This window comes from Rhinopithecus roxellana, chromosome 8 (assembly GCF_007565055.1).
Source record: "Rhinopithecus roxellana isolate Shanxi Qingling chromosome 8, ASM756505v1, whole genome shotgun sequence".
Taxonomy (NCBI): domain Eukaryota; kingdom Metazoa; phylum Chordata; class Mammalia; order Primates; family Cercopithecidae; genus Rhinopithecus; species Rhinopithecus roxellana.
The window spans coordinates 141,780,858-141,925,036 of record NC_044556.1 but is presented as its reverse complement, the minus strand read 5'-3'; positions in this window follow the sequence as shown (position 1 = coordinate 141,925,036).

Below are 144,179 nucleotides of genomic sequence, written 5' to 3'. Positions count from 1 at the left end.
AAGATTTTTATTTTTAATGAGTTCCCAGGTGATAACAACATTGCTGATCTAAGGACTGTATTTTAAACAGTAAGAGTCTAAAATGACCTTTCTTAAACTTCAGTATTTACAAAATTAATCATATAGACTTGTTAGATATGAAGACTTTAGAGCCCCAAGACACAGAGATTCCAATCCATTATGTCCGGAATATCCATATTTTAATAAACTCCTATTTGTGAATTGAAATTAGATAAAAAGTTGCCTTGAGAAAAAATAGATGATATGCGTTCTTGTTGAATTGAAGGTTAGCTTTATCATCACATGGTTCTGTTTGCAGAATTAATAACATGAGAATCGATACTTTTCACTATCACAGCATTAGAAAGTTAAATAGTAAGATAATGCCCTTTCCTTAAACTTGTTTATACAGAGTAAATTTAAAATGTTCACATGCATTCCAAAGAAAGAAAGTAACTCAAGTTACAAGGACCATTTTTAAAATGTAATACTTTTAGAACATTTTCAATATCACACTACTTTTAAACAGTTGCAATAAACATTTTCTAACAGTACATTGAGTTGGAATTGCTATATTATTTCAAAAGAACAAAAGTTCTGGCTGGTTAAAGTAAAGATGTCCACTTTTAAAGACATATGTTAAATCAACAGAAAAACTTTCTTACAGAACTATATGAAAAATCCTCTACATAACTATGCTACAAAAAAAGTGTGTGTATTATATATACACATATTTGTGTGTATGTATATTACATATATGCATATAAATCCTATTTGCATTTGGCTACAGATAAGGAATAAGCAGGAAGTCCAAAGGATGGATTCAGAAAGACTATGTAGAAACTCCTTACATTAGTTCAGATAAAAGATGATAATGGCTAGGGCAGGGTGGTGACTGTAGTAGATGGAGAGGAGAAAACAGAATTATGAAATCCTATAGGTAGAATCAACAAAAGCTAATTTTTTTTTTTTTGGTTGCACAATGTAAAGGAGTTAATTTCTGAACTTAGTAAATTTGATATGCTAATAAAACATGCAAACAGGGATAGAAGGGCTTAGAAATTTTGAGAGAAGACTGAGAGATGGTTTTCAAAGTCAGCGATATCTAAATGGAAACTGGGAACCATTTCCCAATTACCATTTTTACAAGTAACCAAATGGATTCAATCATCTGGGAAAATACAGACAACAAAACACAAAGAGCATCTGACATGCAGCTATCACTATTGTCAACATTTGTTTTATTTATTTATTTATTTATTTTATTATTTTTTGAGACAGGGTCTTGCTCTGTCACCAAGGTTGGAGTGCAGTAATGCAGTCATATCTTGGTTCAGTCTCCCAAGTAGCTAAGACTACAGGCACATGTCACTTAGATAATATGAAGTTTTTTTTGTAAAGAGGGTGTCTTGTTCTGTTTCTAGGCTGGTCTCAAACTCCTGGCCTCAAGTGATCCTCCCACTTTGGCCTCCTAAAGTGATAGGATTACAGGTATGAGCCACCATACCTGGCCCACTTGCCAGCATTTGAGGGCAGAATTGAGATGAGCAAAGAAGATGGGAATGTATTTTCCCATAAAGTTTTTTTTTTTTTTTTTTTTTTTTTGAGACAGAGTCTCACTCTGTCACCCAGGCTGGAGTGCAGTGGCAGGATCTCGGCTCACTGCAACTTCCACCTCCTGGGTTCAATCGATTCTCCTGTCTCATCCTCCCAAGTACCTCGGACAACATGCATGCGTCACCACGTCCAGCTAATTTTTGTATTTTTAGTAGAGACAGTTTCATCATGTTGGCCAGGATGGTCTCAATCTCTTGAACTTGTGATCTGCCCGCCTCGGAAAGTTTTTAAAAATTCAATTGAAGGTTATGTTTTGGTTGGCAAGAGAGGGGAGTATGTAAATGAGAACCCCTCACCATTCCTTCTCCTTCAAGTGTTGGCCTAAATGGGAATTTAATTCCTTTCCAGATGATAACAATTTTTTTTTTCCTTTTTTAAATGTTTTCCCCTGTAAAGACTTTTGTTATTTGGCCAAAAGATTACTTCTTACCTGACTTAGGCATATTATACTTCTAGCTAATTTTTGAAAGGACTTTTAGTCTAGCCTGTCTCCCAAGTTTCTGTCCTCACTAATGTATATCTCTGCTGCCTTCCAGTCTTGTTACAAGTAAAAGTAATTGTACATATTAGAAGTCATAATATTTTTACAAGTAACCAAGAAATTAGAAGTGTCTGCAGCAAAGCAACCATTAGCAGAAAAGCAAACAATTCAATCATGCCTATCTTTGGTTTAATGGAAATCACAACTGAGAAGAAAATGAGAGATTATTACACAGCCTGATGAAAGAACTCTTCTGCTTTTCATAAAATATTTCTCCTTGATGAAAGAACCAGGATACTGAAGGATACCAATAACACAAAGAAACCATAAACCTTTTGTAATTCTTGAAGTCGAATTCTCCCAGCAGAGGAATTGTATTTTATTATGGGTTAGTAATAGCCATGCAGAGAAATCACTCACAAAAAAATAGCAATGCACTTCGGGAGGATGATCAGTTATCGCACACACTAAGTGGGTCAGAAGTGCTTCTATCTGTTTCTGCCCACATCTGCTGCAAATGTCTGCATAAAATTTGCATTCAGACTCCTTATATAATAAGTAATTAAATTTCAAATGACTGTTCGTATTTTTAAGCTGCAAGTGGAGTTGAACATGTAATTATTACTTATACTATATTTATTTTCCATATAATTAATATATACACACAGTTAAAAAGCTAATAGTGCAGACTTAGAATAAAAAGTAACAGCCTGCTTCGCAACTTAAGTCTCTTTTTTAAAAAGGCAGTCATGTTTAAACCCTAGATAATTTTTTACTGTAGTTTTAAACCAAATATTTGTTTTATTTTATAATTTTAACTTTTATTTTAGACTCAGGGACACATATTTTACTTGGGTATGTTGTGTGATGCTGAGGTTTATGGTACCATTGATCCCTTTACCCAGGTACTGAGCATAGTACCCAATAGTTAATTTTTCAACCCTTCCCCCTCTTCCTATCTCCCCACTCTAGTATTCTTCTGTCTATTGTTGTCAATTTTATGTGCATGAGTGCCCATTCTTTAGCTCCCACTTTTAGTGATAAAATGAAGCATTGGTTTCCTGTTACTGTGTTAATTTGCTTAGGACAAGGGCCTCCAGCTGCATCCATGTTGTTGTTCATTCTTTTTATGGTCACATAGTATTACATGGCATATATGTATCATATTTTCTTTACCCAGTTCACTGTTGATGGCCACCTAGGTTAATTTCATGGTCTTTGCCATTGTGAACAGTGCTGTGATGAATACACCAGTACATGTATATTTTTGGTAGAATGATTTATATTCCTCAGGGTATATATCCAGTAATGAGATTTCTGGAATGAATAGTAGTTCTACGTTCCTTAAGAAATCTCCAAATTGCTTTCCACAGTGACTGAACTAATTTATATTCCCACAAACAATGTATAGGCGTTCCCTTCTCTGTGCAGCTTTAACAGCATCTGTCATTTGACTTTTTAATGGCAGCCCTTCTGTCTGTTTTTGATTTGCATTTATCTGGTGATTAATAATGTGGGATATATTTTTATGTTTTCTGGCCACTTGTATGTCTTCTTTTGAGAAGTGTCTGTTCATATCTTCCGCCCACCTCTTAGTAGGATTGTTTGTTTTTTGCTTGTTGAATTGTTTAAGTTCTTTATGGATTCTGAATATTAGATCTTTTTCAGATGCATACTTTGCAAATATTTTCTCCCATTCTGTAGACTTTTTATTCTGTTATAGCTTCTTTTGCTGTGCAGAAACTCTTTAGTTTAAATTAGGTCCTACTTTTCAATTTTTGTTTTTGTCGCAATTGCTTTTGAGGACTTAGTCATAAATTCTTTGCCAAGGATGATATACAGAATGATGTTTCCTAGGTTTTCTTCTAGGATTCTTGTAGTTTGAGGTCTTACATTTAAATGCTTTATCTATCCTCAAGTTTAACCTCTAGATGATTTTAAATTAAATTTATAATATGTATATTACTAGAATTATTTAACTATTTTAGAAATCTATTAATTTACTTAAACTATCCCTTTCTTATTCTTTTTACACCTTTAAAATAGAGTTATCACCAATTTTGTGTTTTTATCTGTTAATTTTTGCAAATTTATGTAGTTAATTTTTTTTTTTTAAATATCAATCCTATGATGGGTGCTGCAAACAACCATGACACATGTATACCTACATAACAAACATGCACATTCTGTACGTGTATCCTGGAACTTAAAATATAATAAATTAAAAAAATAAAAAACGTATCAACCCCAAAGAGAATGTATTATTATTTTTTGTTAGGGAAGGATATTAATATATAAAAAGTTAGAATTCAGACTATTTAACAATACATAGAGAATGATACTCTTTCAAACGAACTCATCAGGACAGACACAGCAGTGAGCAGCCTTCTAGTGAGTGCACCCAGCCTTCTACAGTTTACTTTGGCATACCTTGTCATTTTTGAATTCCCAACTTCTGTCATCTCAATTTTCCTCTTTAGTGTTTTAAATTGTAATTAATTTTACCTTCTCTTCTGAAACCCTAGGTTTGATATTTACATTTTGTTTATATTACTGTATATTGTATTTTGTTTCTCAAACTTAGCTACATGATAGTCAGTTCTGGAGCATTTTCACAAACAAGCGTGCCTGGGCCTTATTACCAGATATTTTAATACAATTACTTTAAAATCAGGGTTAAGAACTATAGGTCTATAACTTGAATATGAATTGTGAAACCAAATAAACCATGTTTTCAACACCTTTATATAAGTGATATCCACAACTAAAAATTAGATTTCTTCATGTGGAGAATGATGTGTCTATGTGTGTATGTTTTACTATATTTTCTACATAGTTAACGTGTCCGCTAATTTGTCATTATAATCAGCTGCTGTGTTGAAATGTGTTTTGCCTTGTTTTTTCTGAAGGTCTCTATTAACTATTGTGCCAGTCCTCCAAGACTTCCCATGTAAATACATTTTTTGATATTTTGATTGATTCATCATATAATTCTTGGATAAAAGTCACTCTTATTTAGAAATATGAAGGCACTGTTCATTTGTATGGTTTTGCTGATGAGAACTCCAATGTATTCATGGTCTTGGGTAGGTAACACACTTTATCTTCTGAAATTTTTATGGGTGTCTATACATCATTGATGTTATAAATTTCACAATATTTGCCAGTGTGTATATTTGTTAAAAAGTTATTGGCCTGTGTACTTGGTGGTTACTTGAAGAACTGTTGCAGCTTTAAAAGTTCCTTGGATGATCCTGTTCCTATTCTTCCCTTCAATTTTCTTTCTTCCCTGTCATTTTTACTGATATTATGTGGATGTTGTAGATGGTATGAAAGAGTTTGATTCATAGATCCATCTCTGTACTTTCAACTAAAGCTCCTTTAAAAGACTCACGTCTTCTACAACCCACTGCCTGGTGTTTTTGAGCCCTGAGCCTCCGGAGCTTGGACAGAGACAGCTCATGTCATCCACTATAGTCTTACCATATGTCCTGCAGAGCTTCATCCTCTCTTCTCCATGAATCACCCACCTTGCAAAAGCTTTCTGTGATAATCATCCTTGCTAAAGTTTTAGTCACGGATCTGTCTCCTGTTTTAATTGTTCTTTTTCTTTCCTCCCCTTCCTTCCTTCCTTCCTTCCTTCCTTCCTTCCTTCCTTCCTTCCTTCCTTCCTTCCTTCCTTCCTTCCTTCCTTCCTTCTTTCCTTCTTTCCTTCTTGCTTTCTCTCTCTCTCTCTTTCTCTCTCTCTTTCTCTCTCTCTCTTTCTCTCTTCTTCTCTCTTTCTCTTTCTTCTCTCTTTCTTCTTCTTTCTTTCTTTCTTTCTTTCTTTCTTGCTTTCTTTCTTTCTTTTATGTCTTTCTTTCTTTCTTTCTTTCTTTATTCTCTTTCTTTCTTTCTTTCTTTTTTCTTTCTTTTTCTTCTTCTTCTTTCTTTCTTTCTTTCTTTCTTTCTTTTCTTCTTTCTTTTCTTTCTTTCTTTCCTTTCTTTCCTTCCTTCCTTCCTTCCTTCCTTCCCTTCCTTCCTTCCTTCCTTCCTTCCTTCCTTCCTTCCTTCCTTCCTTCCTTCCTTCCTTCCTTCCTTCCTTTTCTCTCTTCCTGTCTTTCTGTCTTTATTTCTCTTTCTGTCTTTATTCTCATCATCCTCTTCACTCTCATCCTTCTCCTGTTCTTTTTTCTTTTTCTTTATTCTCCATTAATGACACCTTGGAAAATTTTGGGGAGTGAAAATGAATAAATCCAAATGACCAAGTTTTAATGCTTGAACAAAAGCCAATTTATTCTAAAAAGCTTTACCCTAGAATTTATTATATCTTTACTTTTAATAAAGTTATACAAAGATAATAATTATGGAATTGTTTGGAAAAACTATACTGAGCCAAAAATGCTGGACTTCTTACGTATTTGACAATGTAGTAAACTACTTTTATAAATGACTATAAAAAATATGGGATAGGCCGGGCGCGGTGGTTCAAGCCTGTAATCCCAGCACTTTGGGAGGCCGAGACGGGCGGATCACGAGGTCAGGAGATCGAGACCATCCTGGCTAACATGGTGAAACCCCGTCTCTACTAAAAATACAAAAAACTAGCCGGGCGAGGTGGCGGGAGCTGTAGTCCCAGCTACTCGGGAGGCTGAAGCAGGAGAATGGCGTAAACCCGGGAGGCGGAGCTTGCAGTGAGCTGAGATCCGGCCACTGCACTCCAGTCAGGGTGACAGAGCGAGACTCTGCCTCAAAAAAAAAAAAAAAAATATATATATATATATATATATATATATATATGGGATTCTCTCGGACTTCTTTCTTGTATTATCTTCTTTTACTTCACTTGCTGAAGTTTCCACCATACCATTTCTTTCTACTGTTTTTACTCAACTATACAAATTAGGCATTACTCTCCTACTTATTTTGCAAACTCTACACATGAGATTTTAAATTTCTTTTTTGGGTGGTGTAAATGTATAATTTTTAGATTCAAGTGCATTTTCTCTCTTCAAGATGAACAACATACAGTCTATTTAATGTGTTAGAGGTACAATGTTACAGATGTACTTAATGTGTTACATCAAAAAGATTACTGAATATGGAAGGAGAGACATGGGATACCAGTTTAATCTACCATTTGGGCAAGTTATTAAAACCCTGATACGTCAATGACTTGTAAAATGGGACTTAGTATGTATTCTTATTGGCTATTATATAAAGTAGCTTTAGAAATTTTAAAACTGCATAAAATCTACAATGTTAACACCTGTAATAATTGTAGGGGAATATTATTTTTACTCAAAGAAAGAATTTTTCACCTTGTGCTATAATGTCTAAAAAGATTCATTTGATCATCTTTCCTTTTGCTAGGAATCTATTACTTAAAGTTGAAGGCACTTCCTAAAAGAGTGCTTGAGTAATTTAAATGAGTTACTTTCATATACTGTGACAGGTCTGTAAATTGTTATATTGATCTGCAAGAACTCTGTGTATTCTACAAGCCATTAGATCAGACAATGCATAAATATAAATCTTGAGAGTATTTTAAATAGAAACACAAAAAGCCCTTTTTATATATTTACTTCTATAGCCAGGATTGTTTAGTTGATTAATTAGGTCTTCAATATATGGACTTATTTTATTTACATACTCCAATTTTGAAATAGTATGTTCGATGGATTTTCTTCTCTTATGCAGATCAAAATCATGTTTTATGCAGATAAAACAGTGGTACAGGGGGAAGAGCAACAATATTTCAGCTGAATGATTTTCAATTAATCAGCCCAGGAAGAGATGATATGAATTGGAAATTCACAGGGTTCAAAGAATATCTGATGAATTTTGACAGGAAGCCCATTATCTACTAAATATTTTTAGCATCTAACTCAGATATTATGAAAGCAAATACTTATCACCTAAACCAAATAACATGGATCTTTTAATAACAAGTAGAGTCGATTTTTATAATACTTTAACATTTCATGTTTTTTCTATGTAATTTATTATATAGGTGACAGTGCAACTTTGAGGTTGTTAGGCATTATTGATATTAACTTCAAGTTCAATAGCATTATTGGTCCAACAGTACTTTTACTTGACCCATGTCTTAGTAAATGTAATGGCATCTGCTACTACCCATCACTTACATTTTTAATTGTACTCTTGGCAGCAGGCCAAGTGAGATCAAACATCTCCTAGAACCCAATGCATCAACCAAACTACAAAATAACTTTGTATGTCACACATGGTAAGACATCTTTCCATCATCCTATAATTTTTAAAAAGATACATGCCCTGAAGTCAGCATTATAAGGTCTGACTATATTTTACTCCTCAAATGAATAGAAGACCTTGATGAATAGCTAAAAGTGGCAAGAAAGTTTTGGAAATGCAGTTTTGATCCCCAAGTACTCTCTCTCCAACAATGGACCTGAAAAGGATCTGTTGAAGATTAGTTTGCTTTTCACTGTGCTTTTTAAGAAACACATATATGCATACACTTTCAGATAATTTCATTGTTCCTAAAAGGATTGGCATACAAAGTCAATCAAAGATGAGTGGGGTAAAGTGTTCTTAGTTGACGTAAACCTCAGCTTCCCTGCCTCATAGACAGGAGAACAGAAGCTTGACTTAACTTAGCAGAAGTGTGTTCCATAAAAAAACTGTATCAACCTTTACCTTCTGAGGACGTCAGCTACACAGAAAAAAACAGTGAATATTTTGACTTTTTATGAAATAACTTTATATAGCTGTGATTCTTATTCCTCATCAACAGTGTGCCTGATTGTTTCACTCTTAATTCTACCAAATGATAAAACTTGTTTCAAGTCCGAGGCAACATTTATGTAATGATAATCAAATACCATGAATTTACGTTTTACTTACTCTTATCCACAGTCTAGTAACTATCTCACAGTCATTCACTCGATTGCATATCAAACCAAAGAATATAATAGTCAGATTATCTGGGTAGTTCAATCTATTCAAGTAAGAATTTCACTATATAATGAGATAAAAATGTTATAAAATGATAACTGGAAAGGTTCATAATCACTGCGTCTAGCCTAATTTCTTAAGAAAAAATGACAAAAAGAGCCTTTGGATTCAAGATTCCAAGTTTGGTTCCAGCTCTACCATTCTTAATAATGCGTCCTTGCGTAAATCACAATCATTTTAAGCTTCATCTTCTTTATCTAAGAAAATTGAGTGGGGTGGTGCAGTTGGACAAATAGATAATAACAGTTATCCAGTATTATAGTAAAATGAGTATTTTCACCACCCTAGAAATCTTCTGTGTTCCTCCTGTTTGTCCAGCCTCATGGAATACACAACATTATGAATGAACCCTAATATAGACTATCGATTTCAATGATAATGGTGTGTCTATGTGGGTTCATCAATAGTAACAAAGGTAACAATCTGGTGGGGGATGTTGATAATGGGAGAGACTGTGCATATAACGGGGCAGGGTGTATATTGGAAATCTCCGTGCCTTCTTCTGAATTTTGCTATGAACTTAAAACTTCTCTAAAAAATAAAGTCGTTTTCTTAAAAGCGTGCCACATAATATTATTAAAAATGATTGTTATGGCCATCTATTTAGTGCATTTTCATACTGTCCAGCACATAGGAAATGTCCCATAAACATTTGCTTTCATTTCACAAAGTCCGCTCTTAAAACCTTAAGCAGGGACCAGGCGCAGTGGCTCACGCCTCTAATCCCAGCACTTTGGGAGGCCGAGGCGGGCAGATCCTGAGGTCAAGAGATCGAGACCATCCTGGCCAATAGGGTGAAACCCCATGCCTACTAAAACTACAAAAAAATTAGCTGGACATGCTGGTGCGTGCCTGTAGTCCCAGCTACTAAGGAGGCTGAGGCAGGAGAATTAATTGAACTCAGAAAGTGGAGGTTGCAGAGAGCCGAAATCATGCCACTGCACTCTGTCTCAAAACAAACAAACAAACAAACAAAAATCTTAAGCAAAATCTCTATTCCGGCTGATAGGACATGTATACGAAAACAATCACACAGTGCAGTTGTATAGTCCTAAAACCTCGGTAATCAGAGAACACTTTACAGGAAATAATTGCATCCTACATGCAAGGTTTTTGTATATAAGATAAAATATTCATCAGCATTTTGACACAAGAAATATATTCTTCTGAAAGAATGGTTGCTAACCATGTACTTAGTGATGAATACTTTTAGAATGGTAGGTAAAAATGCCTTCACTCATCATAACTGCCTTTTGATATATGAACCTTTGGGATATTGTAAACTAAATGGAAAAGAATAGAGCATACATTTTTGGATATTAAAAAAGGACATACATATGTAGTTATTATTGACTTGCCAATTGAAAAACTGGGTATTGGAGACATCAGCTTAAACAAAACAAAGGAAAAATTTCTGTAAATCAAAGAAAAGTAATTCTTACTATTTATGCATAACTTCCATGATCACATAGCTACATTAATTTGTAATGTCATGGAATCATTATTATAATCCTGAAAATTGGCACTAGTTCTAATGTGCTCTTTAGAATCTACATAATTAGGACTTAACAATGCTTATTAAATATGAAATATGCAATGCTATTTGTAACTTTTTAACCATAATACACTGGAAATACTTATTTCAAGGCAATTTTGGCCTACTTTAGGCTATTGTGAAATAAACTTACCAAAAAACAGTCCATGTCACAAGACTCAGAAGGTGTTAATAGGAGACAATTCAAATTTTCCAGGGATCTCACAAGATTATGATTGTTCTCTCTTTGCTACTCAAATGATTTATTTATTTGTCATACACTAAGAACCAAAGTCAATCCGACTATTCTTGGTAATTTTTTCATGAGATCCTTGAAGAGATAAATTTAAAATACAAGCTCAATGAATTAAGCTGGCAGAAGGTATGTTCCACTTTATAGCCATCAGATGTGTTCAAAGAAGTTTCTCTGGCACTCAAAGGAGATATAAGACACTAAACTTATTCCTTGGATTCATTTTGACTTCACTTTAAAGACAACTGAGATATTTTCTCCTTGTTTCCAAGTGGATAAACTAGGGTCTAGTTTGGACAACAAGATGATTTATTTAAGTTCCTTGGATATATAAATTATAAATATATATAACAATATAATATATAAATATTATATTATATATAATTATATAATAATTATATTATAACATATATGTTATATATAACATATATTATATATAACATATGTAATATAATATAATGATTATAATATAATGACATATAATTATATATTATATATTAATATTATAATATATAATAATTATATAATAATATATAATTATATTAATATTATATTATATAATAACTATAAATAATATATAATTATATATTATATATTATACATGCAGGTATTATGCATTTGTACAGGTAATACAGGTACAAATTCAAATATAGTAAAAGTCGGTTTCTGTTTATACTCTAAGAAAATGTTTTTAAGGAAGAGAAGAATATCACAGACGGCTTTGTTATATTTTGAATGTAAAAGTAATATTAAACTTTTACAAGTGCACAAAAGGAAATTTTGAAAGAAGTTGGACACAGAAAAATTAAGTGGGAGCTTTATTAATATCCAAAATCATGAAAATCTCTAAGCTCTTATGTCTATGCTTATTCTTCAGATTTATACACCTTCTCTGGATCAAAAACTGTGATTTTAAAATTAGTTTATTTTTATTCTATTTTTTATTGTAGAGTACGAATTAAATATACAAATACATATATGTGTATATATGCATATATATATATATAATGATATTAAGGTGATGTGCTTTTTACCATTTTATTTTCTAAAAAGGAAGAAAGAGAAAAGATAAAGTTGTTAAGTCTGAAACTGTAAAGATTATAAGATATTAGCCTACTTTATACTTAATATTTGCCTGCCCCAGATACACACACACACACACACACACACACACACACACACACACGTACACACACACACATGCATCACCACAACATCAAGGAGAAAACTTCTTATGGACAGACAAGCTTGGGTCTGTTTTCCAAGCCCCAAATTCAAATGCCTACAGCATCACATGCTGACAGCCAGGTGGCACTGGCATGGTGAGAGGGGCTTGCGCCAGAGAAGAAAACCTCTGGAATTATGAAACTCAAAGTTCATAGAGAATGTGCAGGCACATATATCCATCCGTGCCTCTGAAAATAAATAGCCCTTGTCTTTTACTCTGAAATGTGAACAAATTTTCTCTTGGGGTGGGGGAAAAGGGCTCTAATGTGGAATGTAGGCACTGTGCACTGGGTAAGATAGAAGATTTATCCAAACTATTGTCATTAGAATAGAAGCAATTGGCTCTGTGGAAATTCACCATCTCTAACTCCCAAGCCTAATTAGTACTTAGTTATCCTTGAGGTCCCAGAGGTCTTTGTTCATCAAGCCCTAAACATGGAGAAACATAAAATTACTCCTGGAGCATCATCGTTTTAAAAGTGTTTCTATGAGGAGGTCATATTAGTGCAATGAATTATAAACATATTGACATTGCATTTGCATTAATAAATAATAAAGTGTAATATAAACATAGAAAATAATAAATATTTCAGAAACAGAATCTATAATTAAAACAAAATGAAATACATGTCAACAATACACTTCAATCATTTTCAGTCCATATGATTGGTAGTAGGTACATATTCCCAGTTACGTCTTATTAATATTCAAAGAAAAGTACAAATATAAAAATTGAGAAAATAGGCAAAAGTTATGAAAGTGAATCTCAGAATAAGAAATATAAATGCCCTTTAAAAAATAAAACATAAACAAAAGTACTAGTAGCCTGAAAATGAAAATTAAAACAAAATTCAAACACTTCACTATTATAACACATAACAAAAATGTAAACTATTGATAACACTCAATGCTAATAAAAATGAAAGGGAAGATGCACTCTCATACATTGTTGCAGGGGATGGAATTTGTTACAACTTTTAGGAATACATCAATTATTATTTATTACTTTTTGAATAGTTCAGTCCACCAAAATTTTTATCATTGTTACAGGACCAATATGTTCCTATGTCTGTTGTGCAGTAACATATCAATATACTTAGACAGAAGGATTTGCAACAGAGAAAGAGTTTAATGATTTCAGGGCAACGGAGCAAGGAGATAGGAGGAGATTCTCAAAGCCATCTCCTTGAGGAATTATGGGCTAGGGCTTTTAAGGGGATCATGGAGGGCAAGGGGCTGTAAAATTGGGGTTGTTGATTGGTTGGAAGAAAGGGTAAGAAGTCATCAGGATATGGAAACTATGTTCTTTGGTGAATCTGCTTCCCTGGGGTGTCATTCAGATCAGCTGACATCAGTAGTTTCATTGGTATGCAGGAGCTGAAAGAATATCGCAAAGGGAAATCTGAAGATTTTACAATGCTTAAGTAGTTATCTACAAAGCAGTTAAGGGGAACAATAATCTTGTGATAAGATCTATGTGAGTCTGAGACAACAGGCAGTGGACCACTCTGAGGAAGCAGGTCAGAGAGCAAGCTGACTAATGATTAATGTTGAACATGCTGCAAGTATGGTTTCTTTTTGTTTCTCCTCTTTCTTCTTCCCTGATTCATTTTATAAAATGTATAGGAATAGTTTCATTCCCTGTAGAAAATATTACACATTTGTATACCTTGTTACCGAAGTTGTTTAGAGTGGCTATCAAAGGCTGCATTTCTCTGTCTCCTAGTTAGTAGAGGTGTTTCTATGACGGAGGCCTAGCCATGAAAGGAAGTGCTACTTCAAGCCCAATACGTGAATATCTCCTACAAGTAATTCTCCATGCTCTGTCACCCCTGGCTAATCTACAATAGAGAATATTTTCAGAAAGATTTTGGAAAACATATGTAGAAGATAGCAGAGCTTTTGTAACCCTGGGGCCTGAATGAGTACATAGAGGAGGCTGCCCTCTGTTTTGTTCACCCACCGGGTATCATTAGATGAGTGAGATATTAACTATGCTTGAGTTTAGCTACTAACATGAAATTTGTTTCTTATAACAATTAGCTTTGCCTAATTCAATCCCAAAAGGTGAAAAAAAAAAAAAAGAAAAAAAAGTACAGAGCACACATCAAAAAAGATATAATTGGCGGGAATGGTGGCTCACCCCTGTAATCCCAGCACTTTGGGAGGCTGAGGTGGGCGGATCACCATGCCAGGAGATCAAGACAATCCTGACTAACATGATAAAACCCTGTCTCTACTAAAAATACAAAAAATTAGCCAGGCATGGTGGCAGGCACCTATAGTCCCAGCTACTCGGGAGGCTGAGGCAGGAGAATGGCGTGAACCTGATCGCGCCACTGTACTTCAGCCTGGGCAACAGAGCAAGACACCGTCTCAAAACAAAACAAAACAAAAAAGATATAATTAACAATTTAGGCAGTGTCAAAACTCGGGACACAAAATTATATTCTCCAGTAAATTACATAATATCAATGTCTTATAAAAGGTCATTAAACCTTTTGATTTGGAAAATACTGTATTTCTAATTTAAAAAGACAACATGTGTGTATAAAGGTTGATTTATGAACCACCACACTCTTGAAACGATCATCCCATCAAGAAAATAAACATCTTCATCACCTCTAAAAGTTTCCTCTTGACCTTTGAAATTCCCTACCCCCAACCCTTTCTGTCCCAAGCAAAAATGATCTAATTTCTGTCACTATAGACTAGTTTTCATTTTTAAAAAAAATGTACATAATGGAAATACACAGTATATAATTGGGTTTTTGAGAGAAAGGAGAGGTGGAAACCTGGTTTCTTTCACTCAGCATTTTCTTTTCAGATCCATCCAAGTTGTAATATATATCACTTGTTCATTACCTTATTATTACATTTTATTATGAAATTATACCACGCTTTCTTTATGCTTTCACCTGTTGATGGATATTGTTGTTGTGTCTAGGTCTTGACGATTACAAGTATAGCTAGTAGTAAGTCTATGTACAGGTCTTTGAATAGGCATTTGCTTTTATATCTTTTTTACAAACATCTAGTGGGAGAATGTCTGGATTCCATGATATATGTATATTTACCTTTTTAAGAAACAGCCAAACTCCTTTATTCCAAAGTGGTTTTACCACTTTACATTCATGTCTTGTGTGTGCCTCCTCTTGCTATTTCCCTTAATGATTTGATAAGTTTTTACAATGGTATACTTTGATTACTTCCTCCTTATCTCTTCTGTATCTACTACAGGTTTTTTCTTTCTGGTTTCTATGGGGTTTACATGAAACATTTTATAATTATAACAGTCTATTTTAAGCTGATAAGACCTTAAATTCACCTACAAAAACTTTCATTTCAACTTCTCCTTCCCCCACATTTTATGTTATTTTACATCTTTTAAGTATTGTGTGTGCATTAAGAAATCATTATAGCTATAGTCAATTTTATTTTATTTGCCTTTTACATTTTTATTTATTTAAATAATTTTATTAATGTTTTTAATTAAGTGATTATATATTCTTATGGGTTCAATGTGATGATTTAACATATGTACCAAACATACAATGATTAAATCAAGCCAATTAACATATCCATTACCTCACTTACCTGCCATTGTTTTTTTCTGGTAAGACATTTTAAATTTAGTCTTAGATATTTTGAAAGATATACTACATCATCATTGTCTATAATCAGCCTGCTGCTCAATAGATCTCAGAACATTCCTCTTATCCAACTGAAACTTTTTACACTTTGACAACAAGCTATAACTACTGCTAATACTTTTGTTTTTTAACTTTTATACTTGAGGTTAAAGTGATTCATACTCCACCACTACAATATTAGAGTATTATAAATATGACTATATTCTTACCTGTACAGTGAGTTTTATACTTTCATATGTTTTCAGATTGTCACTTAGCTTTGCATCATTTCACATTCAAGAACTCCCTTTAGCATTTCATATAAAGTAGATCTATTTGGGCTGAACTTCCTCACCATTTTTTTTTTGTAGGGGGTGGGTGTCTGGGTAAGTCTCTGTCTCTCTTTCATTTCTGATGGACAGCTGTTCTAGATATTCTTAATTGGCAGACTTTTATTTTCCCCCAGAATTTGAAATATATTATCCTGTCCTTTCCTTGCCTGTAAGGGTTCTTCTGAAAAAAATTCACTGATAATCTTTTGGAAAATCCACTGTTTGTGATGGGTTGCTTTTCTCTTGCTGCCTTCAAAATTATTTTTATCTTTGAGATTTTAGAATTGGGTTAGGAAGTGTCTCTGTGAAGGTATCTTTATATTTAAATTAGTTAGATTTCTCTGGGCTTTATTGACCCGAATGTTCATTGTCCCCTGTAGATTTTTTTTGTCATTACTTCCTTAAATAAGTTTTCTGCCCTTTTTTTTTCCTGTGTTCTTTCTCGCACTCCCATATATTGATGCACTTGATGATGTCCCATAAAACTATGTAGTCTTTCCTTCACACATTTTCATTATTTTTTCTTTCTGATCCTCTGAATGGGTAACTTCAAATGGGAAGTATTCAAGCTCAATGATTCTTTTTTCTACTTAACTGAGTCTGCTATTGAAGCTCTCTATGGATTTTTTTCAGCTTTGTCATTGTGCTCTCAGCTCTAGAATTTCTTCTTTATGGCTTCTATTACTCAACTTCTGAAATTTTTCATGTGTTGTTTTACTGATATTGTTTAGTTTTCTCTGTGTTCTCTTGTAGTCCAATGAGCTTATTTAAGAAAATGTGGCACATATACACCATAGAATACTATGCAGCCATAAGAAAGGATGAGTTCATGTCCTTTGTAGGGACATGGATGCAGCTGGAAACCATCATCTCAGCAAACTATCGCAAGAACAGAAAAGCGAACACCACATGTTCTTACTCATAGGTGGGAATTGAACAATAAGAACACTTGGACACAGGAAGGGAAACATCACACACCGGGGTCTGTTGTGGGGTGGAGGGGAAGGGGGAGGGATAGCATTAGGAGATATACCTAATGTAAATGACGAATTAATGGGTGCAGCACACCAACATGGCACATGTACACATATGTAACAAAACTGCACATTGTACACATGTACCCTAGAACATAAAGTATAATAAAAAACAAAATAAAACAAAGAAAAATTACTTGAATTATTAGTCAGATAGTTTATAGATATTTATTTCTTTTCTTTTTTTTTTTTTTTTTAGTAGGTTGGTATTATAACATTTATTAAAATAATGCTATGGGTTAATAGAAACAGCAAAGAACCAAAGAATTAAAATGCAAGCTATGTAAAATCCCAACTAAAACCCAAAAGTGTCTAATGTATTCATTCATTAGCTAACTAAAAGCCCAAAAAAGACAAGACACCCAATATAATAAAGTACTGCAAAACAATTGGCAATTTTCAGTTATCAAAATTGTGGATTTTGCATTTTGTATCCTTCTCTCAATCAAGAAAAAAATTCTTTTTGAATGTTATATAACATACATATAAAACAAGATAGAAAAATACATTATAAACTTGTAACAATGGCTGTAAATACATTATCTTACATGTTTCTCATAGGCAATAGGTTGGTTATGGTACATACACAGCATGAAACTAAGATAATAAAGAATAGACAAAAATACATGTCAGCTGTACGATAACATACAAGCGACACTCCCATCTACCCACGCTAAAAAATTACATAATACTGTCAGAAAAAAAGTCTTAAAAACTACATATTTTAATAAGAAATAAATTCAATAAAGAATGATAATACTGAGAACCAAGGCATTCAGAGATTTCAAAAGTCATGCTTTTTTCAGTTGATCCAAAATTTTGTCAACCAAGTTTTCAAAAGTTTGTTCAGAGCCAACATTACCCATAAATGTCACACATTTATTATTTCATACATTTACTTTCTTCCCCATAAAAGACCTTTGATAAACATCTAAAATGTCCAGGTATAACACAGTTGAGATGAAACTGGATCAAATACTGGTATTGTTTTTAACAACTATCACCTCAAGTGTTTGAGTGTCGCAAATTTATTAAAGCAACCAAACAATATAAAAATCAAAATGGCACAGCATATATTGTAAATAAATCAAAACTGTATGTGTAACAGAAAGACAAAGCAGTGGCATATTAAACCAAAGCTAGCTGAATACAAAACAATGAATGTCTATTGCATAGTAAATAACCTGACAACGGTTTCCAAGTGAGACAAGATGGCAGGGGAGGTCACCAAGAAGGTAATGACTCAGCTTCCTGCTGACCTCTGTGATGCTGGGAAGGTGTGGATGAGGGGACGAGTTGATAAGCTGGGGCAGGGGGAGTCCACTGTCACTTGAGATTTGCCACGTCTGGTACTGAGCAGTTAATGATTATTCACGCAAGTGTTTAGATGTAGGCTTTGCACACAAATTGCTTCAACTACATAACTAACTGTTTCAACTTCTAGAGAAATTAGAAGCTTAAGCTGAAATGTGGTTGAGTATTTATATGCACTATGATGCTAGTTTTTCACATTCTTTTAAAGTTAAGGGGTGGGGGAGGCAAAGGTTACTGAAACAGATATTTATTTCTTTAGGGTTGGTTAATGGTGCTTAATTTTGTTCTTTTGACATTGACATTTTCCTGATTAGTAATCCTTGTGATCTTGTGTTGTTATCTGCACACTAGAAGAATCAGTGACCCTCTCCAGTGTTTACAGATTGGCTTTAGTGGAAGCAGATTTGGGCCTGACTATGCTGGGGCAGGCCTTGGTTCTGGGTTAGCAGTGGCATGGCTGAATCTTGGGTCTGTGTGGGTTGGGTTGGCACTGAGGTGGGTCTGGAACATGTGTCTACTGGGTCCAGCCAGAAACCTGAGTCTGCAGGGCTCATCTTGGAGGCTTGGTATGCGGAGGCTAGGCTGAAGTCTGAGACTACTGGTGCCAGCCTGGCCCTGGAGTTCATAGGTGTAGTCCCAGGATCTGTGTTCACGGAGGCAGTTCTGGAGACGGAAGTGTTGGGGCTGCCCTGATGCTGAGTTGGTGCTGGAACTGGGGTCACTGGGTGCTGACCTGGCAAGAGAGGCTGCTGCGGGGAGGCTGGTAATGGGGTCCATTATAAGGCTGAGCATTCATTTTACTCTCATTTTCCATCTGAATGGTCTCTTTCTCCACATTATCCTGTGTAAGACTGGGGAAAGCATAGTATGGATAATGTGAAACTACCCTCTTGGATGCACCTTTTCTTATCTCTGTGCCAGACCCAGGTGCTGTAAGCTCTCATCTGAATTATTTAAATCATGTGAAAGTATTTTCACATATGGATAGTTGTTCAAATTTATGCTTCAGTGAGGTGATGAGCAACTCCTATTCTGCCAGTCTTACTAACATCATTCCACTTGATATTGATAAGAATCCACTGATCATATATGTGGAGATCCATTTAGACAGTCTCTATTCTCTTCTGTTGATTTATTTATATACTTTAACACCAATACCAAACTGTCTTGGTTACCACGTACTATAAGTCCTCCAACATAATTCTTTTTTTTTTGCTCTTATAAGTTCCTTCAATTTCCATATATATTTTAAAATAAGCTTGTCAACTTCTATAAAGAAACCTGCTTATGTGTTGATTGGAATCATGATACGTTTATAGAATGATTTTTTAAAAACTGATAGAAACATTTAGTCTCCTAGTATATACCTCCCTATTTATTTAGGTAATTATAAACTTGTATCCGCCATGTTTTACAGTTTATGCAAATCTTGTACCTCTTTTTTCATATATTTCCCTAAGTATTTCATACTTTCAATATAGTGATATACAGTATTTTAAAACTAGTCACAAACTAGTCACAAATTCTCTTCATTAGGATGTAACTAATGTCAGAAAATCTGAGGTGGAACCGTTTCATCCTAAAACCATGCCCCCACTCGCCTTGAAACAAGTGCCTTGTGCCAGAAAGGTTGGGGACCATTGCTATAGTTGATTCCTCAATGAGGGCTGATGCATTATATCTATATATTATTGGATTGTATCATGGAAAAAACACAACTGTTCAATTGTCACTGCATTTAAAGAGTAAAATATCCAAGCTAATTTAAGATTAGGTATGCCTGGATGCTGAATCATAATGTGTTAGGTGAAAGCTACTTCAATATTTCATATCTCATATTTGGATTACTTCTGGTGAAGTGTTATTGGCTCTCAAAAACAGGCAGAGGAGAACGCATGAACTGGTAACCAAGAGTCTTAATGATGGTCACAATGTTACATTAAGAGAACATACTAAAACAGTGCTTTTTAATTCTTAAAACGCAAAGAAATCACCTGGAGATCTTGTTAAAATTCAGATGCCAATTAAGTAAGATTCTACTTGATTATGATGGTTCTGGTCTATAAATCCAGGTTTGAAAGGCAAGGGCTTAGGTGTCATTCTAAACATAATCACTCTTATAAGGTTAAGAGTTATATAATTCTCCAAAAGATGCTTTACTAGTTAATGACTATACTTAAAAACATATTTGCAAAACAAAAAATATAAATACCAGAATTTCTGGTGTCTGAGTAACCTGAGCTTCCAGAGACCATGATAGAAGATGTGCAGCATATTTTAACATATTTCTCTTTTTTTTGTGTGTGTGTGTTGTTGTTGTTGTTGTGACGGAGTCTCGCTCTGTCGCCCAGGCTGGAGTGCAGTGGCCGGATCTTAGCTCACTGCAAGCTCCGCCTCCCGGGTTTACGCCATTCTCCTGCCTCAGCCTCCCGAGTAGCTGGGACTACAGGTGCCCGCCACCTCGCCCGGCTAGTTTTTTTTTGTATTTTTTGTAGAGATGGGGTTTCACCATGTTAGCCAGGATGGTCTCGATCTCCTGACCTCGTGATCCGCCCGTCTCGGCCTCCCAAAGTGCTGGGATTACAGGCTTGAGCCACCGCGCCCGGCCTTTAACATGTTTTTCAATGTCTGATGATGTGCTCTATCACTTCTAGATAGGTGTAAAATATTATAGCCAAATAATAATCTCTCATAAGCCCTGTAGAATATTTTCCAAGTTAATTTTCTAAGTGATATCCTATTTCCTAACGGATACTGTTTGCTCTACAGTTCTATTAAGTTGGAGTTATATTATTTTCTCCCACACCAAATTTTCTATAAGAGTTGGAGGTGAAGCTAATGTTCTCTTTGATAATCACCAGTTTTTCAACAATATTGTTATTCCCTTTGCCTTGTGAAAATAACTCTTTTAAAAGAAGATGATCTCATAGTACTTTGGCTACTTTTACTGGCCACAGTTGTCTATAGTCAGTTTCTGTTTCTTATGATTAGATCTTATCGTTTGGCTCAAAGTGTATGTATGTGTGAGTGTGTGTGCATGTGCCTGAATGTGTGTATACATGTGGCATGTTTCCTTACTCATCTGTATTGAACTGCTCAGACTTCCAGTTTCTTGAACTCCTCTTCCCTAATGATTCATTTACTCATTCAAGTAACCTACGTTAGTGTCATACTCTAAGCCTTATGACTGCTGATAACTACAATTTATCCCAGATCTTTTTTTTTGTTTGTTTGTTTTGAGACGGAGTCGCACTCTGTCGCCCAGGCTGGAGGGCAGTGACGTGAACTCAGCTCACTGCTAGCTCCACCTCCCTGGTTCATGCCATTCTCCTGCCTCAGCCTCCCTAGTAGCTGGGACTACAGGCTCCTGCCACCACATCCGGCTAATATTTGTATTTTTAGTAGAGATGGGGTTTCACCATATTCGCCAGGATGGTCTCGATCTCCTGACCTCGTGATCCACCCACCTCAGCCTCCCAAAGTGTTGAGATTACAGGCGTGAGCCACCACGTCCGGTCTATCCCAGATCTTATTTTCAATTCTTGCTCTCTCTGACTACTATCTTCCATCTTCCTACCCCACTTCTTTTAATACTGTCACCTCGGCAAATTTTCCCCATCAGGATATCCAGACACTTGATCTTATAATTATGTCACTTTCCATTATCCAGTATGAAATGAAGTTCTTACCTGATTACCCTGGCCAGAACTTCCAAGACCATGTTGAATAGGAGTGGTGAGAGAGGGCATCCCTGTCTTGTGCCAGTTTTCAAAGGGAATGCTTCCAGTTTTTACCCATTCAGTATGATATTGGCTGTGGGTTTGTCATAAATAGCTCTTATTATTTTGAGATATGTCCCATCAATACCTGATTTATTGAGAGTTTTTAGCATGAAGGGCTGTTGAATTTTGTCAAAGGCCTTTTCTGCACATGAGATAATCATGCGGTATTTATCTTTGATTCTGTTTATAAACTGGATTAAGTTTTTTATTTTGCATATGTTGAACCAGCCTTGCATCCCAGGGGTGAAGCCAACTTGATCATGGTGGATAAGCTTTTGATGTGCTGTTGGATTCGGTTGGCCAGTATTTTATTGAGAGTTTTAGCATCGATGTTTATCAGGGATATTGTTCTAAAATTCTCATTTTTGTTGTGTCTCTGCAAGACTTTGGTATCAGGATGATACTGGCCTCATAAAATGATTTAGGGAGGATTCCTTCTTTTTCTATTGATTGGAATCGTTTCAGAAAATATGGTACCAGCTCCTTCTTCTACCTCTGGTAGAATTTGGCTGTGAATCTGTCCGGTCCTGGACTTTATTTTTTTGGTTGGTAGGTTATTAATTATTGCCTCAATTTCAGAGCCTCTTATTGGTCTATTCAGAGATTCAACTTCTTCCTGGTTTAGTCTTGGGAGGGTATATGCATCCAGTAATTTATCCATTTGTCCTAGATTTTCTAGGTTATTTACATAGAGGTGTTTATAGTCTTCTCTGATGACAGTTTGTATTTCTGTGGGATCGGTGGTGATATCCCCTCTATCATTTTTTATTGTGTCTATTTGATTCTTTTCTCTTTTTTTTTCTTTATTAGCCTCACTAGAGGTCTATCAATTTGGTTGATCTTTTCAAAAAACCAGCTCCTGGATTCATTGATTTTTTGAAGGATTTTTTGTGTCTCTATCTCCTTCAGTTCTGCTGTGATCTTAGTTATTTCTTGCCTTCTGCTAGCTTTTGAATGTGTCTGTTCTTGCTTCTTTCGTTCTTTTATTTGTGATGTTAGCGTGTCAATTTTAGATCTTTCCTGCTTTCTCCTGTGGGCATTTAGTGCTATAAATTTCCCTCTACATACTGCTTTAAATGTGTCCCAGAGATTCTGGTATGTTGTATCTTTGTTCTCATTGGTTTCAAAGAACATATTTATTTCTGCCTTCATTTCGTTATGTACCCAGTAGTCATTCAGGAGCAAGTTGTTCAGTTTCCATGTAGTTGAGCGGTTTTGAGTGAGCTTCTTAATCCTGAGTTCTAGTTTGATTGAACTGTGGTCTGAGAGACAGTTTCTTATAATTTCTGTTCTTTTCCATTTGTTGTGGAGTGCTTTACTTCTAACTATGTGGTCAGTTTTGGAATAAGTGTGATGTGATGCTGAGAAGAATGTATATTCTGTTGATTTGGGGTGGAGAATTCTGTAGATGTCTATTAGGTCTATTTGGTGCACAGCTGAGTTCAATTCTGAAATTCTGGCCCGGGTAATCAGGCAGATTAAAGAAAAAAAGGGTATTCAATTAGGAAAAGAGGAAGTCAAATTGTCCCTGTATGCAGATGACATGGTTGTATATTTAGAAAACCCCATCCTCTCAGCCCAAAATCTCCTTAAGCTGATAAGCAACTTCAGCAAAGTTTCAGGATACCAAATCAATGTGCAAAAATCACAAGCATTCTTATACACCAGTAACAGACAAACAGAGAGCCAAATCATGAGTGAACTCCCATTCACAATTGCTTCAAAGAGAATAAAATACCTAGGAATTCAATTTACAAGGGATGTGAAGGATCTCTTCAAGGAGAACTACAAACCACTGCTCAGTGAAATAAAAGAGGACACAAACAAGTGGAAGAACATTCCATGTTCATAGATAGGAAGAATCAATATCATAAAAATGGCCATACTGCCTAAGGTAATTTATAGATTCAATGCCATCCCCATCAAGCTACCAATGACTTTCTTCACAGAATAGGAAAAAACTATTTTAAAGTTCATATGGAGCCATAAAAAGAGCCTGCATTGCCAAGACGATCCTAAGTCAAAAGAACAAACCTGGAGGCATCATACTACCTGACTTCAAACTATACTACAAGGCTACAGTAACCAAAACAGCATGGGACTGGTACCAAAACAGAAATACAGATCAATGGAACAGAACAGAGCCCTCAGAAATAATACCACAGATCTACAACCATCTGATCTTTGACAAACCTGACAAAAACAAGAAATGGGGAAAGGATTCCCTATATAATAAATGATGCTAGGAAAACTGGTTAGCCATTCATAGAAACCTGAAACTGGATCCCTTCTTTACACCTTATACTAAAATTAATTCAAGATTGGTTAAAGATTTAAATGTTAGAACAAAAACCATAAAAACCGTAGAAGAAAACATAGGTAATATGATTCAGGACATAGGCACGGGCAAGGACTTCATGTCTAAAACATCAAAAGCAATGGCAACAAAAGCCAAAATTGACAAATGGGATCTAATTAAACTAAAGAGCTTCTGCAAAGCAAAAGAAACTACCATCAGAGTGAACAGGCAACCTACAGAATGGGAGAAAATTTTTGCAATCTACTCATCTGACAAAGGGCTAATATCCAGAATCTACAGAGAACTCAAACAAATTTACAAGAAAAAAACAAACAACCCCATCAAAAAGTGGGCAAAGGATATGAACAGACAATTCTCAAAAGAAGACATTCATACAGCCAACAGACACTTGAAAAAATGCTCATCATCACTGGCCATCAGAGAAATGCAAATCAAAACCACAATGAGATACCATCTCACACCAGTTAGAATGGTGATCATTAAAATGTCAGGAAACAACAGATGCTGGAGAGGATGTGGAGAAATAGGAACACTTTTACACTGTTGGTGGGACTGTAAACTAGTTCAACCATTGTGGAAGACAGTGTGGAAATTCCAAGGATCTAGATCTAGAAATACCATTTGACCCAGCCATCCCATTACTGGGTTACTGGGTATGTACCCAAAGGATTATAAATCATGCTACTATAAAGACACATGCACACATATGTTTATTGCAGCACTATTCACAATAGTAAAGTCTTGGAACCAACCCAAGTATCCATCAGTGACAGACTGGATTAAGAAATGTGGCACATATACATCATGGAATACTATGCAGCCATAAAAAAGCATGAGTTCATGTCCTTTGTAGGGACATGGATGCAGCTGGAAACCATCATTTTCAGCAAACTATCACAAGAACAGCAAACCAAGCACTGTATGTTCTCACTCAATAGGTGGGAATTGAACAATGAGATCACTTGGACACAGGAAAGGGAACATCACACACTGGGGCCTGTCGGGGAGAGGGGAGGGATAGCATTAGGAGATACTTAATGTAAATGATGAGTTATTGGGTGCCGCACACCAACATGGTACATTTTTACATATGTAACAAACCTGCACGTTGTACACATGTACCCTAGAACGTAAAGTATAATAATAAAAAAAAAAAGAAATGAAGTTCTCGTTTATTATACAGCTTAGGTTTTCTGATCGACCATTATTTAATCAGTACCCTGAATTAAATCCTCAGCTCTCTTGCCATCCTCCTTTTTTTTATGTCACACTTGCCTGGAAAAACTCTATCTCTAGTTTAAATCCAACTGTCCATCAGCTATGCACCTGCAAACATGGCTGAAGGAACCTCTCTTGAAATATATGACTTGAAACTCAAATAATTGTTCAGAACTCCCTGGTATCTATGTTTTTATAGTTGAGTAACGTTCTCACTCTCCTTGATGACTATTTCAAAACTTCTCACTTCTCAAATCTCTGAAGTTCTTCTCCTTTTCTTTTTTCAGGCTGAATGGTTTGGCTACTCATTTGATGAGACATTTAAAGCACTCTCAAATACAATTATTTTCTTTTTTACTGATAGACAATAACAACCCTTCTAAAACTGTAGCCATACATTGTCTTCACTTCTACTACAATGAGGAATTTGTACTTGCTCTTATCTGAAGATCCCTTTTGCCTTTGTGCACTTCCTTGCATTACCTCATGCATCCCTGAGTTTGCCACTACACTTTCCTGGATTCAAATGTGCCATTTGAAAAATAGTATTGCGCCATATGAAACATCCAGGATAATTTCTACCTTCTAGACTTCTCCTTGAAATTCCAGGTTCTTCTATTCAGAACAAATTGATATTCGTAGTAGATGCTTAATAGACATCTCAACAAAACACTAATTCTTGATTTTTCTCCACCAAACCACTTCTTTCCCATTATGCCAATATCAGTAAGTGACACTACAACTCACTTGATTGCTCAGATAGAACACTGAGGTGTTATACACGAGTTAAATCTGCATTTCATGTTGTGTATCCTGATATTTAGTAAATCCATTTGCTCTTCCTTCAGCACATTTTCTTCTTGCTGCCACCAATGCTACCATCTAAGTTTACTTGTCTCTTCCCTGCACCATGGTAGTGACTTCTTAACTTGTCTTTTCAGTGTTTTTTGTTTAGAGCCTATCCCTATAAAAAGCCTGGCTCAATTTTTCAAAATATAAAAATACAATTTTTCTTAAACTTAGAAAATGTAGTGTAAAGGACAAAATATAAACATAAAAATAAATTGTTGCATTAGTGCTGCAGAACCCACCAATGACTTTCTATATTATATAGCTCCAAATCCAATGCCATTATGGTGACTTAAAGATGATTTGGTGGCTGCCAAGAAGGAATAATCCTAACACTTGATAATGTGTTTGGAGACATGTAGGGACATTGGTTTGCAGTGTGAGATCCTCTGCTAACATTTAGTGAGCAGAATATGAGATAATGATAATGCCATAATGTATAGGATGAGGTGTCCCAAAATGGAAACATCCTATCTCCAATGCCAACTGCATCCCCAAAATGTGGCCTTGGCTTCCTAATGACCGTTGATCATCCTGATTTACTGTACTCTAATTACAGTGACATTGGTATTCATCTATCATGACAAACTAATTTCTACCGAAGATCATTTATACTTGTCACTCACTTGATCTGGTACAACATTACAAATGTACCCAGTTTATACTTTTTGTTTTCTCATATTCCATACAAATTACATCTCCTTAGGTAGGAATTGCTTTGCCACACATGTTTAAAATAGTCATTAGCATTACTCTCAATTCCCTTACCTTACTTTATTTTTAATCATACAATTATTCCCATGTAACATTTTATACACTTGCTTTTAAATTTATTTGTTGCCTGACTTTCCTATTAGGATGGAAACTGCATCATAGAAACAAATTTGTATGTTTTATTTATCATTTTTAATCAAAAGATAACAGCAATGAATCAAGTTTTTATTATAAACTTGATATTCATTTATTGAATACATTAAATAATTTACAGAGTAAATTTGTTAAATACAAATATTTATATGAATATTGGTAATGTAAATAGTGATTATCTGGACATTTAAAATTTTAACTCTAGATTTAATAAGTAGGTTCCATAAATAAGTTCTACTGAGTACAAGAGATGGGGGAATGGTTGGTTGATGGAGCAGTGAGAACACATATATTTATTAAATTTGCTGTCCTACATGAATGTGGCTTTTGGTACCCAAAAATAATTACATTAGTAATATCAAAGATCACTGAGCATACATCACTATAACAAATATAATGAGAAAAATATTTGAAATATTACAATAATTACCAACATGTGACACAGAGATATGGAGTGAACATATGCTGTTGGAAAAATGGCACCAACAGACTTACTTGACACAGGGTTGCCACAAACCTTCAATTTGTGAAAAATACAAATCTTCAAAGCACAATAAAGCAAGATATGTCTGTTTTGGTGTAACTTACGGAGTGCTGCAGATATCCTCATGTGGGCTGCAGACAAAGGGACATTTTACCTACATATGTCCCAAAAAGGAGGGCAGAGTATGGAGTTTATATGAGAGTTTAAATAATTTGGCTCAGGGTCAGTTTCTTTTGGTATTTTGGGCAATAACCTGGATACCTTTCTCAGTGCCTGGGAATGTTTAAGGCTTTGGCTTGGGTTCAAGCCTGTGAGAAAAATCATGCAGCTTAATTGGTTTACAAGGCTATTAGGACACTCCTTGTTTCATGGTCAGTACATAGGAATAAAGCAGGGGAAACTGGTGGACCATACGATATGTGTGTCTGGACATGTGTCTAGATGTTTGTGTGTTTCTTCAATTATAAGTCATTCAATAGATCCAAGGCAGGTACTTCCATCCCTGAACATTGTTTTCCCCACCACCTCATGACTTATTTAGTAAACCCAAATATCAATATAAAGCAAAGACTAATAAAAATGCAAAGCAATGTTTCAAGGTTATTTAAAAATCTAATCCCTTAAATATAATTGAGGCCAATAAACTCCTGAGAGACAGAGAGTGAGAGAGAGAGGGGGAAAGAAGTACAAACCTTGCATACTTGTTTTTTTCTGGCAAATATAAAATGATTCCAAAGAAATCTATAATTCAGGAGACTCAGAAGCAAGAGAATCAAGCATTAATCTTTTATTAATGATCTTTTATTAAAATATCAATTTTCACTACTATCTAATCTGTTGTTTTATATAAAATAACAACAGATTAGATAGTAGTGAAAACTTTTAAGAATTTTTAAGAATATAATTATTTGTGAGTATTGTAATCATAGTATGCAAAACAAATATGGCATTATGACAAAACATTAGGTTTTCCTAACACATTGCCTGATGAAACCACACAATTCTCTGTAATGAAAAATAAAACACACCAAAACCTTTAGTTGTGTTATCAGGAGAATGCATCAGCTAGTTACTGACTATTTTGACTGCAGATAAATTGTGGTTGCTAGTGCATCATATTTGTATGATAAAATAAGCAATGTATTTCATACTTTTAAGAGACACATTTCTGAATGTCAGCTAAAGTACTGTGAATGCATTTTCTTTTCTAGACTTCTGAATGTCTTTGTCTTAAAACCGGATTTTCTATTAAGTTTAACAATAATTTATGGCTTACCCCTACCTAATTAGCTTAGAATTTGATTTTCTCCACTGAAATGACAGGAACCAACTATTAATTATGAGCTTAGACCCAAACTGATAGGAACATCAATAATTTTACTGCAATTTTCTCAGTAAATTTCAAATAATAAAACCTTATGCATGCATTATGGAGGTGGAACAAGTTTTATGTCCATTAACATGGAGACAATACATTGATTGCTTGCTGTGACATTATGAAAATGAACTGATGAGACAGCTCCAGGGGAAAAGTGTTCAACTAAAGAGGGCAGTCCACTGCATTAATCCATCCTTTCCAAAATTAGAATATATAATATTGAACCAAGTTATGCATATTTAAATAATATATTTTGACTTGAAAACCCTAATATACACAAATATTGAAAACTCAGCAATAAATGTTAACACTATTCTATCCATTTTATCAACTGTAGATTATAGCCAGTAAGAATTACATTCATTTTTTTTCAAAAATACTCATTATGAGACTACATGCCACTCTTCTTTGATTGAGGAAAGGGAAATCTGCTAAAAGCCTACCATTGATTAAGTGAGAGAAAGAATCTAGTTCACAAGTGTCAGATTTTGCTTATGAGATAAAAAAAAATGTGCTAGTTGTATGCAATATTTGGAGAGAAGGCAGTGTCCATAGGTGTTTATGAAAGTAAGCACATAGATTTGCTGGTGATAGTTTTGTAGTGCTGTTATATGAGGGTTTCTGCTTTCTTTATTAATTGAGAAAAATGTTATCATATACTAATTGTATACTAATCAAGTCATGCATAAGTTAGTGGTTTTACATTTGACGCCAATCAAAAGTTATGTGTTTTTGCCCAGCAAATACATCTGCATTGATGCAGGAATAGAATAGGTGGAAAGTTTTTTTTCTAGTAAGATTTGGGATCTTTCCAGACAGATATCAAGAAGAGAGAGTAGTAAGAGTGTTCGTTATACCCTCAAGAGTATGATTAGAAAGATAGACCCTGGGGTCAAATTTGAGCATGGTGGGATATGAAGATATGAGGGTGGTGGGTAATGACGGATGGGTGGTAAAATCCATGAGATATTTTTGGAGGATTGCACAAAGGATTGTTCAAGTGGTAGCTATAATGGGGGAGGGGGCTGGAGAAACAAGAGTGGAACACTTGCCACTGAGATTGTAGAAGAGATGGAAATATGGAAATAAGAGCTATAACATATTTTTTAGTATGTTTTAAGATCAATTCAGTGGTTCATTGCTAGCATTTTAAAATATAATAGAACAGAATATTGGTGAATAGAATAGAAAATGTAGTACATTGTAAATTTAAGAATAAGTGTTTTCATTTGTTTTTATAAAGTTTTTTTTTTACAGCAATTCTATTCCATTTTTTATTTTTATTTTTTTGAGATGGAGACTCGCTCTGTCGCCCAGGCTGGGGTGCAGTGTCACGATCTCGGCTCATTGCAACCTCAGCCTCCCAGGTTCAAGCAGTTCTCCTGCCTCAACCTCCTGAGTAGCTGGGATTACAGGCACATGCCACCATGCCTGGCTAATATTTTGATATTTTAATAGAGATGGGGTTTCACCATGTTGGCCAGGATGCTCTCAAACTCCTGATCTCAAGTGATCCGCTAGCCTCGGCATCCCAAAGTGCTGGGATTACAGGCATGAGCCACCACGCTCGGGCATTTTTTTTTTTAACAGCAACTTTAGATACACAGCAAACTTAAGAGGGAGGTACAGAGGTTTCCCATATACCCTCTACCCCTACACATATAAAGCTTCCCCCATTACCAACAATTCCTACCAGAATGCTACATTTATTACAATTGATGAACCTACATTGATGCATCATAATCACTCCAAGCCAATAGTTTACATTAGGGTTCACTCTTGGTGTTGTGCATTCTTTAGTTTCGGACAAATGTGTAACGAAATGTATCCTACATTAAAGCAACATGGAGAATACCTTACAGCCTTACAAATCCACCGTGTTCTGCCTATTTATTCTTCCCTTCCTCCCAACCCCTAGCAACTACTTATCTTTTTACTGTCTTCATAGCTTTGTCTTTTTCAGTATGTGACACAGTTGAATTCATAAAGCACATAGCCTTTTCAGATTGCTTTCTTTCCCTTAGTAATATGAAATTATTATTTCTCCATTGTTTTTTTACATGGCTTGATAGACTCGTTTCTTTCAGTACTGAATAATATTTTATTCTCTGGATGTACCAGCTTATTTTATCCATTCACCTATTATGGAAATCTTGGTTGCTTCCAAGTTGTGTCAATTATAAATAAAGCTGCCTCAAACATCCTTCTGCAGGCTTCTGTGTAGACCTAAATTTTCTCTTCCTTTCCTTCCTTTCTTTCCCTTCCTTCCTTCCCTTTCTTCCCTTTCTTTCCTTTCCTTCCTTTCTCTCCTTTCTTTTTCTTGGTTTGAGACAGAGTTTCACTCTGTTGTTCAGCCTGGAGTGCATGATCTAGGCTCACTGCAACTTCCACTTCCTGGCCTCAAATGATCCTTTCTACCTCAGCCTCCCAAGAAGCTAGGACTATAGGTGCATGCCATCATGCCTAGCTAATTTTGTTTCATTTTTGTAGAAAGGAGGTTTCACTGTGGTGCCCAAGGTGGTCTTGAGCTCTTGGGCTTAAGTGATCCTCCCAACTTGGCCACCTGAAGTGTTGGGATTACAGGTGTGAGCCACCATACTTTGCCTACAAGTTTTTAACTTCTTCGAGTAAATAACAAGAACAATTGTGGATTGCATGGTGAGACAAACTCAGTTTTGTATGAAACTGCCAAGGCTGACGGCTATGGATCACACCTATAATTCCAGTACTTTGGGATGCTGAGGTTGGCAGATTGCCTGAGCCCAGGAGTTCAAGATCATCTTAAGCAACATGGTGAAAACCCATCTCTACAAAAAATATCAAAAAAAAAAAAAAAAAAAAGGTAGTGAGGTGTGATGGTCCATGCCTGTAGTCCCAGCTACCCGGGAGGCTGAGGTGGGAGGATCTCTTGAGCCTGGGAGGTCAAGCTGCCATGAACTGTGATCATGCTAGTGCAGTTCAGCAAAGGTTATAGAGTGAGACCCTTATTCAAAAAACAAACAGAAAAGAAACTGCCAAAGTGGCTCTACTATCTTGTATTCCTATCAGCAATGAATGAGAACTTCTGTTGCTTCATATCCTTGTCAGCATTTGCTGTTCTCAGTCTTCCACATTTTGACCATTCTAGTAGGTGTATAGTGGTATCACATTGTTGTTTTAATTTGCATTTCTCTGAAGACATATGATATAGAACATCTTTTTATATGTTAGTGAAGCATCTGTGTATCTTTTTGGTGAGTTGCTTGTTAAAATCTTTGACTCATTTTTTAATTGTGTTTTCTTGCTGTTGGGAGTGATTTTAATGAACCTTCTTTCATATATATGTGCCTATGTAATTGTGTGTGCATGTATATACTGATCATGATGTTGTCTTATCAAGAATTCTAGTAACAAAATTGAAACCCACTTCTGGGTATAACAATGAAGTGGCTAAGGCAGGTTGGAGGGAACTAAGGAAAACTAGAGAACTATAAAAATGTTCAACCTATTATTTTAAGTCTTCTCTCTTTTATTTATGGTCAATAAGTCTAAGCAAATTATTTTTTAATATCCACTATAATTCCTTCTTTGATACATGACTTATTTAGAACTCTATGGTAAATTTAATTAATTTATTTGTATTATTTGCCATTGCAAAGTGGTCTAAGAATATATTATTTGGCATAAAAATCTGATATTTGTAAAGAAGATTTTTGCATTGTGTACTCCTACACAGATAAGTATATAGATTATCTGATTTTTGAATTCAGAATTCTATGTGTATCTTTCAGTATTTTTTCCAAATAATCCATGAATGATTGATAAATTATGTTGAAATTTCTTGCTATCTTGATAGGTTTCTCTTGTATTCTATCAATTTTTGCTTTATATATTTTGAAACTACTCTATTAGATCCATGAAACTACTTTATTAGATTCATACCAGTTAAGAATTATAATTTTTTCCTGATGAATATTATCATAATTTAGTAATCCTATTTATAACACTGTTTTTCTATTTTATAGTTTATATATTTAATTAATGTAGTTTACCTCGTGAGCTATACAATTTGGATTGTATTTGCTTAATGCATCATTTTACACTTTAGAAATTTTCTTTCTTCCTATGATTTATGTGCTCTTTTATAAGTATTATATTATTGGAAGTATAATTTCTTTAAAAAATTCTGAACATTTTTGATATTGGCCTTTGTCTTCTCGGAAACCTCACTTTTAGTGCTTCCTTATTTCACATTGCTTCTGACTCACGTTTCTCCACAATTTGTTCTTTGCTGTTTGTTAGATTGCTGGGGGTGAAGGTGATTCTTACTGGGTTTTCAAAGGGAGACTCGTAATTATTTTTACTTAATTCTATATTGTTGCATTGTGATCTAAGCTTTTACTATGATTTCAATACAAGTGCATCATGCTTTACTGTATACTTTATCTAGAGTCTACATGTTTTTTGATGTGAAGGCACTCTGAGTATTTACATTTACTGTGAAATGTAGACATCGTCTATTCCCCTTTTTATTGTGTGACCCAGGAAAGTGTGCTATATCTTAGCTTTTCATCTCAAAAATGAACAAAATAATCAAAGCACTACCTACCTTATAAGGTGTTGTAACTAATAAACAAGTTGCCACTTGGAAATTGCTTGCTTAAGAGCAATAACTATGTGTGCATTCTCACTGAATCAAAATTCTAAGAAAAAGAGAATGTGGTCTGCTTTGTGGAATTTCAAAAAGCTTTCTATTGCTATGGCTGTTTCTGTGCCAACTACCACTGCACAAATTTGCATAAATGTTGAAATTTAGAAAGGTATAGCTCTTCTTCAAGCCATGACCTATAACATATCTGCTTATTATTATTATTATTATTATTGAGAATCTGCATTCCTTTCCTCTATCTTCTCTCCTACTCCTTAAAGTACTCTGCTGGTTGTAGAAACAGTTTTTATAGACCGCTTTAATTTTGGCTGATAGAGAACAATTTTCAATTGGGTAACTAAAATAGGCTACCCTGCTGTTCTAAGGGACTTTTCTATGTTATTAACAGGTTTTTATTGTTAAACACTTCCTAACATCCTGAGCACCCGAGGGTTTTCAATTTAAGTTCTTCATGTCTATTTATGCACCGACTCTAGTATGCATACACTCTCTGTCTTTATCTTTTCAATGATTTACTTGATATTTAACCTAAGGGAGAAGTTCTGTGATTTTATGGGAATGATAGAATTAAACTGCCTCCCACAAAGTCCCTACAGGTATAAGAGAGAAAAAGATACACTTGGAGAATATATCTCAGGAGGATCCATTGTTACATCCTGTGGAAAATAACAGAGAAGCAGACTAATTGGAATTAAAATGCCCACTGTCATTGTGATAGATAAGTATCAAAACGCATTGCCCAAATAAAACATGGAGAAAATGGTACAAGAATGTTCACATAATAAAAAGAAAGTTGATGAAATTCTAAGCACCTGGGCAAATTAAACATAGTATCACATTTTTATCATGAGCTTCTCTCTATAATTAAAATTTTAAAACTCTGATAAGCTTGAACACTAAAATGTTTTTCAAAATTTCTCTTTTATTTTCATTGTTTTTTTAATCAGGTATTAAGATATTCTGATTAATTAAATATTTGTTTATGTCATATATTAAATATAAATACTCAATGAGAATACTCCTTTAATACTAACATTATATGGCATATTGATTAACTATTTATGATGATTCAGAAAAAATTTTTGGATTTTTGAGGTTATTAAATAAACATTGAATATTATTTTACTATAGTTAAAAACTACATTTTTTAGAGGGTTTAAAACATGGGAAAATAATATTCAAAAAATACTAAATGAAAATACACAAAGTTCTAATGTTCTTCTATTAAATAGAAAACAATTTAACAAATTCTTACGCTTAACAAGATTCATTTTGTTGAAATCTTCTCTAGTCTTAAAAACAAAGAAGCCCTAATCCATCTTGAACTAATTTTTGATGTAAGGTGTAAGGAAGGTGTAAGGAAGGGATCCAGTTTCAGCTTTCTACTTATGGCCAGCCAGTTATCCCAGCACCATTTATTAAATAGGGAATCCTTTCCCCATTTCTTGTTTTTGTCAGGTTTGTCAAAGATCAGATGGTTGTAGATGTGTGGTGTTATTTCGGAAGGCTCTGTTCGCATGTTCTCACTCATAGGTAGGAATTGAACAATGAGAACACTTGGACACAGGAAGGGGATCATCACACACTGGGGCATGTTGTGGAGTTGGGGGAGGGGGCTGGGATAGCCTTGGGAGATATACCTAATGTAAATGACAAGTTAATGGGTGCAGCACACCAACATGGCACATGTATACATATGTAACAAACCTGCACGTTGTGCACAGGTACCCTAGAACTTAAAGTATAAAAAAGAAAAAAAAAGCAAAGAAGCCTATATGGCATTCGTGTTTCAATTAATTTACATTGGTGTAATATGCTAATTTAGGTAATCAATCAAAAATATCATCCAGTACATGGAAATTCTCTTTAGAGTAGTGTTTATTTTTAAATATGAAAAATGTTCATATACTTACTGCAAGTACTAGCACATTTAAGCAAAAATTATAATGAATTTTGCTGCATTCATATTATCTGTTAAGCTCTCTGGCAGAGTAAAAGAGCTTTCTAGAATAAAATAATCTGAATTAACATAATTTTAATTGTCCATACAATACATAATTTTGGTTTTGGTAATAATAAGCATGCAGAATTTTATGTTTATTTTACCTATGTGGATTTGCCTTGTAAATATTTAACTTGGGCTATTCTAATTTTTTGTTCTCATGCAACTCTGGATATCAGTTTCTTTTATGAACAATGGGTCTAAATTGGGTGGTTTTACTGTTTTTTTCTAGATCATACAATGCTTGAACTTATTATGAATTAATTAACAATGATCAAAATATCCTGCTTTTGTAAATATAATTAAGCATTTTTAATGTTTTATAAAATAATTTTTAAGAGACAATTATTCCTGGTATTTTCATATTTCTGCATAGTTAGAGCTTATTTAGCAAAATAAATGGTCAGATATTTAAAGAGGAAACATTTTGTAAGAAATACATAGTAAATTCCTCTGGAATATAAAGGATTATCTCTCCTATCCTTATTTACCAAAAGGGTAATAAGAACCTGGAGAACGTCCCATCTTTTCTCCAGATGGTTTGTTTATATTTCATGGCTAAGATCTCTTTCTCTCTAGAAGGAAGAAGGAGCAGACGTGACAGTTTCTCCAAATAAGCGTTGGATCTCATGATCTACAGTTCCTGTTCTGTGGATGGACTTCAGTGCTCATGCAGGGTAATACCAAGCTTTTATCACATCACATCACTCAGAGAACTGGCACTACTTTGCTCTGTGAGTAATCATCTTTTCCCTGATCCAGAGACCTTCTGTACCCTTTCAAGATAAATAAGTAAATATAGACATAAAAGCCTAATACTGAATAACAATTACTTAATAATTCCTTTGGTGTCTTTCTTTGCTTAAAATCATAAATTTGACATTCAATTTTTACAGAAAATTCCTAAGTACTTTTATGTGTCAGATACTGTGTTAAGTTCTTTCACATACATTATCTTAAGTAATTTGAATCATTAGTTTAGTGAACTTGCTCTAAGATTCAAGGTCATAATTTAAATAATGCAGTAAAAATTTCTATTAATTTACACTGCTTACGAATAAAGTTCAGAACTCATAAGCATGTTTATCACAAAAATCTTACATTTAAAATGTATAATTCATATAATAATTCATATATCTGTACCCACTTTTAAATCCTCAGTCTTTAAATAAGTAACATGCCAGTTATTTCTTCCTTTCATCTATATATATATATATAAAGAAAAACTCCATAAGAATGCCAGAAACATTTTAAATAAGCAATGTCGTGAACTCAGATTGAACAACCAACATAAGAGTGAGCAAGTATGAAGAAAGCAAACATGTTATTTTTAAACCAGTTAGCTTCCCTGAAAATTTAATGTGAATGCATTACTAGGTTGGAGCTCTAACAATATTCACATAGTGAATCATACCTTTTGATGAGTTCAACCTTAATTTATGTTATTCGAAAATTTAATAGTGCTTGTTTTCCATAAGTTAAGAATGCCTTCATTGCTAGAAATAAAGCATATTCTTGGAGAGGAAAATAATTGAAGATATTCTGTATACAGTTCTTTATATTTGAGCACTTTGGCTGAGCTAAGCTAATGATTGACTAGATGTTTAGAATGCATGTATTTTGATGATCTCACCCACCCTATTTTAAAGTAAAACATGGTAAGTTACAGGCAGTGAAAACATTGATCAGTGGTCCCTTAGCAGTCAGTAGAGTGAACACAATTTACATATAAAGTTCTTAGATGTTCCTTTTTTAATTGACAATTGGTAATACTGTAAATAAAAACAGAAATTTAGAAACACACATGACCTAATACGTGAGCACATTCCATTAGCTTTCAAAGCAATGATGTAATCACATGTTGTGTACTTTTTAAAAAATCCACATTATGCTTATTAGAAGACGAGAGTAAAAAAAAAACTAATAATATTCTCAGTATTATTCAGAAAACATTTCTCTTGATTCTGTGGTCACCTGATAGAATCTCAGAAATCTCCAGAGGTTCCCAGACCACAAGCTGGGAAGTGTTATTTTGGAATATAGCTGTAATTTTTATTTCTGTGTAGCATTTTGTTATATATAAAAGCACAAAATATTTATTTATTCTACTCTGGATATATATTTGGTTGTTTCTATTTTTGTTATCATAAACAGTCTGTTATTTTTAATGGCATTTAATTCCAGGTGAATATTTCAAGAGGTTTATTCCAGTAAATATTGCTAGCTGTGGAATTCTTAAGTCATAAAATAATGGTAATATAATTAACCATAACTTTTCAGGATTAAAAAAAAAAAAAAAACTGTTTTCCGGTTGTGTGCCATGGCTCATACCTGTAATTCCAGCACTTTGGGAGGCTGAGACAGGCAGATCATTTGAGGTCAGGAGTTTGAGAGCAGCCTGGCCAATATGGTGAAACCCTGTTTCTACTGAGAATACAAAAATTAACCAGGTGTGATGGTGCATACCTGTAGTGCCAGGTACTGGGGAGGCTGAGTGGAAGGATTGCTTGAACCTGGGAGATCAAGGTTGCAGTGAGTTGAGATTTTGCCACTGCACTTCAGCTTGGGTGACAGAATGAGACCTTGTCCCAAGGGGAAAAAACAAACAAACAAACAAAAAAACAGAAAGAAAGAAAGAAAGAAAGACAGAGAAAGAAAGAAGAAAAGAAAGAAAGAAAGAAAAGAAAGAAAGAAAGAAAGAAAGAAAGAAAGAAAGAAAGAAGGGAGGGGGGAGGGAGGAGGGAGGAGGGGGGAGGGAGGAGGAAGGAGGAAGAAGGAAGAAAGGAAGAAAGAAAGAAAAGAACTAAAGAAAAAGAAAAAAGAAAGAAAATAAAGAAAGAAACCCTTCGCCTTCCTTCCGTAACATGGAATTCCTTCCTGAATTCCTTGCCTTCCTTCAAGGAATACTCCTCCCCCTCCCTCCCTCCTCCCTCCCTCCCTCCCTCCCTCACCCCGCCCTCCCTCCCCCTCCCTTCCTTCCTTTTTTCCTTACGTTCCTTCTTTCCGTCCTTTCCTTCCTTCCTTCCTTCCTGAAGTCCCATCCCCTTTTTTTTCTAAAATGGTCATTTGATTTACACCCCCCCTCACTGCAGACTAAGGAACATCCCATTTGCTAACATTCTCAACAACATATTCAGAATTTATCATTTTGCTGTTAGATAAATGTAAAATGATCTTTAATTGGGGTTGCAATTTACCTTTCCCTTATTCATAAGGAAAAGATTTTAAAAAGACATTCGATGTCTTTTTAAAATTTGAATGTCTTTCTAAAATTTGTTAAGTTTGTTATCTATTTGTAATCCTTGTTCTGTGAACTTTAGCTTCTTCTAGCTAGTATTTTTTTTAATACAAACATCTAATTTGTTTGCTACTAATAAAGCTATGCTATTTTCTTTTGGTTAGTGTTTTCATATTTCATCCTCTTTTACTTTTACACTCAACTTTTTTCTCTGTCCTTGTGAATTAGAATGTGGTTTTATAGAGAACTTGGATTAATTTTTCATTTACTTGAGTATCTGTTTTTTAAGTGGAATTTTAGTCCATTAAATGTAAGTAGATATTTGAGGGTCATATTTACCAACCTATTTTTGGCCTTTCAGTTGCCTCACACTTTCTACCTTTTATTGCCCTGTTTTCTTGCCCCTTTGGGGATCAAATGATCTTTTCTTTCTTTCTTTTTTGTTTTTTTTTTCTACTTTTTCTCTTTCACTAGTTTGGAATCTTTATACTCTGTTTCTGCTCTAGTGGTAACAACAGAGACTACATTATGCCTATTTAACATATAATCTAAGTTACTCAATACATTTTCATGTTCTTCCCAACAACATCAGTGTCTTAGATCACTTTATTTTTAAATCTCTCATCTTATGAAATGTTACTGGGTAATATAATTTTATTTTTTAAAATCTAAACATATATTATTACTTTTTATACAGTCAGCAGTGAGTAGCCATAGGATGTACTCACATATTTACCATATACTTTGTCCTTGATTACATCTTTTACTTCTGACTTTCTAACAAAACTCTTGTTTGCCTCAATATATATATGGTCCTATGTCAAATATCTGACTTTCAACAAGTAATTATAAGATATGCTAAATAAACAAACAAAAGCAACAAAAGCAAACAAACAAAAGCAAACACAGTCTGAAAAGATGAAAAAATATACTATAACCAGACTTGGGCATGATCCATACATTGAAATTAAAAGACTGAGAATTTGAAATGTCTATTTTTAGTGTGTTAAAGACTGATAGTAAAGGTCTGTAATATGCCAAATCAAATAGATAATTTAAGCAGAGATGGAAACTATAACAAAGAATAAATAGAAACACTAGATATGAAAACACAGTACAAGAAATAAAGTCTTTTAACAGGCTTGTATTAGTTCATTTGCACACTGCTATAAAAAAACACCTGAAACTGGGTAGTTTAGAAAGAACAGGGGTTTAATTGACTCACAGTTGCACATGGTCGGGGAGGTCTCCAGAAACTGACAGTCATGGTGGAAGGCAAAGGAGAAGCAAAAGCATGTCTTACAAGGCAGCAGGCAAGAGTAAGTGTGTGTCAACGCAGAAAAACCTACCATTTATAAAACCATCAGATTTCCTGAGGACTTACTCATTATCATGAGAACAGCATGGGGGAAACAGCCCCCATAATCCAATCACTTCCCACCAGGTCCCTCTCTAAACACCTCAGAAATACAATTCCAGATAATATTTGGATGGGGATGTAAAACCTAACCACATGAAGGCTCATCAGTAAATCTGACAATGCTCAAGAAATTCAGTAAACATGAAGACAGATCAACAGATTTACTGAAATTGAAATTCAGGAAAAAAATGAGTATAACTGGCCAGGTGCAGTGGCTCATGCCAGTAATCCCAGCACTTTGGGAGGCCAAGGTAGGTGAATCACTTGAGGTCAAGAGTTCAAGACCAGCTTGGCCAACATGGCAAAACACTCTTTCTACTAAAAGTACAAAAATTAGTTTGGTGTGGTGGCACATGCCTGTAATCCTAGTTTCTCTGGAGACTGAGGGACAAGAATCACTAAAACCTGGGAGACGGAGGTTGCAGTGAGCTGGGATTGTACCACTGCACTGTAGCCTGCCTAACAGAGTGAAATTCTGTCTCAAAAAAAAAAAAAAAAAAAAATGAGTATAACTAAAGAACAGAACATTCAAGGGCTATGAGACAATAGTAAATGACATAACATGTGTAATTAGAATCTCAGAAAAAAATCACACCCACACACACAATAAAATGGGAGATAAATTGACTTACATTTTATTTGCCTGAAAACATCTTTATTTCTCTACTATTGAAGAATATTTTCTTTATACGTAAATTTTTCTATATGTAAGTTTCATAGCAGTAGGTCTGCTATGGTTTGAATATTTGTCTCCTCCAAAACTCAGGTTGAAAACGAATTCCCAATTAATAGTATTGAGAGGTGGAACCTTTAAGTGGAGATTGGGTCATAAGGGCTCTGTTTTCATGAATGAATTAATGAATTAATGGATTTATTGGTTAATGAATTAATGGGTTGTCATTGAGAGTGGGTTAGTTATCAAGAGGCTAGGTATGTTATAGAAGTCAGGTTGGCTCTCTTGTGAGCCCCTTTGCCTTGTGATGCCCTGTCCTGCCCAGGGACTCTGGAGAGAGTCCTAGTTACCAAGAAGACTCTCACAAGATGCAGGTTCTAGACCTTGGACTTCCCAGCCTCCAGAAGGGTAAGATATAAATTTATTTTCTTTATAAATTACCTAGTCTGTGGTATTATTTTATAGCAACAGAAAATGGACTAAGACACCTACCCTACAAAATGAGTTAAAGTTCTGTTGGCAAAACAATTTTTGTAACATCAGAATCCTGGATATACACAGAGAAATAAAGATCATTTGAAATGGAATAAGTGAATGTCTGAAGGTTATACTTAATTTGTGTATGTTTACATATGTGTGTATACACATACATATGTCCATGTATATATATGTACTCATACATGTCTCTCTACATATGTTTATATATAATATATATAAAATAGTGCTCTTAAAATAACTAACTTTAAAGATAATTTTTAAAATTATTTAAAGATAACTAACTTCAAGGCAATAACAGTAATAGTGCATTGGCTGTTTCTTTCTCTCTCCATACAGACACAGACACACACACTTATACATATATATGATGTAATGTAAAAGCTTTTTTACTCAGTATGCATTCATGTTTACTAAAGAAGATGTAATCCCCTTTTTTTGTACCATTTATTCATAGTCTCCAGAAGATTGGAGGAAGAGTGAAAGCAGAGGAATCAAATAACATTCAAGTACTTGCATGGGTAGTGTTTCATTTTATTTAATGTGGATTATAATATCTGTCCTATACTATAAACCTGGAGACTATTCCAGCACCAAGACATCCTAATCATCCTCTGGGACACTCTCAATTATTTGTTTGATTATATATAAGTATGCACCATTGTAGATTCTCAGATATAATATTGGGGAAAATTTGGTTTTCTATGTCTTCTCATGTGATCAATTTTATAAAGAAGAGAATTATTTTATAATGTTATAAAAGATAATGTTAAAAAAGGAAAATGGCAAATTATTTGGGTAATGCTATGCCAAACATCTATTTTAAATCAAAGTTACCTATAAAGGCTTTTCTAATGAGGTCATAAAAATATCTTAAATGCAATGCATACTGCGTACACGGAAGTGTAACCTAGGTGCAGTATACTATCAATTTGCAGAAGCAGCCTAAATAATAAACTATAGTTTCATAAAAAATCATAGAAAAAATTAGTCAATAATGGATAAAATTCCATTTCTCTAGGTAATTATATTCGCTATCATTACAAAATAAAACTCCAGAAAAATTATCCTTGTCAAAGTTTCTATTTTTTCTCCACTCCAGTGACTTGCTAACAACTAACATTGTTATATTCTTTCATCTAATTTAATAAGGGACATTAATCATCTATTAGTTGGTTCTTTAGCTTAACTTTATTTGCTCTAGTCCACAAATAAGACAGCTAGAGCTTGAAGTTGTTAGCATTGGGATTCTATTAGGATATAGCATTTATCTTGTCCCTTCATATTAGTTCAGTTAATTGCATTTGATTTTTTATTATTCTACTTAATGAAATATATACACTATTATATGTAGTGCCAGCCCTAAGCAAAGTAGTTAAGGAAATTAATGTGCCTTCACTTTTTCTCTGTACATTGCTCTTCTCTTATATTTAGGAAAAAAACTTATAGAAAAGTTATTAAACAAAATGATTGATTACAATGTTGGCTTTTCAAGCATCACTACAAGTGAATGGCATGAGAGTTTGGAACATATCAACCTTTGGCAAGGTTGTTGTCTAATGAGTTTGTACATGGAGCGATCACAAATATATAATAAGTGAAATATGCTAACCTAAATAATATGATTGTAGGGAAAACTGGATGTACACAGTGAACACATGAGAATGCAAAGGTAATGGAAGAAATCAATGGTTTCTATTATACATTAGCTAGCAGAACATGTTATATGAGAATGACTTACCCATAAGTGACAACATTATTGAAAATAAATCATAAACTATCCTCCTATGAATACATTTAAGTGCATTTTTGTGTTGTCACAAAAGAATAAACTTGCAGAGGCTAAAAATATTGCAAAAGTAGGAACTCTAAGAGGTAATCAATCATCAAGACAGTTTCCATCAGAGATTCTCTATGGACCTTGTGTCTTAGTCAGTTTGGGCTGCTGAAACAAAATTACCATAGACTGGGTGGCATGAATGACAAGCATTAATTTCTTAGAATTCTGGAGGCTGAGACCTCCCAGAACAAGGAGCCAGCATATTCCCTCTCTGATGAGGGCTGACTTCCTGGCTTGTAGACAGCAACCTACCTCCTCACTGTATCTTCACATGACTGAGAGAGAGAGATCATTTTTTTCATAGCTCTTCTTATATGGACACTAATGCCATTTGTGAGGGCTCTAAATTCATAACCTAATCACTCCCTAAAATCCCCACCTTAAAATGTCAACACTATGGAGATGAGGTTTCAACATGTGAATTTTGGAGGGACACAAAACTCAGTCCATAGCACCCAAGATGCAATGAAATTCTGTTTTAAGGACTGCATGAGTTACAGATGATAAAAAAATATAGCCCAGTACCTGTACAATGCAGGAAGTCTAATAGCAGATGCCCACGTAGATACAATTTTTCCTAATATAACATTCTCAGTATAATTGTGAATGAGAAATAAACATACTTGAAATACAAAACTTGCATCTTAACTTTAATGTTGGGAGACCACACAGAAACAAAGCAAATAAATAGAATATCTCCCCAGCAAATCATAAGGATACAATGGCCATTGTGTGATTCTTAAAAATTTCAAGTTTAAATTTTTATCTAAAGTATTCTTTTATTGTAAGTCTCTCAGGTAATTGGAAGAAGCAAGCACACATTCTCTTTGGAGGAATGAATTTTTAAATCCAGACTTCAGAGCATTTCACTTATAAACTTCAAGCAACATGGACTCACAATTAAAAATAAAACAGACAAACAAACAAAGAAACAAAAATAGATCACAGTGGCTAGATGCAATGACTCACACCTGTAATCCCAGTACTTTGGGAGGATGAGGTGGGTGGATCACTTGAGGTCAGGAGTTCGAAACTAGTCTGGCCAACATGGTGAAACCCTGTCTCTACTAAAATGACAAAAATTAGCCGGGCGTGGTGGCAGATGGCGTGTAACCCTAGCTACTCAGGGGGCTGAGGCAGGAGAATCACTTGAACCCAGGAGGAAGAAGTTGCAGTAAGCCAAAATCATGCCATTGCACTCCAGCCTGGGAGATAGAATGACACTGTGTCTCAAAACAAAAAATAATAATAATTCACAGCCCCATGGGTAGGAACCAGTATGGGGAATACAAAGCAGTGGAGTATAACAGATAAGAATGTAGTGAACTTTGAAATTCTCATATATAGACTGCAATATATCTGGTGTTCCCTGTTAAAGAAATGGAAGGAAAGCAAGTTATGTAAAAAAGAAACAAAGACTTACATCAGTTGGATTTTACTGCCAAACAAACTACTTGAAAATTTAGTAGCTTCAATGAATTACCTTTAACTTGTAGGTCAGCAACTGTGACTGGGCTCAGTTGGGCAGTTCTTTTGCTGGTTTTGGATGGCTTTAGTCATGCATCTGCAGTCAGATTTCAGTTCTTCTGAAAATTGGTTCCATCTTCAGGACCCAACCTGGGGGCTTTTTTTCAACAGTGTGTTGTCTAACTTCCAGCAGGATACCTTCAATTTATTCACATGGCAGAATTTTAACAAGACTTGAAAGAGGGACTACCTAAGTCTCTGCTTGTATGATGTTTGTCACTGTCTCACTGGCCAAAACAATTCAGAAGACCAGCCCAGTTTCAAATTTTGGAAAAATAGATTACAATCTTTGATGAGAGGTTCTTGAAAGTCTTGTTACTTTATATAAAGGGCATATATATATATATATATCCAGATGGTCAGTTTTGCCTTTTGCCTCTTGCCACATACTATAAAACATGGCCATGTAAATTTAGGGATAAATGACAGAAAAAAAGAAAAGATACAACAATTAAAACTAAATGTATCAGTGGTCTGTTAGCTATATTATGGACACAGCTGAAAAAAGTATCTGTAGACTGTAACATATCCCATAAAAATTACCTGAAACACAACCCCAAAAGGCGATGGAATGCACACTATGAAAAAATGTTAAGATACATTAAGGACAAGAAAAGAGAATTTATAATATGATTAGCTGGCATTTATGAGATAGATATTAGAAATAAAGAGTTAAAAGCAATATCTCAAAGGTAATGGCTGATAATTTGTTTCAGAATGACTTAAAGACACCAATATTTAAGTTAGAAGACCTCATGAATCTGTTACCAGTAAAGAGGTCTTGAGCTAGACCCCTGGAGAAGGTTCTTGGATATCACACAGGCAGGAAATCAAAGTGGGTCACAGAGCATAACTAAAGAAGCAATTTTATTAGAAACTACTCCATTACAAAGTAGGGCTCCCTCAGAAACAAAGAGAAAGAATGCCTGGGCCTTGTTTTAAGTTTTTCTTAGATAAGGGTTTTGTCTATGTAAAGACTGAGCTAATTTGTGTCTACATGCCGGTCAGCTGACATTATGACAAATTTATTACTCTATTGATCTACAGAGAACTAGGGTTGACAATCTAGTTTTTGAGTACATCAAAGCAGTAACTATTATTATCTCAAAAACACATATGGTCATGGGTATTGGGACATCTGTACTCTCTGTTGTTGTAGAAATGTGTCTTTTCAAGTATCTTTAGGCTGTTTTCTCTACTGTAAATGTCCCATGAATATGGGTCATGACCATCAACCAATGTACTTTGCTAATTTCAAAATGAAGTTGAACTTAAAATGGCATTACTCTGGACTTTCCCAGGCTCCTGTTTCCCTAACAAATCTTTACTAAGAAAAATAAAGGACTATAAATAAAATAAAACTCATTATAGACAAAATTCTAGGCCATGAAATACTATGAATAGATCCTGAAAAAAGCTAAAGAGTAAAATATAGATTACCTGTAAAATAAAGGATGTATAAATTAGGTTGGCTACTAATTTGTTAACAGCAGGCATAAAATCTAGAAAACACTGGAATAATGTTTCCCTGTGATCATCTAAAATAACTGCTATTCTAGAATAACAGTAAAATAAAGACATATTCAGAAAAAAAAAAAAGAAACTACAGCATGAAAAGCTTATCTCTCACCAATGGACTATTATAAAAGAAAATGCTAATGGATATATTTGAGAGGAAATGAAAATTACCTCAGATGGAACTTCTAAGGCAAGAAGGCAAAAAGAAAAAAATTGTGCAAATTTGTGAGTATATCAGAATAAACATCAATAAGAAAATATATATAATGCTTGATTTGAATTTTTTCCAAATTATTTAAATTCTAAGGCAAGAAGGCAATAAGAAAAAAAAATAAGAAAAAAATTTTGCAAATTTGTGAGTATATCAGAATAAACATCAACAAGAAAATATATATAATATTTGATTTGAATTTTTCCAAACTATTTAAATAATTTGACAGGAATCATCAAATATAGAGTATTTTGTATTTCTTATACTTTATTGTAAGCTAATGATGATTAACCTTAGAGCTTGCTATCTAGAGTGAAAACAAAAAGAGTAGCTATTGTAACTTCAAAGCTGCAAGAAGGAAAAAATACAATGAAAACTACAATTTTTTAAAATTAGACAAAAAGAAAATGACAGGAACAAGAAAAATAAGAAATTAAGAAAAAAGAAAGCAGGAAAACAGAAAAATAATACAAATAAAGAGGGAAAAGTTCATAATAATCTGATTAAAATACATTTTTATATATTGTTAATCATTCTGAAAAAATGTTGTCTTTTATTTGTCAGCTTATATAGAAAATAAAAGCACAAATTAATAAATTCTATATTAATAGACACATCTAAAACATAATAAAATAAAATTAAAATTAAAACATGGAAAAAGATATGACAGGATAATACACCTAAATCAAAGTAAGGACATGCCTGTTACCATCTGATAAATACACTGAAGTTTCTAAGTATGACTAGTGATAAAAAGAGTTACAATAATAATAAAAACTTGATTTTATCAGGAAAGAGTAATGGATTTAGTTTTGTTTTGGCCTTTGTTTATGGCCTATAAACTTTGTTTATGGCCTATAAACAAAGGATATTTGGGCCGGGCGCAGTGGTTCACGCCTGTAATCCCAGCACTTTGGGAGGCCGAGACCAGCAGATCATGAGGTCAGGAGATCGAGATCGTCCTGGCTAACATGGTGATACCCCGTCTCTACTAAAAATACATTTAAAAAAATGAGCCGGGCGCGGTGGCGGGCGCCTGTAGTCCCAGCTACATGGGAGGCTGAGGCAGGAGAATGGTGTGAACCTGGGAAGCGGAGCTTGCAGTGAGTGGAGATTGCACCACTATACTCCAGCCTGGGCGACAGAGCAAGACTTCGTCTCAAAAAGAAAAAAAAAAAAAAAAGAAAAAAAAAAAAAAAAAAAAAAAAAGGATATTTGATACCATTAGTGTATTAGCCTGAGTTTTCCAGAGAAACAGAAGTAGCAGGATGTATTCATTGGCTCAGAAAATAATAGAGTCTGAGAAGTCCTAAAATCTGCAATGGGAAAGCCAGAGATTTAGGAGAGCTGATGGTGTGGTTCCAGTCCATGTCCAAAGGATGGAAAACCAGGGGAGCGCATAGTGTAAATTTTAGTCTGAAATCTTGCAGGCTGGAAAACCAGGAAGAGACAGTGTTTTCGGTTTGAATCTGAAGGCAAAAAAAGACTAACACCCCTGCTTAAGACAATCAGGCAAAAGTTGTTTGCTTCGACTCAAGAAAGGGTCAGGCTTTTCGTTTTATTCATGCCTTTAACTGATTAGATGAGGACCACCACATTAGAAGGAAAATCTGCTTTACTCAGTCAACTGATTCAAAGGTTAATCTCATTAAAAAACCCCCACAGACATAACCAGTATATGTTTAACCAGATATGGGTACTGTGTGGCCCAGTTAAGTTGAGACATAAAAGTAATCATCAAAACTGCAAAGGTGTAAGCTTACAAAAAACTGGCAAATCAATCAAGAAAATAGACTATTTTAGCTTATCTCTGTCAGTAATTGATAGACCATTTAAAAATGAATACTAATTAAGAAGACTTGAAATGCAATCCTATTAACAAGCTTGATTGTTTTAGATATTTTACTCATCACAAGAACATATTCTTTTCAAGTATGTAATGAAAATTGTGCCGGAAAATGTACATACAAATTTGGCGTGTGCCAGCATGTTCCAGTCCATAAAGTAAGGCTCAATAAATTTGTAATTAGAGTACAATAAGCACAATATATTCTGATCCTTATATTTAACATTTTACATTTGTCATATTATTTTATATTTTTTAATATTTCAATATGTATCTAGATAATTGACCCTCAAAATGAATGATTTTGGCAATGCCTGCAGTCAGTATTGGTTGTCACAATTGAGGGGAAAGTTGCTACAGTTGTCTAGTGGGTAGAAGATAGGAATACTGCTCAAACATCCTTCTAATGAATAAGACAGCTTGCCACCATCAATAAACAAAAGCTTTGGTCCAAAATGTCCATAGTGTGCAATTTTGAGAAACTCTGATATAGATTGATAGATTAATAGATGGATGAGAAATATAGAAATAGATGCAGAGAAAAATATATAGGTAAAGTTATATATCTAGATACATATCTATATATAAAATATTTTGCTTGCTAATTAAATAAAATTAAATTGCAGACAATCAGATGCTTGGTTTTAAAATACTGTATATCTTCCCTATTAGGAAATCATCTTTCATCAATGCAATGCAATAGTAGTAGCACTCTAAGAAAATACAAAAAAAAAAAAAAATTCTAGTATAAACAAATATTCTATTTATATTCAAATTTATCCAATTTTCTCCAAAATGTATTTCCTACCAGTGTTTTTTAACCAGAATTTATTTAGATTTAACACATATGTTTTGTTGTTAGGGATCTAGTATGTTCTAGTCTGAAAAAATGTCAACATTTGAATTTTTATATGGTACTCTCCTACCAGTGAGCATGACCAAAAAAAAAATAAAAATAAAGTCATTCTATAGGAAACTTTTTTGTGATGGTCTCTTAATTAGGAGGATTTATGATCACAGAAAGATGCCATTCCATGCCATTAGTGTGCAAGGAAACCCTTTTGCTTAGGGGGAGGAGTATGCTAAAGCGAACCACTTAGGCATTTCAGGCAGCAATGGAGTAACAGTTTTTGTGTGTGTGCTTTTTATTTATTTATTTTTTTGAGAGGAAGTCTTGCTCTATCGCCCAGGCTGGAGTGCAGTGGCGCGATCTTGGCTCACTTGCAAGCTCCGCTTCCCGGGTTCACACCATTCTCCTGCCTCAGCCTCCCGAGTAGCTGGGACTACAGGCGCCCGCCACCAAGCCCAGCTAATTTTTTGTACGTTTAGTAGAGACGGGGTTTCACTGTGTTAGCCAGGATGGTCTCGATCTCCTGACCTCGTGATCTACCCGCCTCCCAAAGTGCTGGGATTACAGGCGTGAGCCACCACCCCCCCGGTGAGAGTAAGCGTTCTTAAGTATTCTTATTCTTAACTTTCTCCAGTGAGAAAACACTTTTTTCTCCAACAAGGTATTTCCTTGCATCATTAAAATAAATGCATATCTCTATGTAATCTCTCCTCTGTGAAAGACATGATTTCAAATGGCCTTAGATATTTTCACATTTCCACTAATTGCCCATTTTATTTCAAGTCCATTTTCAACGATGCAATGTTGGATAGAAAAAGAAAAAAAAAAAAACAACTTCAGAAATTATACTCAGGCCACCAACATATCCAAGTATTACATTTTAAAGTAAATAAATCCACTTGAATATAAATCCGATTTTTGAAATCATGTTATATGAATGCTGGCTATTCTAGTATTTAACATTTACTGACAAAATATGTTAGTTTAATGAATGCTAATACTTCATAAACCAAGTATTAACACTCAATTACTGAAAAAATACAACACTGAACTGTATGTTTAATCTGGTTCCTAAAAATTATTTCAAAGGATACTAAATAACAGAATAATTATGTTTATAATAGTACAAAAGTTATAGAAGAGTGTTCACACTATTTCACTATTTACTTTCCTTCGAATTTACTACTCAGACATCTCTAACTCCTTTTTTCTACTTCATATTACATTTTATGTATTGAGTTTATACCCTGTCTCAAACTTAAAGTGTTCAAGTAAGGGTGCTGCGATTTTTTCTACAATTCTGTTTGCCTTGTTTTGCTTTTTAAATTTTTTCTTTATACCTTGTTTCTTCCAAGTGATACCAGAGATTGGATTTTCTAATTTTACAATAAGGAGGCCTAACTGGTATGTCTGAAGTTCCCACAGTAATCACTGGCCTTCAGTTACTAGATGTGTGTAATCATATTTGTGTCTATAATCCTCTTCTAGAGAGTGTTTTCAATAAACCAGATGCTGTCTAATAATCCATCCAAGTGGATTTCCTAATCTCATAGGAAAATCACAACTTTGTCAAGCCTACATTTTGTTTCCTTTTTGACAATGTTACCCTCAAAAGTACAAGTAACCAGACCTCTTTTCCTTTCCCTCAGGAAATGTAGTTCTGTGTGATGTGCTAAGGCAATAGGCCCCTCTTCTCAGCTTAAGAAGCTGTTGGGAATACTTTCCTCTTACTGTTTTTGCTTCTTTATACTGATCATTGTTTCATTTGTTGTCTCACATTGAACGAAGTTTATAATTTCTAGTACTAACAGATCATATCTATTTGTCATAAGAACAATTGTAGTTATTCATACTGCAATAAAATTCAGCATTTAATGTTATGTCATTTTATTTCATAGATTGCAGATTCTCCTAGCTGATATTTGCTCTTCTTATTTAACATGCATACATGTACTTTTGTGTATGTATAAAGCATTAATGATTACTATTATTTTCATATATTATACCATTCATCTTAAACTTTTAATTACTGCTTTGATTTTTAATTTACGGTAGGATTTTTCAATTATTACTTTGTAATTTACTAAATTTCAGTGCTGTAAGATTGTGGACTCAAAGTAAAGTAAATAAAAAGGATTAAGGTTGTAAGAAGGCAAATTTTAATTTGATTTTTAACTTTGTTTAGGGTTATCATAACTACATGAAGTATTGCTCGCTTCTTTTTTTATCATTGCTTCAAAAAGCTACCTTTTAAAGATATTTCTGCGTAATCACATCCCTTCACCCTCATCAATAAATACTATTTATGCTGCTTATGCTGTTTATGTCCTGTGGTCCTTTGGGGGAAGACAAACAACTGTAATAACAAATATGTTCCATCATCCCAAACCAATTTTTACCTGCTTGTTGCTGTTATTTACCCCCATTGCAATAGTGAGACTGAGACAAAGAGTTCTAACATTTATCTTAAAATTGTCCCTACATGGGTTTTTCAGGATTTTCTTGAAAGGTAAATTCTTCCCTTCATGTCTTTCTACCAATCGTCTTCCTCACGGATGTCTTGTTATAACAGTTATGACAAATATTTTCACTACAGTCACCCAAATGCTTAAAATACCAGTGAATTACTCTATTTCACCATATCCTAAGAGCACCAGATTTTAATAATAGTGTACTGAAGGTAAAATGTGGTAATTAAAAGTTGCAGTGAACACAAATCCTTAATGTATACACCTGGGGAAAAGATGCACACACGGATATGTTCCTTTTTGGCTTTTGGAAATTTTGATTATATTATTCATACAAGGTTACATCCTATTCATGCAAGTACCCTACTAATACTTCTGTTAATGTCAAGTTTTTCTTGTTTGTTAATTTATAATAATAATTCATAAGGATGGTAATCCTTACTCTGTAATATATGTTCCTAGTCATATTTCCTAAATTCATTTATAAAACTTGACAGTGTAGGGAAGTGTGGGGTTCCTATCACTTAAATATAATTAAGATAATCAATCTATTTCTGTGGAACTCTTTTGTTAATCATTATAATTTTATATCTCATTTTCAAATCAGATAAGTATTTATGTTCTATTTTGCATAGCCTTAACATTTTGCAACTTTGAAGATTTTATCTAGCTGAAAATTATTTTGGTTTATGATGTAACTGTGAGAGTATCTAATTCCGTGCTCTGTGGTATTTAGGACAATGGTGGGAGGATAAAGCAGGACAACATTTCTTGTGGTATCATGTAAGATTCCACTTTTTAAAGAATTATATAGGACCAGTTAGCAAATATCTTTTTATCAAAAATCAAGCTATGATGCATATATTTATGTTCATTCATTTGTACATGTATCTATGTATTCAACCAATATTTATCAATTACTCTTTGTGGATAGAAATAAAGAATTGAATTAGGCCGGGCGCGGTGGCTCAAGCCTGTAATCCCAGCACTTTGGGAGGCCGAGGCGGGTGGATCACGAGGTCAGGAGATCGAGACCATCTTGGCTAACACGGTGAAACCCCGTCTCTACTAAAAATACAAAAAAACTAGCCGGGCACGGTGGCGGGCGCCTGTAGTCCCAGCTACTAGGAGGCTGAGGCGGGAGAATAGCATGAACCCGGGAGGCGGAGCTTGCAGTGAGCCGAGATCGCGCCACTGCACTCCAGCCTGGGCGACACAGCCAGACTCCGTCTCAAAAAAAAAAAAAAAAAAAAAAAAAGAATTGAATTAATTATAGCAGTGACTGTCAAGGTATATATCACTTAGTTGGAGGGATGGATATGTGTATATTTAATAGCAATACAACCTGATATTAATCTCCTAATTATTCTGCACAATACCCAGGCCAAGGCATATTAAAATACAAAACTGAAGCATAGATTTCATAAAATTCTGACTGCACTTTTTTGTGACAATACAAATTACTTTTTTATGTGAATAATATTTTCCATATATTCAGAAATCTTAAATTACCTATTAGTTGCAATTGTCAAAATATCAAATAATCATTTTCAAAATACTTTTAGATTTGGCCGGATGTGGTAGCTCATGCCTATAATCCTAACACTTTGGGAGGCCGAGGTGGGTGGATTGCTTGAGGTCAGGAGTTTGAGACCAGCCTGGCTAACATGGTGAAACCCCGTCTCTACTAAAAATACAAAAATTAGCTGGCCGTGGTGGCACATGCCTGTAGTCCCAGCTACTTGGAAGGCTGAGGCAGGAGAATTGCTTGAACCCCGGAGGCAGAGGTTGCAGTGAGTGGAGATTCTGCCATTGCATCACGCAGGCGGGGCGACAGAGCAAGACTCCGTCATATATGCATGTGTGTGTGTGTGTGTGTGTGTGTATATATATTTACTACATGTAGAAATGCTCTTCAAGTATATTGTGACGTCAATATTATAGGCACATGTTCTTAAATCTGTCTTTATAAGAACTGGAATGAACTCTATTTTTCATAAACATAATCTTGTGTAATTTTAGTCATACTTCTTTCCAATCATTATCACAAATCTCAATTTTACTTTATGTTGCTAAGCATTTAGAACATTAAATATTTTTAGTAGTAAGAAACATTTAATCTTGAAAAACAAAACTTTTTTTTAAAACAAAAACTGACTTTGGCATATACATTTTTTGAAACTAAAGAAAAATGTCAACCTGGGCAACATAGGGAAACCCTATCTCTGCAAAAAACAAACCAAACAAAATTAGCTGGGTGTGTTGGCACATGGTGGTGGACCCAGCTACTTGGGAGGCTGAGTTGGGAGACTCACTGGAGACTGGGAGGTCGAGGCTGCTGCAGTGAGCTGTGATTGCGCCACTGCACTCCTGCCTGAGCAACGGAATGAGATTCTGTCTCAAAAATAAATAATGAGAAAAAATAAAACAAAAGTATGAGGAAAACCCCATTGCAACAGGAATGTACTGTGAATATATTCAATCAAGAGAAATGTCAGGAATAATTTTTGTTGGTAAGATTTTACAAAACCTCCAATAATACCTTTTATATTACAGGCAGTGGATAGAATGCTTTACTTTTGAGTGTATATTTAGGAAGGGTTTGCTTTTCAAATATAAGTTGATGTTACATTAAAACTAAAAGTGGTAATGAAGGTCACTAATGCCTGTAATGGTTGGTTACCCTCCATATTTTGGCAGATTTTACAAGCTCATAGACTAGAATTCAGGAAAAGAAACTATTTTTGTTGTTAATGCTACCAACTCATATTTTGGGGATGCCATCTCACCGAATTTCAGTTACTTTCTTATTCAAAACCACTTTCTATTTATCTCCTGTTGTGAACATTAATGAAAGTAAATCACCTCCCAAAACTTTAAAAAGAGACATTTTATTACCCATTGCTATACTACTTAGAAAACGGAAAGTATTGACAGATATACTGTGAAAGAAAGCAAAATATTAGCTTGAGATAAAGTCAGAGTGAAGTAAAGAATCCACATCAGGGTCGGGCGCGGTGGCTCACGCCTGTAATCCCAGCACTTTGGGAGGCCGAGGCAAGCGGATCACGAGGTCAGGAGATCGAGACCATCCTGGTGAACACGGTGAAACCCCATATCCACTAAAAATAAAAATAAAAAAAACTAGCCAGGCGTGATGTCGGGCGCCTGTAGTCCCAGCTTCTAGTGAGGTTGAGGCAGGAGAATGACGTGACCCCGGCAGGCGGAGCTTGCAGTGAACTGAGATGGCACCACTGCACTCCACCTGGGGCGACAGAGTGAGACTCCGTCTCAAAAATAAATAAATAAATAAATAAATAAATAAATAAATAAATAAATAAACAAATAAAAAGAATCCACATCAGGAAACCAGTTCCAAATCAAGAAACCCAACATTATCAGTAGCACAACATTCTCACCATTCTTGTACTCTTGGTATTTACCACTCCAAAATGATACTGGCCTTGACATTTGACAACATAGAGGAGTACGACCTACTTTAGGATTTTATATAAATGGCATTTTCTGTTATGTTCTCCTCTAGGTCATGCAGTTGTTGATTATTCTCATGGCTATGTAATATTCTCTGGTATGAATAACCACAATTTGTTTATCTGTTATACTGTTGATGAGCAGTGGTTTATTTTCCTCTGAGTGCTTATTTCATGTAGTGCTGCTATGATCATTTTACTATATATGTTTGGTAAACATAACATTACATTGATTTTCGAATTATGTCTAGGAATGGAATTACTGGATCATGGAATGTGCTTACGTTCAGTTTTAGTAGAGAATGCCTAATGGTTTTTCAAAGGGCTTTACCACCTAGCGCTCACTAGCAGTGAATGAGGATTCCAGCTGCTCCTCATCTTCAACACTTGACATTTTCCCACCATCAATGTTTGTCGCCTTATTGCTTTATTCTCCTTCTAACTGATGTTTACCTGAAATGTTTTATATTTTCTTCTGTAGTTCCTTCATCTGAAATGTAAACAGGTACGTTTTCCGTTGAATTAAATCCTATACATGGTTCCTTGAAAAATGACTCACATATGATATATGCTCAAAGAACAGCTGTTGACTGAATAAATAAATGTACAATAATTTACTTGTTTTTACAGATGCAAAAATATTGGAGGGTTAAACAGGACATCTGTCTTAAATTATATTGTGAATTGTCCTTCCTTTTATGGTTTCTAATATATGAAAAAACAATGAGCATACATGGCATCATGTTAACCATTAGAACCTTAGTATTTCACACATTGTAGCCTTCCTCCTAGCAAGTTCTTAAGAAAACTGGAAAGAAAATGAATCACTTGATATAAAACTAATTTTTTCAGGTTAAAAAGATTAACTTTAAATCTAGGGAAAAACAAAAATGTAATAAAAATTTGACTTATTTAAAAAGTATATCCATATTTAACAAAAAAATTCCCACATAAAGTTCATTACTGAGCTCATTTTCTTTTAAAGGACTGATCTTTTCCTGCTCTGTTTCATCTCTGCTAGAGTTACAGCATAGAGTTATGAAGTTGTAGGTATAAAACTATATCTGTCAGGTCCTTGAGTTTGACAGTGATTACCCTGTTTTTACCCCTAGAAGATGATATTCTAAAGTTTGACAGCTAGAGTTACCCAGAATCTTGCTCAATTCAATCTAGCTCTATTTTCAAATATTAGAATTGTGCATGCTGAGAGATGAAGCTGCTAGTTCTATGTAAGACTCAAATGCTGGCGTCAAGAAGGACTCAGCCACTGTAACTATCATAATAAAATATACTATTGGCCTAATTTACCCCCTGAAGTTCAGGATTCTAAGGTTTAAGCACTTTCATCAGAATATATTTCCTGTGCACATGCAAAATTAAGTTATTGGATCTCAGGTGAAAGAAAAAATTGCTAATGTATAATAGGCTACAGCTAGATTTGCTACTTTTGAAGACTTTCATTTTGACAATAATTTTAAATAACTAGGAAATAAAATAAAACCCTAGATTAACTCAAGCATAAACACAACTCAGTCACTTTCTATTTTCAGTGCTACTTTTCTCTGCCTTATTTGAGTAGTGCTGAAATATAATCACTTCAATGCAATATTTAGACAAAACTTGAACCACGTACAACATCTGAAAATAAGGAAGTAGTGGAAAGTCTTTCAGGTTTACTAAAGGATTGTGTATTACAAAATAGGAACTGCCTGCATTTTCTGATTACTTTAACCCTCATTTTCAGGATGAAAATTATATGCGTAGATGCTCAGATACAAGGATAACGGTGAAGGTCCTCATGGTACCTAAGAGAATCATATTTGTTCTTGTTTTTTGCTGGTAGTAGTCAGCCTAATTTATGATTGGCTCCCTATGTCTTTACAACTCTGATAACAAAATTCCCTATGTATTTATTTAGAGTGTTGTATGGTAGAAGAAAAAAATGAGTATTTTCCTTTATTACATAGAAATAAAATATATCTGACAATCTGACTGAGGGACTTTAAGTCACATTCATTGCTACATATATTTAGACAATCTGTAGAAAAATACAGAATTCGACAGAAGAAGAGAAGAGAAGGAGTCTTAGAAGTCTAAGTCTTCTAAGGAGTCTTAGAAGACGAAGTCATCTAAGGAGTCTTAGAAAACTAAGTCCAAGAAGACTTAGTTTAAGTCTTCCTTAGAAGGAGTCTCCTAAGGAAGAGGGAAGTTTTACATTGTATTCTAGCTAACTAATGGGAGTAAGAGGAGTGTATGGGGGTAATGGGAAAAACGGAAGGTAGGAGAGAGCAAATAAGTTAAGAGAACAAAAGGAAAAGAGAAGAGAGAAAGAGAAGGACAGGGTAAGGAAAGGAAGAGGAGGGAGATAGAGGAGAGAGAATTTAATGGGGATTCAGAATGCTTCTGGAAATCTGTATGAAAGAGCAGGCCTTGATTTTATTTCTTCAGCTATTTTAATGATATTAATAACTTTTATGAGACACAGTAAAAGACAATACAACTAGAACTGCATCATTAATTGCTTAGTGGGTTTGAAGTTCTGTCCCATTATTGCTATCTATTAACCTCAACAGCAAGAAATAAAAACTATATTCACTAAGCTGATTTATCTTAATATCATTAAATAAGAGTTTAATACTATCCAAGAATATCAAAGATTTTGATGTTGTCAAATGAAATAGTTTCATTTTTTATATTATTTGACCTGTGAGTAACATTCGGTAAAATTGGCCAGTATCTTTGTTTTGAAAGGCTTTCTTCTGGTTTCTATTGCAGCTCACTTGCCCATGTTTCCTATCACTTCATTGACTGCTCCTTCATGGTTTCCTTTCCTGTAACTGCTCTCTCTTCAGATCAGAGTGTGTTATAGTCTCTAAACATGTTTTCAGTCCTAGTCTCTTCATTATCTAAAAAGAAGAATTGCATGATTTTGACTAATTCTGGTACTTAGATACAGCATATGCTTACAACTCTCAGATCTTTTCCTGTAATAAAGAATGACAAAACTTTACCCAAACTGGAGACTTGTTCATCTAATTACTCAGTCTCTAGTATTTTATATATATATTTTTATATTTTTCTACCTGGTAGAATACATAGGGGAGTGAATGAGACAACATAGTTCAAAGATATGCAGTCTTAGAATAACTAGACTCTGTTTCCTCTGAGACTTTGAGGAATCGTATCACAATGGGATTTGCTGCATCACCTCCTTCTTGACATTAAGCCAATTCCCATATTCTTTAAACATAAAAGGAAAATTAGCAGATTGCAGAACTAGTTTCCTTAGGTAATAAGAAATATCCACAACAACATTAATAAAAGAAGAAACAATAAAAGAAACATTAAGCATAAAGAAGGGCAAGGGCAATAGAATTCCAAACAGTCACTAATAAATAATCATGTCTTTGAAGAATACTCAATATATTAAGCATTTTTGTTGAAATGTTACATTATAAAACATACAAAAACTAATTATTTTCAGCAGTAGCACATATCCTAATATTGGAACAATAGTGAAGAAATTATCATGGCCCCTATGTAAATATAATAAAATACTTGTGATGTATTTCACATAGTTTATTGAATGTCTATGAAATATGTATTTGAAATTTTACCCATACAAAGGTGAAATATGTATAATATATGGAGAATACCAAGTACAAAGTTTGATGCATAGTAAATGCATTATATGTATATTTTTATCCAATACTTATATGAAAATTCATCCTATATTTAACCTTTTCTCTTTCCATGACTATGCATTAGCTATCATAAATACAGTATCTGATAGAGAAGAACATTCTTAATTATGTTGCACTAAAAAATAGAATATTATTTTGCAGAGGATGGATTAGGCAGATTTTTCAAAAGAAAGCATATGTTATCAAGATAAAGTGGTCAGGTGTGATATTACTGTGTATTCTCGATTATGTTACTTTAAATATAATTTTAATTCTCTATTAAACTTTATTACAAATTGTATGCCTAAATTAAGACAAGTGATCTATTCTTTTTCACATTATATCTTATACTGCTTTTATTTGAATACTATTACTATGTATATATGTATACGTATACACTACATATCATGGAGATAGACATATGTTAAGGTATATATTTAAAACAATAAAAATAAACCGTTTTGGAAACTTTCAGGTAGTTCACAAAACAAAGGTGATAGATACATATGTATATATGTTTATTTATCTATAAAATGTTTTCTTTTTAAAGCATTCTTATTGGCATTAGATACTCAAATATAGCTTTTATACTTCCTTAAATGAATGGGATTAGGCACTACATATTTTAAATAAACGTTCTCTTATCCCATCCCCGCAAAAGGGATATAAATGCAAAACAAGTGGTTAATTGACGTCCCCGAACTCAACCCGTTCCGTAGGTAATGTCTTTTTTTCTACACTTTTCACCATTATTACAAATTTTCTTCTCATTTTGTTAAATTGCTTCTGACTTGCTATTTTGATAAACAAAAAATAATAATTTGATGGTCATACTGTAAGAACTCTGAAATTATGTTCCTTGTTATTAATACTTTTTTATAGCATACACTTTTTCTTTAGACTTTTACAAAACATTTTAGCAGAATATTATAATAGAGGGAATTATTGCTACAAATTTCACTAATCAATTCAAATTTTTGAAAAAAATATGTGCATGTAAAGTATTAACTTTAACATAAAAGTTAATTTTACAGTGTACTTTGTATAATAATAAATATAATTAGAAATTAAATGAGTCATTAATTATTTGAAAATGTGTTCCTTAAAAATGTTTATCCCAGACTTCTTAGAATTGGGTTTTTAACAAAATTGCAAAATAAAATAAAATATTACCTATGTTTTAATGTTATATCTGTTTTTATCTTAAACATTTTATTTAGAAAGTTTGTGGTGTTCATTGACATAATGTCTTTTCCTCCAGCAGTGTAGTTGGGGTTTTTATTTTTGTTTTTGTTTTTCATATGGCAGCTTCAGGAATCCAAAGAATAGCAAAGGTGTTCTAGTGTGATGGTACACACACATTATGAATCTCTTCTTGCATCACATTCTTTAATGTCCTTTTGGACAAAACAAATCAAATGGCCAACTCAGAATCAAGGGGTAGAGATATAGATTCATTTTCTTAATGGAACAATCTATAAAGCCACACTATAAGGGCATGAATGCAGGAGGGAAAGAACACTTGGCCATTTTAATAATTTATCACAAATGTGTCTGGTAGTGATGAAGGATTAGCTGCAAATAAGAGAGTCGATAGCGGGATGTAGATGAAATTCTACATGATGGTAGATGATCTAAAGACTTAAATTTTTGGTGTCATCTAGGTATGGAGGGATGTAGGGTCTAGGAACATTAGTTTTGATATCCTCTTAGAGAAGGTTATTGGGCAGTTTTAATTATAGCCTCCGCTGGCACTTGCTCTTAGACATATTTTCACGATAATGCAGGTAGCATCATTTTGGAGAGATTAGGAGCAATGATATTACCAAGAGCACAGGAATTGTGAACTTCCGCAGCCTAAGGTTTTGATCCTGGAGAATGATTATTTTTCTTAGCCGCCTTTAAAACTTGCAGTATTGAGACTCTAAGAACATTGGGAGCTAAATTCTGCCAGGTTTGACTGCAGAATATAAAAACAGGTCCATATGTATTGTAAGGCACAGTTATAGACAGTTTTGTGTACCTATCTGGCCAAAGAGTTAGTAGATAATAAATATCATGCACGTGAATTATGATGAACTAAGGCTATCAGTTTAGATAGTGTACGTATCTCTTTGGCATTAAAAAGGTAGAAGTAATATCCACCACAATATTCATAGTGATTATTATAGATTGGCAATAAAAAGTTAGTTTTTTTTAGTTTATATTTTTTAATTGTTTTATAATTAAAACATGTTGCTTATGATAAAAGAAAATTTGGGGTTTTAAAAATGTATGATTCATAGTAATAATGAGCATGTATCAGAGCTTTAATCACATAATTTTATATTGTAAAAAAATTATGAGTCATATGATAGAGCTCTATTAAAATAAATGAGAAAAGCATTTCATTGATTAAAAAAGTTCAAATATCTCATTTAGATTAAATATTTAAATAATGTTATGACTATTAAATGCATGTGTCACATATGTATATATATCCATAAATCTAACAAGAACAGTTAAAATTTAATACCAACTACTGTTCTGATATCATGTCAAAAATATTGTAACTTTTTGTACATTTGCACTGTAAAATTTGCTTGGTTATAGAAACATTTCTGGTGGAATATTCCAAAAAGGATTAATATTTAATATGTAAATATATTCATGTAGCAAAATATAAAACAACTACCTAGATTCTGCAGCTGAGGCCTTGTAAACCGAACTGACAAAAGATTAATAAGAGAACAACAAAAAGAATTTTGTTATCATGTGCATTGTGCTTACAAACTGGAGTAACCCAGAGATGGGTAAGTCAAAGACTTAGAACTTGGGTTTACAACATCTCACATTTTTAGAGCAGTAACCAGAAAAAGGAAAATGACTAGGTTTCTAGGGCAACAAATTATGAGAAGGTAAGTATATGGGAAATGAGTAGTAGATGGCTAGTTAGCAAAGTTTGTTGTATAGATTCCTTTGGTGTCATCTTCAGACTGATAGGGTGTAAAGTTGTCCCAGCAACTGAATTTTGTCCTTCTTGGTCTTTGCAAATTTATATCCTGCTCTTAGGCAAATAAAACAGCTGAGAGCTTTTCTTGTATTTGCCTCTCCTCAAGTGCCTTCAGTTAAAAATAATCCTTATGCCCGAAGTGGCATATAGCAGGATGTCATATTTTACTACCTCTAAAAATATAACACATAAAAATTATTTACTAGTTTGAATAATTTTATTAAAATACTATTAATATAAATATTTTAAAATTTTACTTTAATTATTTTAGTTATACATCTATAACAATATATTTGAATTATATACCACACTTTCAATAGTTACATTAACAATGTTTTTACTTGCTAAATTCTTTATGAAAATCAAGTAAATATTTACAAAATGTGTAAAATTGAGGAATATCTTTTAACATTATCACTCAAACATTGCTATTTTTATATCACATTATTCCTTGAGTTCTCAGTTTAAAAACATACAGTTTATAATGCCAAAATATCTACATCCTGGTAATCAACAAATATGTAACTGATTCAATATCCTCCAAATTGAATAAATATAAAATTATTTTAAAATTTCATGTGTTTTAGTAGCAGAATCTCAGAAATATACACTTTTGTTTTGGTGATAGTAATGACAAAGTAAAGTTGGAAAAATAAGAGAATCTTATAGTAATAATTGACAAATTATATTATTTTTAAAGTCATGTTAGAATTTTTTGATAATTAAGCACTTTTCCAAACATTTGATGTCAGCGAAATAAATAAATAAACCTTTGTCTGTTTGAATTCACATAGGATTTCATTCATGAAAGAATCAAAAGAAATGTGTCATAAAACATTATCTTTATATGCTACAAATCAATAATATGCAAATAAAAATTAAAAAATATGTATACACATAGTGGTATTTTACCTTTGCAGTATTGGCTGTGTCTCTTTTGGATGACTTTTAAAATAAGTTGTCTTTAACAGTCAACAAACATGTTGTTACTTTATTACATACTCAGATGTAGTGTTTCATATACTAAGTAGAATATGTTTTGTTTCTTGCCCTCATTGATATATCTTAAGGGAAAACAATGACATTTATGTACTATATAACACAGAGAATAACATAGGCTTTTATTAGAATTATGCAGGTCAAAATATATCAAGGATGTGGCAGAGCGCAGTGGCTCACGACTGTAATCCCAGCACTTTGGGAGGCCGAGGTGGGGAGATCACGAGGTCAGGAGATCGAGACCATCCTGGTTAACACGGTGAAACCTGGTCTCGACTAAAAATACAAAACACTTAGCCAGGCGCGGTGGCGGGCGCCTAAGCTACTCAGCAGGCTCAGGAGGGAGAATGGCGTGAACCTGGGAGGCGGAGCTTGCAGTGAGTGGAGATTGCGCCATTGCACTCCAGCCTCGGCGACAGAGCTAGACTCCATTTCAAAATATATATATGTAAAATGCTAGTTACTAATCTGAAGAAATAGTCAGAGAAAAAAATTACTTTTTTAGTGTAGGTCTAGAATGAAGGGTAGACTTTCCAGGTGGAAGGGCCACGTAGATTATTCCAGGAAGTGTTGCAAGGAGGTTGTCAAAATGTAACCCCAAAAATAGATACAAAATGTAAGTTAAAAGAAAGCCAAAATTTTCTTCTGATTTGATCTTAATAACTGCAGAGAATACGATTATAGTACTGTTTAAGTGAACTGGGAACAATATTATTTTTAATTTAGAAAGTCATACATTACATTGAATAATAGGCTTTGTTTGTAACTTGGGTTCTATGCTCCATTTGTTTTCTGGGGAGCTTGTATTTCTCCTCTAAGGCATGGACATAGTCCAAGTATTAGGAGACAGATTCCAGCACCAAACCAAGTATTAGGATACATCTTTCAGTGAAGATCCTAAAAATAGCATGAAGCGAACCAGTGCATCTCTGGAAAGTGAGGGCACAACGGGAGTTCAATGAAGAAGCAGAAGTAGTGCTTGGGGGTTAGAGAGCATTGCAGGAAGAAAGCATGGGTATAAAGGGAATTCAATGAGAGCCCTCAGAGGAAATAACGAGACAGCAGAAAAAAGTAAACTGCGGAGCAGACAAGAAAATGTACCTCAACACATAAGAGACAGTGCACATGTAAGAAAGAATGGAGAAAAACGATCGAAAGAATATGAGACTTTTCAGAGGGGTTATTAAAGGTCAAAAGACATCGTGATTGCTGAACGCTGGGAAACTACAATATGGTAACAGAAGGAGATAGAACAACACAGAACAAAGTGGACATGAGATCAAGAAAACTTGCCTGTGTTGAATTTCATGCTATCCCTGGCTACAGAATATATTCTAGGAAAACAATGACCAAATTTTCATGAAAATCATAAATATATACAAAGTCTGTCTATATTAAATTCTATCCATCTACTGTATATATTCAGAAAATGATGCACTTATACTAAAGTAAATATGCTATTGAAAATAAATTTTAGTTAAGAACTCAAATACTGGCAAAAATATGGATTCAGAGTTATTCAGTTATTTAGGGTTCTTACATGCTTTACAAAAATATACATAAACCCTATCTGCAGAAAAAATTATATTTTACCATTTACAGATATTTAGGTTTAGTTCATTGTCTTGGAATTAACATATTTCACAGAGAAAGACTATAAAATAACAAATAGAAGTTGTGTCTTTTATTATACTTTTACACAAAAGTCAATGACCACATTTCTTAAGAAAATATTGAAAGTAGAATCTTTTAAAAAGATACTCTAATTTTACTCAAAAATAAATTTCAACATCAAAACAGTGAGTAGTTTTAACAAAACTTGAAATTTGAACTGATATTTGGTTTAGCAACCTGAATGGAAGCTGAGCCTTTAATCAATTTCTACAATGTATTTTGATGACAGAAACTGCTTGTGTTTCAGGGTGGATATGTACTAGTGCCCAGAATTAGACATGGCCTGTCTCACTTTAACAAACAAAGGGAGATTTGTGTCAACCACGATTGAAATTCACCAAGATCCTTTACAGTTTACTCAGTCCAATGAAGCCACCTGTGTCAAGTTCATCATCATGGAGTCTGTATTTGTCAGCATTTAAATGACTGTGAATGAACATTGAAATTATAAGCATATCGTTTGCCTGCATTTCACCTTTATTTCTTTTTCTTTTTTTTTTTTTTTTTTTTTTTTTTTTTTTTTTACTTTTCATTGTTCTCAAAATTATCTAAAAGTGTACTGCATTACTTCTGGGTTTCTGCAGATGTTAGATTTGTATGAAAATGGCCTAGCTTTCTAACACTTTCTTCGAATCTGTGCAAGCTCTGCCTCTGACAACAAAATGTTCACTTAACGTTCTTAATGTTAGAAATTGCTCAGCACAAAGTAATTTTTCTTCTTCTTCCTGGGTATACCTAGCATTTCCCAGCATCTGGAGTACTTAACTATAGCCATGGGACTGTTTCCGTCAGTGGGGTTTGAACACTAAAATAATCTGAATTATTTTTGGTCCTGGCGAGCTCATAAAAACTCCCACACATGCTTCATTCTATTATTTCTCCTCCTGGCTGACTGGAGTGTAGATGATTCTAATGACAACTTGGAATCCATATTTTGAAGAGGATGGAAGAGCCATGGTAATCCTTTATCCAATAACACCTAAGCATAAGCAGGCTACCCCAGCAACTTCTTTACCTGCTCAGTATTGTTGCAAAAGAAAGAAACATAGTCTTATCATGCCTTAGCCTGTAGACATCCTGGTGCTTTTCTGTTGGTAGAAATGCAACCATCTAAATGATGTAGAAATGTGTACCCTGATGTGGGTGGTTGAAGTAAAATAATTTAAAAGATGGGCCAATGGACCTATGGACCGGTGGTGAGAAAATAGACAAGATATGTCAGAAAGATGTATATCCTTGTTATCTGCCAGTAAACATTTGGCAATATTATCACACATGGTGAGAGTGGGCCAGGTTCCTGCTGATTCTGTAGTTTCAGGGAATTGTTTGAGAAGATTCAGTAAATGTATATTAAAAGAAAGAGATGAGCTCTGAGGGGGAAAAGAAGTCCAGTTTTAGGTATACATTTAAGGGAATACAAGAATTATAGAAATTGGGGTTTCGCTGAGTTGCAATCGGTTTTAGACACCAAAGGGTAAGAAATTAGACTGTAAACAGCTTTCCATAACAAAGCCTTCAATACTTCTTAGATAAATTGAAACAGCCCCATGTCACTCCTAGGTAGGCTGTAGTCCTGTCTTGCTTTTCGTTGTTCTCCGTGGGTTGAGTTGTTTCCTTGATTAGTCCCAATGTAGGTACCAGGATGTTTCAATTGAAGGTGTGTATTTACTCGTCCCTTTCATTCCTCTCTGTAAGAGCCATGCACTGTAGCTGCTTCTAGTTGGCAATGCAAATTAAAACCACAATGAGATGCCATCTCACACCAGTCAGAATGGCTATTATTAAAAAATCAAAAAAAAAAATAACAGATGCTGGTGAGGTTGTGGAGAAAAAGGAACACTTACACACTGTTAGTGGGAGTATAAATTAGTTCAACCATTGTAGAAGGTAGTGTGGCAATTCCTCAAAGACCTAAAGACAAAAACATCCTTTGACTCAGCCATTCCATTACTGGGTATATACCCAAAGGAATATAAATCATTCTATTATTAAGACATGTGCATGTGTTTTTTTTTTTTTTTTCATTCCAGCCCCATTCACAATAGCAAAGACATAGAATCAATCTAAATGCCCATCAGTGATAGATTAGATAAAGAAAATGTAGTACATATACACCATGGAATACTATGCAGTCATAATAAAGAACAAGATTATGTCCTTTGGAGGTATATGGATGGAGCTGGAGGGCACTATTCTTAGCAAACTAACACAGGAACAGAAAATCAAATACCACATGCTCTTACTTACAAGCGGGGGTAAATAATGGGAACACATGAACACGTACAGGGGAACAACACACACTGGGACCTATCAGATGGTAGAGGGTGGAAGGAAGGAGAGGATCAGGAAAAATAAATAATGGGTGCTATGTTTAATACCTGAGTGATGAAATAATTTGCTCAGCAAACTCCTATGACACACATTTACCTGTGTGACAAACCTGTACATGTACCACAGAACATAAAATAACTTAAAAAATTACAAAAAGAAAATGAAAAAAAAAATTCTTGCAAATGATCCAAAGTCATATTTTAAGAAACTACATTGTGAAATATACCATACATGCAAATAAATGTATCAAAGGTATTTACAAAAACAAACAAAACAACAAAAAAACTTAGCCCCATCACAAGGCTTAGAGTTATTTACATCCATGCCTATTGTTTCACTTTGCTTCTGATATGGTTTGGCTGTGTCCCCACTCAAATCTCATCTTGAATTGTAGCTCCTATAATCCCCTGGTGGGAAGTAATTAAATCATGAGGGCGAGTCTTTCCCATACTGATCTCGTGATAGTGAATGAGTCTCATGAGATCTGATGGTTTTATAAAGGGTAGTTCCCCTGTACACACTCTGTCTTGCCTGCTGCCACGTAAGACATACCTTTGCTCCCCTTCACCTTCCACTATGATTGTGAGTCCTCCCTAGTCATGTGGAACTGTGAGTCCATTAAACCTCTTTCTCTTTATAAATTACTCAGCCTTGGCTATTTCTTTACAGCAGTATGAAAGTGGACTAATACAGCTTCTATGTCCTGCCATGTATTTGAGAGACAAAGATAGTATATGGATGCAGGAAACAAATAAATGAAGGATTTATGAGATATGTCAAGTAAGGAACTTTCAGTATTAGTAGTTAGTGGCATATGAAACTACATGTGAGAAATTAGACCAAATGCTTTCAATATATTAAGGATTTGATTTGTTTTTGTGAAGAAAATGAGAATCCTGAATTAATAAAGATTAGATTGCAAAAAAAAAAAAAAAAAAAAAAAAAAAAAAAAAAGATCTAGGTTTCTAGCACTGGAAAGAGTACTATAAAATGCATGCAGCACTCTGAGCCGTAAAGGTGACTTATGCCATACCACAACAACACTTCTTAAGTGGCTACAATGAAAACGGAAATAACATCATCCCAGAAACATACTGTGTTGCCACCAAAAAGCAGTAGACAAGTCATTGCCTTGTAGTAAACAGAATCAATCCAAATCAAAAATGGTCCCCCTCTGTGAAGTTTGAGACGGACATCTCAATGTTTACTGGGAAGTAGCGAAACATCACCATGCACCATTCACTTCTATGTATTTCTTTTATCTTATTGAGCTCTTAATCAGATCATCCACTCCCAGCTCCACAATGGTACATTGTGTTTGGTATGCGTGTGTGTGAATGAGGTAGGAGGACAGATGCTTTGTCTACCTAGTTTTTTAGTTTTTGGACCAGAAGGAATCATACCCACAGGCTGGAAAGGACTGAATAATCTTTAGCTTTCATAGCTTCACAGTCCTGCACATTTCAGTACAAGGAATAGGAACTATTAAAAAAAAAAAAAAAAAAAAAAAAAAGAACACAAAATGTAGGTAAGTTCTCACAATGGAAAAGGTAAATGTATTAGTCTGTTCACATGATGCTAATAAAGACATATCCAAGACTGGATAATTTATAAAGGAAAGAGGTTTAATTGACTCAAGTTCCACATGGCGAGGGGGCCTCACAATCATGGCAGAAGGCAAAGGAAAAGAAAAGTCATATTTTACATGGTGGCAGGCAAGAGAACACGGGCAGGGGAACTTCCCTTTATAAAACCATCAGGCCTCATGAGCCTTATTCACTATTATGAGAACAGCATGGGAAAGACCCACTGCCACGATTCAATTACCTCCTACCAGGTCCCTCCCATGACACCTGGAAGTTATGGGAGCTGCAATTCAAGATGAGATTTGGGTGGAGACACAGTCAAACTATATCATTCTGTTCCTAGCCCTTACCAAATCTTATATTCTCACATTTCAAAACCAATCCACTCCTTCCCAACAGTCTCTCAAAGTCTTCAATCATTTCTGCATTAAGTCAAAAGTCCACAGTCCAAAGTCTCATCTGAGACAAGGCAAGTTTCTTGAGTCTATAAGCCTATAAAATAAAATACAATTTCGTTACTTACTAGATACAATGGGATTTCAAAGTCACTTCCACATTTTCGGGCATCCTTGTAGTGTCACCCTACTCTACCAGTACTAATTTACTGTATTAGGCTGTTCTCAGGCTGATAATAAAGACATACCTGAGACTGAGTAATTTATAAAGGAAAGAGATTTAATTGGCTCACAGTTCCACATGGCTGGGGAGTCCTCACAATGATGGCAGAAGGCAAAGGAAGAGCAAAGTCACATCTTATATGGCGCCACACAAGAGAACTTGTGCAGGAGAGCACCCCTTTATAAAACCATTAGGTCTTGTGAGACTTATTCACCATCATGAGAACAGCACAGGAAAGACCTGCTCCCCATGGGAGCTACAATTCAAGATGAGATTTGGGTGGGGACAAAGCCAAACCATATTAGTAACTAGCAATAATTTTATTTCCTCTAGAATATCTAAATTTAACTATGTGTAATAATTAATTGCTCTTTAATTGCTATAAATACTACTGATTCTGAATGTCACAACATAAAATTTTTGACAATTGTTCATTTACCATTGTATATTAAAATGTGACACAATAATTTTCAGATAAACTGATCTATGAAAAAATTCAAAGAAAACTATTCAAATATAACTAAGGAAACACATTTGCATGTTATATTAATATATATTGATGTATAATTTATAAAGACAAGCCTCAAAATAACTGGAAGAAAATACAAATGTATTCATATAGTGATACATATGAATAACATAATACATATAGGCATACTTCATTTTATTATGATTGATTTTATTGTACTTCCAAGATACTGCATTCTTTTACAAACTGAAAGTGTAAACCCTGTGTTAGCAAGTCAATTGGCACCATTTTTCTCACTTCACACGTTTGTGTCACATTTTGATAATTCTAGCAGTATTTCAAACTTTTCCATTACTGTTATCTCTGATATGGTGATTGGTGATCAGTGATCTTTGATGTTACTAATGTAATTTTTGGAAGCACCATGAACTGTACTAATATAAAATGACAAATTTAATCAATAAATATTATGTGTGCTGTGATTGCTCTACCACCCATCTGTTTCTCCATCTTTCTCTCTTTCCTTGAGCTTCCCTTTTCCTGGATATACAACAATATTGAAATGAGGTTGGTTAGTTACCCTACAATGACCTCTAAGTATTCAAGTGAAAGAAACAGTTCCATGTCTCTCACTTTAAATCAAAAGCTAGAAATAATTAAGTTTAGTGATTAGAAAGCCAATATAGGCTGAAACGTAGGCACTTGTGCCAAATAGCCAAGTTATAAATGCAAAGGAAAAGCTCTGGGAAGAAACTAAAAGTGCTACTCTGATGAATACATGAATATTAAGAAAGCTCAATAGCCTTTTTGCTGATATGCAAAGTTTTAGTGGTCTGAAGAGATCAAACCAGCCACAACATTTCCTTAAGACAAAACCTAATCCAGAGAAAGGCCCTAACTCTCTTTAATTTTATGAGGACTGACAGAGGTGAGGAAGCTTCAGAAAAAACTTGGAAGTTAGGAGAGGTGGTCCACAATGCTTAAGGAAATAAGCCATCTCTATATCATCAAAGTTCACGATGTGGCAGTAGGTGCTAATGCAGAAGCTGCAGCAACTTGTCCAGAAGATGTAGCTAAAGATAATTAATGAAAGTGGACACACAAAACAAGAAATTTTCAATGCAAAGATGATGCTATTTAGGATTTTCATAGCTAGAGAGGAAAAGTCAGTGCTTCAAAGCTTTGAAGGACAGGCTGATTCTCTTGTTAAGGGTTATGCGGCTGGTGACTTTAAGTTGAAGCCATTTAGCATAGTTTGAAGTCAGGTAGTATGATGCCTCCAGCTTTGTTCTTTTAGCTTAGGATTGTCTTGGCAATGCCAGCCCTTTTTTAGTTCCATATGAACTTTAAAGTAGTTTTTTTCCAATTCTGTGAAGAAAGTCACTGATAGCTTGATGGCGATGGCATTGAATTTATAAGTTACTTTGGGCAGTATGACCATTTTCACAATATTGATTTTTCCTATCCATGAGCATGGAAAGTTCTTCCATTTGTTTGTGTCCTCTTTTATTTTGTTGAGCAGTGGTTTGTAATTCTCCTTGAAGAGGTCCTTCACATCCCTTGTAAGTTGGATTCCTAGGTATTTTATTCTCTTTGAAGCAATTGTGAACGGGAGTTCACTCATGATTTGACTCTCTGTCTGTTATTGGTGTATAGCAATGCTTGTGATTTTTGCACATTGATTTTGTATCCTGAGACTTTGCTGAAGTTGCTTATCAATTTAAGGAGATTTTGGGCTGAGACGATGGGGTTTTCTCAATATACAACCATGTCATCTGCAAACAGGGACAATTTGACTTCCTCTTTTCCTAACTGAATACCATTAATTTCTTTCTCCTGCCTAATTGCTCTGGCCAGAACTTCCAACACTATGTTGAATAGGAGTGGTGAGAGAGGGCATCCCTATCTTGTGCCAGTTTTCAAAGGGAATGCTTCCAGTTTTTTACCCATTCAGTATGATATTGGCTGTGGGTTTGTCATAAATAGCTCTTACTATTTTGAGATACGTCCCATCGATACCTAGTTGATTGAGAGTTTTTCGCATGCAAGGCTGTTGAATTTTGTCAAAGGCCTTTTCTGCATCTATTGAGATCATAATGTGATTTGTGTCTTTGGTTCTGTTTATATGATGGATTGCATTTATCGATTTGTGTATGTTGAACCAGCCTTGCATCCCAGGGATGAAGCCCACTTGCTCATGGTGGATAAGCGTTTTGATGTGTTGCTGGACTCGGTTTGCCACTATTTTATTGAGAATTTTTGCATCAATGTTCATCAGAGATATTGGTTTAAAATTCTCTTTTTTTGTTGTGTTTCTGCCAGGCTTTGGTATCAGGATGATCCTGGCCTCATAAAATGATTTAGGGAGGATTCTCTCTTTTTCTATTGATTGGAATAGGAATAGTTTCAGAAGGAAGGGTAGCAGTTCCTCCTTGTACCTCTGGTAGAATTTGGCTGTGAATCCGTCTGGTCCTGAACTTGTTTTTGGTTGGTAGGCTATTAATTATTGCCTCAATTAATTATTGCCTCAACCAATAGCCTGTTACTGGTCTATTCAGGGATTCAAGTTCTTCCTGGTTTAGTCTTGGAAGGGTGTATGTGTCCAAGAATTTATCAATTTCCTCTAGATTTTCTAGTTTATTTGTGTAGAGGTGTTTATAGTATAGTATTTGTGATGGTAGTTTGTATTTCTGCGGGATCACTGGTGATATCCCCTTTATCATTTTGTATTGCATCTATTTGATTCCTCTCTCTTTTCTTCTTTATTAGTCTTGCTAGTGGCCTATCAATTTTGTTGATCTTTTCAAAAAAACAGTTCCTGGATTCATTGATTTTTTGAAGGGTTTTTTGTGTCTCTATCTCCTTCAGTTCTGCTCTGATCTTAGTTATTTCTTGCCTTCTGCTAGCTTTAGATTCTGTTTGCTCTTGCTTCTCTAGTTCTTTTAATTGTGATGTTAGGGTGTCAATTTTAGATCTTTCCTGCTTTCTCTTGTGGGCATTTAGTGCTATAAATTTCCCTCTACACACTGCTTTAAATGTGGCCCAGAGATTCTGGTATGTTGTGTCTTTTTTCTCATTGGTATCAAAGAGCATGTTTATTTCTGCCTTCATTTCATTGTGTAGCTAGTAGTCATTGAAGAGCAGGTTGTTCAGTTTCCATGTAGTTGAGTGGTTTTGATTGAGTTTCTTAATCCTGAGTTCTAGTTTGATTGCACTGTGGTCTGAGAGACAGTTTGTTATAATTTCTGTTTAACATTTGCTGAGGAGTACTTTACTTCCAACTATGTGGTCAATTTTGGAATAAGTGTGATGTGGTGCTGAGAATGATGTATATTCTGTTGATTTGGGGTGGAGAGTTCTGTAGATATCTATTAGGTCTGCTTGGTGCAGAGCTGAGTTCAATTCCTGCATATCCTTTTTAACTTTCTTTCTTGTTGCTCTGTCTAATGTTGACAGTGTGGTGTTGAAGTCTCTCATTATTATTGTGTGGGAATCTAAGCCTCTTTGTAGGTTTCTAAGGACTTGCTTTATGAATCTGGGTGCTCCTGTGTTGGGTGTATATATATTTAGGATAGTTAGCTCTTCCTGTTGAAATGATTCATTCACCATTATGTAATGGCCTTCTTTGTCTCTTTTGATCTTTGTTGGTATAAAGTCTGTTTTATCAGTGACTAGGATGGCAACCCCTGCTTTTATTTATTTATTTTTTTCCATATGCTTAGTAGATCTTCCTCCATCCCTTTATTTTGAGCCTATGTGTGTCTCTGCATGTGAGATGGGTCTCCTGAATACAGCACACTGATTGGTCTTGACTCTTTATACAATTTGCCAATCTGTGTCTTTTAATTGGAGCATTTAGCCCATTTACATTTAAGATTAATATTGTTATGTGTCAATTTGATCCTGTCATTATGATGTTAGCTGGTTATTTTGCTCGTTAGTTGATGCAGTTTCTTCCTAGCATTGATGGTCCTTACAATTTGGCATGTTTTTCCGTGGCTGGTACCAGTTGTTCCTTTCCATGTTTAGTGCTTCCTTCAGGAGCTCTTGTAAGGCAGGCCTGGTTGTGACAAAATCTCTCAGCATTTTTTTGTCTGTAAAGAGTTTTACTTCTCCTTCACTTATGAAATTTAGTTTGGCTGGATATGAATTTCTGGGTTGAAAATTCTTTTCATACTACAAGGCTACAGTAACCAAAACAGCATGGTTCTGATGCCAAAAGAGAGATATAGACCAGTGGAACAGAATAGAGTCCTCATAAATAATACCACACATCTACAACCATCTGATCTTTGACAAACCTGACAAAAACAAGAAATGATGAAAGGATTCCCTATTTAATAAATGGTTCTGGGAAAACTGGCTAGTCATATGTAGAAAGCTGGAACTGGATCCTTCCTTACACCTTATACAAAAATTAATTCAAGATGGATTACAGACTTAAATGTTAGACCTAAAACCATGAAAACCCTAGAAGAAAACGTAGGCCATACCATTCAGGACATAGGCATGGGCAAAGACTTCATGACTAAAACACCAAAAGCAATGGCAACAAAAGCAAAAATGGACAAATGGGATCTAATTAAACTAAAGTGCTTCTGCACAGCCAAAAAAACTACTATCACAGTGAACAGACAACCTATAGAATGGGAGAAAATTTTACAATCTACCTATTTAGCAAAGGGCTAATATCTAGAATCTACAAAGAACTTAAACAAATTTACAAGAGAAAACAACCCCATTAAAAAGTGGGTGAAGGATATGAACAGACACTTCTCAAAAGAAGACATTCATGCAGTCAACAGACACATGAAAAAAATGCTCATCACTGACTATCAGAGAAATGCAAATCAAAACCACAATGAGACACCATTTCACATCGGTTAGAATAGTGATCATTAAAAAGTCAGGAAATAACAGGTGCTAGAGAGGATGTGGAGAAATAGGAACTCTTTTCCACTGTTGGTGGGAATGTAAAATAGTTCAACCATTGTGGGAGACAGTGTGGTGATTCCTCAAGGATCTAGAAGTAGAAATACCATTTGACCCAGCCATCCCATTACTAGGTATGTACCCAAAGGATTATAAATCATGCTGCTATAAAGACACATGCACACGTATGTTTAATGAGGCACTATTCACAATAGCAAAGACTTGGAACCAATGCAAATGTCCATCAATGATAGACTAGATTAAGAAAATGGGACAGTTATACACCATGGAATACTATGCAACCATAAAAAAGGATGGGTTCATGTCCTGTGTAGGGACATGGATGAAGCTAGAAACCATCATTCTCAGCAAACTATTGCAAGGACAGAAAACCAAACACCGCATGTTCTTACTCATAGGTGGGAATTGAACAATGGGAACACTTTGACACAGGATGGGGAACATCACACACCAGGGCCTGTCATGTGGTGGGGGTAAGGGGGAAGAATAGCATTAGGAGATATACCTAATATATATGTCGAGTTAACGGGTGCAGCACACCAGTATGTCACATGTATACATATATAACAAACCTGCATGTTGTGCACATGCACCCTGGAACTTAAAGTATAATAAAAAAAAAGTTGAAGCCAATGCTCGTTTAGAAAACTCCTACATGCCTAAAGAATTATGCTAAATCTACTCTGCCTGTACTCTATGAATGAAAGAACGGGTCTGGATGGCAGCACATCTGCTTACTGCATTATGTACTGAATATTTTAAGCTCACTATTGAGACTTACCATTCAGAACAAAGATTCCCTTCAAAATATTACTGCTCATTAGTAATGTACCTGGTCAACCAAGCATCTGATGGAGATGTAAAAGGAGATTAATGTCTTCATGCCTACTAACACAGCATCTGTTCTGTACTCATAGGTCAAAGAGTAATTTCAACTTTCAAGTATTATTATTTAAGAAATTCATTTTAGAAAATGTACATTTTATGGCCATAGCTGCCATAGATAGTGCTTCCTCTGATGGATCTGAGCAAAGTAAAAAGGAAGTATCAATCAATGTGGCAAACTCTACTGTTACTTTATTTTAGAAAATTGTCACAACCACCAAACCTTCAGCAATCACCACCCTGGTCAGTCAGCACCCAATAACATAAAGACAAGACCCACCACCAGCAAAAGGATTAGGACTTGCTGAAGACTCAAACAATCGTTAGCATTTTTTAGTATAAAATGTCTTTAATTTAAGAAACGTACTTCAGTTTTTCTAGACACAATTATATGTCCAAGATGTAATTACCTACAATATAGAGTGAACATAACTTTAATATGAACTGAGAAACCAAAAGCTTCACTTTCTATAGTGATCTGAAACCAAACTAGCAATATCTCCAAGGTATGACTGTATATATTTAGCATATTTAGAATATATTATAATATAGTGTATTTAAAATATAATAATGCATTATCTAAATATATATTATAATTCATCGTGCATAATGTATTGTAAAATTGTTATAACTCGGCCGGGCGCGGTGGCTCAAGCCTGTAATCCCAGCACTTTGGGAGGCCCAGACGGGCGGATCACGAGGTCAGGAGATCAAGACCATCCTGGCTAACACGGTGAAACCCTGTCTCTACTAAAAAATACAAAAATCTAGCCGGGCGAGGTGGCGGGCGCCTGTAGTCCCAGCTACTCTGGAGGCTGAGGCAGGAGAATGGCGGGAACCCGGGAGGCGGAGCTTGCAGTGAACTGAGATCCGGCCACTGCATTCCAGCCCCGGCGACAGAGCAAGACTCTGTCTCAAAAAAAATATAAATATAAATAAATAAATAAATAAATAAATAAATAAAATTGTTATAACTCATATTGATGCATTACATAAATTTTGGTTCGGTTATTTTTATTTATTTATTTATTGTTTTTAGAAACAGAGTCTTACTGTTACCCAGGTGAGAGCGCAGTGGTGCAATCATAACTCACTGTAGCCTCAAATTCCTGGGCTCAAGCAATCCTCACACTTCAGCCTCCTGAGTAGCTAGGGCTATAGACTCGTGCCACATCCAGCTAATCATTTACATTTTAATATTATATATTGACATCTTAAGTTATACGCATAGAATTATCAAACTGAATTATTAACTGAAAATTGCATGCATTTTTGCTAGTTACTATAAATAGGGAAAACCATTGTATACTTTATCATCTATTCAATATATCTTTTGTGCAAGTGATAAATATGTCAAAACCTTTTAAAGCAAATATTCTGATAATATTGTCTATAGTGATCATATTAAATGTCTATACATTTTTTAAAAATCTATATTTAGAGAAAATTGACTAATTATAGTCATTTTATGAATTATAAACTAAACTTGTACCAATTATTCATGAATTAATTTAATTCTTCTTGAAGTACATATTTGCATTTAATAATTAAGGGATATTAAGAAAGATATTCACAAATGTATTTATTTTGTTCAGTACATATATACTGCTTTTGTATTCTATTGCTCTGCAACAACTTATTGAAAATTTAATGACTTAACACAACACAAATTTATATCTTACATTTTCCCAGTATTTATATCTTATATCTTGTACCCCAAATTTATATCTTACATACTCCCAGGAGTACTGCCTGGGAGTCCTTTGCTTGGGGGTCTCACCAGGCTGAAATGAAGATGTTTGCTAGAATGGTGATCTCATCTGAAGTTTGGGAACCTTGTTCAAGTTCAATGATTATTGAAAGGACTCAATGTTTGCAGGTGCAAAACTGAGGTCCCTACATTCTTGCTTGCTGTCAGCCTGGGACAATTCATAGCTCCTAGACACTGTTCACCATAACCTGCCCTGTGGCCTATGACACAGCAGTTTCTTTCTTCATAGATAGTACCAGAACACCTGCTGCAGCACCAAATGCCATCAATTTATGCAAAGAAGAAGAAAAAAAAACTAAGTTTTTTCATCTGTAGCCTCCAGACATATTTTCAAATCACCTCACCTTGTTCTGCTAAACTTACTCAGGATGATCTATTTAACTTAACAGAGTAGGGATTTATACATCTTCAAAATCCATTAGCAGCAGTACCTTGATCAGTGCTTGAGTAGCTGAGAGAATATGTACCTCAGGAGAAGGAATCTTAAGGAGAATATTTGAACTCTACCTGCCACACACACAGGCAAACAGGATATGACAGTTTTATAGAGAAGTCCACTTAATTAATAGGATTCAGATGCAGTCATATTTTGCAACTTAATAAGTACTACAACATCTTATAAGTAGCCACTATTATCTTTGTAAAATGTGTGTGTATATGTATAATTATTTGGGATATTCAGGAAGGTACAAAAATATATCTTACACTCTAAAATTGTGTTCACATAATTGTATTCTATGTTTTGAGAAGAAATTAAGTTTAATTTTTCAACCTTTTACTATTCCCAATATTAAAATATACTTAAGGCCAGGTGCAGTGGCTCACACCTGTAATCCCAGCACTTTGGGAGACCAAGGCAGGTGGATGACTTGAGCTCAGGAGTTTGAGACCAGTCTGGGCAACATGGCATAACCCCGTCTCTACAAAAAAATACAAAAATTAGCTAGGCATGGTGGGGTGTGCCTGTAGTCCTGTAGTCCCAGGTACTTGCGGGGCTGAGGTGGGAGGATCACTTGAGCCCAGGAGGTTAAGGCTGCAGTGAGTAGTGATTGCATCACTGCACTCTAGCCTGGATAAGAGAATGAGACCTTGTCTCCTCTCAAAAACAAAACAAAACAAAACAAAGCAAAAATACTTAATGTAATAATTTTACCAATTAGGTGTCACATCTCAGGAATTCAGTAATATATTTTGATAAAACAAATGTTCAAGACATAAATTTTGATATCAATAATTAATGATTTTTATTGAGATTTTTGGCTTAATATATATTTCTGATAGAATTATCTTTTCAAGTTTAATGTATGGCTTATGCTACTGATCTAGCTATACATAGTGATGATTCCACTGGATAACAGAGTCTTATTTTAGATATCTACAAATTTTGATATGTACTTTACAGATCAAGTCCTAGTATGCATTAATCAAGCTGCAGACATTAGAAGCTCTAAGAGTTTTATTCTTTATTCATCAATATACACTTTTTGCATTTTCAGAAATATATGTTAAAGCTTTCTACTTACCTCTCTAATTTCAAATCTTAAATTCCATGAATTATTTCAGAATTTTTAAGATTACATTGAAAAATTTTATTGATACTTAATTATATTGCATCACAAACCATATAAAATTATTCATTTAATTTTATTCTCAGTAATAGGGAGAAAATAAGTGTCATATTTTGGGCACTTGATCCTTAATGAGATCAAATATAGATTCCAGATGGTCACATTATATAATTAGATGTTTATGAATTTCCTAATGCTTAGGTCACTTTCCTAGGAAATCTTCAAAAAATGTCCCTTCCTTAGCAGTGTGAGGTTGGATTAAAAACATATCTTCTGCTCTCAGCTTCATTATTTGCAAAACTGGAAATCTCTTTGCACTCAGTAAATGCTATGAAGTCTACGAAATAGATTAATAAGTAGAAATTTTCCTCAGAACCACTGCTCTGAACTGTAGCTTTTTATAAATGTTCACTATAGAGAATAGCATAAGACATCTCTATCTATCTATCTATCTATCTATCTATCTATCTATCTATCTATCTATTATCTACCACTCTATCAATAATTTATCTATTCAATCAACTACTTACCTATTTATTGATCCATATTATACTTTTCCAATACAGCATCATGCTCAGGAAAATGCTGATAGTATATTATTAATCTTTCCTTTCTCTCAAATGACAACTTAATATACATCTCTGCATCTATTTTTGGACCTGTTGTTGTGGTCAACAGAGGTTATATAGTTTATATAGACTCTCAACAGAAGATATGTACCCTATTCTGCATTAAAATCAATGAGCTTAGGAGTTCAGATGGTACTTAAGAGTTAAAACTTATGTACCAAAACTCTCAAAGTAGCTGACCAGTATGCCTCCAAATTCTTAAGGTCATCAAAAACAAGTAGACTTAATATTTTTATCCCTATCATAATGCCGTTTCTACTTAAAAAAATAAATACTTGCTCCTTTTTAAATTTTATTTAAAATTAATTTTTAATTATTTTAATTAACGAAAACTCTATGTAACTGAGTGCAAGCTTGGCTGCTCACACTTGTAAAGCCAACACAAAAAAGACAAGATGCAGGGAAAGGAAAATGACTTTATTCCAAAAGCTAGCAGTTGGGGAAATGACCAAGCTCATGCCTTAAAGAGATCATTTCAGATTTTGGACTGAGAGCAGAGGTCTAATCAAGGAAATTTGACCTAAGGGGAACGAAGGAGTGGCGAGGAGGTGCCGGTCTACCTATCCTGTTCTGACGACTATCTTGAGTTACTTTCCCATCTGATGTCGGGGCTGACACAATCAGGTACAACCTGTGTGTAAAAATTAATTGTAATCTTGAGTTAATCTCCAGGTGTGACCAGAATTCCAAATTTGCCTAGATTGTCTCAAGAGTCAGTCCTTGGAACTTCTCAGCGATCATTAATTAGGTAAGGAAAACATTGTACAAGGGCATGTCTGGTGTAAAAAGGAGAGCAGAGGCAATATATGACTAAGAGCAAAACAAAAAAAATGAACAAAGAAGAGATTTTTAAAAATAGGATATTCTGATATGTATGTATTTATTGGGTACAACATGATGTTTTGAAGTATGTGTACATTGTGGAATGGCTTGATAGAGCTAACTAACATATGCACTCATTACCTCACACTCATCATTTTTGATAGTGAGAATACTTAAAATGTACTCTCTTAGCTATTTTCAAACTACAGTGCATTGTCATTTACTATAGTCACCATTTTGTACAATAATCTCTTGGATTTATTCCTCTTGTCTAACTGAAATTCTGTAACCTTTGACCAACATATTTCCAACTCCCCACCCTCTCAGCCCCTGTTAACCATCACTCTACTCTCTATTTCTGTAAAATCAGATTTTTCGTAGATTTCACATTGACAACATGGATGAATCTGGAGGACATTATGTTAAGGGAAATCAGCCAGGTACAAAAACAAAAAATTTACTTGCTTCTTCACAAAATTACTTGATACATAATTCAGCTTAAAAATGATCTAGAAATATGACAATGGGCAGTGTAACTGCTTTATTTTTATTTATTCTTCTTATTATTTTTTGAGATGGAGTCTCACTCTGTAACCCAAGCTGGAGTGCGGTGGCCCGATCTCGGCTCACTGCAAGCTCCTCCTCCCGGGTTCACGCCATTCTCCTGCGTCAGTCGCCCGAGTAGCTGGGACTACAGGCGCCCACCACCACACCCGACTAATTTTTTGTATTTTTAGTAGAGGCAGAGTTTCACCGTGTTAGCCAGGATGGTCTCGAATTCAAGCCAAGAAAATATTTTGTGAATTTCCATTTGCATCATACCTTTCACTGATATGTATCTATTCTAATATCTTCCCTGGACAAGAATGATTGTAAATTTTTTCCCCCTGCTATAATGTAGAACATCTTTGTACTGTCAAAGGACAGTTTAGTTACCCAGCAGGTTCCAGCAAAGGAACTACTTTATCTGCAAGCAACCATAATTTAGTTCTGCTTTATTAGCATCTTTATCTGAAACATACTGTAAAAAAGTCTTCTTTTGAAGCCATTAAAACGTGACTATTCCATTATGTAACTACAAATTATATCTTAAATGCTTACTAGTACTTACAATTAAATGAATATTTATTTATTTTTTCAAAATAAATCCTAATATTATAATTTGTTTACGGGCTTATGGTGGTTATTTATTAAAATAAATGACTTGATTACACAAATATTTGAGATAGCTAACAGTGATATTGAGGAAGACATTTAACTATTTGTTTTTCCAACATCCAAGGCTGAAATTGAAGAGGCTAAAGACTACATTCTGATAAAATACTGAGGCTAAAGCTGTTTGTCATCCCTGCTTCCTTACTTAGTTCCTCAATTTCTCTTTGCTTCATGCTATCTCACAATAATTATACCCTTTTTTACTTTGTTTCTTATGAGTTTTTCCTTATTGTTTCCCATGCTACTTTTGATAAATTTCTTTTGGTTTCTGTATCGTTTAGCATGTAATTAATCACACATACATCATATTTTGTGAATAAGCCACTCCGTATATTAAGGGTTAGCATGATCTAACACAGTGTATATATATGGAAGGATTTTCATTGTATGACTGGGGGGATGGCAGGTATTTTTGCACTTTTATAATACCATTATAAACAAACCTATAAAAACAAGTGAATTCACAATAAACACATTGATTACAATGTTTAAAATTTCTTGCAAGCTTTGTGGGGCATTTTTTTCCCTCCAATTTGTTTGTGCTCTTAATTATCTTATTTAGAACTGCATGGCACAGATAAAAGCAGTGAGTTTGGTGAGTGAGAGAACCATTTAGTCTCTGTGATGAGAGATGTGTCAAGTATTTCTACCTGTTGTTGGAATAACAATAACTAGAAAAATTCTAAGAATAATAATAGTCGTAAGTAGCATGCTTTTAAAAAATCTACCTCAGTGAAAACAAGTGTAAATAAATTCTGTTAAAGAAATTATAACTATAAATGAGGGAAATAATACTGTTACATAGAAAATTAGGAACTGCAACAGAATGTTTATTATGTGGAATCTAAACCGTAAAAGCAGTGGTGTTGAAAGTAAAAGTTGTAGTGGGGGAAAAGGGAGGAAGACACTTACCTTTTATTGTCAATTTACCTCTGTGTCCACATTAGATCTGTCACATATTTTACCAGCGACTGATTATTTTTATCTAATCCATAGAGTTATTTGCATGTATTTGTCCATTGATTAGTATTAAAGATGGTATTAAAGATAGGTATTAGAGATAGTATCTCTAAAAGAGATACTAAAGTAAGAAAATTTTTCTTTACTGGGCTTTTCCACAGTTGACAACAAATAAAATTAGTAAAATACCATATTGTCAAAAAAATTGAACATTCATTTGCCTATGTGAAAAGGCAAAAGTACTTGTGTATTAATCATATGAATTTACTTTTCTTCCTTGTGTGCCCTTCCTAAACTTCCTAGTTATCTGTTCTATTTTATTCATCCATACACTAATTTTTAATTCAGCCAGCATTTCTTTTTCTCATTAGTCTATTTTTCATGTATAAATTCTTAAAATTAAGTAATTTTTTAAAATATTTCAGCATCGCTTGTTAGTTATTGTGAACACCTCTTACAACTTTAGGAACATTGCAGACTTTTAACAAAAATATATTGAATAAATCACACAATTACAAGTAAATTACATCACACAATTACAAGTAAACACAATGTGGCAGTATTCCTAAAATAGTAGTACCCCAACAGCAGAGTTTTCTACTATCAGGAAGCCTACTTTTCTTATCCATTTCATATATTTTAACAATTATTCATAAGTTATCTGAAATGATTTTAACATTTGAATGAGATTTTTTAATGTCTGGCACCAAAGAACTTATACAAATGTGATACTTTAACCTAAATATACTACACCTACAGGACACAATAGTTAAATACAACTTCAAAATAGAATTATACTTACTGACCATAGAAATCCAATCAAAGAGAAGCAGTGCTTGAAATGAATCAACACCATAGAGGGGAGAGAGAAAAAGGAAGCATTATTTTTCATCCCAATATGTATATATTGCAAGCTTTGTGGGGCTTTGTCATTAATGTATGCCATTGCAGTTATGAAGCTCTTACACACACACACATACACACACACACGCACGTATAATTCCCTAATAACTCAAACTAGAACATTTTCCAGCAAGTCAAGAAGGATGGTCAAGCAATAAGGTATTTAAATCTGAGCAGCTGGGAAGACCCAGGAGAAAGTACTCATCTTTATAGACAGCCTTTGGTTAAATTGCAGCGTGAAACAGATTTATTTGGAATGTCTTAAACTCTAAAGTTAGACAACCTTTGTTAAACTCTGGAGAGGACAATATTTTATTTTGAGCCTAACAAATTAAAGATCAACCTGGGCCATCTGGGTCTATAATAAGAACAAATAGCACAAGCATGGTTAGCAAATACCATAGCGTGGTTAAAGGGATGTTGCAAACATAGCTGTCTATAGATGCTGTAATTTACAGACATTTTCTATTTCCTCTGATAATAAATTTAATTTATTCTTTTGGCCCTTTATTTTGAATAATTTTTCTCCCACTTCATCAATACATTTCCAAGGAGCACAGAATCATTAAAGTAAGGAAGATGAAGTTCAGGGGTATGACACACCCCTGTCAGGTAAAACAATTTCAATATCTTATAAATTTGCTACATATAGTTTTCTCTCCTAGATTTATTAGTTAACAAATAAAAGTTATTCAAGTGAATTATAAATTTTCTATTTTTAGTTTATTCATTGTCTAGAAGATTAACTAGGAAGGATTTTTAAATAATGATCACAGGAATTTTTAGTGACATAACACTAACCATATGAAAAACTTCCAGAAAGAATATCTATTTTAAATTGCACCAAAAAGTCACATTTGGTTTACTCTCTCTCTTTGCACTAGCAGTATTTTATTTTTCTCTTTTAGGTCAAATATTTCATTCTCATTGGCAATTCAAACTAAGGTGTGAGTGTAAAGACAAAAATGAGATACAAAGAAATTTCATTTTGACAACAGCAAATTGATAATGAGTAGCTCATGCTTCATGGGAAACTATCATCTTCTGTCTCAATGATTTTCAAGTATAGCTAATACCTCTATATTTCAAATATAGCTAATACTGCTATTTAATGATATTTGGAAATTGGGGAGGACATTTCTGATTGCTATAGACATAGCAGTGCTACTGGTGGGTAGAGTATAGATGGCAGGAATGTTTAAATCTTGCATTGTATAGGGGTAGTGTCAAATGTCAAATGTCAAACCATGAAGGTGGTTCCTGGTGATATTCACTTTGTAAAAAAAAAAAAAAAAAAAAAAAAAAAAAATCCTTTGTTTGTTTCTTTTGTTTTTCTTTTTCATAATACTTTAATTTCTCAGATACACGTGCATAACGTGCAGGTTTGTTACATAGATAATACATATGCCTTGGTGGTTTGCTGCATCCATCAACCCATCATCTACATTAGGTATTTTTCCTAATGCTACCCTCACCTTGCCCCGACTCTCTGACAAGCCCCTGTGTGTGATGTTCCCTCACTGTGCCCATATGTTCTCATTGTTCAACTCCCACTTATGAGTGAAAACATGCAGTGTTTGATTTCCTGTCCCTGTGTTAGTTTGCTGAGAATGATGGTTTCCAGCTACATCCATGTCCCTGCAATAGACATGAACTCACTTTTTTTTATGGCTGCATCTTATTTCATGGTGCATATATGCCACATTTTCTTTATCCAGTCTAACACTGATGGACATTTGAGTTGGTTCCAAGTATTTGCTGTTGTGAATAATAAACATACATGTGCATGTGTCTTTATAGTAGAATGATTTATAATCCTTTGGGTATGTACCCAGTAATGGGATTGCTGGGTCAGATGGTATTTCTGGTTCTAGATCCTTGAGGAATCGCCATACTGTCTTCCACAATGGTTGAACTAATTTACACTCCCATCAACAGTGTTAAACCATTCCTATTTCTCCTCATTCTTACCAGCATATGTTATCTCCTGACTTTTTATTGATCACCATTCTAACTGACGCGGGATGGTATCTTATTGTGGTTTTGATTTGCATTTCTCTAATGACCTGTGATGATGAGCTTTTTTTTCCATATGTTTGTTGGCCACATAAATGTCTTCTTTTGAGAAGTGTCTGTTCATATTCTTTGCCCACTTTTAATGGGGTTTTTTTTTTCTTGTAAATTTGTATAAGATCTTTGTAGATTCTGGATATTAGCCCTTTGTCAGATGGATAGATTGCAAACATTTTCTCCCATTCTGAAGGTTGCCTGTTCACTCTGACGATAGTTTATTTTGCTGTATAGAAGCTCTTTAGTTTAATTAGATCCCATTTGTTAATTTTGGCTTTTGTTGCAGTTGCTTTTGGTGTTTTAGTCATGAAATCTTTGCCCATGCCTATGGTTTTCTTCTAGGGTTTTTATAGTTTTAAGTCTTACATTTAAACCTTTAATTCATCTGGAGTTAATTTTTGTATAAGGTATAAGGGAGGGATCCAGTGTCCATTTTCTTGATATGACTAGCCAGTTTTCCCAGAACCATTTATTAAATAGGGAATCCTTTTGCCATTGCTTGTTTTTGCCAGGTTTGTCAAAGATCAAATGGTTGTAGATGTGTGGTGTTATTTCTGAGGCCTCTGTTCTTTTCCATTTGTCTATATATTTATTTTGGTACCAGTACCATGCTGTTTTGCTTGCTGTAACCTTATAATATAGTTTGAAGTCAAGTAGTGTGATGCCTCCAACTTTGTTCTCTTTGCTTAGGATTGTCTTGGCTGTGAAGGATCTTTTTGGTTCCATATGAAATTTAAAGTCTTTTTTTCTAATTCTATGAAGAAACTCAGTGGTAGCTTGATGGGAATAGCATTGAATCTGTAAATTACTTTAGGCAGTATGTCCATTTTCATAGTATTGATTCTTCCTATTCATAAGCAAGAAATATTTTTTTCCATTTGTTTGTGTCCTCTCTCATTTTCTTGAGGAGTGGTTTGTAGTTCTCTTTGAAGAGGTCGTTCACATCTCTTTTAAGTTGTACTCCTAGGTGTTTTATTCTCTTCACAGCAATTGTGAATGGGAGTTTGCTCATGATTTGGCTCTCAATTTGTCTGTTATTGGTGAATAGGAATCTTGTGATTTTTGCACACTGATTTTGTTTCCTGAGACTTTGCTAAAGTTGCTTATCAACTTAAGGAATTTTGGGGCTGAGACCATGGGGTTTTCTAAATATACAATCATGTCATCTGCAAACAGAGATAATTTGACTTCCTCTCTTCCTATTTGAATACACTTTATTTCTTTCTCTTCCCTGATTGCCCTGGGTGGAACTTCCAATACTATGTTGAAAAGGAGTGGTAAGAGAGGACATCCCTGTCTTGTGTCAGTTTTCAAAGGGAATGCTTCCAGCTTTTGCTTATTCAGTATGATATTGGCTGTAGGTTTGTCAAAAATAGCTCTTATTATTTTGAGATATGGCCCATTGATACCTAATTTATTGAGTGTTTTTAGCATGAAGGGGTGTTGAGTTTCATTTAAAGGCCTTTTCTGCATCTATTGGGATAATCATGTGGTTTTTGTCAATGGTTCTGTTTATGTGATGGATTACATTTACTGATTTGTGTCATGTTGAACCAGCCTTGCATGCCAAGAATGAAGCCAACTTCATTATGATGGATAGCTTTTTAATGTGTAGCTGGATTCGGTTTGCCAGTAGTTTATTGAAGATTTTCACATCAATGTTCACCAGGGATATTGGCCTGAAATTTTCTTTGTGTGTGTGTGTGTGTGTGTGTGTGTGTGTGTGTGTGTGTGTGTTCTGCCAGGTTTTGTTATCAGGATGATACTGGCCTCATAAAATGAGTTAGGGAGGAGTCTCTCTTTTTCTATTGTTTGAAATAGTTTTAGGTGTAATGGTACCAGCTCCTCTTTTTACCTCTGATAGAATTCAGCTGTGAATCCATCTGGTCCTGGGCTTTTTTTGGTTGGCAGGCTATTATTGCCTCAATTTCTGAACTTGTTATTGGTCTGTTCAGGGATTCAACTTCTTCCTGGTTTAGTCTTGGGAAGGTGTATGTGTCCAGGAATTTATACATTTCTTCTAGATTTTCTAGTTTGTTTGTGTAGAGGTGTTACAGTATTCTCTGATGCTAGTAGGTATTTCTGTGGGATCAGTGGTGATATCCCCTTTATCATTTTTTATTGTGCCTATTTGATTCTTCTCTCTTTTCTTCTTCATCTGTCTGGGTAGCTGTCTATCTATTTTGTTAATCTCTTCAAAAACCAGCTCCTGGATTCTTTGATTTTTTGAAAGATTTTTCGTGTCTCTATCTGCTTCAGTTCTGCTGTGATCTTAGTTATTTCTTGCCTTCTGCTAGCTTTTGAATTTGTTTGCACTTGCTTCTCTAGTTCTTTTAATTGTGATGTTAGGGTGTTGATTTGAGATCTTTCTAGTTTCTGATGTATGCATTTAGTGCTATAAATTTCCCTCCAAACACTGCTTTAGGTATGTGCCAGAGATTCCAGTACATTGTGTCTTTGTTCTTATTGGTTTCAAAGAACTTCTTTATTTCTGCCTTAATTTTGTTATTTACCCAGTAGTCATTCAAGAGCAGGTTGTTCAGTTTCCATGAAGTTGTGCAGTTTTGAGTGAGTTTCTTAATCCTGAGTTCTAATTTGATTGTACTTCAGTCTGATAAACTGTTTGCTATGATTTCCATTTTTTTGCATTTGCTGAGGAGTGTTTTACTTCCAATTATGTGATCAATTTAGAATAAGTGCTGTGTGGTGTTAAAAATGTATATTCTGTTGATTTGGAATGGAGAGTTCTGAAGGTGTCTATTAGGTCTGCATGGTGCAGAGCTGAGTTCAAGTCCTGAATATCCTTGTTAATTTTCTATCATGTTGATCTAATATGGACAGTGAGTTGTTAATGTCTCCCACTATTATTGTGTGGGAGTCTAAGTCTCTTTGTAGGTCTCAAAGTACTTGCTTCATGAATCTGGTGCTCCTGTACTGGGTGCATATATATTTAGGATAGTTAGCTCTTCTTATTTAATTGATTCCTTTACCATTATATAATGACCTTCTTTGTCTGTTTTGATCTTTGTTGGTTTAAAGTCTGTTTTATCAGAGACTAGGTTTGCAACCCCTACTTTTTTTTGTCTTCCATTTGCTTGGTAAATATTCCTCCATCCCTTTATTTTGAGCCTATGCGTGTCCCTGCACATGAGATAGGTCTCCTGAATACAGCACAATGATGGGTCTTGACTCTTTATCCAATTTGCCAGTCTACGTTTTTTAATTCAGTCATTTAGCCCATTTACATTTAAGGTTAATATTGTTATGTGTGAATTCAATCCTGTCATTATAATGCTAGATGGTTATTTTGCCCATTAGTAGATGCACAAGATTATCAACACATTTTTCTAACATGGTTGTTGATGACTCTAATACTGTCCAGTTTTTATCTTAATGTTGTTTCTTTGCTATGCTAGCAAAATGACACTTCGCACTTTTTCAAATCTTATACCATTGAGATGTAAATTAATGTTGTTTGTTAATTTATTTATTTTATAGTAATAATACTCTCAATTGATTTGGTTAAACAATATTTTAATTTTGCACAAAATATATATCTTTGTCTCTAATGACTGAGATGAAATTTGCTTTTATCATTCTACTTACAATTTATGAAATATTTATAGTCATATGAGTTTCAAACTCACATAATTTAATTAATTTTTGACATGCTTCTGTTGTTTAAAAATATTTAATTGCATTGTTGGATCACAATATGTTTGTGACATTGGGTAAGTGGAAATAAATGTTACCTAACATTTTGCATAAAGTGCCTATCATGCAGTTTCATTAAACATTTGTTTTGTAATGCAAACATTTCTACTTATGTAAATAAAAGATGCAACAAATATAAAGACATTGTAAACCACATTTTTAGATAGTATATTATTATCAATTAGAATTCATCTAGTGATTTTGCACAAATGTTTTTAGAAATATGATTAATTGTTGCTCTTGACTTATGGGAAAAAGCTCAAAATATAGATGCAGTTGACATACACTAATCTTACTTCTTTGTAATTAAAAATAAGATATTATCTCCTAATTTATGCATGTACAGCTTCTGTTATGTCTTCTTTTTAACTTTTGTAAACCAAAAAGTATCTGAGACAAGTTTCAATCAATTTAGAAGTTTATATTACCAAGGTTAAGGACATGCCTGTGGCACAGCCTCAGGAGGGCCTGAGAATATGTGCTAAGGTGGGTGGGTTACAGCATGATCTTGTACAGATGCTGCAAGCAGACATCAATTGATATATGTAAGGTATACATTGGTTTGGTCCAGAAACGTGAAATAACTTGAAGCAGGAGCTTCTAGGTCATAGGTAGATTCAAATATTTTCTGTTTGGCAAATGGTTGAAAGAGTTAAATTATTATATAAAGGCTTGGAACCAGTATAAAAGGATGTCTGGGTTAAGGTAAGGGGTTGTGGATATCAAGGTTCTTATTATGCAGACAAAGACTTCAGGTAGCAGGCTTCAAAGAGAATAGGTTGTAAATGTTTGTTAGATGTAAAAATGTGCCAGACTCTTAATTATTCTTAATTATTACTCTTAATTATTCTCTCCTAGTTCAGGAGAAAGGCCTGAAAAGGGAAGTAGAATTTTCAGTGAATGTAGACTTTTTCCCAAAAAAGACAACTTTGCAGTGACATTTAAAAATATCTCAAGGAAATGTATTTTGGTGTAAAATACTTTGATTTCTTTCAGGGCCTACTATCTGTCACATGATGTATCTTACTGCTACAAAGAGTGAGCTTGGTCAGTCATAGATCTTTATTTTAATGTTAATGTTGGTCAGTTGTGCCTGTATTAAAAAAAAAAAAAAAGCATTTAATGAGGCATGTCCACACTCCTTTCCCATCATCACCTCAGGTAGTTTTTCAGGTTTACTTTGAATGCCTTTGGCTGAGAGCGGGGGATCCATTCAACTGGTCGGTGGCTTATAATTTTATTTTTGTTCTACACTTTAACATTACCATCAAGAAAGTGGAAGATAATGAAAACTAATGTTTATTGAACTGTTAACCAGGCCTTCTGCAAATCACAGAAGTAAGATAATTTGCCCAAGTTCACAGAGCTAGTAATTACATAATTTACCATATTCAGAGGGATACGAACTAAACTGTTATTTGATGTAATATTTATCATTCTCTTTATGACATCTGGTTAGTACGCTTTTGATGGCATTTGGTTCCTGGATCTAACTGAACCTGAACTCAGTTTAATTCCATGATCTTCATGTATTTTTTATGTGTCTCTATTGTTACACAGTAGTCTGAGTTTTAAAAATAATTTCATACTTGCATGAAAAATTTTATATTTTTACTTTATTGTCTTTTATCTTGGCAATTGCATTAAATCCAAATTTGTGTATTTGAAGACATGTTTAAAAATAATTGTAGATTAATCCAAAGTCATTTCTTATAACTCAAGTATGTTCTAGTAATTTTTGTAAGATTTTCTAGTAATTGTCTCAACAAATATTTTAAAAATACTAATTTGTCACTCATTCTTTCACCTGATTTGTTTTTTAATGTTTTAGACTATGTCTTACTGATACCCATCCAAATATTACCCTTTTTAAAGTTTTATTTTAGTACTTTTTCTATTAATTTTTCCTGGGGTGTCTTATCCATTGTTGATTTCCATATTTATAAATGTTGATTTTTTTTTTACATTGCATTTTCCCTTAATATTTACTATTTAATATTGGAATTTTAAAAGTTTTAGTTCATATGTTTAGTTCAATTTTTTCTGACAGTTCATTTTCTAATATCTATTAGGTATAAAAATATTACATAAAAAAATGATGATGTGAATATTTAATCTTATTTAAGGTAACATGTTCACATGAAACATTCATAGTTTAATTTCTATGTTAGTATACTTGAAAAATTTTTTTAAATTACATATCACAGATATTTGAATCTCAATAAACTCTTTTCCTCAGTTTCCTAGTATGCAATTGAGGTGCTATCAAGAGAAGTAAAAATTGAAAGTCCTCTCTTCTGATTATGAGTATTATATATGGAATACTGTATCATGAATTATGGTGTTATATCAATCTGCTAAATATTATGCTATTGGTATATAAGCATTAAATATGAATTAGCCAAATTGCCTGCTTTATTTTACTAAGGAGAAATTATAATTTTATATAAATGGAGGGAACAGTGAAATAATAATTACAAAAGTCATGACTGCTAAGCTCTGTGGAGAAATTAGCATAAGAAAAATGCATGACAGATAAATGAATATGCATTGGCATATCCCATATTGAATATACCTTGCCAATGTTTCAAACAGAATATAAAGCCTCATTTTAGAGGGCCCAGAGTGTGTGAAGGCTTTTGTCAATAATGCTATATATGTCAATCCAGCCTTCTCCATAATTTCAGGTTTTAACCAACCGTTCATGAATATATCGTTTTGCATGTACAGACATAATTTTAGTAAGGCCGTAATTTCAGGTACCCATGAAGGGTAATTTTGTTATCTTTTATTTTTCCTGAGGACACAACAAAATTTGTTCTTAGGCTTCACTGAAATAAAGCAATTTGATAATTATAAAAACACTTAAGTGTCTCATTTTAATATCAATATATGTATACATATATGCACATGTATGCATAAATACTAACTAATGATATGAAAAGTTTGGCATGCTTATTCAGATATTCAGATTTAAAGACCAACCTCGTTTTACATTTTAGGTGTCCCTGTATTTTGCTTTGTTTTTTATTAAGTGTAGAATCATTTACATTCTAGTCCTCCCTTTACATGTTCTTTCCAAACAGAACAGTCAATGCTTAACTACTCTGTGTAATGCTTTTTGTGCAACATATTACCTATAGCACAATATGAAGCCCAGAGCCAAAATAGTATGCAGTAAATTGGAAAATTTGGGCATTGTTAGCACAGTGATTTCTCTGGGGTTAAAATTAGTCAAGTTGCTATTAGTGGCAGGTATCCGAGTTATTGGCAATAAATCTGTACATGTCTGCAGCAACCTCAATTATATCCTCCTCAGAAGAAATATTTGACTGAAAGGCATAAAGCAGAAGAAAAAACGGAGGCAAGTTTTAGAACAGAAGTGAAAATGTGTTGAAAAGCTTTAGAGCAGGAATGAAAGGAAGGAAAGTCCGCTTGGAAGAGGCTCAAGCAGCGACTTGAAGCAGGAGTGCGGGTTTGACCTTTTGGGGTTTTATACGTTGATATCCTTCTGGGGTCTTGCATCCCTTCTTCCTTGATTCTTCCCTTGGGAATGGTTTGTCCATATGCGCAATGGCCCGTGAGCGCTTTGGAGGGGAGCATGCGCAGTGTGTTTACTGGAGTTGTATGCATGTTCACCTGAAGCATCCTTCCCTTTGCAGGTGGAATATCACTGTACGGTCATACATCAGTTAAACTCCACCATTTTGCCTCTTAGTGGACATGTGTGAGCCCACTCGCCCAACTCCTTGTATCTTATCAGGAAGCCGATGATCATCGGTTTCAGGTTTTTTTTCTATGTAGAAGGAGACTGCCTTTTGCCAGAGCTGGCTGCAACCAATTATTATTTTAGAGAGACAGTTAATAACTTCCAGGCCATCACCAGATCGTGGCCTGAAATTCCTGGTTGTTAGTTGGGGTGGGGAGCTTTCCCTGCCCTGCTCATATCTGCCTGTCTACTGCAACAAAGTTAGGCCACTTACATTTATAATTGTTAAGAAAATCGTTGCCTCCACTGCAACAAAGTTAGGCCACTTACATTTGTAATTATTAAGAAAATCGTTGCCTTGTATTAAAGCAAGTTATTCAATTATAATTTTGTACAAGTTCCTCCAGACAGCCTAAAATGAACTTAAATAGAACCTGACACAATACATTTTGGTTGAATGAATTAATAATATATTATTTTTCATCAAATTATGACAAAAGACTCCTCTAAAATAGGCATATGGCTGGCTGCATTAGAGTTAAAACCCTGTCACCAGGAAGGACATTTAATCAAGGCTTGGTCTATTGCATTACTTTAAACTCAGATTAGAATGATTGGCTCAGAGGTAGGCAGCACAGAAACCTAAATATAATCTTTCAAAAAATATATATTCTCTAAAATCATGGCAATAATTTCACTAATTTGTATTACCAAATTATATTTTAAAATAAATTCAATGGTTCTTTGGTGGATGATAGATAGATAGATAGATAGATAGATAGATAGATAGATAGATAGAATGATTATATAGATAGGTAGACAGGTAGATAGATGACAGATAGATATAAATGAACACCATTCTGTAAATATTTGTTCTATATCTTCTTTGTGTTATATATTATTCTATTACACTCACATGACATGCACCAAGTTGACAATGCCATTTTCTAAATGGGGAAGAAATAGTATAAAAACAAATACAAATATTTAGACTATTTTAGAGCATAATATTATCCTGATTTCTGATTGTTTCTTATATAGGAAAAAAATCAATATTCATGAATAAACAACAGATAAATATGACCATATTACAATGAAGAACTTAGTGCTGACCAGTAAATTATTTTAGACAAAATAAATAGGACAGCCAAAAAAAAAAAAATGGGAAGAATATATTAGTAAAACATATACCTAAAAAAAATATACCTAAAACATATACCTAAGAATATAAAACAAACTATCATGTGTTGATAAGCTAAAAACATGAGTAGAGGAATGACCAAGAAACTCAAACAGCTAGTTAATTGACTAAAATGGAAATTTAGGTGGCAAGTAAGCAAGGGAAAAGGTGTTTGACTTTATTAGTAATCAGATAAACTTAAAAAGGTGAAACAGAAGCATGCCCTTACAGGAGTGACCAAAACTTTAAGATTGACAATATCACATTCAATTGAACTTTTGTAAGTCACTAGTGAGAATAAATATTGATACAATCATTGCAGAACTATTTAGTTAATATTACTAATGCTAAACTACATGATCTATCATCCAGCAATTTCATTATTAAGCATACATCTAACTGAAATCTATGCACATATATATCAGAAGACATATATAAGAATATGCATAACTGCATTCTTAAAAAGAAGTGCAAGCAGGAAAATAAAACAACAGCAACAACAGGAAAATACATGAATTGTGTTATATTAATTTATACAGTGACATAAAATACATGCTTGAAAATAGATGAACTATATAGATAGGAGAGCATGAAGGACACTAGGAAATAAACTTTCCGATAAGATATATTTCAAATTACTTAATACCATTTCCACCTTCTTTTTTTATCCTTGCAAGGAAATGAGGATCTGTGAGAATGAACAGTTTCTCTTAGTTGCAAATGGAGCACATTTCATAATGGGGCACATTTCATAAATATTCTTTAAAATAATATTTAGAAAGTTTGAGTTCTCATTGCACTCCAATACAGAGAATAAAATCTTGATCAAGTTGCAATAATATGATTTTGAAATACAAATTTTTTTATATATATCCATTAAAAATATTTGTTTGAACAGCAGTTTAATAAATTACTGATAATCCTCCACTGTTCTCTTTAAGAGTAGACATAAGAAGAATACCAGCTTGATTTCTAGCTGAATTCACAATACATTATTAAAAACATCAGGCTGCTTATATTTGATTAACAACAAAAGTCATAGCATTAAAAAAATCTAAGGATTTCTAAGTCAGATGGCTTGTGTGTTCATTTTAAATTTATTTTCTTCCAATATTTCTGGTGAAATATGCCTTGGAATAATGAAAGGATTCTATTGTTTTCAAAAGTTATAGAAGATGTTTGCACTGCTGAAACCTCAAGATATTTCCACTTGACATAGTATGTTTTTGAGGTTAAAATGTATAGTTAACCTCATTCTCGTCATGTATTATTAACTCACTCTGAATAAATGTGGCACCATGGAGTTGGACACATATTTCGCTACTGGGAGGAGTGAGTTTTGCAGGAGACCCTGAGTATAGGGCGGTACTTTGAGATCCTTCCTGCTGCATGAACATGTGGCCTAATCATGCCCAGAGAAACCTGAAAGAGATCTCCTGAGGACATCTAAAGAGGGATTGCTTATCCCCAAGAAACAAACACAAGACATCCAGGGGTTCTTTCTCTGTCTGTGGACATCATTGTGTCTAGATGGCACATACAACTACTTGAAATTTTAAGAGAAAATAACATTTGAATAAAAGCTTGTTGATGGCAGATGGATATTTTTTTACCACTTTAATCTTCACCAAGTTTGCCTAATAATATTAATCTTTAAATCTACACCTTCTCTACTGTAAGTACTCCTTATGTTCTCTTTATTGTGCCTAATTTGCCAATTTTGTTACTCTGACATACTAATTTAATTTTAGTTCCATTGCAAGAGAAATAGAAGCACATTTATTTACATTTTATTCACTTGTTTTTAAATACGTATGTATTGAATGCCTAGTATGTGCCAAGAACTCTTTTAGAAATAAAGAAAACAGAAGAAAATATACATGAATATTAGTTCAGATCTCAATCTAGAAGTGACAAAAGTATTATGTGACTTAATCCCTTTTTAACTTTTATTTGAGGTTTGTGGGCACATGTGAAGGTTTGTTACATAGGTAAACATGTGTCACAGGGGTTTGTTGTACATGTTATTTCATCACCCAGGTATTAAGCCCATTACTCAATAGTTTTGCTGCTTCTCTTCCTGCTCTCACACTCCACCCCTCTCATAGACCTCAGTGTCTGTTGTTTCCTTATTTGTATTAATAAGTTCTTATCATTTAACTCCCATGTATCAGTGACAAGAGGCAATATTTGATTTTATGTTCCTGTGTAATTTTGCTAAGGAAAATAGCTTCCAGCTCCATCCATGTTTTCACAAAAGACATGATCTCATTTGTTTTTATGCCTGCATACTATTCCACAGTATAAATGTACCATAATTTCTTAACTCAATCTGTCATTGATGGACATTTAGATTGATTCCATGTCTATGTTATTATGAATAGTGCTGCAATGAACATTCACGTGCATGTGTCTTTATGGCAGAATGATTTACAATCCTTTGGGTAGATACCCAGTAATGGGATGTCTGGGTTGGATAGTAGTTCTGCTTTTAAACTCTTTGAGGGATCACCATGCTGCTTTCCACAATGATTGAACTAACACTTCCACCAAAAATGTGTAAGAATTTCCTTTTCTCTGTAACCTCATCAGCATCTGTCATTTTTTTCACTTTTTAATAATAGCCATTCTGACTGATATGAGATGGTATCACATTGTGGTTTTGATTTGCATTTCTCTAATGATCAGTGATATTGTGCATTTTTTTCATATGATTTTTGGCCGCATGTATGTCTTCTTTTGACAAGTGTCTGTTTATATCCTTTGAACACTTTCTACTGGGGTTGTTTTTCTCGTGTAAATTAGTTTAAGTTCTCTATAGATGCTGGATATTGGAACTTTGTCAGATGTATAGTTTGCAAATATTTTCTCCCATTCTGTATGTTATCTATTTATTCTGTTGGTAACGTCTTTTTCTGTGTAGAAGTTCCTAAGTTTAATTAGATCCAACTTGTCAATTTTTGCTTTTGTTGTGATTGCTTTTGGTATCTTTGTCATGACATTTTTGCCCATTACTGTGTACAGGATGGCATTGCCCAGGTTATCTTCCATATTTTTATACTTTTTGGTTTTACCTTTAATTTATCTTGAGTTGATTTTTGTCTATGGTGTAAGGAAGGGGACCAGCTTCAATCCTCTGCACATGGCTAGCCAGCCAATACCAGCACCATTTTTGTACAGGGAGTCTTTCCCCATTGCTTCTTTCTGTCAGCTTTGTCAAGGATCAGATGGTCATAGATGTGCATCCTTATTTCTGGGCTATTTTGTTCCATCGGTTTATGTGCCTATTTTTGTACAAGTACTATGCTGTAATTTAAAAGGTTACATTCTGTATTAGGACACTCTGGCATTAGGGGAAACATTTATACCTCTAATATAATAATTTTTTTTTCTCTTTTGATCAAGTCAATGCTGGGTAAAATGCTTTATAAGAATCCAGCTAGAATTCAGTCCAGGAAGTAGAATAAGGAACAAGCAGGTCTCCAAACTTAGGTTAAAATAATCAATAGGAGAAGAGCAATCTGAAACATTTTAATGAGAAACGAAGTACAATATTTTAAAGCGGTCGGGCGAGGTGGCTCACATCTGTAATCCCAGCACTTTGAGAGGCCGAGGTGGGAGGATCACCTGAGGTCAGGAGTTTGCGACCAGCCTGGCTAATATGGTGAGACCCCATTTCTACTAAAAATACAAAAAGTTAGCCGGGCCTGGTGACACCGCCTCTATTCCTATCTACTCAGGAGGCTGAAGCAGGAGAATCGCTTGAACCCGGGAGGCGGAGGTTGCAGTGAGCCAAGATCGTGCCACTACACTCCAGCTTGGGCAATAAGAGCAAAACTCTATCTGAAAAAAAATATATATATATATGTGTGTATATATATACACACACACAAAATACATATGTACATACAACATATAAATATAAATATATTATATATACACATATAATATATAAATATAAATATAATGTATAAATATATAAATATAAATATAATACACTAGAGTTCACCAAACCAAAAATGGGGACATTTGAGTATTTTTCCTGATTTACTAGAAATAAAATTTCCAGAAAGTTGCCCTAGTATCAGATGATTTAATTTTGTATAAAATATCTATTATTTATTTCAGGGTGTTAAGAAAATAAATAGGAATGCAGAATAAGGATTTTTTTTTCCAAACTATAGAGAATTGCGTAAGTATAAAGCATCATCAAGAAAACTACCAGGAGGACAAGAGGAACTGTCTGATTTAGAGATAGCTATAAGTGAATAAATAAGAAAAATATTAAATACATTCATCTATGAAAGTGACAAATTTTAGGCCTCATTAAAATTACTTCTAACCTATGAGGGAAAAAAACCCATCTGTGCTACCATTTACAACCGTCTAAAGTTTGTGTACTCCAATCATGAAGTCAGAGAAGAAGCTACTGCTGTTGCTGCAGAGAGCTGGCTGTGTTCCTGATATAAACACTTGTAACCTTGCTCCATCTATTGAGGTGTGAGAAAATATATTCACAATTATATAACTTATTTCAGTGGAAGAAAGTTCATTTACACACCTCAAAGCTACTCCTCATTTCATTTGTTTCAGATATTGTTTTTTTCACACGGTGATGCAGAGTGTAATAAAATAATCAAATGAAAAACTTCCAAATGAGATCAGTTAATAGAATTAGAGGTGGAAATGTGATACATAAGAATAGTAACAAGGAGTAGAATAGAGGAAAGATGCCAAAGGCAGTTATAAGGAATCCAAATAAAATCACCAAGAAATAAGTAAGATCAAGGATCAAAAACACAAGCACAAGAAGCAAAAGGAGAGGGCATTGGGCAGGGCTGATGAGAAAATGTTGGCCTAGTCTAATTTTCATGAAGTGAACTTGTTCAGGCTTGAGGCTAATTTTAAAGGCTCTACAGTGCACTGGCATCCCTGGTGGTTCATATTTTTTACATTTTTCTAAATGTGTGCATCCCATAAAGGCATACATCCTTAAACACACAAACTCTAACACTGGAGTTATGCCAGGGAATTTATATAGTCAGCACAATTGCTGTTTTCATATTGATTTCTTCAGTTTTAATTGTTTATGGAGCACAAACAATGCTAAGAATTTTAGAGCTATAATAATATTTTAAATCATATAAAATAAATTATTAGTATTTCCTAATTCAGTTGGCATATCGTTAAGGACTCAAACATAATTTAAGCACCTTTAATGTACCTTTAAAATATTGTAATTATAGCTTATATAAAATAAAACTTAAACGTATAGTGTTTTGAGTTCAGGTAGAAGAAAAAAATCGAAGACAAGATAGCTAAATTCTATATTCTGAAGAAAAAACCAAAAGAATGTGTAAATATAGAGCGTCAGAATGACAAAAAAAATGAAATACCAACCACTTATTTAAAATTAAGTCTATTTCACTGAACATTATTTGTCTTTAGCACAACCAGAAAAGATACAGTGATACATAGTGACATGGAATAATGATTATGACTTTAGGGATAGTAGTTATTGAAGGAATACATAACATGTCCAAAAGTACTGGTAAAAATAGGAGGCTCCCAGTATAATGTATATTTGGAGATTATTTGGCCTACAAATGTTGATTTCATGTCTTTTTACTTCTTACTTTTTTAACATATTAGTGTTAGATGGTAGAAGACAGATAACATGGCAAATAAAGTCTAAGAAAATTGAAGACACTGTAATCCAAAATGTTTTGTCAGGGATTTCTGTAAACTTATTTTACAATATTCTCTGTAGCTTTAATTTCCATGGATTAAAACTGTTGACTGGACTATCTATATACATGTTTTCATTTCCTCGTGTTTACTCTAATGAGTCACAAGGGCATCCTGGTTTAATAGTTTTACCAGCTATTAGAGACTTGATTGCTTCCTTTTCCATTTATTTTATTTTCCCCCTTAGTCCTTCTGGGATATGGCTCTCTAAACAATTTTCTATTAAATGGTATCTTTTCCCTCTGGATATGATTATTTTTAAACTGGTCAAAATTACATTTGTAAACTCTTTGTTACCTGAAGCTTTAATTTTTAATTTTGTTTTGTTTTGTTTTGTTTTGCTATAAGGACATGTCATGCAGAATTTCAGAGGCTTAGCTTCATGGTTATTTATGGAATTACTTTATGATTATGTAACGAATGCCACTATTTGGAGAGTTTTAAAATAAGTTCAACATTACCCTTAAAGTCATCATCAATTTTACTGTTTAAATCTCCCTAATCCTATCTTCCATATCTACAATTGCTACATAACTTCAGCAGTTTTGCTGGCTTTCAACAATTCTTTAGTTGAAATAGAGACTATTGTTTCCTGACTTTTTAATGATTGCCATTCTAACTGGTGTAAATGGTATCTCACTGTGGTTTTGATTTGCGTTTTTCTGATGGCCAGTGATGATGAGCATTTTTTCATGTGTCTGCTGGCTGTATGAATGTCTTCTTTTGAGAAATGTCTGTTCATATCCTTTGCCCACTTTTTGATGGGGTTGCTTGCTTTTTTCTTGTATATTTGTTTGAGTTCTTTGTAGATTCTGGATATTAGCCCTTTGTCAGATGAGTAGATTGCAAAAATTTTCTCCCATTCTGTAGGTTGCCTGTTCACTCTGATGGTAGTTTCTTTTGCTGTGCAGAAGCTCTTTAGTTTAATTAGATCCCATTTGTCAATTTTGGCTTTTGCTGCCGTTGCTTTTGGTGTTTTAGACATGAAGTCCTTGCCCATGCCTATGTCCTGAATGGTACTACCTAGATATTCTTCTAGGGTTTTTATGGTATTAGGTCTAACATTTAAGTCTCTAATCCACCTTGAATTAATCTTCGTATAAGGAGTAAGGAAAGGATCCAGTTTCAGCTTTCTACTTACGGCTAGCCAATTTTCCCAGCACCATTTATTAAATAGGGAATCCTTTCCCCATTTTTTGTTTCTCTCAGGTTTGTCAAAGATCAGATGGCTGTAGATGTGTGGTATTATTTCTGAGGACTCTGTTCTGTTCCATTGGTCTATATCTCTGTTTTGGTACCAGTACCACACCGGTGTTGGAGAGGATGTGGAGAAATAGGAACACTTCTACACTGTTGGTGGGATTGTAAACTAGTTCAACCATTATGGAAAACAGTATGGCAATTCCTCAAGGATCTAGAATTAGATGTACCATATGACCCAGCCATCCCACTACTGGGTATATACCCAAAGGATTATAAATTATTCTACTACAAATTTTTGCAACCTACTCACCTGACAAAGGGCTAATATCCAGAACCTATAAAGAACTCAATCAACTTTACAAGAAAAAAAACAAACAACCTCATCAAAAAGTGGGCAAAGTATATGAACAGACATTTCTCAAAAGAAGACATTCATACAGCCAACAGACACATGAAAAAATGCTCATCATCACTGGCCATCAGAGAAATGCAAATCAAAACCACAATGAGATACCATCTCACACCAGTTAGAATGGCAATCATTAAAAAGTCAGGAAACAACAGGTGCTGGAGAAATGTGGAGAAATAGGAACACTTTTACACTGTTGGTGGGATTGTAAACTAGTTCAACCATTATGGAAAACAGTATGGTGATTCCTCAAGGATCTAGATCTAGATGTACCATATGACCCAGCCATCCCACTACTGGGTATATACCCAAAGGATTATAAATCATGCTGCTATAAAGACACATGCACACATATGTTTATTGCGGCACTATTCACAATAGCAAAGACTTGGAATCAACCCAAATGTCCATCTGTGACAGACTGGATTAAGAAAATGTGGCACATATACACCATGGAATACTATGCAGCCATAAAAAAGGATGAGTTTGCGTCCTTTGTAGGGACATGGATGCAGCTGGAAACCATCATTCTTAGCAAACTATCACAAGAACAGAAAACCAAACACCACATATTCTCACTCATAGGTGGGAACTGAACAATGAGATCACTTGGACTCGGTAAGGGGAACATCACACAGTCGGGGCCTATCACGGGGAAGGGGGAGGGGGGAGGGGGAGGGATTGCATTGGGAGTTATACATGATATAAATGATGAATTGATGGGTGCTGACGAGTTGATGGGTGCAGCACACCAACATGGCACAAGTATACATATGTAACAAACCTGCACGTTATGCACATGTACCCTAGAACTTAAAGTATAATAAAAAAATAAAAATAAAAATAAAAATAAAATCCTAAAAAAAAAAAAAAGAAATAGACTATTTAAATCCTATTTTAAGCTGGCATCTGCGTGCTTAATTATTTTATTTTGCCTGAATATAAAATCTATTTTTATTATTGAAAGGGCTTTCAATGATAATATATGAAATTCTATTTTCTATTAAGTTTAATATTTTTAATCAAGTAATGGGCTCATTTCATACATACATTCAGTCATTCCAATTCACGGTAAGAAGGGTAGTACACTTAAAGAAAACATGATGTTATACTTTTTTATAATTGAGAAACATATCTACACATACACATAATATGTATCTGTATACAGTGACTGAGAAATACATATATACATATATATCTACATATTAATGCATTCGTAATACCCATACCAGCTTCAATCATTAACAATATGCAAATGAGTTTTAATTTTCCTTGTAGAGTCCATGAGTACAGAACAAAAGAACTGGAAACCAAATATCTGGGTTTTATTTTTATTACTCTAAGCTTATTTTCTTGAGTTGTTTTGAAGATAATTGAGTCACAGTTTTTAACAATGCTTGGTAAACAGTCATATGCTGTATATATGTGATATTCTAATTAATAGGAACATGAATTTTAGAAAATATGCGTTTCATTGCAGCAAAAATTAGCCCAGTCTATATTCTAGGCCCTAACTTCATCTTACATGCATATGAGATCTTTAGACAAGCAATATGAAATATATGTATAAGTATTCTGCTAGGATCACACAAATGAGAAATAAAATAATTTAGAGGAAAATTGTTTTCTCCTAAATGCAGTGTGCACAGAAAACTTAAACAGATTGAAGAAAAGGTGTAATAACCTAACAGTTTTCTCTGGGTACTTAGAGATTTTCATTTTAATTATTTTTCTCTTAAAAGACAGAACATTTCTTTTAGACTAAAATGATATATGATCAGAAAATCTTTTGCTTTCTAGAATTATTTTTATCAAAGTCAAATGGTATACCAACAATAACCAGACTTCAAAGCTTCTGGAAGCACACTGCAAAATAGCAATGGAAGCAAAAATATATACATGAAACCATGTATGAAATACTAAAGCATTGTTTACTATTTATTTTATACTTATAGATTACTTTGAGAAATAGTTTGCTCTTTGGCATTATTTCAGATATTTTATAAAACCATGCATAGATACTCTCAAATAAGTAAAAGTAATATAATAACTCTATATAGTGTTGCTTAACAAAACAGTAGAAATCAGCCTGTAAGGATAGGTATGGTATAGTATTTGCCAAGAGATGATAGTCATAATTATTCCTCTGAACTCTAAGTCACTCCTCATATTTCCTGAAATGTAACAAAGATTTTATTGAAAATAGGAAGTTAGCTTGTAATTGTTATTTGTTGGTTGTATAGCTAAGTAATAGAAATAATTTTACTATACACCAAAGAATTTAGTTTAGAGAAAAAAATATATTTTAAATTTCTAGGTCCTCAAATTAGGTTCAAATAATAGCAGGGTTTACTGCAAAACATACGTGCAAGGTTATTACAAGAAAATCATATTATGTCCAGAAACTTCACCTTAGATTTGCCACGTACTGGTAAAGATTCTCTCTGCTGTATATTTGAATTCATATAATAATAGTTCACATGAGAATAGGATTAGTATTGTGTATAGATAGCCTCCAATCTCCAGTCAATCCCTCATGTAGGCAGACTTGATATAAGTCACTTTGAATGTTGATAAACAAAATAGAAAATACAGATATTTTATTATTGTTGGTGCAGCAGACTTATTAACCATAAAAGGCTGCTATATTGTAGGATACCGTCACAAAGTGAATAGTGAGAGTGCAGAATACATTCCCCAAGGTGAGAGATGGAATATCTTCCATTCCTTTGATCCTCAATGCTTATTGCTGTGTCAGGAAATTTTCCCCAATTTTTATTATTTTTTTCATGACTTAGAGTATTTTCCACCTGCACCTTTTCATAACTTATTTCACAGATTTAAAATAAACACTTCCTTAAGTCTCTATATCTTGTACTTTATATAATTCACATTTCTTCTCACTACCTGACATGCTATATGTGTGTGTATATACAGTACACACATATACATGTAGACATATGTACACACAAGTTGTTATGGTTTAGATGTTTGTCACTTTCAAACTTCATCTTAAAATTTTTTAGTGATACAATTATCTGTGCATGCTTTGGGGGTGCAAGTAATAATTTGCTACCTACATAGACTAAGAAATTATCAAGTCAGTAACTTATTCTGTCTACATAACTGTATATTTGTATCATTTATCAACCTGTCTTTATCTCTTCCCCAAACCACACATACTTCCCAGTCACTAGTATCTATCATTCCACCTTCTATCTCCACGACATCAACTTTTACTTCCCACATATGAGTGAGAACGTGTGATATTTGTCTTTCTATTCCTGGCTTATTTCACTTAACATAATGACTTCCAATTCCATTCATGTTGCTCCAAATGACATAATTTCATTTTTAAGGCTGCTTAGTATTCCATGGTGTGTGTGTCTGTGTGTGTGTGTGTGTGTGTGTGTGTGTGTGTGTGTGTGTGGAGAGAAAGAGAGAGAGAGATCGTGCGCTTTTTCTAATCTATTTATCTATCGATGGACACTTAGGTTGATTCCACATTATGCTATTGTGAATAGTGCTGCATGAGAGTGCAGGTATCCCTTTGATATACTGATTTACTTTCCTTTGGATAAATACCTGCAGTGGGATTGCAGGATCATATGATAATCCTATTTTCACTTTTATGGAAAATCTCCTCGCTATACTAGTTGACATTTGATACCCAATGTTGGAGGTTAGCTCTAATAGGAGCTGTTTGGTTCATGAAGCCAAATCTCTCATGAATAGAGTAATGACCTTTCTTGAGGGTTAGTGAGGTCTCACTCTACTACTTTTCTGCAGAGCTGGTTGTTAAAGAGAGCCTGCAACCTCCCCTCTCTCTTTTTTGCTTCCTCTTCTGCCGTATAATCTCTTCACAAAGTGGTTCCCTTTTACTTTCCTCCATGAGTAGAATCACCCTGAGGCCCTTACCAGATGCAGATGTCCAATCTTGAACTTTTAGCCATCAGAATCATGAGTCAAATAAACCTTTTTCTTTATTAATTACTCAGCCTCAGATATTCTTTTTTTTTTTTTTTTTTTTTTTTTTTTTTTTTTTTTTTTTTTTTTTTTTTTTTTTGAGACGGAGTCTCGCTCTGCCGCCCAGGCTGGAGTGCAGTGGCCGGATCTCAGCTCACTGCAAGCTCCACCTCCCGGGTTCACGCCATTCTCCTGCCTCAACCTCCGGAGTAGCTGGGACTACAGGCGCCCGCCACCTCGCCCGGATAGTTTTTTGTATTTTTTTTTTTTTAGTAGAGACGGGGTTTCACCGTATTAGCCAGGATGGTCTCGATCTCCTGACCTCGTGATCCGCCCATCTTTAATAACAACATAAATGACACACATATATACTTACATATACATACATGCATTTTTTTGAGTGTCTACCAGCAGAAATAAAGATTCTGAACCACTAGTCCTCATAAGGGCCCATTCTTTTACTCATTCAGCTCCTTATTTCCAGTCCCTCTAAGGATTCCTGTAGGATAGAAACTCTAGGAATATATGTTAAAACGTGAATGAATAAATGAATGAGTAGAACTGAGTGGAGGATAACACTTTATTCAATGGGACAAGAGGGAAACCTGTGTAGTTATCCTGAGAAAGCCTTCCACATTTCAGAATGGCTGATAAGAGGTGGGAGAAGGGCTGGTATGTCAGTAGTGGGGCATGCAGGATGTGAGCATGGGTAGAACTTAATTCTAGTCATTGCAGTTTAGGCTTTACATAATGCGATCTTAACAAATGGCAGTCAGTGAAAAATTAAGTAGAGCTAAAGCACTGCAGATTTGCAGTTCAGGAAGATCTCATTGCTAGAAGGTTAGATAGGAAATTATAGGTCATGAAATTAAAGGCAGGGAATTAGTTAACAGAACATTGAACAATTGAGGCAAGAATTTATAAGAGCCTAAATTACGAGTCAAAAGGTGTAGTAAAAAACAGATATCAATATTTCTAAATAATAGTAGCCTAAGCACGTGAACCTATCCCCTTCTACGTCTCCACTCCCTACTGAGGTAACACAAAATATGAAAGGATCTTTGGAGTATTGGAAAATAATCCATTTATTTAGAGTATTCCGATCTCATACTGCAAAATGAGTAAGAACTAAAGTGTTGCCCACACCTAAAAAATGACTAATCCTTTCTAGGAGAATCTCAGGCTAATTTGATTGATGAGATCAATGTTGAACTTCATATTTAAAATTATGGAAGCTAGAAAACAGTATAAGAAGATATTTAAAGTGCTGAAGAAAAAAAATCAGTCAAGAATTTTGCATCAAGCAATACAATCCTCCAAAAATGTAGAGATGACAAGGATATTTTCAGATGTGTAAAACCAAGTCCTTGAGAAGAGCAGATATGCACTAGAAAAAAAAAAAAATGGTAAAGAAATTTCAAGCTGAAGGTAAATGATACCAGATGGCAGCTCATATCTACAAAAGGTATAAAGAATATAAAATATAAAATAGTATTTATAAATAAATACTATTTTCTCACCTTGTTTAAAGACTATAACAAAATATAACACTGTACCAATGGGCTTAAGAAAAATTGATAGATATGCAATGCATATTGATAACAATAGTAATAAGAACGGTGTGGGGAAAGATTAAAATATATTGTGTTAAGTTTTATCTTTTTTACCTAAAGTAATTTAATTAAAAACAAATAGCAAAATGCAGACCTTAATCCAACCACATGAATAATTATGTTCCAGTATTATATGTGAATAACAAAATACTCCAATTTTTAAAAGAATTGTTAGAATTGATTCAAATGTAACAATTAGTATATGCAAATTAAAATACAAAGACATGCAGAGAGATGTTCTTAAAATACAGAGACGTGTAAATTGAAAAAAGAAGGGAAAACAATATATCATGCAAACAAACCTATAAGAAACTGGCTGTGGCCATAGCAATATCAAATAAAATACAGTTCAATTCACGGAGATATTACAGTGAAAGGTGGCAATTTCCTACTGAAAGAAGGGTCGATACATGAAGAAGATATAATGAATATGAATTTACAGTCATGTATCACTTAATGGCAGGGATATGTTTTGAGAAATTTGTTCTCTGGTGATTTTATATTGTGCAAACATCAATCACAGAGTATACCTACACAAATCTAGATGGTATAGCTTCTACACACCTAGGCTATATGGTATAGCCTATTTCTTCTAAGCTACAAACCATATAGCATGTGACTGACGTGAATACTGTAGGTCATTGTAACACAATGATATGATTTTGCATATCTAAACATAACTAAGCAAAAATGCTACAGTAAAAAATAGCATAAAAAGTAAAAAATAAAAAAAGAAACACATTTAGAGCACTTTAACAAAATATTAGCAAATTAGAGAAATATGTAACTGTAATTAGTGGGAATTTATCAGAGGAATGCAAAATCAATTTAACACCTGAAAATCCATTAATGAAATATACCACTGTAATAGAATAAAGGAAAATAAAAGACATAATCTCAACAGATTTAGAAAAAAAATCAGTACTTGATCACTAGAAAAACAAATAGTGATCTATTAATGAAAGGAAACTTTCTGAACCTGATAAAGGATACCAAAACACACAAACAACAACAACCAAAAAAACTCCAGTGCTAACATCACACACAATGGTAAAAGAAGAAAGACTTAAATTCTTCGCTACTAAGATCAAAAACAAGAAACACAGTGGCTCGTGCCTGTAATCCCAGCACTTTGGGAAGCTGAGGCAGGCAGATCACTTGAGGTAGTGAGTTCAAGACCAGCCCGACTGACATGGTGAAACCCCATCTGTACTAAAAATACAAAAATTAGCAAGGCACTATTGTGCATGCCTTTAGTTCCAGCTACTTGGGAGGCTGAGACAGGCACCAGAATCACTTAAACCTGGGAGGCAGAGGTTTCAGTGAGTCGAGATCATGCCACTGCACTCCAGCTTGGTTGACAGAGCGAGACTCTGTCTCAAAAAAAAAAAAAAAAAAAAAAAAAAAATATATATATATATATATATAGTATGATTCTAGTTTTTATTTTTTTAAGCCAGTTTGACCAGTCATATTCTCAGTAAAATTTCACTCCTGATTAAAGATATTTTTCACAAGAAAACTATATAGCAGAAAGAAACACATAAGAAAGGAAATGCTATAATTTTACAAATATGCAAATTATGTGCAATATAGATAGAAATAGGAAGATAGATAAAATGTATGCCTCAACAAGTCGGTGGTCTTTGCTCTTTTGTCACTAGTATATACCTATAAATGTTTGTTAAATAATATTGTATAGGATTTTTACAATTATATGAATGGTGGACATACGTTGAGATTTAGGTGGATTAAAGGCAAAATTATTTGTTACTTATACCTCCAGAGGAGAGAAGTCTATCAGGCAGGATCACACAAGATGTTGAACTCTGTGGATAGGGTGACAGCAAGCTGAAGCTGCAGAGGGCAGCTTATGTACAACACTTGCGGGATGGAGTTAGGAAAGTTTCTTGGGCTCCCTGTGCACTAGCTCATTTGAATAATTTCATAGGCACCAGGAACATAGGAGCTGTCTCTAGTTGTCTGGTACTTGACTTTAGGGCTATGAGGGTGAGGGTGCGGTGACAAAAAGTGAGAAAGCCCAATGAGGGAAGTGGTTGGAATGTAGATTTAATCAACTCCTCAAAAATGGAAATAGACCAGTCTCTACCCAGAGCTTCAAATCTAGGCCAAGACAGCATTAAAAACAACAACTATATTACAAATAACTATACACCAACAAGGGTCAAGTATAGTGAGCAGAAATTTTAAAATAATAGTCTGAACCAATATAAACAAAAGAAGTTCAAATAGTGTTTTTTACAGAAAAACTTTCTTACAATCATGCTACTATCCAATGTGAGATTCATAGATTTGGAACATCATTTAATATTCATGATTTTATATACACCGCTAAAGTATTATTTATAGCATTGTTTTCAGCCAGTACAGAAAAGAGTACATAAAACATTTTGCAGATCATTTCCTTGATTACTTAGTAACATTTGGAAATAAAAACCCAGCAGTTTGCCTGTATCTCCTCTAGCTAAGCTGTTCAGTACAAATTGGCCCATCACAGATCACATCAGAGTCCACCGCATTTATCTCTGCTCTGAAGAGATGTTTGTTGTTTAGAGGGGCCCGACTACTGTATCAAATTTTTATCTGAGATTCATATTCTGAAAAAAAAAAAAATCACCATTTCAATCAAGTTTTAAAAAGAGGAAATCATTATTTTCCACTTCAGAAACACACAAAACAAAAACAAATAACTCAAAAACGTGTATTTCTAATTTTTCAATGCCATCTGAGCTACCTAAGTCTAGTTATCTGACATTATTCCTCAGTAGATAAAATGTATGCTCTGGTCCTAGCTAAGACAAAATCTCTAAAGCACATTTCCCTTTTCTCTGTTTAAACAGTTTCTAACATATAATGATCATCCTTTCCTTTAATTTCTGAAATCATAAAATGCCTTATACTACGTGAGGTAGAAAAAAATATTACCCTCATTCATTATACAATAAAATTTTGGGGTAAAAACTTTAAGTGATAAATACCGTATTTTATGGTAAGTTTAAATGATACAAACTATGGAACTTTACATACATTTTATATGATGATATTTTAAATTGAATCTGGAATTATCAACTTTTAAAATTAATCCAATGGAATGTAATTTTCATATAGATTTTAAACCTGGCAATATTTAAAAGACATATATGTTAAACGTTTTTTAATGTTTAAAAATTTATATGATGATTGCCGGGCACGGTGGATCAAGTCTGTAATCCCAGCACGCTGGGAGGCAGAGATGGGCGGATCACGAGGTCAGGAGATCAAGACCATCCTGGCTAACACGGAAAAACCCCGTCTCTACTAAAAAATACAGAAAACTAGCCGGGCGAAGTGGAGGGTGCCTGTAGTCCCAGCTACTCAGGAGGCTGAGGCAGGAGAATGGTGTAAACCCAGGAGGCCGAGCTTGCAGTGAGCTAAGATCCGGCCACTGCACTCCAGCCTGGGCGACTGAGCGAGACTCCGTCTCAAAAAAAAAAAAAAAAAAAAAAATTATATGATGAAGAAGCTCAAATTTCCATTCCACTTCTTGCAAAGAATTTTATGGCCGGGCGCGGTGGCTCAAGCCTGTAATCCCAGCACTTTGGGAGGCCTAGACAGGCGGATCACGAGGTCAGGAGATCTAGACCATCCTGGCTAACATGGTGAAACCCCGTCTCTACTAAAAATACAAAAAAAAAAAAAAAAACTAGCTGGGCGAGGTGGCGGGTGCCTGTAGTCCCAGCTACTCGGGAGGCTGAGGCAGCAGAATGGCGTGAACCCAGGAGGCGGAGCTTGCAGTGAGCTCAGATCCGGCCACTGCACTCCAGCCTCAGCGACAGAGTGAGACTCTGTCTCAGAAAAAATAAAAAAAAAACAAAATAAAAAACAAGAATTTTATGCAGATTAATATATATATAAAATATAAAGCAGTACATATTTAACATTAACTTTTGATCCTTACAACACATTTTTGCTCTAATGTGTTATAAACTATCACATAATTATTTTAATTTCTTTAAATAAGTAGATTCTGAGAATTAAACTATTTATAGACTGTTTATAAACAATGGACAAATATTGTTATTAGTTGTAACAATATACAAATCTCAAAAATATGTATCTAATAATTTTGATTAGCTATTAAAGATGAACATAATATTCTATTAAAAAGACAGCAGTGAAATGTGTGATTTACTATTCTGAATTATTTTATATATCTGTGGATGACTATCAGCTGGTAAAATGAGAAATTATTATCAATTCTATTCCTTTTATTAAAGATTGCTGTGAAATATTTTATATAAATAATAGAAATAAAATGAGTTTTGTTATGGAAATACTAATTATTTGCAGTCTTTCTCATTTATATGCCAAAGTTCACATAATTATTGATCATCAAATGTGCTATGTGCTGACAGCTTGAGTCGATTTCCCTTTAGTTTTGTTGAAACCATGAAACATAAAATGATCTAACTTGCACAATTTAAAAAATCACACTTTTAGAGAAATTCACATTCTAACTTCTCATGAAGTAAACAAAAAAGGCTTTATGAGGAGTTAACAATAACCGAGCTTAACTGATACTCTTTAACTTAGAGATATTTTGAGTTACATTTAGCTACAACAAGTGTAAAATGTTCTAAAAATTGGAATATGCACATTTCATATTTTTTCACAACTATGAGAAAAGACCTATACATCCATGCCAAATTTCAATTTCAATTTTATTTTATGATGCTTCCCTTTACCAACCTGTCATCTAAAATCTTATTTGAGTCCTCTATTTTTCTCACTCTCTGTATCTGCTGCTTGTGTAATACTTTAATTTTTATTTATTTATTTATTTATTTTTTTACTTTTTTTATGTATCTGCTGCTTCAGCAAGTACTGAGAGCTTTGCTGTCAAATTATAGCCAGAAACAAAGTACTTCTCTTCCACTCTACTGTTAAAACTTGAACCTATTTGCTGTCATTTCTAGCCTAAACTATAACAAAGGTTACCCAACATGTCATTCTTTTTTCTGTCTTTATATCGTTTTGTGTTAGGAAAATCACAAAAGTCAGAATAATGCTGTTTAATTCAGAACTACTTACTCTGCAAAAAATCCTGTAATATATACCTATTCCATTTAGTAAAATGTCAATTATGTTGCCATTTTGAATTCCTGTCTTACTTTTTCTCTCTAAACTCACCGCTTTTCTGTCATATTGACCCACATAATGTAACTGAAACACTTCAGAGACACTCCAATACCATTAAGTGAGATACAGTGGAATTTTTATTTGACAATATTTATTTTGGATATTGGTGGAGCTTGCAGTGAGCTTGCAGTGAGCTGAAATCCGGCCACTGCACTCCAGCCTGGGTGACAGAGTGAGACTCCATCTCAAAAAAAAAAAAAAAAAAAAAAAAAAAAAAAAGAAAGAAATTTACAGCCTCAAGGGAAAATTCTTCACAGAATATGAAGCCAGTCACTGAGCTTCCCTCTTTCCTGGGATTCTGATCCTCAATTTCTAACTGCTTGGCATTCCTAAGATATAAAATCTGCCTCTTCAGCCCATGTTAATGTGATTTCTGTTTGGACTCTATTCAAAGAGTTAGTAAATATCCTCTTTGAAAAGTCCACGGTGAAGGGAAGGCTACAGTATCTTAGTTTCTCATATATAGTAGCCCCTCAAGTCCTGCCTGTTTTAGTTGCCCTTGAGTGACATCAGATATTTTTGTTAGTTTTTATTTGTGTTTTTAACCAGATTTGGCATTTATAGATATTTTTTGTTTTTAGGTGGGAGAGTAAGTTCATTAGGATATTTGGTCACAGCTGGAAGTCTCTCCATTTTTCTCTGTAAGAAAATGAAGAAAGAATTTTAAAAAATGTACCAGAGAAAAAACGTTTAACGCGGAGTTTCCTTGGGATAGGTCTTCTTGAAAAGGGACAGTCAGAAACCAATGATCCCTCTAACATTAGTTAAAAAAAATGTGGATGCACATTTAAAAATATTTACTATTAGAGAAGGCATACTTTTCACAGTCTAGTATAGTACATGCTTATCTTGAATGTTTTATTTCAACAAAATTAGATTTTAGATACATAATATTTGCTACCTTGCTTACGTAGTATGCAGTAATATTTTTAACAATTGGAGATAAAAGGATGAGAAAAAATACTTTAATACAAATTGAACAAATATATTGTAGGTAGAGTGAAAATGCTGACACATTAGACAGAAAAAGTGAAACTTCTAAAAGTATTTGACACTCTGTATTTCAAACTTGAAGAGTGGTAAATACATATTTATATCAGAATTGTTCTTTAGCAGTATATGTTATTATGTGAGTGAATTATTCAAAAATAGATGAAATAAATTTATTATGGGGAGTATTATTTTAGTTAAGCATAGAACATATGCTTATTTTCTTATCTAGAGCATACATGCTATAATTTAACATTATTTAATAACAGAAATTTGCAAGATAATCTTCATAACAAAGATTATATTGCATGGAAAATTAAATGATGGTGTTTCTGTATTTCTAAGCTGATTCAATTATAGGTACAATTATTTTAAGTTTTGTTAAACTACAAAGAGAAGAAAAAGATTGACTTAAAACTAAACTTTCAAAAGACAAAAAAAAACTTATATTCACTATTTTTTCCTCAAGAAGTCTGGCAAGTTATGTAAGTGTAATTTTATTTTACAGAAGGTATATACATCATGTTACCTAGCCTATTTGCCCAGAAGCAATAATACCAGTGCCTCAATGAAATATCACTCCTCATTGCCTCTGATTAAATATCTTGGTCCTCTAATGTTTTATTGATATATTTTATGTTTTTCTGGATGCTCCATATATAAATTTGTCTAGTTTAGAATACATTGTGGTAAACTACATTTTGACATTTTACACAGCCAGTTAAGCCAAAAGTTAGAGTGAATTGAAGTTTTACTGTGTTGATTGGTTATAATTATAATTGTATATGTATTATGTATATGTAATGTATTATATCAATATGTATACATATGTATTTCTATATGTATTACAATATAAATTTTTAATTATAATTTAAAACAAGTGTTCACCAAAGAAATGATTCAGTACTTATTGATAAAATTGAAATTGAAGCAGGACAGTTGAAAACATACAGAGCGTATTAATTCTACCACATGGAAGTCAAATAAGCATTTTCATGATTGTAAGTATAGAATGTACATCATAAAAATGATGCTAAATTATTTATATGAAAATAATATTTTCTCTGGAAATAACAATGACAAAAATATATATCTGGACGAAACAAAAGTAGCTGAGGTCTGTGTTTGCAAATATTACAAGAAAGTAAAAGCAACACTACATTGCTTTGTCCAAACCGCTCATAATCCAGCTTCACTGGATCAAGATACAGATGCTGCCCATGACCTTGTGTTTCTCTTCTGCTCCAACTCTCAGAGAGCAGTTGTGTTAACTAAAAATTTTGAAATATCATACGCATGTCTAGAAATCACAGAAAGACTAAAGAGATTTAATTGTATTTGATAATGAAGTCATAGTCCTTGGTTAAGATAAACTAGGTTTGCTACAAATGATCGTGGAATATGGAAGACTTCTAGGGTCACTATTAGGACAAATATTTGGGATTCTGCCAATAAGAACAAAACTGGCAAATTTGTTATTTTCTGTCTCACTTATGAGAAAATCTGATCAGCAGAGATGTTTGCTTTCAATTGAGAACTTAGAATAGGTATGTTTGCATTAGGGAGACAGGAAAAGTGAGATAGAAAATTGCTTATACCCAAAAGGAAGAGAGATAATACATAAGTCTAGCTACTGGCAAAATATGTTCAGCCACACACACCCAAACTAGCCCTACACTCTCAAGAAGCAAATGTAAATAAATAGTATAATATAGGATTTTTTTTTCACAGAAATGCTAACAAAGGATCACAAATTATTATACAGACTCTGTTCTTTGCAGTTAAACTTATATCATATCTTTGGAATTGGGTATGTTGCAGTTGGAAGAATAGGGAAGGCACACCAGTTCTGCAAAACTCAAGCACGTTGCTGATAGTGCGAAAACACTTGGCTTTAATGATTCCTACAGTTATCACAATGGATCCAGGCAATTATTTAATTATGTGGACACTGCATGTCATGAGCTATAGGCCCTTAATTGTACTCACTGCCATTAGTCTTTTCAGGACAGAGAAGCAATCCAAAATTCTACCCATTACCCTGAGAGTCAGTTGCCTACAATCATTTCTGGTAAAATGTCTCTATGATCCATAGTTCCTAATTTCAAGAAACAAAAACCGTATCTGCATAGTACAATTCAGTAAAAATATACTAAGTGCCTCTGGGAATCCCAGCCAGCATCTATCTGAAAACCAGTCTTGGAGACAGTACAGGCAGGAAAAAAATGTTCATATTTTCCCTCACAACTATTTGAAGTTCTCACTGACTGCTACCATAAGACGGTAACAGTGGGCCTTGCTCCAGCAAAACCATCAATGCCAAGTCTGTGCACTTCCATAAATGGGACTAGTGAATTTGTATGTGTTTGCCTCAGTTGCCCTCCTTCCTCTATCACAAAATATACTACGTGGTTCCTCTTTTCTGTATATGTGGAGGTATTTTGTTTTTACCTTTTTTCCTTCTCTTTCTCCTCCTTTTCTGTTTTCACTTACTTCTTTTCATTTTTTCTTCATTTTCTCCTCCTGTTTCTTCTCCCTTTCTTCTTCCTCCTCTTCCTCTTTCTCTTTGTTTCTCTTCATTGTCTTCTTCCTTGTTTAATTCAAAGTCTGAGCAACCACTTGATTTCCCAAGCCCCACATTCAGGAATGGCAGAAAAAGCTTCTATCTAAACTTTACAGATTGTTTAATGGAAGGTAGGATCTGTCTTAAGCGGTGGAAGCTTTCCAAACACAGGTTTAGGATTGACATATTGAGTAGTTAAATGTAATGATGGATATCTACTCTATCTGTAGTTCCATTCCTTAATAATTACCCTCCCACAAAAACCCTCGTCTAATGTGAACCAAACTGTTACATATTTATTGCACCATTAGTTGCAACTTAGAAAGTAAGAAAGAAAAGAAAGAAAAAAGAACTGAAGAAAGAAAATAAAGAAAGAAGGAAAAGAAAGGAAAAAGAAAGAAAGAGAAAGAAAGAAAGAAGAAAAGAAAGAAAAAGAAAAAGAAAGAAAGAAAAAGAAAGAAAGAAAGAAAGAAAGAAAGAAAGAAAGAAAGAAAGAAAGAAAGAAAGAAAGAAAGAAAGAAAGAAAGAAAGAAAGAAAGAAAGAAAGAAAGAAAGAAAAAGAAGGAAGGAAGGAAGGAAGGAAAGAAAGACAGACAGACAGGAAGGGATCACTAACAGATAATTAAATAAATCATGAAATGACCGTATTATGGATTACTATGCTGCAACTCAGATCAGTCTTATTACGGAAAAATGTACCAGACATTTATCGAATAACAAATGGGTTTCTGACTGTAATATATATTTTTGATCTAGTTGTCAAGTAAAGGTTTTTAAAAAAGGATTTATTTTAAAAGTATCTTTATAGTTATACTATGTATTTCACTTCACTATGGATATACTTCCATCTCTGCTATGCATTTTACTTTTATGAAATATATTTAAAAAGAAAAAACAATTAGAAAGATAAAAATGATAGTGTAATTTTTAGGTCTTTTTAGGCAAGGTAAGCAATATTTTCATTTTTTTAAATTCCTAAAATGTTTTTATTGTTATTATTATTTCAGTAGCTTTGGGAAAACAGGTGGTGTTTGGTTACATACCTACGTTCTTTAGTGATGATTTCTGAGATTTTGATGCACCCATCACCTGAGCAGTGTACACGGTACCCAGTGTGTAGTCTTTTATCTTTCACCCCCTTCCCACCCTTTCCTTCAAGTCCCCAGAGTTTATTCTATTAATTTTAGGCCTTTGAGTCCTCATAGATTAGCTCCCACTTATAACTGAGAACATATTATGTTTGGTTTTCTATTCTTGAATTACTTCACTTAGAATAATGGTCTCCAACTCCATCCAGGGTGCTGCAAATGCCATTATTTCATTCTGTTTTTTGACTGAGTAGCATTTCATTTTTTAATTTAATTTTATTTTTTTAACTATGGCCATTTTTGAAGGAGTAAGGTGGTATTGCATTGTGCTTTTGATTTCCATTTCCTTGATCACTATTGATGTTGAGCTTTTTTTTTTTTTTCACGTTTGTTGGCCATTTGTGTATCTTCTTTTGAGAATTGTCTATTCGTGTCCCTAGCTCACTTTTTGAAGGGATCATTTTTTTCTTGCTGATTTGTTTGATTTCCTTGTAGATTCTAAATATTAGCCATTTGTAATAAGCATAGTTTGTGAAGATTTTTTTTCCCACTCTGTGGGTTGCCTGTTTAGTCTGCTGATTATTTTTTTTTTCTGTGCAAAAGCTTTTCAGATTAATTAAGTCCCATCTATTTTTCTTTGTGTTTGTTACATTTGCTTTTGGGTTCTTAGTCATAAACTCTTTGCCTAAGCCAATGTCTAGAACAGTTTTTTCTAATGTTATCTTCTAGAATTTTTATCTTCAGGTCTTTAAGTCTTTGATCAATCTTGAGTAGATTTTTGTATGAGATGAGAGAGGGGATCCGGTTTCATTCTTCTACATGTGGCTTGTCAATTATCCCAGCACTATTTGTAGTTCTTTCCCCACTTGATGTTTTTGTTTGCTTTGTCAAAGATCAGTTGGCTTTAAGTATTTAGCTTTATTTCTAGGTTCTCTATTGTGTTCCATTGGTCTATATGCCTGTTTTTATATCAGTACCATGATGTTTTGGTAACTATAGCCTTGTAATATAGTTTAAAGTTAGATAATGCGATGCCTCCAGATTTGTTCTTTTTTCTTAGTATTTCTTTGACTATGTAGACTCTTTTTTGGTTCTGTATGTATTTTAGGATTATATTTTCTAGTTCTATGAAGAATGATGATGGTATTTTGATGGAGATTCTGTTAAATTTGTAGATTCCTTTTGGCAGTGTGGTCGTTTTCACAATGCTGATTCTAGTCATCCATGAGCATGAGCTGTTTCCATTTGTTTGTGTCATTGATTATTTATTTCAGCAGTTTGTAGTTTTCCTTATAGAGATCTTTCACCTCTTTGGTTAAGTATATTCCTAAGTATTTTATTTTTCTTGCAGCTATTGTAAAAGTAGTTGAGTTATTGATTTAATTCTCAGCTTTGTCACTGTTGCTATATGGTATTGCTACTGATTTGTGTACAGTGATTTTGTATTCTGATACTTTACTGAATTCATTTATCATAACTAAAAGCTTTTCAGATGAGTCTTTTGGGTTTTCTAGGTATACCATCATATGATTGGCTAACAACAACAGTTTGAATTTCCCTTTATGGATTTAGATGCCCTGTTTTTTTTTTTTTTTTTTTTTTTTTTTTTTTTTTTTTCTCTTGTCTGATTGCTCTAGCTAATACTTCCAGTGCTATGTTGAATAGAAGTAGTGAAAGTGGGCATCCTTGGCTTGTTTCAGTTCTTGGGGGGAGTGCTATCAACTTTTCTCTATTTAGTATAATGTTGAGTGTGGGTTTGTCATAGATGGCTTTTATTGCCTTAAAGTATGTCCCTTGTATGCCGATTTTGCTAAGAGTTTTAATCATAAAGGGATGCTGGATTTTGTCAAATGCTTTTTGTACACTATTGAGATGATCATATAATTTTGTTATTAATTCTGTTCATGTGGTGTATCACATGTATTGACTTGCATATGTTAAATAATCCCTGCATCCCTGATATGAAGCCCACTTGATCATGGTGGATAATCTTTTTGGTATCCTGCTGAATTTACTTAGCTATTTTTTTGTTGAGGATTCTTGCTTCTATGTTCATCAGTACTATTAGTCTGTAGTTTTCTTTTTTTAACATCCTTTCCTGGTTTTTGTATTAGGGTGATACTGGATTCATAGAATGATTTATGAGAGATTCCCCCTTTATCTTTTGGAAGAGTTTCAGTAGCATTGGTACCAGTTCGTCTTTGTATGTCTGATAGAATTCAGCTGTGAATCCCTCTGGTCCTGGACTTTGCTGTTGATATTTTTCTTTTCTTTTCTTTTTCTTTTTTCTTTTTTCTTTTCTTTTCTTTTCTTTTTTTTTTTTTTTTAATGTTTTAATCTTGCTACTTGTTATTGGTCTGTTCAGAGTTTTTATTTCTTCTGATTTAATCTTAGAGGGTTGCATATTTTCAGGAATTTATCCATCTCTTCTAGGTTTTCTGGTTTGTGTAAATAAGGTGCTTATAATAGCCTTAAATTATCCTTTGTATTTATGTGGTATTGATGATAATAACTTCTATTTTGTTTTTAATTGATTTTATTTGAATCTTCTCTCTTCTTTACTCGGTTAATCTCGCTATTTGTCTATCTATTTTGTTTATCTCTTCAAAGAACCAGCTTTTGGCACCACTTATCTTTTTTATTTTTTGTTTCAATTTCATTAATTCTGCTCTGAGATTTGTTAATTTTCTTCTGCTGGGTATCTGTTTGGTTTCCTCTTGCTCCTCTGTTTCCTTGAGATGTGAGCTTAAATTTTCTGTTTGTTTGCTTTCAGATTTTTTGATGTAGATATTTAATGTTATGAACTTTCCTCTTAGCACTGCTTTTGCTGTATCCCAGAGGTTTTTTTAGGTTGTGTCACTATTATCTTTTAGTTCAAATAATTTTTAAATTTCCATCTTTATTTCATTGTTGACCCAAAGATCAATCAGGAGCAGATTACTTAATTTCCATGTATTTGTATAGTTTTGTGGGTTCCTTTGGAGTTAATTGGTAATTTTATTCCACTGTGGTCTGAGAGAGTACTTGGTATAATTTCAGTGTTTTAAAATGTATTGAGACTTGTTTTGTGGTCTATCATATGGTCTATCTTGGAGAATGTTCCATGTGCTGATAAAAACAATGTATATTCTGCAGTTTGGGGGTAGAATGTTCTGTAAACGTCTGTTAAGGCCATTGGTTCCAGGGTATAGTGTAGATCCATTGCTTCATTTTTTTTTTTTTTTTTTTTTTTTTTTTGAGATGGAGTCTCACTCTGTTGCCCAGTCTGGAGTGCAGTGGTGCAATCTTGGCTCACTACAAGCTCCGTCTCCCAAGTTCACACCATTCTCCTGCCTCAACCTCCTGAGTAGCTGGGACTACAGGTGCCCATTACCATGCCCAGCTAATTTTGTTTTTGTATTTTTAGTAGAGACAGGGTTTCACCATGTTAGCCAGGATGGTCTCGATCTCCTGACTTCATGATCCACCCGCCTCAGCCTCCCAAAGTGCTGGGATTACAGGAGTGAGCCGTCATACCTGGCTGTGTAGATCTATTGTTTCCTTGTTGACTTTCTGTCTTGATGACCTGTGTAGTGCTGTTAGTGGAGTATTGAAGTCCCCTACTATTACTGTGTTGACTTCTATCTCATTTCTCAGGTCCAGTAGTAATTGTTTTAGAAATTTGGGATCCCCAGTGTTAGGTGCATATATATTTAGGATTGTGATATTTTCCTTTTGGGAAAATCTTGTTGTCATTATATAATGTCCCTCTTTGTCTCTTCTAACTGTTGTTTCTTTAAAGTCTGTTTTGTCTGATATAAGAATAGTTACTTTTGCTTACTTTTTTCAATTTGCATAGAAAATATTTTTCTACCCCTTTACATTAAGTTTCTCTGAGTCCTTATGTGTTAGGTGAGTCTCTTGAAGACAACAAATATTTGGTTGGTAGATTTTTATCCATTCTGCTATTCTGTATTTTTTAAGTGGAGCATTTATGCCATTTACATTCAATGCTAGTATTAAGATGTCAGGTACTATTCCATTCATCATAGTTGTTGCCTGCATACTTTGTTTTTTTCTGTTTTTTTTTGTTTTTGTTTTTGTTTTCTTAATTGTGGTATAGTTTTATAGGCCCTGTGAGACTTATGGTTTAAAGAGGTTCTATTTTGGTGTATTCCAAGTTTTGTTTCAAAATTTAGAATTCCTTTTAGTAGTTCTTGTGGTGCTGACTTGGTAGTGGCAAATTCAACATTTGTTTGTCTGAAAAAGATTTCATCTATATTTCATTTATGAAGCTTAGCATTGCTGGATACAAAATTATTGGCTGATAATTACTTTGTTTAAGGAGGCTAAATATAGAACTGCAATTCCCTCTGGCTTATAAGGTGTCGGCTGCAAAATCTGCTATTAATCTTATAGGTTTTTCTTTATAGGTTACCTGATGCTTTCACCTCCCAGCTCTTAAGATTATTTTCTTTGTCTTGACTTTAGATAAACTGATGACTATGTACCTAGGTGATTTTTTTTTTTTGTAATTAATTTCCCAGGTATTCTTTGAGCTTGTTTTATTTCGATGTTAGATCTCAACAATCCAGGGAAAATTTCCTTGATTATTTCCTCAAATACATTTTCCAGACTTTCAGATTTCTCTTTTTTCTAGGAGCACCAATTATTCTTATATTTGTTCATTTTACATAATCCCAAATTTCTTGGTGGTTTTGTTCATTTCTTTTTATTCTTTGTTTCTTTGTATGTGTCAGACTGGGTTAATTAGAAAGCCTGTTTCTAGCTCTTATGTTTTCTCTTCTACTTGTTCGAATCTATTGTTGAAACTTTCCAGTGTATTTTGTATTTCTTTAAGTGTGTCCTTCCAGAAGTTGTGATTGTCTTCTCTTTATGATAACTATTTCTATGGAGACTTTTGCATCCATATCCTGTATTGTTTTTCCTTTTTAATTTCCTTAAGTTCATTTTCACCTTTCTCTGGCATCATCTTGAGTAGCTTAATAATTAACCCTCTGAACTCTTCATTTGGAAATTCAGAGATTTCTTCCTGGTTTGGATCCATTGCTGGAGAGCTAGTGTGATCTTTTTGTGGTTTTATAGAACCTTGTTTTGGCATACAACCAGAATTATTCATCTGGTTTCTTCTCAATTGGGTGGACTGTTTCAGTGGAAATATCTGGAACTCAAGAGCTGCTGTTATTTTGTCCCATGGAGTGATCCCTTGATGTGGTTCTCTTCTTCTTCCCCTATGGATGGGGCTTCCTGAAAGCTAGACTAAAGTGATTGCTATTGCCCTTCTGGGTCTTACCATCCAGCATGGCTACCAGGCTCTGGGCTGTTGCTGGTGAATGTCTGCAACTAGTCCTGTGATGTGATCTGTCTTCAAGTCTCTCAGATGTGGATACCAGCACCTGCTCCAGTGGAGATGTCAGGGGAGTTAAGTGGACTTTGTTAGAGTCCTTGATTGTAGTAGTTTTGTTTAATGCAATGGTTTTCTTGAATGCTTCTTATGCTAGCAGTGAAATTGTCACATGGACAGACTCAGGACCTCTGGTTAGTCAAGATGTTGCAGGTAGTGGAATTAGCTGTTGTTTTCTCATTCTTTGGACATGGTTTGTTTTGTTATGAGTTTCTGTAATGGCTTGAGTTGGTTGGCCTCCAGTCCAGAGGTGGTACTTTCAAGATATCACCAGCTGCAATAGTAGAAGATGGATGTAAGCTGGCCTTATGTTACCCGGGATAAGTATTCAGGTTTCTCAGGCGAAAGCAATGGCCATAGAGCTCCTAAGAGTTTATGTCTTTTGTCTGGGGCTATCAGGGCCGGTAAAAAAAACCCATCAGGTTGGGGCAGGGTTAGGCAGGTCTGAGCTCAGACACTCCTTAGGCATGGCTTGCTGTGCCCACTGTGGAGGATGGGTTTGGTCCTCAGGTCAATGGGGTTATGTTCCAAGGGGGATTATGGCTGCCTCTGATGTGTCATACAGGTCACCATGGAAGTGGGAGAAAGCAAGCAGTGACAAATCTCACCCAGCTCCCACGCAGCCAACAGTCCAGTCTCACTCCTGCTGTATTCTGCCAACCACCTTGAGTTTATATCCAGGTAGCCTGCACAAAAGGCTGAGATCTTGCTCCAGGCTACAAGCCTCTCCACTGAGAAAGCAAGCAGGTGCTCAGACCTCACTCCTGACTGCAGCTTCTGTGCTCGTATCTGCACTTGCCATTCATCTCCCTGGATTCTGCTCAGGAAAATTCATGCTCAATCAAAATATTACAAGTTCAGCTAGAAGCTTCCTTTACCCTATGTCTTCTCCCCAGTTCTGCTGGGTACCTTCCCCTAGGACCCCTTTGAGATAAACTCAGGGATGGTTTCCCTTGGTTCAAGCTGGGTACTGGAAGTGCCTACAGGGCTCTTCCCGCTGCTTCTTCTAATTTTATATTTTGCTTGGCTCCCTACATCCATTTCAGCTCTAGGTAAGATTAAATTCCTCTGCTATGATCTGAATTTTCAGGTTCCCCAGTAGGGATATATGTTCAGAGGCAGAATTTTCCCCCTCTCGCACTTTGGGAACTCAGTTTTTCAACTGTCTCACAACCAGAGTTTGCAGTAGCAAGCCATTTCTTTAGAAGGGTCTGTGAATTATTTTGGTATTCTTGGTATGTTCCTGTGGTGGTTCTTGGAGCAAAAGCTCATGATGTGAGTCTCCACATGCTGTTCTGCCCATCCAAGTGGGAGCTGCATGTTAGTCCTGTCTCCTGTCCATTATTTACCCCTCGAGTGGTAAGAAATATTTTTCTGTTAAGGGCTAAATAGCAAATAATTTTAGTTCTATTGCAAAAATATGCATTGGTCACAACTACTGGAATTTTCTCCTTGCAGCAAGAAAGCAACCACAGACAATATATAAATGAGTAACAATGACTTTGTTCCAATAAAACTTTATTTCCAAAATAGGCAGAGGCTGGGGTTGGCCCATGGACCTTAGTGTGCTGACCTCTGAAGTACAGAATCAAACAAACTAAAGAGGAAAAGTCCTGAGGATGTAATACTGGGCAATTTTAGCAAAATAAAAAAATCCTATATTTGCATATCAATAGAAAAGTATTTTATAAGTGAAGTTGATACATAGAGGAACATAGTATATATGATGGCTATATTCTTATGAATTCTACCAAATGTTTATATAAATTCTTGTAGAATATAGGATTACAGGTTTTATCTTTTCTTTGTCTTTTTCTGGCAATTCAAAGGTTTATGAATTTGTTTTTCTGTGAGATTTTATCAGTTTTTAAATCAATATGCTTTTCTCTTTAAAAATATATAACATTTATTAATTTTGCCTAAATTGAATGCCAAATACTAGAATTCATAACTTATGTAGGTTCTAGTTGCTATACATCACATATTTTCTTCCTTCATATCTGTTAGAATTATAAAATAATATATACATTTACATCCATAAGCATTTACTAAATACATTCAGTGAGTTAATTATGCAGTCAATGGATTAGTCTAGCCAGAATGATATTTCTGCTATGTGCAGAGGCTCACACATGTAATCCTAGCACTTTGGGAGATCAAGGCAGGAGGACAGCTTTAGCCCAGGGGTTCAAGACCAGCCTGGGCAATATGGCAAGACCCCTTCTCTACAAAATAGTTTAAAAATTAGCCAACAGTGGCAGCGCACACCTGTGGTTCCATCTACTGAGGAGACTGAGGTGGGAGAATCTTGAGCTCACGAAGTCAAGTCTGCAGTGAGCCGTGTTCATGCCATTGCACTCCAGCCTGAGCAACAGAGTGAGATATAAATAGTAGCATGCAAAATATATACCAATGAAATGCTTTATAATTAATTCTTGCTATAAGATGATCTTTTCTCTTTCTCAGTAAGACTCTGTTTATATTTTTCAAATTAACATCCCAATTTTCACCAGTTTTTACCCCCTTTGATGAGTCATTGCATGGAGACTTGCCTAAAGATTGGAAATAGAATCTTACTAGTAGTCTTTGGAGGAAATGTAAAGCTTATACACTATGTTCTATGTTACACAGCTCTCTTCTCTGAACCACAACTCTTATTTTTTATATCGTTCTTTAGGAAGCAGTAAAGGACATTTACTATAATCTTTGTTTTCACTTACAGAATAAGAATTGCATATGTGCATAACATATGCAAAGTTAACAAACCTGAAATACTTTAAATGGAGTCCTTTATGTAATGGCCTTTCATATAATGGTAGTTATTTTGATAAGTTTATTTATGACTTCCCAGGTACTTATTTTCTCTCTATCACAATGGTGATATTCTGAAGATAGAAATCAATGTGCTTTGCAGCTCTTACATGTGGAAGGTGAATGAATATTCATGTCAATTATTAAAATCAGCAATTTAAACAAATTTATTTCCATTCGTTCAGTTTATTTAGCCGTCTTCTTTTTCATATTTGTCTAATAAATTATTATAGAAATAGTATCACATATAGTTTAATCTAATTATCAAATAATGTTAAACTTAACATTCATAGGAAATAAATATATATCATACAATGCCTCAGGACAATGGAAATCCAATTCTGACTTATCTAACGTAAAAGTATAGGCATTTCTAATTGTCAGGCAATGTAACAATTCAGAGACACTGGGTTTTTCATCTGTGGGGCTTTTATCTTTTTGTTATTGTTATTGTTAGAGATAAGGTCTTGCTCTGTCACCTAGGCTGGAGTGCTGTGGCACAATCATAGCTTACCGTAACCTTGAACTCCTGGGCTCAAGCAAACATCCCACCTCAGACACCAAAAGTGTTGGGATTACAGGTATTAGCCACCAAGACCAATCTTTATGTGGATCTCAGAACACATCCAATGTGTTTTGAGAACAACCTTATCTTTTATCTTTAACATATGTTTTTAAATTTAAATGGTTGTTAGTGAGTCAGAGGTAGGAAGATCATAACTAGTTTCAGTACACATTACTTCTGCTCACTTCCCATTGGGGAGGATTCAGTCATTTGGCCACAACTAACCACAAAGGAGGCTGGAAAATGAAGTCCAACTCTCCATGACGAAGACAAAATGGGCTTGGTAAATAGCTAGATATTCTGAGAACATAGAATTTGTCATACAATAGTGACTGTAATGTGAACACCTTTTAAGTAAAGACTTTATACAATTAATAATATTAGGATGCTAACTTTATAATACATAATATTATGTTTATATATTCTAATTCACAAAATAGATGTGAGTTACTAGTCAGAACATAGACCTTGACATCATGTGCCCTTCTTGTTGGTACAAGAGATATGTTAAATACAATTTCAGAGCAAATTGAACTCAACGAACACTTTGTCAAAATTATTTTTATTTTTATTCCTCTTTCTTAATCTAGATTTCTAACATTCTGTGTTCTGTTTGGTTTCATGGATGTTGCAATAATGGCCTGAGTTTTAACAAAATAATTTGTTTTGTTAGATAAAAGTGAATATTTATTTAACAACACCAATCTATTAATATATTTCTACTTTTTAATTAACCAATATTGCTGCTTTTGTTCAAAGAATTGCTACCAATTAAGCTGATTATGGAGAAGTGTCACGGGCCTTTAGTCAGAAAGGCAGCTGAAATCCGGAGTGTTTATTATAATACACAGTTTCAACCTCAGGCTATTCAAGCCAACATAAAAATACAAATAAGTAAAAAGGAACTGATATTATTAACTAAAGCAACATTAACTTTGGTATTGATGAGATGTCAGGGAGAAGAGACACAGTCCAAGAAACTTGGATTAATACTATTTTATTGTTTTATTCTCTATTGGATGTGTTCTGAGATCTACATAGGGATTGTTCTGTCAATTTTCAAGCAATTTCCATTATTGCAATGATCAAAGAGCCTCACTTTGGTAAAGGATATACAGTGATCTTGTGTGTCTCAGTGCAATCTAATAATCACACAAAATACTATTTACATCTCTGTCAAAATTAGTTTTACTGATGCCTCTCCCACATATCCTGAACAAAATGTTTCCTCAAACTCCAAAGGGAAAATAAGATTTCCACCCAATGGCACCTTGTGTTTTTTTCTCACATTATACATGGATAAATTGGACTAGGAAGAGAACAGAGAGAAGAAAAACGTGTGTCTTTGTGTGAGTAGTTACTCCTCATGGTGTCTTGTAAGTCAGTCGATTTGTCAATAGTTACGGAATATCTTCTCTGAATCAGAACAGCATTAACCTTAGCAAAGCTCTTGGTCTCAAGGAAATTATACAGTATTCTAATGAAGAAAATTATCAATGAATACATAAAGTTCAGACATCATTAAGTATCTACAAGAAAATAAAGTAGCACAAAGTAGGACTGCGTGAGGAGGTAGGGTCTAAGCAGATAACTGGAGACTGAGATATCTGTCTAAGCAGATATCTGGAGAGTGTTCTGAGACAACACTCTCCACAATCAACAAGACATTGATTTTACTTTTGGTTATTCTCTAGAAAAGAAAGAATGACTTAGAAATAAACATCAGCTAAATTAAAGTAGCTAACAAATGCCTGAGACACATGTAGAAAATAAGAATGTGCATGTTAACCATCTAAATAGGAAAACATAATTGGGTTTTTTAAAAAATAGTCATTAGGACCCCTTTCTGCTTCTGAGAAATAAATGATGGCATAACCACCTCCCTGTCCTGTCACCTCCACCCACAGTACACACTCTAGCAGTTTCCTTCCACCACACCATTTTCCTCCACCTCTTATTTCCTCACGGCCTTGCCATTGCTACTTCCTCACCATTATTTCTTTACCTCTTTCTAAGCCCTCCTAGTTCTTTCCACATAGATTTCCCTTTTCAGCACCTCTTGTCTCCCCTACTTAATGGTAAACTTTCACTAAAAGATCAGTTCTCGGAGGAAAGTATCAGGAGTGCCATTAGAGGTTTGTGTGTGTGTGTGTCTGTGTGTGTGTCTGTGTTTGTTGTTGTTGTTGTCTTCCTTTTTCTTTTTGAAGACATGGAAATTCCCCTAAGCCCTTGACTCTCAGTCTCCTGGCCCTGAAGGAGGGCTTGGTGCCTTTTTTTTTTTTTTTTTTTTTTTTTTTTTTTGTGACGGAGCCTCGCTCTGTCGCCCAGGCTGGAGTGCAGTGGCCGGATCTCAGCTCACTGCAAGCTCCCCCTCCCGGGTTCACGCCATTCTCCTGCCTCAGCCTCCCGAGTAGCTGGGACTACAGGCGCCCGCCACCATGACCGGCTAGTTTTTTTGTATTTTTTTAGTAGAGACGGGGTTTCACCGTGTTAGCCAGGATGGTCTCGATCTCCTGACGTTGTGATCCACCCGTCTCGGCCTCCCAAAGCTCTGGGACTACAGGGTTGAGCCACCGCGCCTGGCCCAGGGCTTGGTTTTTTAAACACACACACACACACACACACGCGCACACGCACACACACACATCAAATAACAGCAATAACAAAACACACACAAAAGAGAGAGAGAGAGAGGAGATTTTGGTGCATAAAATGATAGTGATGCAGGGCAGTTGCAAAATGGGGATAGAAGAGGGGTTTGGGAGCCCTACCGGTGATCTGTGATCCCAGTGTAAATATCCCCGGTCTAAGGGGTCAAGTGTGCATGATTTTCCAGTACAAATTATCTGATGATGTGTCAGAGAGAGGAATTCCAAGTGAGGGTGATGATAAACATCTTTCCTCTCTCCCTCTTTACAAAGCTTGAAATCCAACTGAAAGTTATGTATCATACTCCTAATCAGGACATCATGACATACTGCCTCCCTGGAGAGGATGCGCTGGGCAAACACAAGGATACTATTTGTAAAGCAAATTTTCAAAGCCAGCTCAAGAAATGGAAAATACTCACTCTAACTCGTGAGGTGCCTGTGATAATGTCCATGTTACAGACAGGGAAAATGAAGCTCTCTGAGATAAAATACGTTTTTCAGTTATTTGAGTCCATGAACTAGAATTCCAAATCCACACCCTGTGAATAAAAATCTCACCTTTCTGTACAGCAATGTAATTGTTGAATCTAACTGTCTTAGTTTTAAATCTTAACTTCATTACTTACTGGTTATTTACTGTATGCAAGAAACTCAATCCTTCAACACCTGAATTTTCTTGCTTTTGTAAATTGGGGATGATAGAGCTTACCTTAAACTTTCAAACCTAGTTGTGAGCATTGTGAGTGGTTGATGATAGAAAACACATGTGAACTCCTTGGCACATATAAAAAGAGTACAAAATATTCATTATTCTTACCTTTTTTATGTAAATTATATGTCTACGTTAGATAGCATCTTAATGAAAATAAATACCGATTGAAAGTTGCTAATAGTTTACTATCAGAATGTAGGTAAACTCAGGAATACGAACTTATTTTTTAAATATATGAAATGGCCCTTATGATTTACACACAAATCAAGTTTTTCAGTTACTTTTTGCCATGTGACTGAGTAAACTGAATAAACCATCACGTATGATAGCTCATGGATCTGTGGTTAGTTGGATGGGCTGGAGTGACTTCTCTAGGCCAGACTGTTTTCTGCTGGGCTCACTCAGGCAAGGTTTGGGGCTCTGCTGTAGGTTGGGTTTGACCAGGAAAACTTCATAGGGTATCTTGGCTCTATTTGGGTTTCATCCTCTTCTGAAACTAACTGGCCAGTGTGAACACATCCTTTTCACGGCAGTGATAGGAGTGCACATCAAAGAGTACAGCTACATTGTCAAATCTCTGCTTGCATCACATCTGCTAATGTCATATTAGCCAGAGCATGTCATAAAGACAAATGGACTTAAGGCTTATGGAGATATTTTCTGTTTCTTAAAAGGGGAAGCTTAAAAAAGCAGTTAAAAGGGTATGGACACAAGGGAAATTGAATAATCTATAGCAAGTAAACACTCTCTTGGGAAGAAAATTGTAAAAATTTCTATTTGTGTTTAAGGATGGATTGATTCCCTTCTTCTTGGTAGAAGATAAATTTAGTGTACTGTTGAATATGTGCTGTGCGATCTTGGGCAAATTATTTAAACTTTTATGTGATTTGGTAAAACGAAATAATAAGAACCATGACATGGAGTTTCTTTAAAAATTAAAGAAGATAATCTATAAAACATGCTTAAAACAGGTCTGGCATATAGTAAGAAATCAATAAATACTTATTATTAGTTGGACCTGGTCAATGAAAATTAATAATTTTACATGAAATTTTCCAGAAAACACGGATAATCTGACTCCAGCCTCTCAATTTTTGGGGTCCCGAACTATTAGAACTTCTAATTTGTTGAGATGTTTCCTACACCAAGATCCACAGGTTCATTAGTTTACATATGTAGTAATGTTCCAGGGGAAAATGTCAGAGGATATTATTATAATGCAGGTGCAATAATTTGGAACTGTAAACACAGAGTATACCTGTCCTTGAATAAGACTGAGAAATTTGGGAAAATTTCTCTCAAAGTAGTACTCTGGTCTAGGTAGAATGCTTCATTAATACCTGTGGTTAAAAATATTTAATAAAGCCTAAGACCATGGGGATTTTTAACTACCACAGATGAGTCTTACACTGTGAATAAGACTTGTTTCCTCATCCTTTGAGACTGTAAAACATTACTACAAGAGCAACAGGAGACTCAGGATAACAGTCAGTAGGGACAGTATTAGAGTTGGTATCAGCAGGTACGTGGGAACCTGTGTTTTGCCTTTGGGCATTTAGAAGCAGGACTCACCTTTCTTAATTGAGTAAGCCTCCAAGTTTCTGGGGCAATTAATGGGGAGAGATGCCATTTTTATCCCATATAAGTGTCTATATGTTTCAGAGAATTTATTGAAAAGGTTATCATTTTTCGTTGAACTTTCTGGCATCCTTAAAAACACACACACATGCCCTGGTATCACACTGTGTTAATTTGTTTTATTTTAAGTCTTAAAATTGGGTAGTGTAAATCCTATAACTTTTTAATTATTGTTTTGATTATTCTGATAATGTGCATTCCAGTATACATTTTAGAATCAGCTTATTGAACTCTGCAGACAACGTGATGGAAATTTGAGTGACACTTGGCTAAATTTGCCAATTAATTCAAGGAAAATCAATAACTTATAAAATTAAGTCTTTTCAGTGCATGAACATGATATATCTATATTAAGGTGTTCAACCTTCTTTCTATGACGCTCTGATGTTTTCAGTATAGAGATCTGGCACAGATGTTGTTAAATCTGTGAATATTTTATATATTTTCATGCCATTGTAAATTGAATCATTTTTATTTCCAAGTATATTTTAACAACTTTGAAATGCAATTGATTGTGTGTTTTACAACCTGCTAAATACTTATTTCAAATAGCTTTTTTGTAGATTCCTTATAATTGTCTATGAACAGAATCAGAAGGGCTCAAATAATAATAGCTTTAACTTTTTTTTTCAAATTGGTATGTTTCATTTATTTAGGTATTTTTAATTTTTTGAAATGGGTAAGACCTCTATTATAATGCAATACAGAAGCAGTGAAAATACCCATTCCTGTCTTGGGCCAAGTATTGGGAGTGCGATGGGGTAGGGAAATTAATTGTCCTTTCAGTATTTCATGATGTTATCTTTAGTTTTTCTTATAGGTGCCTTTATCAGTTGAGAAAGTTCTCTTCTTACAGCAATTTGCTGAAAGTTTCCATTTAATTTATCATAAATAGGTGTAAAAGTTTCAAAATGAATCTCTTGAAATTATCACTTGATATTTCTCCTTTTCCTATTAGTATGGTAAATTAACATTGATTAATTGATTGATTTTAAATAAAAAGAAAACTGCATTCCATAGATAAACTCCTTATCTTATAACACATCATTCACTTTATAATTGATAGGCTCTAACAACTATCCTATTGCTATTAATACTTTTGGACATCAATGTTTATGAGGGATATTGACTTATAGATTTACTTTTCTTATAAGATAGTCCTTGAAGGTGGGAGGGGAAAAAAGACACTGATATTGGTATTAGGGACTTATCGTCCTCATAAAATGAGTTGAGAATGGCCCCACCTTCTGTATTTCCTAAGCAATTCTGTGAAGAGTTAGTGTTATTTTTTCCATAAATATAACAGAATAAATCAGTGGATTTTTATGAGGCTGGTGTTGTGTTTGTGGAAAGATTTTAAATTTTTATAATCTTTTTCAATACAGATAAAACAAATCAAATTTTTATTTTATTTTTGTAATATTTTTGGTAAAATTTGTGTTTTGCAGGGTCTGACAATTTTATCTATGTTGTTGAATTGACTGACATAGAGTTTTGCATAATATTTCCTTACTATTTTATTGATATCTTTACAATTTCTGTTTATTTCTGTTATTGAAAATTCCATTCCATTTTCTTATTACTTTCATTTTTTCTCTTAGGAGTCAGTTATCTATTGAATGTTTCTACTTTGAACATCATCTGCCTTAATCACTATGTAATTTCAAGATTTTACCTTTTAGAAATTGTTTTATTTTTAAATATTATGAGTATATAATGGTAAATTTATGAGGTACATGTGATATTTTGATATAGGCATACAATTTTTTAATAGTTGTTACTATGACAATACCTGGTACGTTTGTCTCTTTATTTGTCCTGTTTAAGATTCCTAGTGACTGTTGAAAAAGTATAGTTAACTAATTTGCATAAATTCTGAATCTGTCTTACCTATTAGGTATTAAAATGTGACTTGTGTCCTATTGTCTGAGTCCTATTTCTCTGACTCCAATTAAATGTCCTCCATTAATCTTATCTCTTTCTCCTTTGTCTGAATTCTTGTTCCTCTTTGACCACTCTCGATTTTTTTTCCTAATCTATATACCAGTTCCTCATTTGTATCTCAACCTGTGTCTTACATGTTACTAAACTATTATTAAGTTCTTGATTTTATGTTTTTATTATAGAATTATCTTATTATGTTGGAATTTTTTCTATTTCCTTATCAGAAATTTTGGCCCAAATTGTCTAGATCACCATTACCAAATTTAGAAATAATTTTATACTAGTAATAATTCATATTTTATAACTATACTTTGCTGCTATATAAATTATTCAGCTGACCTCTCACTCTTACTTAAGGCTCATTTATATCTCGGTGACTATAATTTAAACTCACAAATAGACAGTGGAAGAGAAAATGTTGAGGAAAAGACCTGTTAATCCAGTTTATTTTTTATAAGTTTAACAAATAGTGCAATCTAGTTTATATATCAATTTCTTATATAGTGGATAATTGTGGGAGAGTCTTCTTGGTTTCAACCAGCTGGAGACCTAAACAACAACAAAAAATAACTGTTTTCCTCCTTACAGTTCTAATAAGATATTATTCTTTGGTGAATATTTTAAGAAAATGTCTATCCTCTGACCAGTCGGGTAACCTTCCTAAGAAATACTTCATCCTGTATAGCTTGGCAAACATCATTAGGTAAATCTTCATCAATAGAGGTAAATTTTACATTTTTGAGAGAGGTTACTTAATAACTTTATTATTTAATTAATACGCAGTGATCTGTTCAATTTTTCTTTTACATATTACGTGACCAAAATTATTGTTGATAAAGTCCCATATAAATTATGTGGATGAGCCACTCTCTGTACATCCAGAAATAATGCTGTATACTAATATTTGAATGAGGAATTGACTTTCCAGGATAAATGGAATTATAATCACAAGGGAAAAAAGGTATTAGGCCTAAAAACAAAAATCAGAAGAGACCCATTAAGATAAGTCAAATTCATTTATTAACTTAGCAATTTATTTTGAAACTGCTAGGCATTAGGGACTAATAAGCCAAAAGAGGAAAACAAAAAGATGAAATCCAGACTCTGGGCGCAAAGTAATATTTGGAGGTTGTACAGGAGCACTAGCTTTCAATCATTTTATTTTCAGGACTGCTTTGCACTAAACGATCGTTTGAATTTTCACCCGCATTAATATGTTTACATTAATTCAGCTTCCAGCTTAATTAAAATTTCAGTAAAAGTTAATAACATTATAAATATAACTATATGTTAAAATAAAAGATGCACTTCTACCTTTTCATGAATTAAATTGGGAGAGAGAGCAACAGACATGTTGCATTACAAAACTGGTAAGCTGAAAAGTTAGAATACAGATGGAAAGCACTTATAATTTAACAAGATAAAAAATAAGAAAAATGTAAAATTTTGTCCTTAAGTACAGAAAATAATACTTAATGAAAACATAACTTAGAAGCAGAAATATAAAGCAATAAGCACTAATGGTGGTTTTTGCACTAAAGGAGTAAGTTGAGTGTCAACAATGCTAACGCAATCTAAAGTGAAATAATATAAAGATACACATAGTGAAGACAATATGATTCTATTATCTTGATTAGAATCACCAGAAGAATAGTTTTTAATTTTGAAATTCTTATTTTAAGAAATCCATAAATGAGTCATATTGTTTCCATAGGATTTTGATCTGGATGACAAGAAGACTAGAAAATGAATCATATCATATAAGAAATTTTATGAAGAAGTGTGCATTTTTACCTGAATAAGACATAAGTATTTGAAGGTCTCCTATTCAGAACAGGGGTTTGGGCTTATTATAATGAAGAAGATACTGACAAGTTTGTCTTAAAATGGAATGCTTTCTTTCTGCCCCTAAAGTTCAAGAAGAAGCTGAAGGAACTTTAGAAATAATTTTAAAGAGGAGATTCAACTATCTGATGAGATACTGAAATAGAAAACTAGGTAAAAACTAGGTAACCTTAAAGCTTCCTTCTAATCAAGACATTCTCTAACCTTATGAAAACAATCTAGTAAATTCACTGTTGTCTTCATAAAATCTATTCTCATTTCTCATATGCTAAGGGATGTTTGCATTTATCATACGGTTTATATTTTGCATAGTATTTATATAACTTTTTATATCTTTATAAATGTATAATTTGTGGCTCAGATTTTTGGTCATAGTCTAAATTAATCTCATCTTAATAACTTTATATTAGAATCAACATTTTTTTTTTCAAAACTGGTCTTCTGAAACTTCTCCAAACTAACAACCACCCTTAGTTTAGAGGGAGTGGAGACCCCATTGTAAATTTCAACTTGTGTTAGTTTCACAGACCCCACATAACAAATTTTCACTAATCTGGTGGCTTAGAACAACAGAAATATTTGGGAGACAAAAGTAGGAGGATCACTTGAGGCCAAGAGTTTGAGTCCAGCCTGGCCAATATGGTGAAACCCTGTCTCTACCAAAAATAAAAAATAATAATAAAAAAATAGCTAGGCGTGGAGATTGAGAATCAGGGGGTTGAGGCAAGAATCGCTTGAACACAGAAAGTGGAGGTTGGAGTGAGCTGAGATGGCACCACTGTACTCCAGTGAATCTATCCAAACAAACAAATAAACAAAAACAGAAGTTTATTCCCTCACATTACTAGACACCAGAAGCTAGAAGTCTGAATTCAAGGTGTCAGCAGGGTCATACTCCCTCAGAAAACTCTAGGGCAATATCATTACTTGCCTCTTCTGTCTTCTGATGGTCCCAGGTGTGTCTCTGCTTGTGGCAGCATAATCCCAATCTCTACTTCTGTCTTCACATTGCCTTCCTCTCCCTATACAGTTTCTATGTGTACTCTTCTGTCTCTTATAAGGGATACTCATTAGATTTATGGCCCACCCTAAACCACGACGACTTTATCTCAATCCTTACCTTAAGTGCACCTGTAAAGGCCCTATTTCCAAATAAAGTCATATTCTGAGGTTCTGGGTGAGGATGAATTTTGAGAAGCACTATTCAATCCACTGCTCTACTAAGACAGGAAATGAAACACTTATGCTTTGCATTTCAACAGGGGCTTGCATTTTACATCCGTCCTCTTATGTGATTAATATTAAGTATCTTTACTAAAGAAACAATGTAAGACTTGTAATTCTCTTTCATGAAGCAGCAGCAGAGAGTTTGCACTATTTAAACATGGTCATGTTTCTTCTATTGATTTTTTTGCAATAACATGATGAGATTAATTTCAGAAAATATTTCTTAAAATTTATCAAAACAATTCTCATGTATGTGATTGAAAGGTAAACCATGTAATGCATTAAAAGTGAAGAATCTTTGTAACTCACTAAATTGTTCTTATGTAAGAAATGTTTCTACAGTCTATTAATAGAACACTGATTTGCCATCCTGGATGATCCAATTTTGGCTTATCGATCCCAGAAGCTAAAAAATATATTGAATTTCAGACAAAGTACATAGATATAAGACATCAGATTAGTTATAGAAAGAAGGTGCTTTCAGCAAATTATAAATCAAATTAAGATTTGTCTTTAACACTGCTATGGGTATATATTACAAGCACCTTAATTTATTTTTACCTTAGGAAGAAAATGTTGATCTAATCATCAGTTAATTTGCTGAAGCCACATGTGACATGTACAGATAGTTATTGGTGACCATTATTTTATTTTTATCCTTAATTATTTATCACTAACTTATAGAACACTAAGTAATTGCATTTTACAGCTGTATTCTTTCAGAAATTCTTCAACTGGTAAAAACTTTACTCTCTGATTATGTATGCATCCAAAATGTCTTTGGGGATTTTTGAACTGTAGTCTTCTGTTATGCTCCTTGAATAGAGAATGTTCTAATAGTCTCAATAATAGTAAATATCCCAAAAAGTTAATTTAGGAAATATACAAGTAACAGAGACTGTATCTAAGTTGGGGATCAAATAGTAAACCAGAAACTGAAATAAAGTCACATTAAATATGCATTCAGAATAAATGGACACCAGAGGTCCAGTTTTGTGCTAATTGTCATCCTTTTGAAGAATAAATGGACTCTGAGGCAGTGAGTTTGATCTGTGTTGGGGGAGGGTGCTCATGAGGGTGTCCACTGTGATCATTACCTGGAGAACCACCAATGAAGTCTTCTAAATATGGTGCGATTTATATATTTCGCCCTCCCCCTACCCCCTGCAAAGGATCATTCTTCTTAAACTTGAATCTTTTAGCCCATGTTGGGGTATATATTGGTCTACATGCTACCTTCTTTTTCTTAAGTTTCAAAGGTAGAAGGCAAAGGATGAGGATGTTGTTTTATTTTCTATGGTTTTACACATGATAAATTAAGAGAATACTAGCTGATACTGTGATTCTTTTGCTGCACTCTTACAACCAAGTCTTTCAGTAAAATCAGGACCAAATAAATTTTGACCTTTTAGGAAATCAGTGATATGTGGGATATTTTAGAAACAGAATATTAACTGCTAGTGAGAAAGCCTAGGAATTGCAAATTTAGTTCTTGATTTATGTAGTCGAAGCTTAAATAAGACTAAAAATTATTTTATTTCTGCTTTTCAATTTCTCTCTATATCTATTGAGAAATGAAAAATGGCAGCGCATTAACAGCCTTTTAATTACTTTCTGATGCCCTGATGAAGCACGATAATTTAAAAACTCTTGCTTAACATCAGCTTGTAGACTAAGATCATTAAATTTTGTGTCACAACATCAGAGTACTATTATTTTATGCTCCTGGTTTATCACATTAAAGCTTTTTCTTAATGAGCACCTAATAACCTTCAGGCTGCCCTGCCTCTTCTGAAACTAATGAGAGGAGAGCCAGTTAGAATATTAATAGGACTAGCCCCAACATATAATACAATTTTGAAATGTTTATTTCTTCTGAATATCTGAGATGGAAGTACTGGGTGACAGTTGCTCCTCAGAATAGATCTACAGACACCTGCAAGGATCACCTCTATCCAGGGCATTTGTGCCCATGTTTTTCTTGACAAATCATAGTTGTGTACATTTATGGGGTATTTTGATATATGTATACAATGTGACATAATTAAATCAAGCCAATTAACATATCCAGTACCTCACTTACCTATCATTTTTTATGGTGAAATACTTGAGAAGTATACTTAATGTGTCACTCCCCCTTCCACTGAGTGTGAGGCACAGGAGATTGCCCTGTAGCCCAACCTTTTGACCATTTCTTGTTCGTCTGTATTGTTTAAATAATTGAAATAAAATAAACATTTTTCTTCAGTAAAGTAGAGTTTATAGACATAAATTTTTGATGAATAAAATAGCTTGAGGTTGTTAATGTTTTGAAAAGAATGACAATTTCATGCAGATGCATTGAGAAAAAAGTTAAACATTATTGATTCTTAACTAATCTTCAGGTTTGTGAAATGCATGAAATTATTAAGTAGTTTGAAGTATAACAAAAATACATTATTTTGTTAATGACAGGTCTTTAAAAACACAGCTAGAGCATTAACTGATGTCAAATACAAAATAAAAGAATCCACAAAAAAAAAAAATCAGAAGGTTGAACTTTGCAAATTGTCTAACACAGCACACAAATGCAGCAGAACTTTTATCTTTTAATGGGTGAAAAATTAACAGATTACCTGGAAAGAAGATGGCTTGCTAAGATAGTTCTCACACTATCACTATGGTGAAGAACTCAGCATCTTGTTTAAATTTTTGAAGGGATTTCAAATTGATTACATTAAATAAAAATCTCAAAAACATCTTAGCTTTTATCGTATATTTTTCTTTTAGATAAAAATCTATATGGAATTTTCTATGTCACTTAGGCATACAAAGAAGATTATACAAATGATGAAGGGTTTCCAAACTAATCCTTTATAAAAAGCAAATGATTACTCCTTCTTTTCCTGTAATGCTGTCTTTATCCTTGCCCAGTATTCAGACGTCAGTGTATATCCTGATTTTCTTACTGTGCACCAATTTTTAAGAGTAAATATCCTCTCACAGCTCAATTCCAATGCAAAAGTGGTTTACAACATAGAGTTCTACTGAGTATAGGTTTTTTAAATCCTACAGAAACATGTAGATACTCAATCAAATGGCTATAAAAGCATTGTTTTTCCCAATATTCTGCTCTTCCGTTGTTGAATCGGTTTACTAATTCAAAACTTTACATGACCCTTTTAAATGCGGATTATAATCAAAGTTCTTAGATGTATAATTCTAAGTACATGTAGGATAAATTAGAGCATTATATAAAATAAAGCATAAGAGAGGTAAAAACAACTAACACAGGAAAACAGAAAAAGACAGTGGGGTCCATGGATAATTATCTAACAACTATCAATACAATGCTATTGTTATTTTTATACAATATTATTGTATAAAATATGTTCTAGGTTTTATGATATGTTCTAGGTTTTACTACATATATTTAAAGCTCAAAGGTGCTGAAAGCATAGCATTGAATAGATTATGAATAAGACTTTTTTTTTTTTTTTTTCAACGTAAGAGGTGAAAAAAAGTAGAATGTGATCTTACTCTATCTCAGCTGGGAACGGGTGCATCATGTGACACAAATATTTTGCCACCCTGTCCTCAAATGATCACAAAAATTTGTGAGCATTTATTTTGAAATAACTTGAGTATACTTAATAAAACCTGGGATCTATCTTATTTCATATAGAAAAGACTATTGGGAATATTATAATGAAGAGGAAATAGTTGACAATCTTCGCAATAACCTAAAATCACAATTGTGTACAAGTATAGTTTCATAAGAATATTTGCACTGTTTAAATACTATGGAGTTATTAGCCTTGCCTTTTATATTAGGTGAAGAATGAATAGATCAAATACTCTAGAAGTACTTATGGTATCATTATGTATTGATTACAATAAAATGATAAAGATTTAGTATACTGAGCTCTTTTTCTATATATGTTTTATTGTTGTTATTGTTGTTTAATTTTAAGACTTATGATAAAAAATTTTAGAGATGGGTTCCTCCACTGTTTAAAGTAATATTTGAGTCTATTTTTAAAAATTAAGAAACATGATGTATTCCTGACAACTGACACATTCAAATATTTAGAGTTGATAAATTTATCAAGGTAGGGCACTTGTTTTTCCCTTCAGGCTATAGCACATAATGCAATGTTTTCTCATTTAGATATTATTTTTCAGTTTACTCTCGATTTACAAAATCTACTCAAACTCACGATTTATTCTCAGTTTGGCTCTGTTGGTTTTTGTACTAAAGGGTGTTATACAGCATAAGTAATAGTGACACTAAAAAAAAGGCCAGGCCGGGCGCGGTGGCTCAAGCCTGTAATCCCAGCACTTTGGGAGGCCGAGATGGGCGGATCACGAGGTCAGGAGATCGAGACCATCCTGGCTAACATGGTGAAACCCCGTCTCTACTAAAAATAGAAAAAACTAGCCGGGCGAGGTGGCGGGCGCCTGTAGTCCCAGCTACTCAGGAGGCTGAGGCAGGAGAATGGCGTGAACCCGGGAGGCGGAGCTTGCAGTGAGCCGAGATTGCGCCACTGCACTCCAGTCTGGGCGACAGAGCGAGACTCCGCCTCAAAAAAAAAAAAAAAAAAAAAAAAAAAAGGCCATATCACATTTTGAAACATGTGAACCAGCCAGCACTAGCCAAGAAGGACTTAATATTCTCCTGCTCCTGAGTAACATAACCATAAATTTATTTGGCTTTTGGCCTCACAAGAATGCCGTCTGGTATGTTTTTTTAAAATTTTCACCATTTGTGAATTCATAAATGCAGTCACTTTTCCATCTTTTCCATAGCTTCAGCATATACTAGGGATGTTATGTTAGCAGTTTCTTCAGTAGCCTCATAAACAGATCAACAATTTTTTTCTGCTTTTTCTTGATGTATGGCATTGTTGATTCATTAACGTTGAACTTATGGCCAATGGTACTATAACTCATATCCAAAGGAAGCTTCTGTAGTATATGTTATTTTCTCCTTAAAGCACATTGCAGTCTTCTTGTGTTTAGGAACACTAGGCAGTGTTTCAGCACTGTATTAGACTGGGTAGTTTATAAAGAAAAGAGGTATAATTGACTCACAGTTTTGAATGGCTGAGGAGGCCTAAAGAAACTTACAATCGTAGTGGAAGGAGAGGCAAACACGTCCTTCTTCACATGATGGCAGGAAGGAGAAGTGCCTAGCAAAAAGGGGGAAAGCCCTTTATAAAGCATCAGATCTCATGAGAACTCACTCACTGTCATGAGAACAGCATGGGGAAAACCACCCCCATGATTCAATTACCTCCACTGGTTCTGCCCTTGATATGTGAGGATTATTACAGTTAAAGGTGAGACTTGTGTGGGGACACACAGGCAAACCATATCAAGCACTATGTTTGGGGGCCATTTTTTTTCAAAAAATAAAACAAACAAAACACACACACACACACACACACACACACACACACACACATCCCTAAAAGGCTGAATAGATTTCAAATAAGACTTTTTTTTTTTTTTCAATATAATAGCTAAAAAAACCAACAACAGTGAGGTAGCGTGTGCTCTTAATCTATCTTGGCTGGGAAAGTGTGCATCATGTGACTCAAATACTTTACCACCCCGCCTGCAAATGATCACAAAAGCCCATGAGCATTTATTTTGAAGTAACAAATTATAGCAAGCAGGTGCATTCTCAAATACTTAATCTGCAAACATGAGGATCTACTGTATTTTGACTAGAATAGAAACCTAGGGCAAAGAATAATGTTTAAATGTAACTCAAGTTTATTTGATCTCTATAATCAATGATATAACTTAACATCCTTTAAAAATATTGCTTTGTATAATACAAGATTGGTTTACTTGTAATTTTTAAATTAATGCAAATATTGTTTAAATCAAACAATCCAGAATTTAAGGTATTTTTATATACAATTATAGTCCCATATTAACATTAAGGTTAATAACAGCAAGAAAAAATACTATTATTTTCTTTTCAGTTTTTTACAAACAATAAATTACATTTCAGTTTATATTTCTGAGGGTGTTGACAAAGCTATACAATTGAGTGAACAGAATCACAATCAAAATATGGAAGATTTCCAGAGAAAATTTCTTCATGCCACTTTTTAGTCAGCTACCTCCTCCACAGCCCCATCACCATCGATCTGTTTTCTTCCTATGTATTTGCCTTTTCTAGAATGTCAAAAAAATGAAATCACATGGCTCACTGCCTTTTCAGTCGGACTCCCTTCATTTAGCAATTTTCATTTGGGATCCATATATGATCCAGCACTTATCAATGTGTCACACTTTTAAATTGATAGGCAGAATTCCATTGTGTGGATGCACCTCAGTTTGTTATCCATCACCCAAGAGAAAGGCATTTTGAATTATTTATAGTTTTGGGCAATCACAAGTAAAGCTTCTATAAATATTCACATACATGTTTTAGCATAAACATAAGCTTTCATTTCACTTAGTTCGATACCTAGAAGTGAGACTGCTGGATATTTTAGTAAATGTATATTTAACATTGTAAGAAACTGCCAAATCTTTTTCTTCTAACATAGATGTACCATTTTGCATTCCCACAATCAATGTATGAGAGTTTCATTTGCCTTTCCTAATTGCAAACATATGGTCTTTTTAGTTCATTGTTACTGTTGTGGTGATGATTTGCTTGTTTGTTTTGAATGTTAACCATTTTATTAAGTATATAATGACATCTTATTGCCAGATTATGTTGTTTTTTCCGTAACAACTAATGATGTTGGGGATATTTTCATATGTTCAACTCTATTACCTTTCTTAATTGAATTTTTTTGTTTTTTATTGAGTTTTGGAGTTTTTTATATATACAAGCCCTTTATTGGAGGAGTGATTGCACAATATTTCTCAGTTTATATCGTCTTTCTAATCATTTAACAGTACATTTCAAGTGCAGGGATTCTTACCTTGGCTGTTGCTTTTATAGTGCATGTTTCTGGTGACATATCTAAGGAATATTTGTCATATTAAAGACCACAAATATATTTTCTTATGTGTTCTTCTAGTAGTTTTATAATTTTAGTATTCAAATTTAAGTTCATGTCCTTTTGTGAGTTAATTTTTATATGATGCAAGGTATGGATCAAGATTCTTTATTTTACTGTTTGTCAATGTCAAAAACTTTCAACACCATTGTTAAAAATGTTATCTATTATTATTTAAATGTAAATAAAAATAATAATCATAAAGAATGAGCCTATTTCTGAACACACTACTCTCTTCTAGTCATCTGTGTATATATCTGTAATATGACACTGTCTTGATGATTGTAACTTTACAGAAAATCTTGAAAGTAGGTAGTGTGATACCTCTAATCTTGTACTTTATCAAACTTGTTTTGGATATTCTTATTTATTTTCATTTCCATGTAAATTTAAGAATCAATGTGTTAATTTCAGTAAAGTTCTAGTAGAATTTTAACTGTAAATTTGAATCAATACATTAATTTATTTACAATTGACATTTTAAAATACTATGCATTCTAAGACATAAACAGTTTTCCATTTTATTTATATAACTTCCCATTTATTTAGGTCTTCTTTGATTAGTTTCAGCAGTGTTTTGTAGTTTTCAACATGCAAGTACTAAAAATATTGTATTAGTTTTATATCTACATTGTTATGATTGTTATTTGTGTATTCTTTTGTTGGTTAAAGGTTTTATAAACAAACACCTGAAGTAGACTGTTAATGGTGTTTAGGTCTTTTCTATTTTTCTGATTTCTTTCATTTATTCTATTAATAACTGAGATATGAATGTTGATATCTCAAACTGTAATTGTGGATTTGCATTGTTGGGATTTTAATTGCTATCTTTCTTTAGTTTGTTCCTTGAAAAGTATATCTGCTTTATCACTAATGTTTCCCAGATTCTTACATTCTTATACATTTAGAATTTATGTGTTTATATATTAAATGATTTCCTGAAAATATTTTTAAATTTATGTATTGTGAGTGTGTGTGTGTGTGTCTATCTGTCTGTCTAAGTACAGTCAGCATAGTTTTTATTTTCTTTCTGTATCTGATTATCACAGTATATGTATATTCCAGGTCTGTTGCTATACCCTGTGGATGATAGCATGTAGTGCTTTCTTTCTTTTTTAAAAACATGAGCCATGTGCTCTCTTGGGAAATTATTTTGGAAAATCTTTATATTTAGATTCTAATTTTAAGATCATTTCCACTATAGAGGAGGACCCAATGCTATGCCAGGCACTGGGGAACATTACCTACCTGGTATTTTATATTTAATTAAAAATTAGTATTAGTATTTTTGAACACAGATCACATAAATTTGATCTGTAAATGCAGGCAAAGGTG